Genomic DNA, 106273 nt, shown 5'->3' with positions numbered 1-106273 from the left:
AATATAAAATAAAATATTTTCTGAAAGTATTTCGGACCTCCATAAAATATGGGACCCAAAATTTAAAAAGATATGGAATATTTAAAAATATTTACTAAATCTTTGAATTTTGGTTGATCTAATAATTAAGGATTGGATATAGTTTTTTTATTTGATGGGAATAAATTTAGGAGATGGAAGATAAGGCTCTTGCTCATCTCTTTGAATATTGATAGTGGATCAAAGAGATTGATGGCTTAAATATCTCACTCCACAAGTCTCTTTAGATCGACGGTTGAGATTTGATCCTACAAATTGAGGTAAAATCTATGGCATAAAAAATTTATAAAAAGAGGTGCTCCCTCATAAAATGATATATGCATTCTCTTTTATCTCTTTAACAATTTTCTCTCCCTACCCAAAATTCCCCTTTCTTCCATAGGGGGGAATTGCCCCAATTTTATCTTTCTCTAAGTTGTACTATGTTTTGGTGGCACGCACCACATCTATTCTTTGTGGGCGGCAAAGAGGTGGAACCACTTACTAGTTGATCTTTCTCTCTCTCTTTTCATATTCATCTCTCGACTCTTTAAAATCAAGCTAAGAGGCTTGATGAAGATTGAGTCATTGAGTGAATTTTTGCCATAGAAGGGAAATCAACATACTGATCATAGATCTTGAGCACCATTGGAAGGAAAATACTCGGCGTGGGGTGTACTAAGCCCGGTTAAGGTAATCTCCTACAATTTTACCTTATTTTAAAATATTTACTTCTCTTCTCATAAAACATTAAAGTCTACATTTGTTTCTTGAATAAAGAATTATATTTGAAGAGGCAACAATTGAGAATCGATTTTATATTTATTTTATTTATTTCAATAGTGGTTTCATTATAATTGGACATTGTAAGTGATCTTGCTGGTGTAAGGGTAAATTTTTTCAAAAAAAATATATACATCATGATTTATCATGAAGTCATTTCATTGGTATCAAAGCAAGCTTGATATTTGAAGCCATTAGATGTTTTTTTTCCCTTTATTGAGTCGAGATAAAGCTTGGGAACGAGATGTAAGAAAGTTACTAATCTTTGTGGTCAAGTAATACACCTCTGTTAAGAATGATTGAAATATTCAAAACACCAAGAAAGATATTTTACAGAATGAGTATTCTGTGCTATTTTGGAGCAATTATATGAAGACGATAATGATGTATTTCTCTATTGTATACTAAGTGATTTTGTGTGCTTTTGAGAGTAGGATCTACCTACAAAATTTAAGTGGGAGATCCTAAGGGAATTGAGAGTTATGGACTCATGATTGAAGGGTGTCAGTTTTGACCCAGTAGAATCCAAGAACAGTTCATTAAGTTACATTATTTTTCCCACTAATGATATGATTTTATTTCAAAAAAAAAAAAAAAAATCATCGATAAATTATTTGTGGTTTGAAAGATATGATCAATTTATTGAAAGGTACACAAGTGTTATTTTCTGCAACAAAAAGTATTTCCATGATTTGGAAGTCAAGATTTTATTTATATTCTTAACAGAATATTCTATGGCACACACTAAGTTTTTAGACTTCAATTTTGGGTCTAGTTTCTAATAAAATTTATTTGAGAGAAAAATACCTATGGGAAGAGAGGAATAAAATTTTTGGGTTGAAGAGAGATCATCCTGAATTTTCTGCAATTATGGTGTGCTCTTCATTGAGACTTAAAAAACTACAATTATCAAACCTATTTAACATAGTGATATGAGGCTTATGGAAATATATGTGTCACAATTATGCGTTTACTTTTAAACAAAATTAGTTTAAAGGAAAATTCCACAAGGATATAGATAAAATACAATTTTACTAAACAATATTCATCTTGAAATTCTGCAATGAGTTATTTTGTGATGTGTATGTCACCTTATTTATTTTTCTGAAGGAAGATATTATTTGGGATTCACACCATGATGTTATATTTGGTTTTGAGTCTAGTTTTCAATACAAGAGATTGCAGGAAGAAATCTTTTAAGTTTGAGAGAAACAATTTTTTATTGAGAGATACTCAGCTTGATTTTCTACTGAGAAAATTTCATAGTGATGCAAAAAGTCACTAAAATGTAGACTCCCTAAATAGTGTGATTTAGAGATGGAACTAGGAACAATTTTATATTTTTTAGTCTATTTCAGTACTCAAAAGGATTCGGAGAGAAACTCTTTATAAGTTGAGAGATATTATATTTTTATCATGCGATGCTCACGTTCTATTATGCAATAAATTAAAAGATGTGATATGTTAATGTACATATTTGAATTCCCAATAATTGAGATCTTTTTAGGGCTTGTTAAAAGGGGTTTTATAGTGTGCCATATGTATTATTTATTATAATAAAACTTCAGAGAAAGGTAATACAAAGCTGGCAAGGTACGACACACTATATGAAGAGTGTTCGATCTAGGAACAACAAAAAGAAGAAGAAACACAATACCTATAACAGCATCTTGGTTTCTTCGAAATGAAGGGATAAATAGAGAAGCTTGGAGGTAGCAACGAAAAGTTAAAAATCAGTGGGAGAATCAAATTTGTGATATTTGAAATGATGCGATGAAGAAAATTTTTCTTCACAGTGTGAGAAAGGGAGAATCCAAGCGTCGAAAAGATGGACACATCGTGACATGTGAAATCGAAGACTAATATATTCTTCATCAATTATGTGTTCTTTCAACATTGTCAAACGATTGTAAAAGCAATGAATCAAAAAAAGCCCCGGTACCACACTACGTGGCTTTGAGGTATTAAATATATCTCACATTACATGGTAAGGTCATATAGGGAAAGAGTATTCAGTTACTTTTTTTTATGCTTTGGTTATATTTTGGTTAATTGTTTTATGAATATGTATGGAGTATATGGACATTGAGTGATATGTACTAACAAATTTGAAAGAGTCTGTTTATGAATACCATGTGTTATGGTGCCTCCTTGTGCTAAGAGTATGAACTACTTAAGGTAGTGATACATATGGAGATATGATTTGATCAAGGGCTTTGAGTCTTAAGTATGAAACACGAGAGAAGAGTATAACTCATTCAAATATGTAAGCACGGAGGGAGTGTTCTGATGGAACTCGGTCTTAGTGACCATCCTCCCGATAATGTCTAGTAATATGATGTGTTGCATGCGATGATGATCTCTTCATAAAGTCTCCATATTTGCCAAAAAGAAATTTCTGTCAAGATTTTGTTAACCATTATTTAGTCATGTTTTATTTTTGATAAAATTATAATATAGACTTTATGGCTTATTTTTGTCGCTGTAAACATGACTTGGTAGGTGAATATGATAAAATAATTTTTGAAGACTAAACATAATTATAATATTAAATAAGAATGTTTGAGAAAACCCTACAGTCATGTTAGATCCACTACTTCTTTATGAAAAATCATTGTATACAGTCATGCTATTATCTAACCATGGCTTGTATATACCAAGTCAATTTTTTTAAAAATAGGAGAAAACCATTATACCTTCAAGGTATTTATAAAATTGAGAGAAAGACTGTCTTGCATGGGTTTTTTTTTAAATACTCATATGCCTTGACTCATATTTGTAGTTATTTAGAATCCTTGATTACCTAAGACCTTGAACCATATGGAATGTTGTAAGAAGGCTATCTTGCTAGGCTTCCTTGACACATGTTATATTGATTAAAAAACTTGGTTTGTATGAATTTACTACCAAGATGACTAGTGTGGTTGAACCTTTGTGCTATATAAAGGTTTAACATATTGTGAAATCAATGGCCATTGAATTACTTATTGCATAAGACTTGCTATTCTACCTCATAATATAGATATAAGAATATTGATAATGTATATATTATATGTGCAATAATTGAGTGGGAGCTGCTACAGTCCCACGTTTTTTTTTAGCTACTTTGATATTCAGATATACATATGCAAGATATCTCAAGGATTTAGATGATATGAAATCTACATCTAGATACATGTTTATGCTTGGAGGGAAAACAACTTCTTAGAAATCAAATAAACAGGATGCGATGACATTGTCCATTCTAGAGACAAAATATGTGGCGTGCTATTTGGCGGCCAAAGAGGCCATATGGATTAAGAAATTTTTAATTGACTTGACTTTTAACCTGTGCATTGTGAGGCAGTGAAGATTTTCTGCAATAACACGGCGGAGATATGCATGTAAAAGGAAGCTAGGATTCCATAATTTCTCCAAGCGTATAAAACTAGGTATTCCAATGGGAACACCTAGCATTTGACAAGCCAGCTAGAACAACAGACTATGATATTGTTCACCCATGGAACCCAGATGTGTGGCGCTGGTTGTATGGCTACAGAAAGAAGTGACTCGTTTGAAAAACTCCTTTAAGTCGATGAAGATAGGATGCTATGCGATGAGGATACATGATAATTTTTTGTGACAGCATGTCCATGATTCGCGATGCGATATGAAAGATGGACTACAACAGCTTTCAGGATGAGATCCGAGCAGCAAAGAGAAAGAGGCGTTGCCTCTATGAGTCATTTTGTAAAAGGATTGATGACGAAAGCTATGATTAATGTATTGAGAGATATTGTTATTGGGAGAGATCGATGGAGTTGAGAAAAAGTGAGGAAGAAATAATGTAAGGTCTTCAAAGGCCAAGTGGGAGATGTTGAGTATATGTGGTCTTTAAAGGCCTTATGAGAGCTTGTATGAACATTTTATCTAGTAGAACATAAACTCAATGGGAGTGTGGTCCTTTTATGGACCATACTAGACAATTGTTATTTGCTGATACTCGGACTAGGCTCGACGAGCTAGGCCAGCCGAGGTTTGGAAAAATCCAAGATACATGGACATAGGGATCTACCGAGAAGGGTTTATTGAGTTATCCCTTGATGAGATCGAAGTATGCCCAAATGAGAGCCAAGGGACTGTGTGGCCATTGCCTGTGATGAATAGCCTTTAGAGACAGGGCTAAAACCTCATCATTATATCATCACACAGCATATACATAGATAGCTGTTTTGAGATTCACCAATTAGGGTGAAGCGTGTACATGTGCGAGAGATTACCCCCATGCACCATAGAGTCACGGTTGCATCATGGTCTGGAGGACCATAATTTTTTGTCTCTAGGAGAGAACTTGAAATTTATAAACTGAGATTACGTCCTCTAGTCTATTGGCTGGCTTTGGTGGTCCAATCATAAACCCTGCAGTAGACTGTGGGTCATGGGAACTGCTGTTTCAATTTGAGAAAGCTGGGCGGAAAGTGATTCGCATTTGAAGGTGGACTGCTCCCATGTATTGATAATTTCTTAGATCTAACGGATCTGATTCCCATCAAAATTAATTAATTTTATGTTATGTGATTTTTAGAATATTTATTTGAATTTTTATGAATCTTCTTATATTTAATTTTTATCATTTTTAATCATTTAAATTTATAAATTAAGAGAAATTAATTTTTCAATGTTTTAAATAAAATTTAAAATTTAAAAATTCTAATTATAAAATAAAATATTTTTTGAAAGTATTTGGGACCTCTATAAAATATGGAACCCAAAATTTAAAAAGATGTAGATTAGGTGGGGCCCATGTGGCCACGAAAAGGGTGGCACGCCCTACCCATTCACGTAATATTCTTGGGAATAATGTTTATCCTCTTGGGAATAATGTTTATCCTCTTTTAATTATAGTTAACTTATGTGATAAGGTTGAATATTTAAGATGTTTACTAGATCTTTGAATCAAGATTGGATATATTAAAATATGAGTTTTTCTTATTTGATGGGATTAGATTTAGGAGAGGGAGGATAAGGCTTTAGCTATCTCTTTGAATTTTGATGGTAAATAAAAGAGATCCAATCTCTCACCCTACAAGTCTTCTTAAATCGATGGTTGAGATTTGACCCTACGAATTGAGGCAAAATCTATAGCATAGAAAATTTATAAAACGAGGAGTTCCCTCATAAAATGATATATGTATTTTCTTCTCTCTTTAACAATTCTCTCTCTCTACCCAAAATTCCTTCTCTCTCCTTACCTAAATTTCTCCTCTCTTCTAAAGGGGATGCATGCCCCAATTTTATCTCTCTAAGTAAATTTCTTCTCTCTCCTTACCAAAAATTCCCCTCTCTTCTAAAGCGGAGGCATGCCCCAATTTTATCTCTCTCTAAGTTGCGACTATGTTTTGATGGCACGCACCACCTCTATTTTACTATGTTTTGATGGCACGCACCACCTCTATTTTTTGTAGGTGGCAAAGGGGTGGAACCGCTTCCTAGTAGATCTCTCCCTCTCTCCTCTCTTTCTCTTTTTCATATTCATCTCTTGTCTCAGTAAAATCAAGCTAAGAGGCTTGATGAAGATTAAGCGATTTAGTGAATTTTTGTCATAGCAGGGAAATCAACATACCGATCATAGATCCTGAGCACCATTGGAAGGAGGAGACTGGGTGTGCAGTATACTAAGCCCCAACAAATTTTTTTATACCATTTCAACTCTAAAACGTTTTTAATGGGTTGAAAGAGAAAAAGAGGGTTAAATTTTTTTTTAAGATGAAATGGTAAAAAAAAGATTTGTCGAGGCTAATTTTTATGGTTAAAAGTCAATAAAAGATGGAGATAAGAGATAAGGGGGTACAGTGAAATCTTTAGGGATTTCCTTGAAAGAAAAACGGAAAGAGGGTCTACCATGAAATAATATGAGGAATTAGGGTTCTATACGAAATTTTTCCTTATTTTTTTTTGGAACTTTGTGTCCATTAAGTGATACCCTTACAACTATCCATTTTGAAATTTAAAGGAAAAGAATGATTGTGACAACCATGTACAATCCTATTAGATAATTAGAATTATAATTGTAGTTACATTATTTAGATTAGATTATAAATACTAATTTTCAAATTAGATTATAAAGTCTTAAAAATTGTGCATCTTGTAATATATTATATAAGGTGTCTATTTTGAGAATTTTTTAAGTATTTTTAGATTTGCTCAATCTAAACTTTTAGTCGACTTTAAATTTTATAGTTTGGTTTGAAAATAAATGTTTAGGTCATTGAAACGTGTTTTTTTTTTTTTATCAAAGCTACATCTTTTACCAAGATTTATATGCGCGCTTGATTATTTAAAGTTTACACCTTATACAAAAAACCACACCCTATTACTATTATGTGTATGACAAAAACAAAAGAAAATTTATTAGTATTTATAATCATATAATATGTGATTATTTTTGAAATGTCCACATCCATGTTGATCCTGTCCTATGTAACAGACCATACTGACTATCACACCCTTAGACAGCCGGAATCAACTCTTGCATGTGCCGATGATGGGCCATGACAATTTAGATTTAGATTTAAAGGTCACTTTGTCTCAAGAAATTGTAATTGTAATGATTCTCAGTTTTGCGAGTTTCTTTTCAATGAGCCATACCTTCTTTTAGAATATAGCTAGTTTTCTCTCATTCAAAATCTAGTTAGCAAACATATTTTTTTGTTGTATTCGTTTTTCTGATTATTCTTTTTAGGCATGGACCAATGGTAGGCTTCATCCGGTACGACATCGGGTGATGCATAAGGGATACGAGGACCGATATTCTTGTGGGATATTTTCATTCCCAATTCCAAATTTATTGATTGAGGGCCCCCAAGAGCTCGTGGATGAAAATCACCCTAAGGTTTTTAACTCCTTCGACCCTTATGCATACTATAAGTTCTACTACTTCCACAGGGCAAATCAGAAGGAGTATGGCCTCAAGGAATTTGTAGGCATCTAGACTCTCTCTCAATTATGATTTGCTTAGACACTTTTCTTTGGTTCCAATTGTCTATGGCACTGATGGTAGTTGTTTTACGTCTTGTTTTCTTCTTAATTGTGAGTTATCAATATTATTAAATCAGTTTATGCAGTCGATCAACCCACTGCCACTTTCAGCTGTACTATCAGTGATATACTAGTGCTCACTGTTTACATGCAATTCTCAGACTGACCGGACTGATCTGATCCGTCAGAGGTTGTGTCCAAACTCATATTTTCAAAAGTCAAAATATGAATTTAAACAAACCTATTCCTTACGAATTTGTGGCCGAGGTGAATGTAGGTTGTGTAGTATCCAAAAGAAATCAGAAATCAAGGTAAAACAAGAAGAAAATAAAAACTAAACAAGAATAATAGATCTACAAAGAAAATAAAGATCCATGCAAGAAAACAATGAGAAATAATAAAGAAAACTAAAACAAAAGTAAAAAACACCAGCAGCCGGAGTTGGCCCTTGATCAGATGGCGAAGATTAACTCCTTATTCCTTGATCTTCAACATTGATGATCTTGAATGGATTTTCTTTGGGAAAGAGAGTGATTCCTAAGAATTTACATCAAGAGCTATTGATTGAAAAGGTTTGTTTATATTTATGTTTCAGAAGAATTGGAGTTCATATATCTAGGGGTTCATAGTTCTAGGCCTAGGGTTTGAAATCTGGAGCATTCCAAGACTACGAATCGTAGTTAGGGTTTCTATTCATCAGTAAGTCCTCCAAATTGGCTCGAAAAACATCAATTTATAGGCTAAAATCATCCCAAACACAAGACAGCGGTTAATTAGGACACATCGAAGGCTGACAAATATCAACAAAACAATAAGCGTTGTTGAACTCTCTGTGTCTAGCAACACGATATGCATCTATAGTCACCCTTTACCTAGTTCAGGGAATTCCAAGAAACCGAAAACACTAAAATTGTTGGTACCATGATCTAGTCACTTTTGTGAACTTAAAACCTACACTGTGGAACCATCTAGTACCTCAAGTTCGTCATCCTAAGTATCCTTAAACCTAAGGAACATCAGAAACAGACACATATATGCAATTCTGAAACCCATAACTTTGAAAGTTGATATCCTAAGGTCCATGGATTTTCTATCCCTAAAAAATTAGTCAAATTAGTCCAATTTGGATATAAACTTGTACGAAGACCTCATAATCTTTCCAATGGTTCAAAGATCACTCAAATTCAATATATGGTTTGGATGTTATGACCATAACAAGATTGTTTCCAATAATTCCATTTTCGTCCATCCGCCACAAAGGTTTAGTTGATGCAAAAAACATATGCAAATTGCAACAAAGGGTTTGATGCATGCAACTAAAGTCCAGTCGTAGAGCTTGTTTTGGACTAGACTTTCTAGTTAGTTCCTCTGGCTATGACAAACACATTTACGCATGCAAATAACCTTTAATCGCAGAACCATAATTGCCCGAAATGCGTCAAAAACGTCTGAAAATCATGGTCATAGTGTACACCTCCCCATGATCTTTAGGGTACATGCCCCCATGGTCTTCAGTGAGAAGAGCTCACAATCTCAGGTTTTTCTATAAATAGACTGTTTGAGGGTCTGGAAGGATTCCATTTGACCCCAAACCCTAATTCTACCAAAAAGATCCTTTAGCCCTATGCCAAGAAACCCTAACATCAACCTCTATCTATCCCCAGACCTTTCTAGGCCTTTCTACCCACAGAAAGCTGAGACCACCTCTCTAACCCTTAGATGGACTTCAAAAGCCTTAAAACTGCATTAGGGGTCATCATTAGACTACCATAGAGCATGCTTGATCATACTCTCCTCAAAGAACCATCTTTGACTCTGATTAATCTCTAACAGTGAGCATATCCGGTTTATCTCTCCAAAAGACAACGGGAACGACCCTACTCTCTCTCGCAATATATATATATATATATATATATATATAGAGAGAGAGAGAGAGAGAGAGAGAGAGAGTAATGATCCTATGAGACCCTCCGACATCAATGCGTATAGGACCCCAAAGGATCACCAATAAATTTGACACGGATATCTAGAAAAGTTATCACATGGATGTGGGACATGACTTTCTTAGAGATATGTGCCAAATTTAATGGTGATCCTTGGGGGTCCTATACACATGGGTGTGGGAGGGTCTCATAGGATCATTACTCATATAAACCATTTTTTTGACATTTGTATGACCCCAAAATTTTCACACACATTCTCTTTATCCTCATAATTCATCCTACGAAAAAACATTTAATTTGCACCCTAGATATGGTCAAAACTATTATCCTCCAACAATGAATCTAGACCGTCCATTTAGAGAATTTCAAGATCTAGGCCATAACAATTTCAAAATCACTTTTTTTTTTTTTTTAGCATTGTTAGTCTAATAATGATATATGAAATTTGTAGGAATAAAAAAGTCCTTCTAAATCCCATATCTAACAGTCTTACTAAATTGGACAGCCAATATTAATTGGGCTAGGAAAATACTTTCTATGGTATTTTTTCAAACTTTTTTTTTTCATGATAGTTCTTTAGAATGAAAAGAGTGTTCATTTAAAAACTTTTGTCAAACAATTGTTTTGAACATGATTTTTGAAGATGGTTGTATTACATTACTATACAACCGTTGAATAGTAATATAAATGAAGATCTGTCGAGGCTCTAAACAATCAAATTACAGCCCACCACAAAAATTTCATAAGAGGTTTTTTTTTACATCCAAATATCCTCGAATTGATCATCTCGAATTCAAGATGCACTGACATGAAGAAAAAAATGGATTTCAAGTTTGAGAAATAGTGCATCTTGCAATGCAATTTGGACTTTCAATTTTCAAGATTTAGAAGTTTTCATAGATATGCTTGATCCACACTACTTTTGAAGCTTTATATTTTATAATTAAAGATGAAAATATATTTTAAGGCTATCACAACGATTTTCAGTATTAAAACCACATTTCCCAATAGTATTTCAAGGTGCGCTTTACTTTGATTGTTTGGAGCCCCAGCTCTATACAAACTACACACACACACACACACACACACACACACACACATACATATATATATATATATATAGGAAAACACTACACAACGCCTACAGGTGAAAATGAACAGTGATTTCGCCTACCCCCATAACCATCCAAAGTTCATCGTACGACCACGATTGTCCAGTAGTATCTTATTTTTTATTTTTTTTTACAATTTAAAATGACCTTAGATTTGGAGAGTGTATTCATAAAAAATAGGAAAATATTTGAAAAATATAAAAAAAAATATTTTACATGTAAAACATTGACCAAAATACCCCCAAAAGGTTTTTGGGGTATTTTTGCATTTTTGTTTCACGGATAGTTGTTTTTATATTTTTATTAGATGCAACTTAGTAAGATGTATATACCTTCCAAATTTCATGTTATTATGAATTGTTGAAACAAAATGAAAAATAAAACACTATTTGGCAATTGTGACTGCGCAAATTTAATGGTGATCCTTTGGGGTCCTACAAACATGGATGTGAGAGGGTCTCATAGGATCATTACTCTCTTTCTCTCTCTCTGTCTATATATATATTTATATATATATGGGAGTGGATACCATAGAGCCACGTGCTGACTGCTACAGTAAACGCCCTTGAACCAGATTGAATATGAGCCGATCTGATAGTCACGACCTTATTTCATATTTTAATTTTAATTTTCTTTTACAAATCCAAATCACTTAAAATTTGAAACATTCATTTTTCTCCTCAAGGCACACCTAATAAAAATATATAAAAAATAATTTTCAAAATATAAATTGACCAAAATACCCTCAAAATATTTCAGGGGTACTTTGATCAATTAATATTTTACGATTTATTTTTTATATATATTTATTAGGTTCTTCTATTTTTGAAAAATAGACTCTCCAAAACACCTATTGGTAAAAATGAACAGTGATTTCGCCTACCCTCATCACCGTCCAAAGTTCATCGTATGGTCACAATTGTCTGATAGTATTTCATTTTTAATTTTTTTTTAAAAATAGGAATGACCTGATATTTTTAGCATGTATTCATAAAAAATAGTTGAATCTACGAACAATATAAAAAAAAAAAAAAATTTACACAAAAAATGATCAAAATACCCCTAAAACCTTTCATGGGTATTTTGGTCAATTTGTTTTTTGCCAATTATTTTTTTAAAAAATATTTTTATTAGATGCGCCTTACTAAGATGTACACATGCTCCAAATTTGAAGTCATTCCGATTAGTAAAAAACATATTAAAAATGAAATGCTATCAGACAATCGTGATCGTGCGATGAAGTTTGGACGGTGATGAGGGTAGGCGAAATCACTGTTCATTGTCGCCTATAGGTGTTGGGAAGAATTTTCTATATATATAAAGGCAATGCAACGATTGTATAATAATATGATGCAACAGCCTTGAAAATCACTCTTTTCCTTCATCCAAATTTTAAAATATAAACTCTATTTATTCTAGTGAAAAATCACAAAAAATAAAAATTTTAAAGCAAAACCTAGAAAGTATTTTTATAGCCCAATTAACATAGACTTCTCATTTTGATAAAATACTTAGATCTAGAACTTAGAAGGATTTTTTCTTTTTCCAATTTTTTTAAATGACTTTATTAAAATTAGATGAACAATGTTAGAAAAGTAAAAAATGAATTTGACTTTGTAAAGGGCGTAGATTCGTTGTTGGAGTTGGAGGAGACTCATTTTGACCATATCTAAGGTTTAAATTGAACTTTTTCTTTTTTGGGGATGGATTATTGAGATGAAGAGAGTGTGTGCGCAAAATTTGGGCTCATGAAAATACAAACATGGTTTTCTAGAAGTGTGGTTGCATTATACTATGATACAATTATTGCATGATATAATTCTTTTGTTCAATACTTCCAACATAACTTCAAATTTCTACTAGCTCTACATTTATACCACTGTATATGTAACTTGGCTCTGATACCATAACGCGCAGGAACAATAAAATAATAAGCAGGAAATAAAACAGATAATAAGACATATCATAAACAAACAACAGGTAATATGATAATCAAGAAAAATAGTGTTTACAATAAAAACTTAAACAAAACGAATACTTACATCTGGCAAATACAGAAGCTCGTAAAAAGCTTTAACTGTTCTCGGATGTAAGCAGGAACTTCGCCCCAAAAACAATCACACATAGCACACTTTTACTAAATCAAATGGTGTGATACACCACCAGATATACAGAGAAATTACAAACAAATTAAAAAGAGATTACAGAGAGATTACAGAGAGGTTACAAAGGGGCTGAGTAGAGGGCAGAGTGACTGAGCAGAGAGCAAAGTGAGAGACTGAGCAGAGAGCAGAGAGACTGAGCTGAGAGTAGAGTGCAACTAGGCAGAGAGCAGAGAGCCACAAGGCAGAGAGCAACTAGGCAGAGTACAGATAACTTCGGAAACTCCAAGATGCTTGAATGGGTTGAGCTCCTCTCCTTTTATAGACTTTTGCGGAATTCGAACATTTGAAATCCGCTACAATGGTTGTCGGTGGCTACAGTAACCGCACTCGTGACCTGCTACAGTTTGATGGTGATGGTTGGTACAGTTTGTCGGATGTCATTGGCTACAGTAACCGCACTCGTGACCTGGTACAGTTTGATGGTGACAGGTTGTCGGTGATGATGATGGGTTGCTTTTGCCGGTGGTGTCGGTGATGCTTTGTTTTGGGGCACGTGTCCTAGATAGTGTTTGGAGTCATGCTTGGCCCCCGAAATTTCTTCATGTTGAAGGAAATTTGATGCCATAACAATCGTCTTCGTTTAGGGGAGTATAGTCTTCAGGGTCTTCACTTTGGGTAGACATGATATCATTGGTGACTTCAAGAGCTTCCCAGATTTTGAGCTTAAGCTCGTCTTTGGTCATGGATGGGTGTTGTTGCTGAAGAAGGTTCACATAATCGAAAATATCCATTTTTGGAGGTGGAGAAGCTAATATGACTTTCACTTTGATATTGGTGGGAGTTAAGGAATCGTTTTTGTAACTATCCCACCATTTAATGACAATTTGAAGGTGCAATTCTGGAATATAATCATATTGGTCCATGTCATCTAATGAGATTTGATATTCCCATTTTAGTATCCATGTAATTTGATAAAGGGCCATAAAATATAAATGAAAGTTTCTTTTTAAACTTTTCTTATTAAAAGCAGAGAATTTTCTCTGAGAAATTTGAAGTTCTGTTGGAAGTATCTGGTCTGTGGATCCCCAAATGGAGAACCAATTTTTAAATCAGTTTGGAAAATCATTTGGCTCAGTTATTTTGAACTGTATGTACCAACTGTATGAGTTTTTTATATTTTGGTACGGGAAGACTTCATCCCAAGCCTTCATATATTCATAATAATGGTAGGATCTAATTTTAAATCCCTTTGCTTTGAGAAACTTGGGTTTTAAATGGTCCAATCCCCATTCTTTGTAGGTGAGAACCTTTTTAATTTGGAATTTTGAATAAGCTATTTCATTGTCATTGTTTCTTGAGTGATGGACTATAAAATCTAATTCAGTTTCTATAAGAATGCACTCATACCATTTTCTACTTTTTCCTTCATTATTTGGATGCATATGGTGCCTAAGATATAAGGCAGCTATTTCATTCGGATGTTTGGACTGATGTTTATTTTCGATGACCAGCAATGGAATATAGGCTGTGTCGAGATATATTGATTTTGCACTAAGAGTTTGAATGCCTATTGGATTTTGAGAGAGGGACAGGTCAATGTCCTGAATTTGTTTTCTTATTAGGGACTTTGGTGTTGAAGGAGATGCCAGGGGTAAGCCTGGACTAGGAACTATATCCATGGTCTGACTTTGGGATTGCTTCCCTCTTTTGTCCTCCCTGCAGAAATTCTCGAGTCAAGAAGTCAAGCAGATAATTTTGTTGACCATTAATATGTTCAATAGTAAATTCGAAAGCAGAAAGAATACTTTGCCATCTTGTAAAAATTTGTTTAGACAAGAGATTTTTTACGTCTTTCTGGATGGCATCTTTAGCTATTTAGCAATCTATCCTTAAAAGGAATGATTGATTGAGTAAATCACTTTGGAATTTAGTAATGGCATGGACTATTGCAAGTATTACTTTTTTTACTGTGGAATAATTCTGTTGAGCAGGGTTCCTGGTTTAAGAAGTAAACGGAACCAATTGCTATTGGTTATCCACTTTTTGTTTGAGTATAGCACCAAATCCCTGTTCTGAGGCATCTGTTTCGATTATATAAAATGCTGAAGGACTAGATAGTGCTAGACATGGTAATTCTTTGGCTTTAATTTTAATCTTTTTCACAGCATTAGTATGTCCATCCGTCCAAGCTGGAGGATTCTATTTCAACCTTTGAAATAGAGGTTTTGCATCAGTTGCTAAATCTTTATAAAAATTTGAAATATAATTTAGGCAACCAAGGAATCTTTGTAATTATGTTTTACCTAAAATTATATCTGGGAATTTGGATGCAAATTCGATTGCCCTATCAATTGGGATGATCCTACCTGGAAGGATGTTATACCCAAGAAATATGATTTTTGTCTGGCAAAGGTTTATTTTTCTTGCTGAGACTACTAAACCAGCAATTTTTATTGCTTTGAAAAAGCTATTTAAATGCTTCCAGTGCTGCTCAATTATTTCTGAAAAAACAAGTATATAGTCAATGTAAACAATAAAAAATTTAGTATAGTGATTAAAGATTTCATTCATTATATTTTGAAATTCAGAGGGTGCATTCTTTAATCTAAATACCATAACATTCCATTCAAACTGCCCAAATAAAATAAATATAAAACAGGTCTATTATTTGGTCAATAAGATCTATGATTAAATCCTCTTCTTTTGTAAGGGTATTGATTTCCAATCCATTCATATATATTATTGCTTTATAATAATGGCATTGGCAATTATCCTTTTCTTTTTTTAGGTCCTTTTCATAATCAGAATCTGAATCGGAGCTACTAAAAATGATATCTTCATCATTGATTTCTCCAATTAACATTTCTTCTTCTGATTCAGAAGAGTTTGAAGTTTCAGTCTCTATTTGGAGTATCTCAAATAACTGTTTTTTGATATGGTCATCCAATTCTAAAGAATTAATCTTCTTTTGAACCCTGCATTTGTTGTTATAATGGCCAACCTTGCCACAATTGTAACAAACATGAATCTTTCTTTTTCCTCTGTATTTGTAAGATGGTTTGTCTTTTAGGAATTTTTTGGAGAATTTATCTTGGGGCTTTTGATAAGGTCTAAATTTTCTTTTCTTAACTGCCTCACGTTTTCTTTTATGAAAAGGTTTTGAAGGGGTAAACTATTGAATCCAAATTGTTCACAAAAGTCTCCTAGCTCTTTCCTCCCCGTTATTCTTTGTTTGTCTAATTGTCTTCTAGGCTTGATGTCGGTACACAAGGCTAGGCCCTTAGCACAAATTTCTGCTGATAATTCGCCTTGGGTATACAAAGAATAAGGAATGAGCCCCCCATGTTTGTTCTTGAGCTTGGTTTTTACCTTTTCGGCAAAGAGATGTGGTAAACCACCAATAAATTTTTCTTTCCAATGATCTGATTTACTATCTTCTCTTGACAGGAGTCGTGAGAAGAATACATCCTTGTACCATTTGTAATGAGAGAGTGTTGGAACCTAAGATGAGATAATAAATCTTCCGACCTTGCTTTTAGCAGAGCAGTACTTCCCACAAAATGAAGGCTTACATTATAGATTAATGTGTTAACTGCATCCCCTTATTGTATTATATTTTCTTGGCCATCTTCTCGTGTGACTATCCATCGTTTTGTAGCATTTAATATTTGATTTTTTAAATCTTCATCCTTATGAAAATCTCACCGACCTCTTAGCCAAGTAGTGAATCCACAACTTATTGCTTTGGCTATCTCATAATCTTGATTTCCACTTGCCTTTCAGGCGGTGGCGTACATGGTGATGTGTTTCATGAATTCTTCGATTTGGTTTTCTGCCATACAGTCAATATTCTACTTTACTATAGATTTTCCCGAGTTAGAAACTGAGGTTGATATTAAATCTTCTTCTATCTATAGATTTACTGGGGTAGGTCTAGGATAGTACATTCGAGTTTGCGATATAGGTCTCACCTTTTTGCCATAATCAATCCTATTTATTTCGATACTTTCGGTTTTGAAAGCTTTCTCCATTTTTTCAATCTCTTCATCTGGTGTCTTTTCAAGGACCTGAACATGTCCCTTTTGGGTTTTAGAGATTTGAGCATTGTCATTAATTTTCATTTTTTTCAATCCGTTGACCAACTCATCAATTACTTCAATATTCTCTTCTTTTTTCTTTATTCCTTACAGGCTGAATTTCCCTGTTTCAATAGTTGGGGGCGGTTTGAATAGGACGGCTTCCTTTTCTTTTCCAGACTTTTAGGTTCAAGAGTTGGTTTCAATCTGCTTATAACATTTTCTATTCGGGTTGTTTGTTTTCCTATAGTTTGGAGAAAAGTGTTTGTATAATTGTTTTGTTCAATAATATGAGGTATTCTATCAATTTTTGCCATACTTTGATCACTTTCTTTGGGTCCTAGTTTTAGGGGTGATGCTCTAATCTCAACCTTTTCTCCTAACTTCTCCACAATGAGTCTGATACTGACATCAGGAAGATGTATAGACAATCGTTTCACCTTTAGAAGTTTGGAAAGTTTGGAAAGATTTTTCTACCATATTGACCTCGAATTTTGGGATTTTGATATTATAATCTTTTGCTATATATTTTAACCATTTGAAGAATTTTACAGTTGCCTTATGTTTTAATATAAACCTATTAAATTTAAAATGAAAAGCATCTCTTAGAGGTTCCTTAAATTCCTTGAAAAACCATTCTCTCATTAACCTGTTTTCTTCAGAGTAAAAGTCTTTTTTAATCCATTCTTTGTCAATTACAAATTCTTATTTTTGAATTACATTGACATCAAAATCTAGATCTAAAGGAGTTGGTTCATGTTCTTCTATTTCAGAAGAACCTGGGGTTTCAATCATATATACTAGTTGTTGAACAGGTTCTGTTTAATCTTTCTATGACAGGCAATCTATGAGAAGATAATCTTCATTCTGATTGTGGGATCAAAGAAGTTGAACTTCTTGGAGGATCCCTGACACTGGATTTAGCTATTCTTAGTGTGGTTTTTCTGGAGGATGGGAATCTAATTTTTATCTCCCCATCAGAATATTCAATTATTTGTTCAGGATCTTTGTTTTCTGAAGGTTTAATTTGGGTTTCAGATTACAAAGACCATCTTTCAGGTAATTGTACCTGTGACCATGCAATAGATTTGGGTATTACAAGGTTTGATTTTTCCATATTCGTTTGGAAAAATATTGTTTGTCCTTTAGAGTCCATTTGTCTTGTATTTGGACATAAGGTATTCATTGCCTTGTAACATATTCGATAAGCAAAAGCTAAGTTTTGTGAACCTAGGTATATGCCAAAACCTTGAGTTTGAAGGTTTAGAGTTAAGACTTTTAAGAGATTTGGATCTGTTACGGCCACTAAAAAATTTGAAAAACAGTTGAAGTAAATAGGCCCCTTACAGAGACTTGATTCCACTATTCCAAGCAAGGAATCAGTAAATCGCTTATGTCTGCTGTCCCTTAAACAGAGTAGGACAGAATTGTTTAGTCTTGTTCAGGTTAAAGGTTTTACAGCTATTTGGACGAGACCAATATGTAAATATTTGTATTCCTTTCACTTATGATCTTCAATCATTCTTGGAGAAAGTAGTTGAAATTTATCCTGGGTTTCCATTACAGAAATACATTGTTCTATAGTTTTAATAGAAAAACTAGTCTTAAATTCAAATGTACCTTTACTATGAATATCTGAAACATATAATTTTGGTTTGTTCAAGTTTTGAATTTGTTTTTCTATGTTATAAATTATTATCTCCTCACGGTTATTCACACATAATGTATTACTAGTAGTAGCTGACCTATTAAATAGAGTTCTAATAAAGTTTGAAGTTCTATTGGAAGTATCTGGTCAGTGGATCCCCAAATGGAGAACCAATTTTTAAACCAGTTAGGAAAATCATTTGGGTCAATTATTTTGAACTGTATGTACTAACTGTGGGAGTTTTTTATATTTTGGTTCGCGAAGACTTCATCCCAAGCCTTCATATATTCATAATAATGGTGGGATGTGATTTTAAATCCATTTGCTTTGAGAAACCTGGGTTTTAAAGGGTCCAGTCCCCATTTTTTGTAGGTGAGAACCTTTTTAATTTGAAATTTTGAATAGGCTATTTCATTGTCATTATTTCTTGAGTGATGGACTAGAAAAATTGATTCAGTTTCTATAAGAATACACTCATACCATTCTCTGCTTTTTTCTCCATTATTTGGATGCATATGGTGCTTAAGATATAAGGCTGCTATCTCAGACGGATGTTTGGACTGATGTTCATTTTCGATGACCAGCAATGGAATATAGGCTGTGTCGAGATATATTGATTTTGCACTAGGAGTTTGAGTGCATATTGGATTTTGAGAGAGGGACAGGTCAATGTCCTGAATTTGTTTTCTTATTAGGGACTTTGGTGTTGAAGGAGATGCCAGGGATAAGCTTGGGCTAGGAACTATGTCCATGGTCTGACTTTGGGATTGCTTCCCTCTTTTGTCCTCCCTGCAAAAATTCTCGAGTCAAGAAGTCAGGCAGATAATTATGTTGACCATTAATATGTTCAATAGTACATTCGAAGGCAGAAAGAATACTTTGCCATCTTGCAAAAATTTGTTTAGACACGAGATTTTTTATGTCTTTCTGGAGGACGTCTTTAACTGCTTTGCAATTTGTCCTTAAAAGGAATGATTGATTGAGTAAATCACTTTGGAATGTAGTAAAGGCATGGACTATTGTAAGTATTTTCTTTTTGACTGTGGAATAATTCTGTTGCGCGGGGTTCCAAGTTTTAAAAGTAAACCGGACCAATTACTCTTGGCTATCTACTTTTTGTTTGAGTATAGCACCAAATCCCTGTTCTGAGGTATCTGTTTCGACTATTTTAAATGCTGAAGGATTAAATAGTGCTAGACATGGTAATTCTTTAGCTTTAATTTTAATCCTTTTCCATCGTTAGTATGTTCATCCGTCCAAGCTGGAGGATTCTTTTTCAACATTTGAAATAGAGGTTTTGTATCAATTGCTACATCTTTGTAAAAATATGAAATATAATTTAGGCAACCAAGGAATCTTTGTAATTCTGTTTTACCTAAAATTATATTTGGGAATTTGGATGCAATTTCGATTGCCTTATCAATTGGGATGATCCTACCTTGAAATATGTTATGTCCAAGAAATCTGTTTTTTGTCTGGCAAAGGTTTATTTTTCTTGCAGAGACTACTAAGCCAGTATTTTTTATTGCTTTGAAAAAGCTATTTAAATGCTTCCAGTGCTGCTCAATTGTTTATGAAAAAACAAGTACATCGCCAATTTAAACAATCATACATTTAATATAGGGATTAAAGATTTCATTCATTATATTTTGAAATTCAGAGGGTGCATTCTTTAATCCAAATGGCATATAAAAACTGCCCAAATGGGACATTAAATGCAGTTTTATATTTATATTATTCGACAATTGGAATCTGCCAGTAGCTTGATTTGAGGTCACATTTGAAAAACATACAAGCATTTACTAGTCTATCCAACAGATCCCTTTTGTTGGGAATTGGATATCTAATCCATCTTAAGACCTTATTAAGAGGTTTGTAATTTATCTACAATCTAGGAGTTCCTCTTTCAATTTCAGAGGCTTTTTTTACGTAAAAGGCTAAACAGCTCAATCGTGACGAGCTTTTCCTGATAAGCTTTTTCTCTAATAGGTCTTGTATTTCCTTTTTACAAATTTCAAGTAATCTATTATTTATTTGAATGGGTCTAGCTTTGGTAGGAATTTTGCTTTCTCTGAAGTCTGGTTCATAAGGTAGTTTTACTATGTGTTGCTTTCTATCCCAAAAGGCATTAGGGATATCAGCACATATCTCTTTTTCCATATTCATTTTTAAAGTTTTGATTTTGGTTTGTATTTCAGGAAGAGGTACTTTCTCTTCTATATTTTTATATTTTTATATTTTATTTCTTCTTTTAAATGATATAAAACTTTTTCTTTGGAAGAAATTGTCTCTTTGATTTTGTTAATCTCATGGACTCTGGGCTTTTCAATAAAGGTAAATTTAACTTTATGCGCTTCAATGTTAGCTTCTATCCCTATATCATCTATTTTTATTGGATAGAGCATGTTTAGAAATGGAGTCCCTAAGATAAAAGGTTGACTTAAACCTTTGACCATTATGAATGGAAAGTTGAAGCAAGCACCATTATTGCAAACTGCAGTGTCTGTTAGTTTGTAGTTTATGAGCATTTTGCTACCATATGCAGTATTAAGAATTTGAGTAGTTTTACAAAAGTATTTGGTTGGTACCATTCCTTCGTTGATACAATTTAAAACTGCCCTTGAATCTATTAGGGCGGTGATTTGGAAGCTGTATTTTTTTTGTACTACTATTTTGATATTAGTAAGCCATTTTTGAGTTATTATTTTATCTACCAAGTTTATATATTCGCTGTTTTGAATTTTTTCTATTATATTCATACCAGATTTAGAAGTTTCAGGTTTTGGAAGGGTATCTTCAACTTTTGGTGGTATGCGGATATTGTGTTTAGTTATCAACTGATCAAATTCTTCTTCTATATTCTCTTCTTCGTTAGTTTCTTTGGTTAGGTTCTGAGCTAGTTCTAAAGATTGAACTCTTGACTTTAGAGATAGCAATTCATTCCTGACTTCACTAATCTCATTTCTTAGTTCAGATATTGAAGGATTTTTTTCTTTATGAGTTTTATTTTGTACTCTTTTTAGATTGTCTTGAAAACTATAGTCTTCTTTTGTAAGGACAAGAGAAAAGTTGGGTTTTCTTGACGAGGTTTTTGACATAATTATATATTTTACTAAGGCTTCTCTTCTGGCCTCAGGGTCTATTATTTGATCAATAAGATCTATGATTAAATCCTCTTCTTTTGTAAGGGTATTGATTTCGAATCCATTCATATCTATTATTGCTTTATAATAATTGCATTGGCAAATGTCCTTTTCTTTTTCTAGGTCCTTTTCATAATCAGAATCTGAATCGGAGCTACAAAAATGATATCTTCATCATTGATTTCTCCAATTAACATTTCTTTTTCTGATTCGGAAGAGCTTGTAGTTTCAGTCTCTATTTGGAGTATCTCAAATAATTGTTTTTTGATATGGCCATCCAATTCTAAAGAATTAATCTTCTTTTGGACTCTGCATTTGTTTTTATAATGGCCAACCTTGCCACAGTTGTAACAAACATGAATCTTTCTTTTTCCTCTGTATTTGAAGGATGGTTTGTCTTTTAGGAATTTTTTGGAGAATTTATCTTTGGTCTTTTGGTAAGGTCTAAATTTTCTTTTTTTAACTGTCTCATGTTTTCTTTTATGAAAAGGTTTTGAAAGGGGTAAACTATTGAATCCAAATTGTTCCCAAAAGTCTCCTAGCTCTTTCCTCCCCGTTATTCTTTGTTTGTCTAATTGTCTTCTAAGCTTGAGGTCGGTACACAAGGCTAGACCCTCAGCACAAATTTCTACTGATAATTCGCCTAGAGTATACAAAGAATAAGGAATGAGTCCCCCCATGTTTGTTCTTGAGCCTGGTTTTTACCTTTTCGGCAAAGAGATGTGGTAAACCAACAATAAATTTTTCTTTTCAATGATCTGATATACTATTTTCTCTTGACAGGAGTCGTGAGAAGAATACATCCTTGTACCATTTGTAATGAGAGAGTGTTGAATACCTAAGATTAGATAATAAATCTTTCGACCTTGCTGCTAGCAGAGCAGTACTTCCCACAAAATGAAGGGTTACAGTATATATTAATGTGTTAACTGCATCCCCTTCTTGCACTATATTTTCTTGGCCATCTTCTCGTTTGACTATCCATTGTTTTGTAGCATTTAATATTTGATTTTTAAATCTTCATCCTTATGAAAATCCCACCAAACTCTTAGCCAACCAGTGAATTCACAAATTATTGCTTTGGCTATCTCATGATCCTGATTTCCACTTGCCTTGCAGGTGGTGGCGTACATAGTCTTGTGTTTCATGAGATCTAAGATTTGGTTTTCTGCCACACCGTCAATATTCCAGTTTACTATAGATTTTCTCTAGTAAGAAACTGAGGTTGATACCATGTCTATCCAAAGTGAAGACCCTGAAGACTATACTCCCCTAAACAAAGACGAATGTTATGGCATCAAATTTCCTTCAACCTGAAGAAATTTTAGAGGGCAAGCACGACTCCAAACACTATCTAGGACACGTGCCCCCAAAACAAAGTATCTCCGATACCACCGAGAAAAGCAACCCATCATCATCACCGACAACCTGTCACCATCAAACTATAGCAGGTCATGAGTGCGGTTGCTATAGCCACCGACAACCGAGAAACTGAGCAACCATCTCCATCAAACTGTAGCAGGTCACGAGTGCGTTTACTGTAGCCACCGACAGCCACTGTAGCGGATTCCAAACGTTTGAAGTCCACAAAAGTCTATAAAAGGAGAGGAGCTCAACCCATTCAAGCATCCTGGAGTTTCCGAAGTTCTCTGCTCTCTGCCTAGTTGCTCTTTGCTCTCTGTCTAGCTGCTCTCTGCTCTCTGCCTAATTGCTCTTTGCTCTCTGCCTAGTTGTACTCTGCTCTCAGCGCAGTCTCTCTACTCTCTGCTCTCTACTCAGTCTCTCTCTTTGCTCTCTATTCAGTCACTCTGCTCTCTACTTAGCCCCTCTGTAATCTCTCTATAATCTCTCTGTAATCTCTCTATAATCTCTCTGTAATTTCTCTGTAATCTCTTTGTATATCTGGTGGTGTATCCCGCCATCTGATTTAGTAAAGGTGTGCTATGTGTGATTGTTTTTGGGATGAAGTTCCTGCTTACATCCCAGAATAGTTAAAGCTTTTTACCAGCTTTTGTATTTGCCAGATGTATTTTCTGTTTAAGTTTTTATTGTAAACACTGTTTGTTTTGATTATCATATTACCTATTGTTTGTTTATGATTTGTCTTATTATCTGTTTTATTTCTTGCTTATTACTTTACTATTCCTACGAGTTATGGTATCAGAGCCAAGTTACATATACAATGGTATAACTATAGAGTTAGTAGAAAACTGAACTATTATATAGGATTCTAAAAGAAGTTTTCAGTAGTAAGTTCAAAGTCGTCGTGACCCAAAAATCACTATAGGCCGAGAAGGAGCCGTGAAAGTGTAGGGACTGTTTCCGATTGACTCGAATTATGATGGAAAACTTTATTAGAACTCTATCTAATAGATCAGCTACTACTAATAATACATTACATGTGAATAGCCGTGATGAGATAATAATTGATAACATAGAAAACAAATTCAAAACTGGAACATACCAAAAGTACCTGTTTCAGATATTTATAGTAAAGGTACATTTGAATTTAAGACTAGTTTTTCGATTAAAACTATAGAATAAAGTATTTCTGTAATGAAAACCCAAGATAAATTTCGGCTACGTTCTCTAAGAATGATTGAAGATCATAAGAGAAAGGAATACAAATATTTACATATTGGTCTTGTCATATATATATATATATATATATATATATATAATACTACGCATGCCTATAAGCGAAAATGAACAATGATTTCGATTACTCCCATCACCGTCCAAAGTTCATCGTGCGGTCACAATTGTCCTATACTATTTATTTTTTATTTATTTTTTACAAATCGGAATGACCTGAAATTTGGAGCTTGTATTCATCAAAAATAGGGGAATCGTTGAAAAATATAAAAAAAATTTGACCAAAATAGCCCCAAAATATTTTGGGGGTATTTTGGTCAATTTTGTTTTCACGGATAATTGTTTTTATATTTTTATTAGATGCGCCTTAATAAGAAATACATACCGCGTGATAAATTTGGACGATGATGAGGGTAGGCGAAATCACTATTCATTTTTGCCTATAGATGTTGGGAAGATTTTTCCATATATATATATATATATATATATATATATATATATATATATATATATATATATATATATCTAATGATTTCATACAACGATTGTATCATAGTATAATGCGACCACACTTCTAAAAAACTATATTTAGAGTATTTGTATGACCCAAAATGTTGCACACTCTTTTCATCTCACTAATCAATCCCCCTAAAAGAAGATTTAATTTGGACCCTAAATATGGTCAAAATTAGTCCCTTACAACAATAAATCTAGGTCATTCATTTGGTGAATTTTCAGATGTTGGTCGTTACAAACTCAAAATCATTTTCTTCTATTTTAAAATTGTTCATCTAATGATAATAAAGCCATCTAAAAATAATAGAAAAGAAAAAATTCTTCTAAGGCCTAGATCAAAGCATCTTATCAACATGGACGACCTATGTTAATTGGGCTAAAAAAATACTTCTAAGTTCCATTTTCAAATTTTTATTTTTTTGTGATTATTCATTAGAATGAATATAGTGTGTATTTCAAAATGTTGATTAAACAAACCCCTCAAAATACAAACGTTGGGCATGTGATGGGTGTGTTTACCAAAACAATCAGTACTTTTTTATTAAAAAATTATTTAAATGAGTAACTTTACCATCAAGCAAGAGCAAATTTGAAATTTTCACAAAAGTACATTGACATTTTGTAATTAAGTGTCCAGGAACTTTATTTGTAAAGTGCTATTGTCTTTTAGTTAAAATTTCAACTTTACCTCATATAGAGATAACAAAAGTATCATTTGTTTTGAAGTAATATTTACAAAATTGCCCCACAAAAATAACTTTTTTTAAAAAAGGAAAAAACTTATATAAGAAAGAATGCAACCTTATAATGTAGAACTGCGGATGCACCTCAAAAATCCATCAAAAAAGGTAGTTTTAATGTTGAAAAACCTTTTGATTGATCATCTCGACATCGAGATGTATGATCATGAAAAATAAAAAGATTTTAAGTCTCATAAATAGTGCATTTTACAACATATTATCTACACCGTCTATTTTCAAGATTTCCATATGTCTATAGATCTACTCGATTTTAACCATTTTTTAAATTTAAAATTTTATAATTGGATATAAAAATAGTTTTTGAGATAATCCTAGAAACATTTTGCATCGAAAATGATAAACTTTGAATGTGCACCTTGCCTCTATAGCTATGGATGCATCTGTATGCCAACTGCAGCCTTAAAAAAAATAAACAACAAAATTAATAAATCCACCATTCACAACTCTCTCTATATTGAACCTTTGTAATTGGAAGGGATGTGAAGTTTAGAACATCCATATATATATATATATATATATATATATATACCTTCAAATTACAAAAGTTCAATATAGAGAGAGTTGTGAAGAGTGGATTTATTAATTTTGTTGTTTATTTTTTTAAAAAAAGTTACTTTTGTGGAGCAAATTTGTAAATATTATTATAAGACAAAGGGTATTTTTGTCACCTCTATAAGAGATAATATTGAAATTTTAACTAAAGGACAATGGCACTCTACAAATAAAGTTCCAGGACACTAACTTTCAAAATGTCATTATACTTTTGTAAAAATTTCAAATTTGTCCATGCTTAATAGTAAAGTTATCTATTTAAAATATTTTTTAATAAAAAAGTAATAATTGTTTTGATAAATACACCCATCACAACCCCTGCTAACTTGAACATTTATATTTTGAATGATTGTTTTGATAAATACTCCCATCACAACCCTTGCTAACTTGAACATTTGTATTTTGAGGGGTTGTTAACTCTAGACAAACCTATATATATATATATATATCGAAAAAAGGTTGGGTAAGCCCTCTAATTCATAAAAAAAATGAGCCAAGTGGCCCAGAATGAATTTGAGCCAATCTGACGATCTTGGATGTCCGGTAGTGTTTGAATTTTAATTATTTTTTTTTTATAAATCCAAATCATTTGAAATTTGGAGCGTATATACATCAAAAATATGTAAATCTTCGAAAAATATCAAAAAAATATTTTATATAAAATAAATTGACCAAAATATTTTGGGGGTATGTTGATAAATATTTTTTAGTAAATTTTTATTTATTTATTTTTATTAGATGCGGCATGATGGAAATAACACACGATTAAAATTTCAAATGATTTGGATGTGTAAAAAAAAAGCAAAAATAGAATTCAAACACTATCGAATGAGGTACACACTCTCGTGTACCCATTTGCCATATGCCAACAACACTGATGAAAGGTAGTTTGAGAACGAACAGCCACAATAGACTTTTAGGAGAACATTTAATACCTGTTCAAGAAAGAGCTTTCTTAAACCTGCCCTTGGCACTTACACATGTAACCTAAACTGCAATTCAAGATACGTGTTTTCTCTCTCTCTTCGACCTTCCCATCAAACTCTCTCTCTTTCTATTTCCACTCTCTTTCTCTCTCTTAAAAAATAAGCTCTCTCCCTCTACAACTCAGGCTCAAACCCATCTCTCTTCTCAAATTCCCTCTCTCTCTTCCGCTCTCCATGCTCTCTCTCTACAAACACCCATGTCTTTCTCTCTCAAACTCTCTCTCTCTAAAAATCCATATCGCCGTCTTTGTCTCTCTTTGCAAAAATCTCATTTGTTCTTCCACCATGATTTTCCAAAAAGCTGACCTCAATGACCATTGGTTCTTGTCATGAACTTCCTATTAGCTTTTGTCCCCCACCATCTCTTTGTTGTCTGCCATTGATATGTAATTGCATCCTGCTCTAATGGTGACATCAACAAAGTTAGCAATGCCACCAACGACTCTGCAGATGACCTCAGGTTTCAAACTGACACTATTAAGGAAAAAATTATAATTCCTCTCCACAAATACCAATGAAGATTGCTGGGATAATTGTGATTTTCACAAATACATTAGGTTACAATTGTTTTGAACCAATATAATTTGAAATTTCCATACAATAGCACAATTTTTCACTGCATATTGGAACTATTATGGAATCTGGACAAGATTTAGAAAAAAACGTGACAAATGTCCCAAAATTTAGAGTTTCAAATTTGTTTTACATTTATACGGTCATGTTGTCCTCTTTATTCCATGGAATAGCCACTGGGGAAGATGAACCTAGCTTTATATAAAAGTCGATGGAGAAGATGAACGTAGTTGGGCGTATGGCAAACCGGTATCAGAGTGTGGGCCTCATCCTTTTAGCTGGATCAGATTGAATCTGGATCGATCCAATGGTTATGATTGTATTTCGTATCTAAATTCTTTAATTTGAATTTTTTTCTACAAATCCAAATCACTTAAAATTTGGAATGTCTATTCTTTAACAATTTTGTAATCTAATAAAAATATCAAAAGACTATTTCTAACAAAATTAAAATGACCAAATACCCCTAAAACTTTTAAGGGTGTTTTGGCATTTTATTTTTCGTAAATTATTGTTTTAATATTTTTATTAGGTGTTCCTTGATAAGTAAAATGGAAGAGCCAAAATTCATGTGATTGAAGCTGTATAAAAAAAATATTAAAATTATGTTACGAAATGAGGTTGTGATCATAAAATCGGCCTAGATTCAATTTGCGCCATTGAGTTTATACTATTCCATTAACCCAAAGCTAACATGATCTTTTCCAATATGTAATATAATATATAAGCTATTATAGAGGAATATAATATCATACAATATATTATAATATAAACTAATATATTGTTAAACTATTAGTTAAATATTATCTATATTAAATATAAAAGTATCTATGGTATATTAAATATTAACTAAATATAAATAAATTATTAATTATATTGTTTAATACATAAATATAATATTATATAAAAAAGTGTAAAGTATGACTACATACAGGGTCCCAAAAGTGTAAAGCATCCATCTTAAAGATGGATGCAAATAAGTGTTCCATCTAAAAACAACAGAACTAACGTTCTAAATATTTTTTTATTAACATTATTATTTTTAATTTTTAAAATTTATTTACTTTTTTAAGTTTATGTTCTCTATGTTAATGACTCCGTAAAAAATTAAGACCAAAAATCCATCTCAAAAATAGTTTTAATAAGATGCCGGCATTTACTATGGTAAAATTCTCTCTCTCCATACATTTCCTGTAGTTCCACGTCGCCAGTCTTACTCCTACACATTATTGGGGTGGCCTCTCACTCTCCCCATATGCCAAAACACAGACCCAAAATAATCCAAATGGGGCGGCTGCCAACTCTTGTCCCGTTCTGAAAAGCTCGTTACAACTTTCCGGACTTTATGCTCATGTCTTTTTCTCCAATCTTTTTATTTCAATTTTGACTCCAGTTTGTATTGCAAACATTGAACTAGTTTTATTTTCTTTTTTAAGAAATTTCATGTATGGACTGTGCTAAATCTCAGAGCGGGTTTGAGCGAGTTTTATAATTTTAGAATTATATAATTTTTATGGATAGTTTGGAGTATGTATAAATCTTTGAGAGAACCTTAGGTATTATGTTATAAGTCATTGATTATGTAGGTAAAGTAGTACGAGCGTTCTAATAAATTCATCATAATTTCTTAAAGTTTGATTAAATACCATAAAACTCAATAGAATGTGTTAGATTTGGCCTAAAGTTATCCATGGTCCCGTAAATACAAGCAATTGGTTGAGAGAAGGAAAGATATATGTAATTGGTTGAATTCTTCCGTTTTTCCTCTTGAGCGGATGGTGCTCCTATCCAATCTCCTTGATTCCTTTAGGCCCTCTCTTTGATTATTTGTCAACAAAACTTCATATTCGAGCGTTTTAGGTTCATACTACCTGAAGTTATTAAAATCAAGCCCGATCACTGGTCGAACCGGTAGAACCAGTTACTGGAACCTTGTTCGGTCCAGTTAGTACTAAAACGTGATGTACACAAAACTGGTCAGAGTTGAACCAGTTCGATCGCTGGTTTTGCCAGTTCTATCATACCATCCAATTTGGAAAGTTGAGTGTTTTGCATATTTATTGCCAATTTTTTACAAGATACTGCAAATGTTTTACAAGATCTTATTTTTTCTTGTTTTTCTTTCTTTATGCTGATTGCTTAGGAACTTTTTATTGCCAAAAGTTATACCTAAAAGTAATGATAAGTTGTTTTCCTTTTTACAAGACATGAAGCTAAGTTTGTCAAAGATTTGCCTTTTATTATCCTCACTCACAAACTCACTCTCTCTCTCGTTCGTGCACTTTCCCACTTTAATCTAAAGTAAATATATATTATTTAACGATGTTTAATATTGCTACTTCACTAAATTGAAAAATCCAATGTTTGATTATTTAAGTTAGAATTTCTACAATAAATTCAAAAATTAAATTCTCATTTTGATTGTAGTTTTCAATTGTTATTTCTTTTTATAATTTTAGTTGAATTTAAAAATTTTACTAAATTTTTAATTTTTATGTATTAAAAAATATAATAATCGGTCTGACCATCGCCAATTGGACCAACTTTTATTAGACCAATTCCTTCCTTCACCGATTTAAGAAACGATCTGATCTTGATAATACTAATCATATCCCTTCTCTACAGTATTTCAAGCAGCTTGATGCTTACGAGCGTAGCAATACTTTCATCTGGATAAAAGTGGTATTGTTTAGAGTCAATTGGTTGTACACCCAAACAAAATCAATTACTGAGGATGAGAACAAGTTGGGTATGGATTGGGTTCGGCTGGACCCAGACCGCAAGCCAAATAATATCTAGGTACATCATTTGGACCTAGACCCGACCCATTGATCCAAAAGTTGGACCCATACCTATATCTATCAGATCCTGCGTCTAATTGGGCCCATTGCCAACCTCACTATGAGTTTTTTTTTTTTTTTGGCCCTTTTTTTTAACTTCATATATCCTTATTATTGACTACAACGTCACAATCACCTGCCTTTAGATTTCGAACGGTTTGATTTGTCGTTTAATAGCTAAAGATAATTACTAATTCCTAATGTATATAATCCTTAATATACCCAAATGAATAGGACTTGAAGTATTTTAGCTCCAATAGTTTACAAGCACGGATTGGATGTAATCGGTCCCTGACCCAAATAGTATTCGGGTCCAGGTTTTAGACCCGGACCCAACCCACTGGATCCAAATGTTGGACCCATACCCAAACCCATGTTGGGTATACTTGGCGGGTCAGTTGAGGATTGATGTTTTGTATTATGAGGAAATAGATTTACCAAGGTGGAGTAAAAAAGAAGACTCTAGAGGGCCCCCGAAGGGCCGAATGCTCGTAGGGCTTGAGGCTCAGAGGAATCGTCTTGACTGGTTGACTTGATGGATTCGGCTCCTGCGGGGGTTCGGGGCGGCAAGCCCCTAGGAAAAGTTCAGATATATCTGTACATAGGATTCGATGTATCTGGGACTTGATATATATATATATATATATATATATATATATATATATATATATATATATATATATATATATATATATATATATATTCGTACAAGGGTATTTCGATAATTTGTACCATATATCTGAAACTCGATATATATTGTTGCGATTAGGGGTTCATCTAGGGTTAAGGGTTAAGGGAAAAATGCATATCTCTTTGTAATTAGATAAAAACAGAGAGGCGTGAGGAATAGAGCATATTGTAACCCTATTTTATTGCCAGTAAAGAAGCTCTAATCCCCCGTGGACGTAGGCATGTTGTCGAACCACGTATATCTTTGTGTTGTGGTTGGTTGTCTCTTTCTTTTGTGTTTGTTTTTTCTTTCTTATTTTTGTGGATTGCTTTTCGTTTCTACAAATTGGTATCAGAGCCTACAAAGTTATTCTGCATTCTTGGGTTTGCTACCACAATGATAGGAAAGGGCTCAAGCGTCAAGTATGACATTGAGAGGTTCAATGGAAAGAACAATTTCACCCTTTGGAGATAAAGGATCTTTTGATACAACAAGATCTGGCTAAGGCTTTTCTAGGGATTTGAAGAAACAAACAAAGATGGACGATGAAGAGTGGTAAGAGATGGAGGAAAAGGCAGTAAGTGCGATTCGTCTGAATCTCTCAGATGACGCCTTGCTTTATGTGGTGGATCTCAAAATTTCTCTTGAGGTTTGGACAAAACTTGAGAGTATCTACATGACGAAATCTCTGACGAACAAGTTGTTCTTGAAGAAGCAGTTGTATTCTCTTCAGATGGAAGAAGGCACAGATCTACTTGAACATCTCAGCGAGTTCAACCAGATCATAAGTCAGTTAGCAAGCTTTGAGGTCACAATCGATGATGAAGACAAGGCCCTACATCAGTTGGCTTCGCTTTCAGGATCATACGGTCACCTGGTTACGACTCTACTTTAAGGGAAGGAGACTCTTGAGACGGACAAGGTCACTGCGACTTTTATGTCAAACGAGACAAGGAAGAAGATTAGTAGTATTAAATCTCAAGGAAATGTTTTTTTGGAAAACACAAAGAGAGTCATGAAAGGGGTAGATTAAATCAAATAAGGTCTGAAAGAAGAAGTCGGTCAAAATCGAAGGGAAAAGACAAGTTTATTTGCTATTACTGCAAAAAAGAAGGTCATATGAAGAGAGACTGCCCGAAAAGAAAGGAGGATATAAAGAGGATAGAAACAGGAAAACTATCTGATGAAGCTAACGTGGCCGATAGCTCTGACGGAGATGATAGAGATCTTCTCTCTATATCTTCAGGTAAGAATCAATTTACTGATTCTTGGATTTTAGATTCTGGTTGTTCTTTTCATATGTGTCCAAATTGAAACTGGTTCGAAACCTACAAATCATATAATGGTGGGTCTGTTCTAATGGAGATTTATGCGGTATGCAAAACCATTGAAATATGAACTATCAAAATCAAGATGTTTGATGGGATAGTTACGAATCTTATCAAATGTGAAGCATATCCTGCAATTAAAGAAAAACTTAATATCTCTAAGGGCTCTTGATTTGAATTGGTGCAAGTATACAACAACAGGTAGCGTCCTCAAAGTTAGTAAGGGATCTATGGTTGTCATGTAAGGTCAGATGACTTGAACCTATACAAGTTGATAGGGAATACAGTTACAGGTGGAGCTTCTATAACCACAGATATAGAGTCCATCATAAATGATACAAAATTGTGGTATATGCGTTGAGGGCATATGAATGAACGAGGTATGATGGAACTTCATAAAAGGAAATTGTTGAAGGGTATAAGAGCTTGTAAACTAGATTTATTTAAGTACTGTGTTTTCGGTATACAATACAATATTAGTGCAGTTCATAAGAGCAAGGATATACTAGACTATGTACACACTGATGAATGGGGGCTTCACCAATCAAATCCAAGGGTGGGGCAGAATACTTCATTACTTTCATTGACGATTACTCAAGAAAGGTCTGGGTCTACTTCATGAAACACAAAAGTGAAGCATTCACGAAGTTTAAACAATGAAAAACAAAGGTAGTAAGGAAGACAGGAAAGAAACTGAAATGCTTGAGATTAGATAATGGAGGGGAGTACAAGTCTAGAGAATTTCAAGAATTCTGTAAAGAATAGGGGATTGTACGTCACTTTACCACATCAAAAACTCATCAGCAAAATGGTGTGGCTCAGAGGATGAACGAGACTCTTTTGGAAAGAGCTCGTAGTATGCGATTGAATGCAGATTTGAAGAAAAGTTTCTGGGTAGAAGTAGTTAACATGACTTGTTTCATCGTTAATAGGTCACCATCTACAACGATTGATTGCAAAATTCTAAAGGAGATGTGGACATGAAAGCCGTTAGATTACTCTATGCAGAGGATCTTCGGATGTCCAGCCTGTGTCCACGTGCAAAGTGGGAAACGTTCCAAATTAGACTCTAAGTCTAAGCAATGTATCTTTCTCGGTTTTAAGAAGGGAGTGAAGGGATACAAGCTTTGGGATCCTACTTCACATAAGGTTGTACTTAACAGGGATGTTGTGTTTGATAAATCTCACATGGTGAAGTCAATCAACATGGAAGATGACAAAGTGCAAGTAGATGAAAGTGATGGAGAAAGATAGATAGTCCAGGTGGAACTAAAAGAGTCTGAAACACTAGAAGAGGAAAAATTAACTAGTAGCATATCAGAACAACATCAATCATATAGTGAACCCTACAGTTTGGCAAAAGGCAGAAAGAAGCGTGTTCACAAAGCCCCTGTGAGATATGGCTTTGAGGACATGATAGCCTTTGCTCTAACTGTTTGTACTAGAGAAATCGACTCTTTCGAAGATGCTTTAAGTGATGCACGGAGTGATAAATGGAAGACAACCATAATGGAGGAGATGAAGTCTCTGAAAAAGAACAATACTTGGGAGCTTGTCAAGAGACCCAAGGGAAGGAAAGTGATTGGGTGCAAGTGGATCTTTTGAAAGAAAGAGGCAGCAACAAAAAAGGAATGTGAGAGATTCAAGGTTAGGCTCGTAGCAAAGGGCTACACGCAGAAGGAAGAAGCGGGCTACAATGAAATATTTTGTCCAGTTGTCAAGCACACTTCGATAAGGCTATTACTTTCTTTAGTTACCATGTTTGATTTAGAGCTAGAACAGCTTGACGTGAAGACAATGTTTCTTCATGGTGATTTGGAGGAACAAATCTTTATGGAGCAACCTGAAGGATTAAAAGTGTATGGAAAGGAAGATCAAGTTTACTTGCTCAAGAGATTGCTTTATGGTCTTAAGCAATCTTCCAGACAGTCGTACAAGCACTTCGACTCTTTCATGGGGCGGATTGGTTATTCAAGAAGTGAGTATGATTGTTATGTTTATTTTAAAGTTCTTGATGATAATTTCCTTATTCTCTTGATGCTTTATGATGATGACATGCTCATCGCTGCCAATAATGCATGTGACATAACTTCTCGCAAGTCTATATTAAGTTTTGAGTTTGATATGAAAGATCTAGGCGCTGCTAATAGGATCCTTGATATGGAGATTCATAGAGATAGAAGTACAAGTAAACTCTATGTAACTCAAAAAAGGTGTGTTGAAAAGGTGTTAGAGCTTTTCAAAATGGAAAAAGCCAAGTTAGTTAGCACTCCATTGACGAGTCATTTCAAGTTATCTAAACGGCAGTGTCCCACTACGGATGAGGAGATAAAATAGATGTTTCTAGTGCCTTATGCTAGCGCAGTCAGAAGCCTCATATATGCTATGGTTTGTAGCAGGCCGGATTTATCTCATGCTATCAGTGTTGTTGGTCGACACATGAGTAATCTTGGAAGGGAGCATTGGAATGCTATTAAGTGGATTCTCAAATATCTAAGCGGGACGTCAGATCTCGAAATTATGTTCAGCATGAAGAGAAGCTCTACAGAACTGGTGGGATATGTTGATTCCGACTATGCTGATGATTTAGACAAGCGAAGGTCTACTACATGGTATGTCTTCACACTAGCAGGTGGACCTATTTTATGGAAGGCAATGTTTCAACCCACGATTACCTTGTCTACGACAGAGGGAGAGTACATGACAGCAGTTGAGGCTGCAAAGGAAGCGATCCGGTCGACTGGTTTGGATCATGAGTTGGGGGTGGAAGAAGAAGGTATTGTACTGCATTTGTGATAGTCAGAGTGCTACAAATTTTGCAAAAAATCAAGTGTTTCATGTAAGGAAAAAACACATTGATGTGAGATCTCACAAGTTCAAGGAGCTTGTGTGACGACCTTAAATGTTTTTTAAAAAAAAACTGAAAACTAATAATAATAGTGTTAATAGAATAAATACAATAAAACTAAATAAATAAATGAAATAAAATAAAGTACATAATGAAATATATATAACGATAATTCATGATGACAAAATGCACCATAAGGGCCATCTTTTCTCTAACGTAAAATTACCCCTCAATTTAAATATGGACCCCCCACGTTTCTTGGATATTTGATTAATAATTCAAAGCTACTGTTTTCTCAAAAAAATTTATGCTAGTCCATTTCTTTAAGGTGCACTTTTGGTCCATCAGCTCTTTTACCATAATTGAATGTAAAGCTTCTAAAATATTCCTTGTTGCAATCTTGTTGGGCATGGTGAGGCTAACGTGCCTCCATAAGATGTTGCATTAATTGTCATATTGTGTGGTGGCATTACCATATGTCTCAGTTAATCCTCTATTGATACATTTTAATTGATGTGGCACGCTTTGCGTCATGCATCGATGCTTTATAAAGAAGTTTTCTTTTGATATAAGGAGTGTCATTGAAAAGTCCTTATCTGGCACTGTACTCTCTCTCTCTCTTTTTAATCTTCTCTCTCTCTAAGTTATCATTTTGTTTTCACTGTACTCTCTCTCTCTCTTTAACCTATTTCTTCCATCTAGTATGTTCTCTCTTTAAAATTGTTCCTTCTACCTACCCATTATCCCCTGCCATGGCTGAAATGTTCGGGTTTTCCATTGAAAACCTCGTAAGTCACCAGCCTCCTCTATATGTTCAAGATTTCTTGAGATAGCCTAATTATCTCTCATATGCGATAAACAGTTGAAAACCTCATGTGCTACTACCCATGCCATTCTTTCGAATCCAAGCTTTACTTCCTCTCAAGATCTTATTCATGGTGCTCTCACCGTCGAATTTTATCGAAGTTCCCTCTCAAATAGTATAGGTAAGTGATCGCATTCTTCTGAAAAATAGTCAGTTTTTAATAAATAGTGATATTTCCGTTCAACATCTTTATTTTATAAGCTTTGTGTATAAGTGACCTCATTGTTTTGAAAAATAGTCTTTTTAGTAAAATTGTGATATTTTATCTATTGTTAGGAATTTTAAATATTGTAAATTATTAGAAATAAAGATGATATTTTTGCTTTTAGTAAAATTATGCGATTTCCTTCTATTGTTTTTCAATATTTAAACATTGTAAAATTCATATGCAAATGACTGCCTCATTATATAAAAAATTAAATTTCAAGAATGTCCTTCAGAACTGTTACCTTTTAGAAATTATTGCACAAAATGTTTAAATGGCCACTTAGAGATATTTCAATGGAAGTATTGTTATTAAATTGCTTCAAGTGAATTTATGTTAATGTTTTCAATGATCCTTCGCAGATATGATATTGTTGCTTTCTGATGTTTAAAGAGTTTCAAAGATAATTTGAGTATAAGTGGACTTGCAGTGATCGTTAGGACTTATTAGGTTATGTCGGTAGATACTATTTGGACTCATCTCGGGCGCCAGTGATGTATGATCAGACCTGCAATGGTTGTTAGGACCTATTCGGTTACGCCGGTAGGGACTATTTGGACTCATCCGGGATGCCAGCGAGGTATGTTTGGACCTGCAGGGATTGTTTTGACCTATCCAGTAGGGGCTATTTGGACTCATCCGGTACGCTGGTGATGTATGTTTGGACCTGCAAGGGTTGTTTGGACCCATCAAGATGCTAGTGGGGTATATAGGTGACCTACTTGGGATGCTAGTAGGGTATTTTATGGAATCCTTTGAATTATGCATCTCTGTTAAAATGTTTATATGCATTTCCATCATTTGGATTATGTTTAACTGTGGATTTGTGAAAGTGCAATTGTTTGTTATCTATAAATGCTTTTGCTCGAAATTCTTCCTCATGTTGTTTTTCTTTGCATACATTCTTCAGAAAATGTTTATATCTTCGAACCATGATTATTTTTAGGACCATGATGATCACTTACTGAGTAGCCCAACTTACAAAACTATGGTAAATATTTTTCAGGGTAATTGCAGTCTCATAGCTAAATGCACATCAGGACCAGCTTGTGAAGAAGATGCAATCATGTCATAACTAAATTCTCCTTTGTAACTTTTGTTTAACTTCACTACTGTAAATTTTTTGTTCTATCAACAGATGTATACCGAGCCTTCATGTTAATACCAGTTGTGAGTAAACTTTGTACAAATTGTAACGATTTTGATTCAGATTTTGAGAAAAGTCTGATTCAGATTTTGTGAAAAGTGGCAAAACTGCCACATGTAACCTAAAAAGTAATGGATTGGTGACCTCGTTTGTACATCTGGAAAACTATTTTGGATTGGCGGATCGATGTTCAAGATGAATGAATCGGCCAGATCAGCCGTATCCAGCTTTAAAAAAATATAAAAACATCACTAAAATTTCTTGAAAATCTAAAGTTTATAGTTTTCCAAAAAAACAAAAAAAAAGTATTACATTACAGGTTTTCATTATTTTAACAAAAATACATAAATACTAAGAACACGTCCCATGTTAGAATGTTATCCCTTACATAATGTTTATCCATTACACTCATTCTACAATCTATAATGCCACTTACATTTGTAAATAGGTCTTACATACTCATTTCTTATTTTCTCTTTTTCTTGAAAATTGATTTATTGAAATAATTATTAATTTTAATTCTGATTTTTTTTAATACAATCTCAAGAAATGAAGACGGGATATTGGATTGAAATAACCAACAATTTGATGCAAGTAAAATTAAATAAAAACAAGCATAACATAAAAGAAATATTGGATTGGTTAATGATTTGCAAATTTATTGTGGGGATCGCAAAATTGTTTCACCAATCCAATTATACTTTAAGCTTTTTTATGTTTTTCCTTATTTATCAAAAGATCTTTGTTTTCCCTGAAAAAAACGGATTGTGTCCCCTCTTCTGTTTCTCTCTAAAATTTTACCATTTTTTTTTTTGTCAAAAGGGGTAAATTTATTAATCCTTGGTAGCGTATGAATTATTGAAAGAAAGTTTGGTGAGGGGACCATCTATTTGTCCTTCATTGTTAAGATCATCGTTGATTGCAGGTCGAAACTGCGAAGCAATTACGCTCTGTTTGTGGGGGCGCTTGGTAAAAAGTTTCAAAACAAAAAAATTATTTTGAAGGAAAAAGTTTATGTAAGGTGTAAACTGTAGAAGCACCTAAAAATCCTATTGAAAGATGATGTCTCATCAATAGAAAATTCTCAAATTGATTGTCATGATCTTGATATACATGAATATGAAAGAAAAATTGAATCTCAAGTCTTAAAAATAATGCATCTTATAACACATTATCTAGACTATCCATTTTCAAGATTTTCGAATGCTTATAGATCTACTAAATTTACACCATTTTCAGAGCTTTCAATTTCATTATAGGGGTGAAAAATAGACTTTTAGGCCATAATAAGAGTTTTGGAATTGAAAATACATCTTCTAATGAGATTTTGAGGTGCACCATATCGTGATTGTCTAATGAGACCATTTACCTCTGATACAAGGTGGTTGCAATTAATCGTGACCATTGGATGTGAAATTGGGTGGCTATATATATTTCATTGACTAAGCTCAAAGTTCAAAAGATTTTCTCGAACTTTATGACACACTTAGATATCAAATTTCACATCGGATGGTTATAAGTAATTGTGATCTCCCTGTAGCCAAAGTAAATAGTCTCATTGTAGACAATCTCCCTTAAGAGGCACACCTATCCTAGAATTTCTATAGTATTAGGTCCCTTTATTTTCTTGTGACATGTGTCCTCTCTTAACCGTGGCTTAATATTGTAGGATAAGTATACCAAATTTTTCTTATGGCTTTGATGTCCCTAATATATAAATAAGGGAAAATATCTCCATATCTCCTATTTTTAGATTTTATTTTTTGATAAACTCAAGGTTTCAAAAGATATCTTCTAACCCCTTGCCACTTTACCTATTTTTTAATCTAAACAAATGTGAGAAAGACATAATCTTTCTAAACCCAATCATCTCTCTCTTCACTTATACACCCCAAATTTCTGTCTTTCTCTCTCTTCATGCTTCTCTTATTATCTCTCTCCACCCATATTTTTCCAAACACCTCCCTCTCTCTCTCTCTTTCGGGTAACCTCTCACCTCCATGAAGCCCGTCTCTCTCTATAAAAATTTGGGAGGATGGCTTTTAGAAAAGGCTCGTCTTTTTAGATTTGTTTGACCTAAAAAAAAAGGTTTAAATTAGCTCTGAGGATTAGAAGAAATAAAATCTACAATTTTTATTCTTTAAGATATCTTTTAAAACCTTGAAGCTATTGTGAAATGAAACCCAAAAATTAAAAGTATGAAGATATTTTCCGTTTAACTAAATCCGAATCCATTTATAACAGTTGCATTTTTTTCACGAACGTAAAATTGAGTGAGTTAAAGATGTTTACAATGGTTGCTTTTGAAGAAGCATTCGCTAATATTATCCTTACTTTAGTACATTATTAAATTTTCTAAATTTTTTCTCTACACGTACAAATTGTTGCCAATGGTATGTATAACGACACGGCCTTTATGGTACCCTTTTACATGCCCTGGTGTTTTATTATTGAAAAGGTTTTCTTGGTCTAAAGGTAATATGAAAAGATTACCTAGGAGATCTAGAATATGTGAATAAGATCCTTTCACTTAAATACCTCCTCAACTATGCTCAAAATGTGCCAATTTATTGTTTGGAATCTTCAACTAGCAGTGTTATTTTAGAAATTTCTCTCATAATACATCTATTTTATTGAGAAAATATCCCACTTGTTCATGATTCCAAACCCTAAGCATGCGATTTTTTTGAGAAAAACACATGTTCTTAGTTTGGATCACGAAACAATTTGAGATAATTTTATCATTTAGGTCAGAGTACCTAAATCAAGTGAAATGATATAAATCATCTTTTACATGGGTAGGAAACTTGAACACAATGGTATTTATGCCATCGGACTTGGGCCATCTAAAAACGATAAATTACTCAATACATCCACCTTGTACAGGATTCTATATATTGAAGTACATCTTTTCAAAGAAAATAAAAGAGGGAAGGCCTTGCGTTAAATGGTCTTTTTAAAGTAATAATTTAGTTGAATCGATAACTGCATTGGTTTTCTAAGCTAAGCTTAACATTTTACTCTGTTTTTAGAGTGATTTATGTATGGTCCCTATAATTTTTTCTAAAATACAAAATGCTCCACTTTCAACCCACTTTTTTTATTATTTCCAAAATTGCTCCTCCGTATAAAGATAGCATCCTCAATATGAATTTTACTTTTTTTTTTACTTTTAGTTTTTTGTTTATAGGGCATTACCTCAAGCTTTAGGGCAGTGCCCTACAAACATAAAACCTAAAAAAAAATAAAAATTAAAATTTAGTGCAAGAATGTCCAGGGATCGAAAGGTAATTTTGAAAAAAAAAAAGCAAATTGATCGACTTTCTTTGTAATTTCTACCTATAAATAAAGCATTTCGGTCGATATGTAAATTGCTCTTTCTTTTAAGAGAATTTGAAAATCAAACTAGTGCTCGTCTTTAATTTGAGTAATGGTTTTCTCCCTATAAACGAAGCATTTCGGTCGATACGTAAACTGCTCTTTCTTTTAAGAGAATTCGAAAATCAAACTAGTGCTCGTCTTTCATTTGAGTAATGGTTTTCTCCCCAGGTGAGAAAGAAATGCATCCTGGAGCTATTCAGCACAAAGAGGGTGCAATCCTTCAGATCCATGAGAGAACAAGAAGCAGCACATTTGGTGAGCTCAATACGTTCATCATGCAGGGTGGGCGAAGTCGACCTCACCAAACTTGTAGGCCCTTTCGCTAATGGCTTAATGTGCCGTGTTGCATTAGGGAAGAACTACTGCGCAGGTGGGGAGTATGAGAGGGAGTTCAAGCGGATGTTAGAAGAGTACCAAGTATTGTTAGGAGGTTTTAGTTTGGGAGATTTTTTCCCCTATTTAGAAGGATGGTTGAATTTGATCACCGGAATGGCATCGAGGATGAAGAAGACTTTCGAGGATTTTGATCAATTTTTTGATCAAGTGATCGAGGATCACCGCAGGAAGGTTCCTGGTGGTGAGAACGATGTGAAGGATCATTTTATCTCAGGTACGAAGAGTTCACAACAACCTTTATTAATATGTGAAATCTAACCGTCTTGAATGCATAATAAAGTTCAAAAAACTTTCTTTGTGCATAGCGAGCCTGATTAATAGAACACCTCTAGCCATCCAACTTCACATTTAGCTGCTGGAAATCATTATAACCTCATATTACAAAAGTTAAATGTTGTCCTTTTGTACTGCTCATTGCTTTAATTGAGTGATATGTTCCTTAGAAATCAATTGCAATTAAGCCTCTTAGCAACCATTCAAGTACTGCAGTGGTAGTGAGAGAGAGCAGACTTACCAAAGGGTCACATTCCATAACATCACTCTTTGCATTCCTCTAAGACGTTGCTCCACTAAATCAATATGATATAGAGTCTCCGCACTCAATCTTGATCATTGTGGACTTTCCCAAGATTCAATCTATATTTGCAGTCCTCATGTACTCCGAAGACAAGTTCACCAAACCCCACTTTTCCCTTTTTTTTTTTTTTTTCTTGACGTCATTTAATCTTTGATTTCTTTGATGGAACACTGGAGTGCATAAAACATTGTTTGAATTTTATAATTTAATAAAAAAGGGAATCATGATAAAATTTTTAGGGTGAGTATGATTTATTAGGTTGCACCAGCAAACAAAATAAAAAAGTTTTAAAAACTAAAAATAAGAAAAATACCCCTAAATACTTCAAAGGTATATTGTTATTTATTTTTGTCAATTGTTTATATTTTTTAGAGCGATTTACGTATGGGCTTTAAATTTTTTTCTAAAATAAAAATGCTCCCGTAAGTGGAAATTACAAAAGTCTTTCAACTTTTTCTTTTTTTTTTTTTTTTTTTTTTTCAAAATTGCCCCTTGGCAACTTTTTCTTGAACCGAATTTTAATTTTTTTAAAATTTTTTTTCGTTAGTAGGGCACTAACAGCCTTTTCTTTTTTCTTTTTTCTTTTTTCAAAATTGGCCCTTGGCCGAAGGAAATTCTTGGACAGAATTTTAATTTTTTTTTAATTTTTTTCGTTAGTAGGGCACTACTTTTAAATTTAAGGCACCGCCCTATTAACAAAAACACTAAAAAATATTAAAATTACCGAGGATTCCATCCCTGGATCAAAGGATAGTTTTGAAAAAAATAAAAAAAAAGTACATTGACCCACCTTCGTTGTAATTTCTCACTATAAATTTGAACACAAACTAATGTATTATAAAAATTGTAAAATTAAATACATGGGCATACACTTAATTGTCTGATCAAGAATCAGACAATTGAGAGCAAAACGTATTTTAACACAGGAAAAACATTAGTCCTTTTTAGATCAGACAACGAGAAAACCCAATCACATATCTTTTACATGTGTGTGAAACCACATAAAAAGTTTACCCACCCCCGTATGCCCTTGTTGCTATGTCTCTAGAGAGGCCTTTTACCAATGACTCAAAGCTTGTTGGTAGTTGGACAAACAAGTGGTTAACCTCCAAACCATGTATCATTTCATTTTCTAACATTACTTGATTATTTTGGTTTTTTAAATTGCAATCAATCGAATTGGTAGCATTGCAGATTAATTCTTTAATAATATACAAATTTCACTGTTTGGTGAAAATCAAGATGCTCCTTGAATATGATATTTTATTGAAAGAAACCGCAACTGATTTTACTAGAATAAAAAATGCTTTAAAAGGAATGCCTTTTTTAGTTCTCTTATAATATTAGTGTTTTTTTTTTTTTCTTTACTTTTTCTGATTGTTCAGCCACAAGAATCTTACTTCCAGTTGTGGTTTGTGTTAGCGTAGGATATGTATCATGATATCAGAGCCATAGACTCCGAGCTCTGCTGGGTTGTCGTGATGGCTTTGGCAAATTCGTCTCTTAATTGTGATTTGTTCTTCGCACATCGAAATAGTGGAAATTGTTTTTCATTTATTAATGAATAGCGATATAAGTTCCAATGAACTGAAGTAGAGGAAACCAATAGATGAAGGAGATATTTCAAGATTTTGGATCACTTTTGCATGCCTTTTCACGGTTACAGCTTAGAACAGGCTCTAGTTACAATTTACAAAATTTAGTTTGATATTGCTAATCATAAAGTGTTTGATCTTTTCTTTTTATAGAGATCAGATCCATAACTGAGCTTTCCTTATTTATGCAAGAATAAATATGTAGGATTTAGGCCTGATCTTGATTGTAATTCTTTTTGACTTTTAAAAATGAAACCAACGCCTAGTTCAGAATTACCCTACCCCCCATCCCTCCCCCATAACCAACAAATAAAAAGAAAGAAAACAAAACAAAAGTGACAATGTAATCAATGGCTTGTTCATCTTTCACGATCTTTGCTTTTCTGACAAATTTATACGATTGTAATTGTAAGCTAAATCAATCGTTTTTTTTTTTTTTCCTTTTAAGATTCTACAAAATTGAAATTGTTTCTATTGCCTATATCTCTATATTATGTAATATATTGACATCATCTTTCAATAAAATGTTTTGGAGCGTTGGAATTTTCATACCAACCAACAATAGTGGTTATTTTTTAATAGCAATTTACAAAATGAATCATTATCTTTAATATCTCTATCTATGTGTTCTTTGATACAATATTCATTGGCTTTCTAGGACATGTTTGCCGCCGGTACAGACACAACATTCATAACCCTCGATTAGGGCATGACAGAGCTCATTAGGAATCCAAGGGTAATGAAGAAAGCCCAAGACCACATTAGGAGCAAAATTGGACACAAAGAACAAATCGAGGAGTGCGATTTGCTAGAACTAGATTACTTAAGAGATGTAGTAAAAGAGATCTTTCGGTTACACCCAGCTGCCCCGGTGTTGCTCCCTCATTTATCCATGGAAGATGTGAAGATAGGTGAGTACAATATTCCAGCAAAAACCAGATTCTTTGTCAATGTCTGGGCAATCGGAAGAAATCCCAAATCTTGGGATAACCCTGAAGAGTTTTGCCCTGAGCGATTTATGAATAGTTTGATTGATTTTAAGGGCCAAGACTTAGAGTTGTTACCATTTGGTGTTGGTCGTCGGAGTTGCCCTGCCATTACATTTGGGGCAGCCACAGTGGAGCTTGCCCTTGCTAATCTCCTCTACCACTTCAACTGGGAGCTACCCCCCGGGGTGAGACCAGAAGAATTCGACTTGACAGAAGTATTTGGTATAACAATGCATAGGAAAGAACACTTAGTTGTCGTTGCCAAACCATATAACTGATCGATGAGCATAACTTCTGTTTTTCAGTTGTGATGTGCCTATTGAAGTTTTATTGATGGTCAGGGGGTAACAAGTGCAAATTGTGCGGACCATACTGCCATCCATTTGCTGGGGAAGGATAATTAGGAACAGAGTCATATTCGTTGGAGCATGTTATTAGAGGTTAGGTAAAGGAACATAGTTCCTTTCAGACTTCCCGTTGGATTTCTGTAAACTTTTCATGCTTGGGTATCTTGGAATTCATGTGTGATATAATGTTCAAATAGCTATATGTGCTGTTATTTAAGTGTACAGTACCTAGCTCCATGGAAGACTTCAAACTCCAATATGTTATGGCTTTTGTGTAATTTTTAGACTCCCATATATAAAAGAGCCCCTTTCAAGATTTCCTTTTTAATCTTGATTCCTAGTTAAGTCCCTTAGATTTGTCTTTCGAAGATATTCTCAATTACATTTTATTTGAAATATCCAACCTGTTCTGCTTTATATTCTCTTCTTTCTCTTCATGACACAAAGTCTCCAATTCTATGGAAGTCCTTCCATCCACAAGGAGCAAGCCATCGGAAAAATTACCACCAAAGAATAATCTCTAGATTATGAATACTCCTTGACTCTAATGACAAACGACATGAGTTTGGCTTCATAAAAGGTGCTTTTACTGTGTGAAACTTGATTAAAGGCCATGCAAGTGAGAAAATTCATGCATGGTCGGCAAAAAGACAATTCCAAGCAAAGATGTTTTAACTTCAAACCTATGATGGGCAACATAGGATGGATAAATAATTACCCATTTCATAACATGGTCTACGAACTTTGTTTTCCATGTGGGGGAAATTTTGCCATTCAACTGGCACAATGTTGGATTTGGTGCTATCCCAAATCACCTATATAAAAAAATCTAATTTTATGTGGGATTGAGATTAAGATTGATAGTAGTACGTTTCTTAAAGAAAATAGAAATCCATAAAGATTAGGACTCTTTGATATATCTCTTGGTTTTGAAATATATGTGACATCGATAGGAAGTTTCCTATTTTGTATGGATTCATAACATATATATATATATATATAGGAATGGTGGTTCCTTTATAGCGAGGGACGCAGAGCCTCTTGTGTATAAGATACAATGTCCTCTAAGAGAAGAGAGCTTCCTATACAGAGAAGCATTGTGATTGTACCTCATGAAGATTGAGAAGCTTGTTTCTTGTAGAGAAACGGTTCTCATTGAGATTTTAAGTTGTTTCCCCTTTTAATTAGAGAAAAAATCAGTTTCAACTTACTCTCACATCTCTATCTGGTGTTGTTGATAATAGTTGTCAGATGTAAAGAGAAAGAATGACGAGTGGTTTAAAACTGCTCAACTAGGTTTTGTTGAGGGTTATAGGGGTAACTCTATATTCCAAAATCTTTAATGTAACTTTCATTAGTATAGTGGATTTCAGTTTGTTGTGCCTGTAGCCCTTCTTGGGGTGAACCACGTAAATCTTTGTATTTCTATGGTATGTATTTCATGCATTGTTTCTCGTACTTTATTTACCAAAAATCGACCCGCTAGGTTTAGAGCTTTTGCGCACAAAACACACTATCTTCAAAATGCAAGCTTACTCTCTAATAATAAATAAAATGGAATTTTTGTATATATTTCATTTGTTCTTTATTATCGTTGTAGATTTACGTAGGGATAGTTTGGTCTACACTAAATATATATTGTATATTTAGGGTTTCATTACTATTTATGAGAATTGGCCACATATTCTATTTTTCTCTCTCTCTCTCTCTTTCATCTTTGTTTTTTCGAAATCTATCATGGTATTAGAGCACTAAATATCAGATTATTTTTTGCCTACTACTGCTCATGCAAGTTATTCATTAGTTCATTCATTGCTGATCATGGATTATCATATTCTTTTGTGAAGGTCAGTTAATGGATTGATTTTTGGTGTTATTTTCTCGAACTTTACAGTAAAGAGAGATATCTATTTGTTTCAACTCTAGAGAGAGAAAGTTCATCATTGTTTTGTTCGTTTGCTCTTGCTTTTTTTTATCCGTTTTTTCTCTCGACTTCCTTTCTTTCGTTTTTTTCTTTTGATTTACTTTCATCCTTTTTTTTTGCAACATTACGTAAGCCTTTTATTTGCTTCCTCCAACACCCTTTCTTTCATGATCCATCTTATTCTTGTGCATCTAAACCTCAATGTTAGCACACGGCTATGAATGAGGAAGTTGCAGCTTTAGAGGCGAACCACACTTGGGATTTAGTTCCACTACCCCCTAACAAATATGCTATTGGTAGTAAATGATTTTATAAGGTTAAGTTATGGGCTGATGGCATCCTTGACCGGCACAAGGCACAATTAGTTGCACAAGGTTATGCCCAAGAATATGACATTGATTATGAATAAAGTTTTGCTCATGTTGCTAAGATGACCACAATTCGGACTCTTTTTGCACGAGCTTCAATTCGTGACTGGCCTATGTAGCAGATGGATGTCAAAAATACTTTTTTTTAATGGAGAACTTCAAGATAAAGTTTATATGTGCCAACCACTTGGGTTTGCTACTCTAAATGCATCAATGGTCTGTCGACTTCCTAAGGCCATTTATATTCTTAAACCAACTCCTCGTGCATGGTTTGAGTATTTTACGAATGTCATTCTTGTAACTGGTTTCATTCAAAGTAAACATGATCGCTCCATGTTTATTCATACCATAAAGCATGTCATTTGTATTATCTTTCTATAAGTTGATAATAGTCTCATTTCTGGATATGACTTTACTTCCATCAATGATGTGAAGCTACGATTGCGAAAAGAATTTCAAATAAAGGATCTTGGGGAAGTATCTTACTTCCTTAGCCTTAAAATCACTCGTTCGAAACGTAGTATTTATATCCATCAATAGAAGTATGCAGTTGATCTTACTTCCAGTGCCCGTTTGACTGACATGAAGGTTGTGGATACACCTATGGAGCTCAATGTTAAATTTTTTGTGCATATTGGAGATCTTCTTCCTAGGCCTATAATGTATCACAAACTCGTAGGCTCCCTCATCTATTTCACTATGACATGCCCAGATAATGCATATGTCGTCCATGTTGTGAGCCAATTTGTTTCAAATCCTCGACAACCATATCTATCAGCGGTTGACTTAATCTTATGCTATGTTCCAGGCACTTTCAATCGTAGGTTATTGTTTGCCTCCACGTCCTCTTTAGATCTTAGTGCATATACTGATGCAGATTGGACAAGTGATCTAGACACTTGCCACTCTCCTACAGGATATTGTGTACTTCTTAGATCCTCTTTAATATCATGGAAGAACAAAAAACAAGATATTGTCTCCAAGTCAAGTACTAAAGTTGAGTATCGTGCTATGTCCGCTATTGCTAGTGAAATTATTTGGGTTTGTGCTTTTCTCGGTGACTTCGGTATCACTATTTCAGATCCTACACCTTTATATACAGATAACCAAAGTACGATTAAAATTGTATCTAATCTAGTCTTTCATGAGAGGACAAAGCATATTACTGTAGGTTGCCATTATGTTCGTGACCGCTACCTTGATGTCACATTATCTCTCCCTACTGTTTCTTCTATTGCGCAAACGGCTGATATTTTGACTAAATCAATTACTCAAAAACGCCATGATTATTTTGTTGATAAGTTAGTGCTTTCCTCATCTCCGCATCAGCTTGAGGAGTGGTAATAATGAATAAAATTTTATTTTAGTATATATTTCAATTGTCATTTACTGTCGTTGTATATTTGTGTAGGGACAGTTTGGTCTACACTAAATATATATTGTATATAGAGGCTTTTACGGTTTTATTCTTGTTTATAAGCATTGGCCATACATTCTATTTATGTTTGACTCTCTCTTTGATCTTTGTTTTCTCGAAATCTATCACTCTCTTCAAAATACAAGCACTCTTTCTTTCATGAGTATCTTGGGCATAAGAGCTAAATTGCATCTTCCCAGACTGGAAAAAAAAAAAAAAAGGAAAAGAAAAACATAGATATGCTACCTTGTTTGGGTTTCTTGTACAAATTTCAGAATTTCGAATCCTTGATCATCTAAACCAATTTGTACAACTAATGCAGCACTTAAGGGATAAGTAGTGTCACTATTAAACTGGAAAAGAAACAGAAAATGTTACCAATTATCACCGGTGCTACTATGAAGTGTTTCATGGAGTTGCCACAAGGAACGAAGGGTTTTTCATATGCACAGGAAGCCCTAATTTTGTGTAAATTATGAAGATCTCTCCTACCATTTCGTTTTTGGGCGAGAATTTGACCAACAGGAAGAGGAAATCGTTCAATAAATATTATAAGCTATATACAAACACTTTTTATGACATAGCTTTATATAAGTCTCTTAAAGCTTTATACTATAGTTATGGGTAGCTTATATAATAGCTAGCAAAATTGCTTACAAATGAATGCCAAAGCGTTTGTATATATGTTACTAACAAGTTTTAGTACTGTATCAGGAAGGTGTTAGAGATTACCGAAAACCAGGACAATATATAAGTGGTTCGCTGTACCACTTCATGTGTCTAGCTTATAAGTTTTAGCCTCACATTGGAAAGGTGTACGAGTTTATTGGGCGGCAAGGCAATACAAATATAGTTTACTCTATGGATAAGGTTCGCTGATTGCACATAAAAAAATGAAAAATAAAATGTTAATAAAAAACAAAAAATTGGGAATTGGGAACTGGATGATTCAGCTTAGTCCAAATCCCCCAGTTCTCATGAAAAATGCTAGATGCATAAGAGCTTTTCCAATCCTGGTTCCCATTGCAACCTGCCCAATCATCACTAGTTCCATACCGAGATCAACTGATTTCTAACCGCTGATCTGTCAAACATTGACCAAACTCCATGTTACACATATAATCCTTAATAATGTACTTTTGTGGCAGTTTTAAGTTTTTACCCTCCAACTTCGGTTTACTTATCCTCCAACTTTGGGTTATTCAGATTATATTAAGTCATGCCTCACTCAATGAGCCATTCTGTATTCCAAGCTCATGGGTGCGCACCAATGCTTGCAATTATAGAGGGATTTTCTGTACATCACCATTGGAGGGCTCTTCAGAGCTTGCAGTGATAGGTACAGATCTCAACTATGGTTTGAAGGGACCTTTCTCCGATCTCTCTAATTGCTAATCTCTCTCCACCTCAAAACCATCAGGTTCAAAGGGACATTCCCTGAGTTTGGACTTTCTCTAGCTGAGAAAGTTTGAGCAACAACATATTTACAGGGCCCTTCCCTTTTGTTGTGTTATAATGCTGATCTCACATACCTTGACATTGGATTCGATAGGTTTCGTGGGGTTTTGTTTGATAAGTACCTATTTCTTTACATGGTCTACAAACTTAGTTTTGCATGTGGCGGAAATGATGCCATCCAATTGGCATACTTTCTATGAAATGCGATCACTCTCTTCGTCCTTGCTGTGTACAGCCTAAGAGCTAACTCACAGCTTACTTCAATTGGAAAAAAGAAAGAGAGATACATTAGCTTGTTGGATAATTTGCGAAAAATTTCAAGGGTTCGAACCCTGGAGGTGAAACCAAAGTGAAAATTAGCATTACTAAAGAATTGGAAAAGGACACAGAAAATGTTACTAATCGCCACACTATTGACATGAAGTGCTTGGCAGTGTAGCCACTAGTAGCAAAGGGTTTTCTTGTGCACAGTGAGCCCTGAATCTTCTGTCATGTCTAGATCCTTATGATTCATTCCATTAGGCAATGCCCAATCAAAACAAAGCAAGAGATTTGCCAATGCAAGCTCGATAACACTTGCAGCAAAGGAAATTGCAGGGCATCCCCTTCGGCCTGCCCCAAATGGTATCAGTGCAAAATCTTGGCCCTTGTAATCAATGTCACTACCTATAAACCTTTCGAGTCTAAACACTTCAGGGTCTACCCAATTGACTGGCTGCCTCCCAATTGCCCAAGCATTCAACAAAACTCTGGTCTTTGAAGGGATAAAGTAGCCTTCTATGTCGCAATCCTCTACCGATTTACGAGGAATCAATAATGGAGTTGGAGGGTGCAATTGCAAGATCTTCGTCACCACTGCTTTCAGGTAATGGAACTGGTGTAAGTCTCTCTTCTATCATGTTTGTGTTATTGCTTTTAGCTATCCTGTGTACTTCGTCTTTGGCTTTTTTCATTTCCAATTGGTTCTTCATCAGCACAGACATTCCCCATACTAGTGTTGTTGCAGTGGTATCTGTCCCAGCTGCAAACATATCCTGCAAACATTTACAATTCAGTGTTCAGCTTATAGCAACTAATTAACAATGTCGAGCAATGTGGCTTCCATTAAAGGCGCTTGCAATATATGTATATATAGATCACACTTTTCTGGTAATTGCTTTTCTGGTCATATCATACTTAATGACTCAAAACAAAGAATATGTGGTGACATATCATACTTTTCTGGTTATTGCTAAATTTTAATGTTAGATGACCTTTGCCAGATGTATAGAAGGGGAAGTTCAAAACCTAACTTTGGCTGAAATCAATGCCTTTTTCCTTTTTCTTTTTTTTTCTTTGATAAGTTAATGGCGACAATTGAGGGCGGGGCTTATGTTGAGGCATCAGCCCACTGCACCACCGACACCCGAAGCCCATTACCCATGCTAGTCAATAATAATTTGGTAAATATATTCTTCATTTTTGTTACTTGAGCAATAGGATTTCAAACATGCAGCAAAAATACCAAATATATTTATATATAATTGAATAATTGGAAAATGTTAATAATTACTTATTTTTAGTTGTACCAGATTTCAATATTAAAACTACTTGGAGAAAATTTTAAAAAAATCAAATTCCAAGAAGCAGTGCAGAATTTTTATTGCTGGATAGGTTTTGGCAAACTATTGAAATTTTGACTGGTTGATAAGTAAAGCATACATAGAATACAGAACAAATTCAAATGAGAGAGAGAGAGAGAGAGAGAGAGAGAGAGAGAGAGGAATTGTGAAACGCCCACACTCCCAGAGGAGGAGTTAGAGAATTGCAGAAAAGAGTGAAATATGTTCAATTTGTTACTTGCCATAACAACAGTTTTGATGTTATCTGTAGAGAGGGTGAAATCAGGGTGCCCTCTTTCTGGAGCTGCAGCAGGACATCCACCAAGTCCTTCTCCTCCTCCTCCTCCTTCCCATGAGTAGGAAGAACGTGCTCAGCGATTATCCCTATGCCTGAAGCTTTTCTCCAACCTCCTTTGAAACCCTGTCAAATATTTCACCCACTCCAATGATGGAAAGAAGTCCCCCACAAAGAAGCCACCAATGAACGACTTGGAAGACTCAAATATCTCCCTCAACTCCGGCTCCTCCTCCCAATAACTCTTCCCAAGTGCTACTCTGCAGACCACATTGTTACTGAGAGAAAGAAACGCCTCTGTCAAATTGACCGGAGCTTTAGCTTTGGAGGATACAAGATTGAGTCGACGAGGTGCCCCACTTCCTCTTTTCGCACAAACCTGAACGACTGGACCCTCTTCGAGCTGAGGAGCTCCAGGATGCAAATCTTCCTTACGTGGCACCAATATGATCCATATGGTGCAAAGGCAACATTTGTGCTGCCGTTGGTGAGGTAGTTGGTGGGCACAAGGATGGGCCTGCTACAAAAGGCATGGTCATAAGTCTTCATGACGAGCTCGGCCATCTTAGGAGAGGAGACTACCAGAATGGGGACTCGGCCCAATTTAAGGTGCATGAGCGATCCATAGATCTTGGCAAGATGGGCTAGAGAGCGATGCGGCAGGGAACCAAGTTGGTGGAGGCTACCGATGATGGGGAGGCCCAAAGGAAAGGGTGGTCGCTTCTTTTCGCTGCCTGACTGCTTGTTGCGGCAGAGATAGAGGAATAAGAGGACTAGAATGGAGAGGAGAGGGATATTCATCGTAGTTAACATAGGTTGCTGGCCATGTAAGAGGCCATGAGTGAGAAGGAAAGAAGAGAGTTTTCATAGCTGATTGTGAGTTCCCTGCAAGGTTCATGGAAGACTGGTTTTTAGACCGTCCATTTTAAAGATTTTTATATATTTACTTGATTTTAACCGGTTTTGGAGTTCAAAATTTTATAATTAAAGATGAAAATACATTTTAAAATAATCTTAATGCTTGTTTATACTAATATTACATATTATAATAAACCTTAATTGGATTGTTTAAGCTTGTAAACTTATAGAAACCACACCCTGTGTGTAATGCATAAGTTAACCTGCAATTTCTTTAGATCTCTCGGTCATTGATCCCAATTTCATACAAAACTACACAATCATACAGATCAGCTTTTACAATGTGAGACCCCTAAAACTCAATACGTCAGTATGGTCAATACAAGATTTTGCACACAAATTTCATATTTATTAAGTAAGGTTTTCATAGGTTACTTCTTGGTTGGAAATCCTATTGTTCTTTCTTTTCTTTTTTCTTGAATGAGATATGTCAGTTTTTCTTATTCTTTTAGAATTATCTAGAATTAATTTTTTGTGATTTTCATAATGGAAAATGTTGTGAAATGGTGTTGGAGAAGTTAGAAGGTTAGAATGCTGTCCCCCTTTGATTTAAATTTGTGCCGAGTCTTTTGCGATATGCCTATATGTGATTGTCTTATCCTTCCTTTAGATATAATAGTTTTTAACTAAGAAAAAAGTTTATATAAGTGTGAGGTTCTAAACAATCAAATTACCAGAGCGTCAATTTTCAAGATTTTCCAATTTGCATAGATAGATTTTTTGAAGCTTTTACACTATTTTTTTGAAGACTTTAAATTTTATGATCAAAGGCCACTAAATATTTGCAGTGTAGTTTGGAATGAACAGAGTATACAACAATAAGTCATTCTACTTCTTAATGCCTACGAATCACACATCGATGAGATCAGCTATTTCCTCGAACAAAGTCATGCAGATCAAAATCTGCTGGCTACAAATATTAATTTTATTTTTAGAGTTTGAGTAGAGTTTTTTATTTTTATCTATTAGGATTAATAATTAAAATTAGTTTTTTAGATTTAGTTTGATAAGTTTGTTAATTTTAGTCCATCATTAATTTGAAATAATCTATTTGTTTTAGATATAAGTCCCTAAGAAAATGGTTTACCCTAGGGATTTAAAACTCAAAAAATCGGAACGGACTCACGCGGTTCGACACGGGAATCAGTACCCCGTGTCGATTTCTCTAAAAAGCATAGACTCGCCCGGTTCTGAACAGTAAATCGTTTGAATGATGTCACATATCGGAGTATGACATCACAAATCGTTGGAATGACATCACATATTGGAGTATGATATCACAAATCATTGAAATGACATCACATATCGGAGTATGACATCACAAATCGTTGGAATGATATCACATATCAGAGTATGACATTCGGTTATAAATGGTCACATATCGGAGTATGATATCACAAATCGTTTGAATGACGTCACATATTGGAGTATGACATCACAAATAGTTGGAATGACGTCACATATCGGAGTATGATATTTGGTTATAAATGGTCACATATCGGAGTATGACATTTGGTTATAAATGGTCAGTTATAAATGACCGAGTCACTGGATGAAAGTATTTTTGTAATTTAGTTTTAAAATAATCATTTTACAAGGAATGCCGCATGTACATCATGCTACATTGCGCTGCTCACTTTTTTTAACACCTTAATGAGTAAGGTATTGAGGAGGTATTTATTCCCCTCAAACTTCTTTTTCTTCTTCGATGTAGGATTCGAACACGGTAATAAAACGTTGAGATGTTAATTCAATATATTATTATTATGAAAAGCATCATACTTTGTGACGTGGTGCAATTGATTATCACCTACGATTTCATCTTGGATGTCTCAAGTTCGAACTTGGGCTTATCTTTTTTCAAAAAGAATAAAAATAAGAAAAAAAATAAAAGGAAAAAAATAAAAAATAAAAATAAAAATAAAAATAAAATAATGTTGTCAACAAAAATAAAAGAAAAAAATAATAATAAAAGGTAATACAACAAGAATTTATTGTAAAAAAAAAAAAAAAAAAGGTAACACAACATCTTCTTATTTTTTTTGTCAAATAAAAAAAAGTAATATAACAAGTACTTTTTGTCAAAAATATCAATTAAAATGTATAAAAAAATAAAAGGTGCCTTGGCAGCATCATTTTCTTATTTTTCTTGTCCAAAAAAGAAAAACTAATACAATAAGCTGAAGAAAAAAGTAAAACAATATCTTCTTACTTTTATTGTCAAAAATAAGTAAAAAGTAATACAACAAGTATCATATTTTTCTTGTCAAAAAAATATAAAAGGTAATACAAAAAGTATTTATTAATACAACATATATTTCTTAATACAACCTAGGAATAAATGGTCTAATTATATTTGTTATTTTTATGACAAGGCGATCTTTAACATAAATTTAGGAATATTAATTTAAAGATAGGATTCATACAATGATGCCATTTAAAATCTCTCTCTTTACTAACAATCTCCTCCACTAAATTTATTCTAGAAGCTTAAAAAAATTAAATTTTTTAAATTAAAAATGTTATTTTCAAAATTGATACGCATTCTAATAATTTCTACATTGAAAACCAAATATTTTATTTTATTTATTAATTTATTTGTACTATAAATCATATAATGTACTATTTTTTTTACAGTTGTCAATAATACATTTTAAATTAAATGATATTATAAGATATTTTAGATTTGTTATTATTTGTATAATAAAATAATTATAAAAAGCAAGCAACCAATTTTAATTTCAGTATATAATATTGTAGTTAGTTAGGTTATAGTAATTTTGAATTATAGTTAGTTAAGCTATAATAATTTGGCTTTTTTTTTTAGCGGATTAGGTTTTCCGCCAATTTGATATTTTAGTGGCCATTTTTTTATTGATTTAATCCATTCTTTATTGTAGTTCATGTATAATTATATACTGTATCCATGATAATTCTATGATTTTTCTTTTGTGTGATGTAAATTTAATGGTTAACATAAGTTCACACAGGGAAAAAACATCTTAATATTCACAAATTGATGAAAAAAACAAAAGTTAATAATGTAGTACCCCCATTTCTTATTCAATTCCTAAAAAACAACATTTATAACTAATTTTAATAAGTGTTTTGAATTTTTTTAAGGCTTAATCCAACCGATTTGGCTGATTCCCGATCCGAATCACTGATTCACTGATCCAGATGGGTCTTTGGGGTGCCCGATCTAGGGTACCGATCCGTTTTTTTAAACCACTGGTTCCCTTTTGAATTGGTAATATGTGTTTTATGAGTGTTTATTTAGATAAGGGTGTGTGCAACCTTAAATAATCCAATTAAGGCGCACCTCCAAATTTTATCATAACATGTAACTTTGTAGTAAAAAATTCTGAGGATTATCTTAAAATCTATTTTCATATCTAATTAGAAAATTTATACTCCAAAAATAGTTAAAATCAAGGAGATCTATAAACATATAAAAATCTTGAAAACGGACGGCCTAGATAATGTGTTGCAAGATGCACTATTTTTTAGACTGAAAAACTTTTTTTTTTTATATTCATATATCTTGATGTCGAGATGATCAAATAGAGGGTTTTTCAACATTAAAACAACCTTTTTGATAGATTTTTGAGGTGCATATGTAATTCTACATTTTAGGGTTACAACCTTATATAAACTTTCCGTTTGGGATAATGTTTTGTAATAGGAGTTGGGAGAAGGATATCTTTCGTATGTAGATAAGAGTTGCATTATTTGTTTAGATGGCATGGAGCAACTAAGTTCGTAACATTAAGGGACTGCGTCATAAAGGGACTGCGTCATGACATTAAGAGGCATACACCCTCGTTAGATAAGGAAGAGAATATATATTTTTTAGGAAGTTTTGGAAAGGACCCTAATATAAAAGGGTTACTCGTGCAACGTAAATGGCGGTGAATTTTGATTGAATGCAAAAACATTAATCTTTATAGATCGTATAGAGAGAGAGAGAGTGGTCTTTTTGTGAGTGTTTTTTTTTCTTTTGAATTTGGTCTGTACTGAAATATTCGAATCTGCACGTTTTGTTCTTTTTTTTTGTGATTTTCTTTATGATTTTTTAATTTTTCTCTTAAACACGATTAATTTTATTAGTATTATTTACTGGTAAATTTTAATATTATAATAATTATAAATAATGATACTATTAAATAATAATAGTATTATACTTTCATAGTTTCACCAATGTAATAACACTATAATATCATATAACACAAATAAAATAATATTATTTTATTGCTGAATAATAAGAATATAATTACTATAATAATATAATAACATTACTATTATCTATTATATTAATAATCATAATTATAAGGGAAAAAATCTCCATAAATCCTATTTTCAACTTTCATTCCTTTTTAAACCCAAAACTTCAAAACCTATCTTCTAACCCCCCAAATAACTTTATCTATTTTTATTCCAACTTTTAACCCAAACAAATTAAAAAAGACTCTTTTTTGGACAAATGTTCAAAAGTATTATTGATGACTAAGTGAAAGAAATTACATAAAAACACATCAACAGCGAAGGTAACGATGCACCTCCTTTAGCCAAAGAATCGGTAATGGAGTTTGCTTCCCGATAGACATGATTGAATGAAATAGAAGGTCCAACTAGATCCATTATTTGCAACCACAAATATCGCAATTCCCACAAAACCTTCTGTTTCAATTTACAACATTTTGTCACATACAAGGAGTCTCCTTCAATCCAGACATTACCAGTAATGTTCCTCTCATACAAAACTTTCAACCCACGCAACAAAGTACTCAATTCAGCAAAGTTTACAGTTTTATTCCCTAGCAGTCCAGCAAAAGAGAGAATAACATAGCCCGTGGAGTCACGTACAACACCACCAATGCAAGCCCTACCTGGATTTCCAAAGGAACTTCCATCGAAATTTAGCTTAACACTCCCAAAGTCAGGTGCTAACCAAAAGCTCTTCGGACTGGGACGAGAGATACCTAGGGAAAATAGATTGTGAAGATTAGACAAAACATCCACAATTGAAATACCCCAACCTTCCTTAGTCACTGATAGCCATATCCCAATGAATTGCTTAATTTTGGCTATGAGCTTTTCAAAGGACAATGAACTCCCATCGAAGGTTCTTCTATTCCTCTCCTTCCATATTTCCCAAAGGAAAACCCCTTTAGAAATCTTCCATAGGACCTTCCCACCTACCTGCAAATGGCTTAAAGACATCTGAAAAATAATACCTTGCACTGAGTGGGGCATGACAAAGAGTATCCCAAGTGTGGAGAAAAGCCAGGACCATACACGGGATGTACAGGAACAATGGATCAAGAGATGTGTCACTATTTCCCTATCTTTTTTGCACAAAAGACAAACATTAGGCAAAATTTTTCCCCTTTTAATCAAGTCATCTACCGTTAAATTCCTATTCAGAGAAGCAAGCCAAATGAAGCACTGTACCTTATGTGGTATAGGCCATTTCTAAACAGCATCAACATTGGAGTTAGACCATCTAATCCTATATTGGAATAATAGATTATAACAAGATTTCACTTAAGAAAGACCATTGCTTTCAATCTCCCATATAATCTCATCCTCAGCATCGACAACAACATAGGTGTTATCCAGCATTTTCATAAAAGAGCACCATGAAGATAATAGGTGATTACTTAGTGTGCCATATGATAGAGCAATATTCCAAGAACTTTGCAGGCCTCTTCTTTCTAAAGCTTCATGAATGGTCACTGTCGGCTGAGTTACCAATCCAAAAAGATCATGAAAGGCCACTTTCAATGGATAATCCCCTATCCATTTAGGATGCCATAGAGACACTTGCGTACCACAACCAACACTCCATCTAGAATAACATGAAACAATAGGCCTACATCTAAAGATGGACTTTCACACCTGTGAAACCACTCTTCCATGCCCATTACCCAACCACACCTGTGAAACCTCTCCTCCGTGCCCATTACCCAACCACACCTGTAATCTATCAACTCCATATTTATCTATAAGAACTTTATACCACAAATGCTTCTTGAGTTTTAAAGTTGCTCCACCACCATTTACATAACTGTGCTTGGTTAAACACCCTAATTCTCCTTAATCCCAACCCACCATCTTTCTTAAGTATATATACTCTATCCCATCTAAGCAAATGGAACTTCCTCCCATTGGAATAGGAGCCCCAGAAAAAGTCTCGCATCATTTTTTCCAATTTTCTTGCAACAGAGGCAAACATATTTATTAAAGACATCTGATATATAGGGAGATTTAAAAAATACGATTTCAAAAGAGTAACTCTACCACCCAAAGAGAGATACTTGTACTTCCAAAGTCCAACTTTTTTTTAACTCTTTCAAGCCCTATATCCCAGACAGCAATCGTAAGTCTTGAATCAGAGATAGGAAGACCCAAATAGGTCACTGGGAAGGAGCTAACCTTGCAATCCACAACAGTAGCCACCTCCTCTATCATCCCATCCTCACAACAAGTCCCAACCATGGAAGATTTATGAAAATTAAATCTCAGACCCAAGATTGCTTCACAGATATCCAAAAATCTGCCAACGTTATAAACTTAAAGTGCCTCTGCCTAACAAAAAAATAAGGGTATCATTTGCATATTGAAGATGAGAGATTTGGATATCAGAGTTAGCAATCCCAAACCCAGTGTAATAGCCTTCATTCTCCATTCTATTTAACATTAAACTAAAGCATTCAGCATAAATTGTATAGAGGAAAGGAGACAAGGGATCTCCTTACCGCAGCTCCCTAGAGGCATTGAAGAAGCCTACGGGACTACCTTTGTACAGAACAGAGAAATGAGCTGATGATAAGCATCCAAAAATCCAAGATCTCCAGCTCTCGCCAAAGCCCATAACACTCATAATTTTCAAAAGGATCCTCCACTCTACCCTATTGTAGGCGTTTCCATATCTAACTTAAAAAGAATACACGACTTCTTACTAATAACTCTTGAATGGATGCATTCTTGAGCTAGCAAAACATTGTCCGTGATTTGACGATCCTTAATAAAGGCAGATTGGGCATTAGAGATAAGAGTAGGCAGCACCAACTTCAGCCTCTCTGCCAAAACCTTAGCAATGATCTTATACAGGCTTGTCAGCAAACTTATGGGTCTAATATCAGCAAGACTAGAAATCAACCCTTTCTTAGGAATCAATGCTACAAAGGTAGAATTAATACCTTTGAAAATTTGACTCCTAATCATAAAACTTTTCACCAATTGAAGCACTTCATTTTTAACCAACGGCCAAAATTTATGGAAGAATGCCAGAGGAAAACCATTAGGTCCCGGTGCTTTATCCCCAGGTAAGGTAAAAACAACCTTATGTGACTCCTCACTGGTAACTTCCTTCTCTAGTTCAAAACGCAAATTTAAAAGACACGTTGAACAATGCTCCTGGTGACCTTGGGGCTCGAGCTGTGTCCCCAGATGTGATAGAGAGTGCCTTCGAGGAGTGAGAAACGAGCTTTCTCTCTTATGGCGAGCACCCCTGGTTTCGAAGACGATGTCTCTGCAAAAGGAGTGCTCAAGCACTTTGAAGGCTCGACGATTGTACACTCGAAGGCCATTAAAGGCAAGGGAACTTGGTATTGGGCTCATCTCGAGCCCATCCTGGTTCAAACCAGGACACTGGTGTGCCCAAACTCTCTCTTCTCTGCTTCCAACCCTTCGAGAACAGTTTCCAAGCACCTAAAGCGAGGAACTTGCCCCAATTTCACTGCAAATCTCCTAAAACCTCTCTCTAGCTTCCCCATCATTTGCCCCATTTCACCATCCGCTCTCTCTCTGCCCCAACTGCTACCTCTTCTCACCACTCTAGAAAGAGAAACCTCGTTTACCAGTTAACCTCCCTAATGGAACCATTCTTTTTAGAAAGGCAGTTTTCACTACTGCTCTGTTCCTTCAAATTTTGCAGAGAAAACACTTTGGGACAGTGTATATGCAATTTAATGGTGGAGTTGTTCAGAGATGTGTTGGTATAGTCACCGATAGGTTCAAAGCCAAGGCTTTGAGGAATTTGGAGTCTGAAAACCATTGGATGGTGAACCTTTCTTGCCAATTCCAAGGGTTCAATAGCTTGATCAAGGATTTCGGCAAACAACTACCTTTGTTTCGGAAAGTAGCTGTGAATTGCCTAAAAATCGTAAATTTCTTTAATTTGAGAGCTCAATTGAGAGCTTGGTTTGAGAAGTTGCAGTTGCAGGAGCATGATACGATGGGGCTGATCAGAATCTTGTGAGAAAACCATTTTTCTGAAGCATTTTTTGGCAAAAACTTCCCTCTGATTTTCCCCACTGTAGAGGACATCATTGCCACTGTTCGAGCTTTGCAACTTGCTGTAATGGACGACTCCTTTAAGCTTCTTCGCTCACAGAATCCTCTTGCCAGAGAAGTTGAAGATATAATTGGAGACATGGGTTTTTGGAACGAATTAGAGGCAGTTCTTTCTTTGACTAAGTCGGCTAAGACAATGGCTCAAGAGATCGAAACCAATGGCATTTCCAGGAGCCCATCATCGCCTCTTGTAGTTTTTCGGCGAGCAGGTGACCGGCGTAGTGTAGTTTGATCGGGGGAGAGAGAAAGGTATCATGTGAGCAGAGATAGGGGTTTAAAAAACAATCTCTTTTTTAAATTTGTTTGGGTAAAAAACATTAGTAAAAAATGAATAAAATATGTTCAGGGGGTTAGGAGATATTATAGAGTGAATTTTTATGTCGTAAGATAGGTTTTACAACTTTAAGTCAATGGAGAAATGAAAATTCAAAATGGGGACTATAGAGATATTTTTTCGAATTATAATTACAATAATTATTATAATAATGATACTATTATATTTTAATAATATTATTATAATATCATATTGTTATTATAATAATATTAGGGAGTGTACACAATGAGACCATTTACGTTTAATACACGGACATCACAATTACTTGCAACCATCTGATGTAAAAGTTGATTGCTTCGGTGTGTCACAAAATTCAAGAAAATTTCTTTTGAAGTTTGAGCTTGGTTAATGGAATAGATACAACCATCCAATTTCAAATCTAATGGTCAAGATTAACTATGACCATCTTGTACCAAAGATAAATAGTCTCATTATATACTTTTCTAAAATATTATTATAATAATAAAATAATATTATATTAGTATTTAATTAATATAATTAAGATGTTGACATTTGAATGCACATGTTTCATGAGATTGAATGTTGGAATGAAAGATTCTCACCTTTGCAAAAATGGATATTATATTGAAATCTCGCCATTTTTTCCTCAATTGGATATACACTAAAAAGGACCTAAATGGTTGTTAACTACAGTAATAGCAAGATTGAGAATGATTATTTTTAAAAAATAAAGATAAATAAAAATTTTTGAATTTCCTGAAGATTAAACTGCCAAGCAATCCAAACGATGAAGATTCATCTTCCAAGTTTATGCCAGATACCATCCAAACAACGTATACCAATCTTTTAAGAAATGCTAATTCTAGGAGATACGCATTCCTCAATACACATTTCCCCACATGTCACATTCTCAGAGAACCAAACAGGAGCAGAGGGAAAATTAGCAATACTAAAGAGTTGGAAAAGAACACAAAAATCGTTACCAATCGCCATTACTGTTACTATCAAGTGCTTGTCGAGTTGCCACTAGCAGCAAGGGAGTTTTCTTGAGCGCAGAGAGCCCTGAACCTTCTGTCATGTCTAGGTCCTCATTATTCATTCCATCAGGCATTGCCCAATCAAAGCAAAGCAAGAGATTGGCCAATGCAAGCTCTAAAATAGCCATTGCAAAGGAAATTCCAGGGCATCCCCTTCGCCCTGCCCCAAATGGTATCAGCGCAAAATCTTGGCCCTTGTAGTCAATATTACTACCTATAAACCTTTCAGGTCTAAACTCTTCTGGATCTACCCACGAGTCTGGGTGCCTCCCAATTGCCCAAACATTCACCAAAACTGTGGTCTTTGAAGGGACAAAGTAGCCTTCTATGTCGCAATCCTCGATCGATTCATGAGGAATCAACAATGGAGCTGGAGGGTGCAATCGCAAGATCTCTTTCACCACTACTTTCAGGTAATGGAGCTGTTGCAATTCTTTCTCTTCTATCATGCTTTTGTTATTGCTTTTAGCTATCCCTCGTACTTCGTCTTGGGCTTTTTTCATTGCTGATCGGTTCTTTATCAACTCAGACATTCCCCACTCTAGTACTGTCGCAGTGGTAGCTGTCCCAGCTGCAAACATGTCCTGCAAACATTTGCAATTCAGTGTGCTGCTTATTGTGCGCAATTACTAGCCGTTTTTCACAAATACGGTATTTAATAATGAACAATGGTGACGAATATGGCAGCCATTAAAGGTGCTTGCTTGCTGATGAATTGGATGACTCAAAATAGAGAATGTGTGGTTACATAACATGCTTTTCTAGTCACTATTAGAAGTATAGAACAGGATAATACAGAGCTGTGGAGAGCATAGTTACCGGGAGTGTCCAACTAGGGTGGCACTCCCGCTCCGAAACCTAGCTCCGGCGCCCCGTAGCCGGGATCTAGATCGGAACTCGTTCCCTACTTTTGGGAGCTCGCTCCTATTTTTAAGATTTTCGATCCCGTTCACAACAGAGCTCGCTCCAGATACTGCACGGAACGCGTTCCATAAATTTTATGATCTCGTTCCTGAATAAATTAGATCGCCGCTCCCAGAGTTTTAGGAGCGCGATTCCCACATTTTCGAAACTCCATCCCTATTTTCCCGAAACATCCTAAAAGAAACTTCTTAAATAAAATTAATTTTTAAAATAAAATAATTATATTTTAACTCAAATTTTCATAAAAGTGGAGCTCTGCAATGGGAGCATGGACTAATCACGCACATAAGCGATCCTTCTTTAATGGAACACTATCCTTTCCAAATAAGAACACGATCATTCTTAGATGGGGGCGCGATCCTGTTGTCAATGGGAGCACGAGCCTAATGAATATGGGAACACAATCTCATTTGATATAGAAAGTGTTTCCGTTAAATAGGGATTTCGATATAATTTGTAGAAACGAAAAGCAATCCACGAAAACAAGAAAGAATAACAAACACAAAAGAAAGAAACAATCAACCACAACACAAAGATATACGTCGTTCGGCAACGTGTCTATGTCCACGGGATATGAGAACTTCTTTATTGACAATGGAGAATAGGGTTACAATAGCTCTCTTCCTCACGCCTCTCTGTTATCTCTTATTACAAAGAGATCTACGTCTTTTCCCTTGACCCTAAAAAAAAACTACATGGCAACAATATATATTGAGTCCCAAATAGATGGTACAAATTACCGAAATACCCCATGTACAGATATCTGAAATTTTCCTCGGGGCCTACCACCCCCAAACTCCCATAGTGGCCAAGTCAACCGACTCTACCTAGCCGGACACTCCCCTAGGCTGTTAACGGCCCTCCGGAGTCGTCCTTTTGACTCCACCTTGATAAATCTATTTCCTAATAATACAAGACATCGATCCTCAACAATTTAACCCAAATTTTCATAAAAATGGAGCTCTGCGATGGGAGCATGGACTAATCATGCATAGAACATGATCCTTCCTTGAGTGGAACTTGATCCATTCCAAAAAAAAACACGGTCATTCTTAGATGGGGGCACGATCCTATTGTCGATAGGAGCACAATCCTAATGAATATGAGAACACAATCTCATTTGATATGGAACGTGTTCCTGTTAAATAGGGATCTCGATCCCGATGTATTGGGAAAGCACTCCCTCTTCATACAGGATCTCGATCCACTGCTTTTACCCTCACCGGAACTCGCTTCTCGAGCTCCGAAGCTTTGGGCAGACATCGTTTCAATGCTCCTGCTCTTGGAACAGGAATCGGAACCGAAGCCGCTCCCGCTCCCGGTAGTTATGGTGGAGAGTGGAAATTAAAAACCTAACTTTGGCTGAAATTGATGCAAGTCAATTATAATTGGCAAATATTGTTATTTCTTCTTAGTTGAGAAGTAGAGTTGAAACTTGCAGATGAACTACCAAATATATTTATATGGGTGAATAATTTCAAAATATTCATTATCCCTTCTTTCTTTTTTGTACCAAATTTCAATTTTAAAACCACTTGCAGAAAATTCAATAAAAAATCAAATTCCAAGAAGTAGTGCGGCAATTTTATTGCTTCATTTTTATCAGCAACACTATTAAACATTTGACTAAGAGATGAATAAAGCATAATTGGAATAGATAAAAGTTCAAATAGTAGAGAGGGAAAGGGATGAATCGTGAAATGCAGTAAACAGTGAAGCATGCTCAATTTGTTACCTACCATAACAACAGACTTGATGTTATCTCTAGAGAGAGTGAAATCAGGGGTGCCCTCTTTTTGGAGCTCTAGCAGTACATCCACTAAGTCCTTCTTCTCCTTCTTATGAGTAGGAAGAAGGTGCTCAGCGATTACTCTCTCAAGGAAAGAATCCCTTTGCCTCAAGTTTTTCTCCAACCTCCTTTGAAACCCTGTCAAATATTTCACCCACTCCAATGATGGAAAGAAGTCCCCGACAAAGAAGCCACTAGTCAATGGCCGGGAAGAATTCAATATCTCCTTCAACTCCGGCTCGTCCTCCCAATAACTCTTCCCAAGTGCAACTCTGCATACCACATTGTTAGTGAGAAAATGAAACACATCTCTCAAGTTGACAGGAGCTTTAGCTTTGGAGGATACAAAGATCGAGTCGACGAGGCGCCCCACTTCCTCTTTTCTCACATTCCGGAACGACTGGACCCTCTTTGAGCTGAGGAGCTCCAGGATGCAAATCTTCCTTACGTGGCGCCAATATGGTCCATATGGTGCAAAGGCCACATCTGTGCTGTTGTAGGTAAGGTGGTTGGTGGCCGCACGGATGGGCCTGCTACACAAGGCATGGTCATGGGTCCTCATGGCCAGCTCGGCCATCTTTGGAGAGGAGACTACCAAAGTGCTGACTCGGCCCAATTGAAGGTGCATGAAGGGTCCATAGATCTTGGCAAGGTGGGCTAGGGAGCGGTGCGGCAAGGAACCTAGTTGGTGGAGGTTACCGATGATGGGGAGACCTGAAGGACCAGGTGGTCGCTTCATTTTGCTGCCTGACTTGTTGGAATGGTGGAGATAGAGGAGTAAGAGGAGTAGAAAGGAGAGGAGACCGGTAATCAAAGTAGTGAACATAGGTTGATGGCCATGTAAGAGGCCATGAGTGGGATGGAAAGAGGAGAGATTTAGCTTAGTTGATTGTGGTTTCGCAGCAGGGTTCATTGAAGCCTGATTAGTGGGATGGCTGGTAGAAGAGTGGAGGAAGTGGGGGTTAGACTTCTATTTGAATTCCCAAACATGGAGTGACAGCATAAGCACCGGTGTTATTTCTCACACTCTCTACCCTGAAACAATGGAAAATGTTTTGATCATTGAGGACCACTTTACTTCTTGTGTTCTCTTTTGTATAGTTGGCCTGGAGCTCAAACCTCTGAGGATAGATAATCAAGGTATAGGATTTGGATAAGGACCATCAGGAAATTGATCTCAATAGTGGTTGATTCCTTTTGGGAAAATATTTCTCAAACGAGTGGTTGTTATAAATTACACGAGGTGGGATCTGCACCATGCATCTAGGGTGGCATCAGTGGAAGCCAATGTTTAAAAACCCGGATCAGCAAGGCCATGAAACAGGTCTAGGTCGCTAATCGCCAATCCAGATGGGCAATCCACCCTAAACAAGCTACCCCAAAACAACAAAAATTTGAGGGGAAAAAAAAAATAGGGTTGGATCGGCTACTTCTATCGGGTTGGTTCCTATATGGAACCTCTTGGTTCATGATATATTGAGGGAACTAGATCGGTTCTACTGAAAATCAATCATGATCAGGATTTGGATTGACATTTTTAAAAAGAAAAATATACGATGAGACCATTTACTTTTTGTACAAGGTGGTCACAATTAATCTTCACCTATGGATATGAAATTAGGTGATTGCATTTGTTCCATTGACCAAACACAAAGTTCAAAAGAAATTCTCTCGAACTTTGTGGCACACTCAAACTATAAAATTTCATATCGGATGGTTATAACCAATTGTGACCTCCTTGTACAATAGATAAACGAAAATGGTTAGATAGAGCGGCAACCCTATCAAAATAAATAAAACCTCACCTCATAACTCGTCAAAAATTGTAATTTAAGTGTAAAAAAACCTTTAAATCGATCATCTCAGCTTGAACATTATGGCTGTGAAAGAAAATTAGGATTTCGAGTTCTAAAACTAGTGTATATTACAACAAATCATCTAGACCATCCATTTCGCCCTAAAAATAAGTGTTTACAAATTTGTAAGATCTGTACCATTTTTTTAGTTTCAAATTTTATTTTTGGTATTGGAAATTGATTTTAGGGCCATCATGAAGATTTTCGATATGGAAAGTGCTTTCCAAATGAGGATTTGGGGTAAGGCTTTATTTTGTTTTTGTAAAGCCTAAGCCTTATAGAAACTTCAATAAATGGTCTCATTGCATACAATCCTTTTTAAAAAGGGAAAATATCTCTTTAGACCCCATTTTCAACTTTCATTTCTTCCGAAACCTAAAATTTCAAAACCTATCTTCTAATCCCCAAATAACTTTATCTATTTTTATTCCAATTTTTAACTCAAACAAATTAAAAAAGACACCTTTTTTCTAACGGTCTCCTCCCATGTTTCTCTCTAGACTCGTCATGCTCATAACCCCTCTCTTCTTCTTATTAGTTACCTTCTCTCTAGCTGCTCTCTTGCTCTTACTCTCGACCTACAATGGGCTCACCATCTTTTGCCTCCATCTTCCTTTTCCGAAAAAGCCCACATTAGAAAACACACATTTCTCACCGGAAAAAAACAGAATCTCTCTCTCTCTGAAATTGATCTTTGGGGGTTTATTCAAAGTTAATTGTAACAGAAAGAGATAAAACTTCGAGCTTCTTTTTGGAATGTCTTCAGAAGTTGATCCCAATGGCTTGATCTGTGGAGAAGTGGAAGAACCGGATAATGAAGAGAATCCCCTTGAAATTTTCAGGGTTTTGGACTCAGTCAACAAGTGTTTGGCCTCGGCTAATGGAGATCTTGAGCTAGGTTCTTTGAAAATGATTATCATTTTGGTTAGATCAGGGTCGATTTGGATTTGTGGTCATTTTCTAATTCGTGTCGTCAAGAATTGGTGCTGGTTGTTCAAACTTTCATCAATGGAGTAATTAAAGGGGGGAAAGAGTTTTTGGGGCCTCCTTCTTCTCTGAATGTTGTTGAGGGTCAGGGTTTGAGCCCCAGAAAACATGAAAGTGCATGAACCTACCACCGCTAGTACAAGCAATAACACTTTGAACACCCACTGGTTTTAGGAACACACAAAGTCCCTGCTTTCTCTCTCTATAAATACTGCAATACTTTCTTTCTCTCTCATCACTTGAAACCTTGGGTGTAGTTTGAATTCTCATATAGAGATGAGGGGTGGCGTTGCCATTTCAACTGGGGTTTTTGTGGTGGCTTTGGTGGTGGTGAGTAATGTGTTTGCTGTTGAAGTCAGCAATGGCGTTATCGATGATAAGCACTTCTTGTTGGCCCACAAGCATGGTCCATTTGGCCAATGATTTAAGCATCATGGTGGAGGACTAGGAGGAGGTTTCGGTGGGCGTGCTGGTGCTGGCGAAGGGATTGGCGGTGGCATTGGAGGAGGTTTTGGAGGAGGTGCTTGAGGTGGTAGATAGAGAGAGTGCGGTTTGGGAGGTTGATTGGGGGAGAGAGAAAGGGAATCATGTCAAGAGATAGAGGATTAAAAAACAATGTCTTTTTTAAATTTGTTTGGGTCAAAAGAATTAATAAAAAATGAAGAAAATATTTTTAGTGGGTTAGGAGATATAATAGAATGAAATTCTATGTAGTAAGATCGGTTTTGCATCCTTGGGTCAATGGAAAAATGAAAGTTGAAAATGGGGTCTATAGAGATATTTTTTCCGTTTTAAAATATTTATAAAAACTAAATGGCTATTAGAAGCTTTTGGCATACTATAAATCGTACAAAAGACTTTAAGGTGTTTTTCACTTATTAGTAGGGATTATATACACAGTAACCATTTACTTTTTATGCAACAAGATCACAATTATTCCTACTTATTGGATGTCAAATTGAATGACTTAGATTGAGTCACAAAAACCAAGAATTTTTTTTGAACTTTAGGTTTATTCAATAACATTCCTATTCTAATAAGATTCTCGCTCTTCATACCTTTCATGTAGTGCTACATCCCCAGTCATATTCCTACACATTATTGGAATGGCTTCTCTCTCCCTAACTAAAATCAAAAGACTTTTCCAAAATGTTGCTTTCCAAATCCCACTTCTAGAATGCGGTGGTTTCTTGGTTTCTTATTGTGAGGGGAAGGGATTCGATCCCAGCCATTGAAGATGAGGGAGCCACATAAACCCTATATGCCGAAATAATTCACAGTGTGTGGCTACCAACTCTTGTCCCATTCAGGAAACCAGAATAAAGCCATGAGGATAAGGACGATTACAAAGTGTGACTAGTTTCCACATGGGCGGCTCAATCAAGTAAAATAAATATCTCTAAAACTAGTTTCCACATGGGCGACTCAATCAAGGAAAATAAACATACGGGCCATGAAAAAAATGTGGCATTATCCCATCGTCTTACAACTTTCCTGATTTTAGGCTCATCTCCTTTCTGCCCAGTCTTTTTATTTCAATTTTGTACTCCAGTTTCCATTGCAAACATTTAACTAGTTTTATTTAGTTTTTTTTAAGGGGTTTTATGTACGGACAATGTTAAACATTAGTGTTTGTTTGAGTGAGTTTTGTAATATTACTACTATAGAGATTTTATGGGTTGTTTTGGAATATTTATAAATATGTAAGAGTAATTTAGGTATGATGTTGTGAAATGCTAATTATGTAAGCAAAGTAGTGCGAGTGTCCTAGTAAATTCGTCACAATATTTTAGAGTTTAAAAACATGAAACTCACTAGAATATGTTAGATTTGGTCTAAAAGTTACATCATAATAGAGATTGCAACTTAATGATAGAAACACACAAAGAGAGAATGTAAAGAGAGAAAATCAAAGCTCACCCTAATATTACAGCAAATGCAAAAGTGAAATTAGATAAAACATTACAGCAAAATGCAAAAGTGAAATTACATAAAACATTAGCTCCCTATTGGAATGACCAACCCCTTCTATGCTACTTGTCTTTCAACTTTCCAACATATATTAAAAGCTAATCCATTCCCATCGTACAATCCACTAAATTCCTAAGCATACTGTAATTCTCAAATCTTGGAAACTCCTCACATTGACTCTTTCTTTATCCCTTTCAAGACTTTAGAAACCTACTATTACACCATTTTAGGTTTATGAAAACGAGTTGTCTGTACGATAGTTATTGGGAGCGCTCAACTAGGGTGGGGCTCCCGTTCCGGGTCTCTGTAGCCGGGATCTCAATCGGAACTCGTTCCCTACTTTTTGGGAGCTCGTTCCAATTTTTATGATTCTCGATCCCGTTCAGAACAGAACTCGCTCTCGATATTGCACAGATCACGTTCTTTAAATTTTAGGATCTGGTCCTGAATAAATTACATCCTCGCTCCCAAAGTTTTAAGAGCGATCCCTACATTTTCGGAACTCCATCCTTATTTTTCCAAAATATTCTAAAACAAACTTCTTAAAAAAAATTAATTTTTAAAATAAAATAATTATAGTTTAAGTCAAATTTTCATAAAGTGGAGTTCTGTGATTGGAGCATGGACTAATATGCACAGAACACAATCCTTCCTTGAATGGAGCTCGATCCTCTCCAAATAGGAACATGATCATTCTTAGATGGAGGTGTGGTCATGTTGTTTATGGGAGCACGATCCTAATGAATATGGGAATACGATGCCATTTGACATGGAAAGTGTTCCTGTTAAATAGGGATCTCAATCTCGATGTATTGGGAACGCTCTCCCTCTTCATACGGGATCTCGATCTTCTACTTTTACCCTCACCAGAACTCACTCCCCGAGCTCCGAAGCTTTGGCCAGACATCGTTCCAACGCTCCCACGCCTGGTAACTATGGTCTGTACTAGATTTATAGGTCCCATTTTAGGCCCTATATCATTGTCCCTACAACCAAATTTGCCTTTAATTTTATATATTGAACCAAAAGGGCTTTTACGTAGACTTGAGTTCGTGAGGAGTTTTAAGAACTTTCAATCCCCATTACAATTTACCTCAATCCTCTATAAGGGATCGAAAGCTCTTGATTCGAGCCTTCAAGTATACATAAAATATTCTAATAAGAAAACATTTATAAAATCGAAACTATCAACACTTTCGGGCATATAAAGCCCGTAAATCTGACTGTGACGGGGGGGTTGTTCTGCTCCTCGGTCTTCAAGTGACAGTAGGAATTAGTAGCTACTTATTCTCTTTTTAAAAATACTAGCGCACACAACATAAGGGTAGCGCACTATTGGAGGCTTATCTTCTTCATTGAGTGCGTAAGAAATTGACTTACAGATTTCTTCCCTCTCTCTCTCCACTTTCTCACTAACACGTCATAAGTATAGGGCATTCAAAACCAATGTTTAAAAGATAGGCCGATTTTTTAAAAATTGGTTAACTAATTCGGGATTGATCACTGGCCGTTCTTGATCTGGCCCGATTCTAACGGTCATGCAGGAATTTTTCAATGCACTAATCGGCCGATTAGTGCACTAATCAGCTATTTATTCTAAAAATCTGTCGAGAAATGCATTGTCACAATGCATAGTTTGCAAAGTTGTTGTTATAACATTTTTTATATATTTCTCTTTCTTTTGTTTTTTTTTTTCCTATTCTTCTACGGATACTGCCAGCCCGCATATTGTAGAAATGTGGGCTTGGCCATAAATATATTTTTTAAAATATAATTTTATCCTATTTTTTATGGAGATCATGAATATAAAAAAAATAACAATTTGGAAGCTAGAAATAATAATTATATTAAGAAGACATTTGGAGCATTAGTTACACTTGTTTTTAGATGGACTACCTATTTGTAACTATCTTTACCTCTGGACCGCATATTGTAGAATATGGTTTACCTGCATGAAACAAGTTTACTTCTTCTATTTCTCAATTTAAAACTCTATATATTATTACAAATTTTATTTGCTAACTGTAGGGTTTGTCGGGTTGGGCCAGTAGAGACGAACAATTTTATATAATTATATTATATTATATATATTTATTTTATTCATGTAATTTATATTATATATTATATAATACATATTTATGATATATAGATCACTGAAAAAGTATTGTTTCAAGTGCCTAATCATTTTCTCCGAAACCCAATTATACCTTTTTTTTTTCTTTTCTAATGTGACAATATAAAATATAATACATGTAAATTTTAAACTTTTTTTACAAATTTTTTGAGATTTTGTAACTTTTTTGAGATTTTTTTATCAAAATTGCATTTTTTTAAAAACATCGAGGCACTAATCTGTCGATCTAGTCAGAATCGGTCGAACCAATCGGATCAGGTCAAGACCGACTAGTCGATCAGATCCATTGTTTTGAACACTGTTCAAAATAGAAGGATAGGTCTAATTGTCCCCCCAATCCTCTCTCTACATAAGTGAGGTTTAAATAAATGGAAAATTACAAAAAAAAAAAAAACCCAAGACCACGCTTTCTATGCAACTTATCCCCAACCTAACTTTTTCTCACTTTTTTCCCCAAAAGAAACTTTTTATGCAAATACCCCTAAGGGAAAAATATTATTATTATTAATGGAAATTCCCTTCCCGTACACAAAAATTACTTTAGCCAACTTTGACGTTAACTTTTGAACCTCGGTAGTACATTGTCGGAGCGCACCATCACATTGCTGGAGCACCCAAATCCCAGACCGTCCTAAGACAACTACCGGACAGAAACTGAATACTGTTGAACCGCCTTTGCAACTGTCAGGCTGCCCTTTGCAACTGCCAGACCACCCTTTGCGACTGCTGGACCATACTTTACATAGTGTCGGACCACACACTTTATACAGTGCCGCACCGACTGTCGGACCACACTTTACACAGTGCTGAAGCCCTACTACCAAACCGCACTTACACAGTGTCGAAGCCCTTATTTTGGTGGGATCGAGGAGAGAAAGGCGTGGGGTAAGGTAAAAGTAAGGAATGATAGTTTAGCCCTTTTTTTATTTTATTTTTAGATGGGGGTATTTGCATAGAAAGTATATTTTGAGGAAAAAAGTGAGAAAAAGTTAGGTTGGGGGTAAGTTGCATAGAAAATGTAGTCTTGGGGGTTTTTTGTAATTTTCCCTTAAATAAATGTCTCCAAGATAATAAGGATGAAGAACTACGAAGTCTTTCCATATTGTTGACCGGAAACCACCTCTCTCTAAGGAGGTGGTTTGATAATTTATTTGAATTCAAAAATATCCTCAAGAGGGTTTTATGATATTTTGAGTTCAATATATCCTTATATATGAATTTAAACTTATTTAAAACTACCAAGATTTTGTGTGATATTGCATGACAAAATCAAGGGAACGCAGTTATTAAGATCCATCACAGATCAAACCAACAGACTGTTCCAACATGTATGAGTGTAATCAATTCATTCTATGATGAAAAATCCTTCCAATTTGAAATTTTTGAGAAAGAGGACCCAAAGACAAAAACAATAGGCCAAATTTCATTTCAAATGGATTAATGATCAGGGAGATACGATTCGTTGAAGTGGACCCATATATGTTGCGAATTGCGACAATACATCCGAGCATTGAGGGCCAAACTGTTTGGATCGATTGGTGAAAAATTAACAAGGGTTTATAACATTCACAACTATTGTACAATCATATCAATATCAACAATCAATGAAAACTACACAATATCAAAGCAAGAACATAGAATAAAAAATCCAGCAACATACATTCACAAAGCACAACAATTTAACGTAGTTCAGTCACAAATCTTGACCTACATCTACATAAGAATGGTGTGAGACTTTACTTACTAAATTGGGAAGATTACAAGGTGAAATCAAGCTCAAAACATCAATTTCCAATAGCCACTTCTCAATCTAAATAAAGCCCAAAACCAGAGCATCAAGAACACCAAAAAATGAGTTCTCTTTGAAACTTTCTCAAACTAAAAAAGAGCACACAACAAATCCACAATGGGCTCAAGCTTTTGCGCACTTTCCCCTTTAAAATAGAGCATACATCAGCCCTCAAGAGAAATCTCAATTGCAGCCCAATATCTCTATATTGTTCTCACTTTTTTTTCTCTAAATAAAAGGGTTTTTAATCTTTTTACTTTTTAAAGTTCTTACAACATCACAACCATTTGATTAAAAGCAATCCAATGGCTCAAAATAAAAAGAGAAAAATCAAATAAAATACCCACATATGTGACTTGTTTCATATATGTGACAATCTCTCACTTGAAGACAAATCACTAAGCCTCTAAACCAACCACAAATGCATCATTCTCCATCATTTCGAGGTTTTGTCTCCTTCAACCATGAAAGTCTTATATATATCGTATTTTTTTCAATTGAGACAACGTTTGTCAACATATCAGCAAGGTTATCCTCAATACAAATCTAGTCCACCTGCAAATCTCTACGTTTGAGGGCGATTCGAATAAAATGGTATCTGCCTGTATATGCTTTGTCTTGGAGTGATAAGCTGCATTCTTAGCTAGATGAATAACACTCTAGTTATCACAATGCACAACATACTTATCTTGTTTCACCCCAAACTTGTCAAGAAACATCTTCAACCAAATCATTTCCTTCGCTGCCTCAGTTAATGCCACATACTGAGCTTCAGTTGATGACAAGGCAACAATATTTTGCAACCTTAACATCCAGCTGACTACACACCACCAACATTGAAAATGTATACAATGATAGACCTTCTATTATTACGGCATCCTGCATAATTTGCATCTACATAACCAACAACTTCAAATGATGAGTTCCCAAAACACAAGCATACATTTTGTGTCCCCTGCAATACATAAGGATCCACTAAACCACTTCTCAACATTCCCAACCTAGATTAGACATATATCTAATAACAACTTCCACTGCATGAGCAATATCAGGTCTAGTACAAACCATTGCATACATCAAACTACCCACTGCAAAAAATATAAGGAACATTCTTCATGTTACTTTTATCTACTTTGTTCATTGAATTGTCCTTTTTAGACGGCTTAAAATGTGCAACTAATGGCGTAGAAACATGCTTACAATCAATCATATTAAAGTGCATAAGAACTTTAGAAATATACTCAGATTGACTTAACCAAAGCTTAACTTGCTTTCTATCTCTATGGATATGCATGCCTAATATCTTCTTGGCTTGTCCAAGATCTTTGGTGGAAAAATGTTTGGACATATCAAGCTTCAAACGTTTGATTTCATTCAGATATTTGCTAGCAACAAGCATATCATCAACATAAAGCAACGAAACAGTAAAAGAATCATGTGTTGAACACTTGAAGTACACACAATGATCAAATTCGCATCTAGAATAACTTTCACCCAACATAAAACTATCAAATTTTTTATATTATTGCCTCAATGCTTGTTCTAAATTATACCAATCTCTTTCTCAACTTACAAACCAAGTTAGGATTGGTTTTGTTCTCAAAACCTTTAGGTACACAGATAAATTTCTTCATCAAGATCATCATGCAAGAAAGTAGTTTTAATATCAAGTTGTTCTAACTCTAAATTCAAGTTAGCAATCAAAGATAAAACAACTCTACTAGAGCTATGTTTAACAACATGAGCAAAACTTTCATTCAACACCTGGTTTTTACGCATAAGCTTTCACCACAAGTCTAACCTTATATCGCATAAGACTATGTGCCTCCCATTTAATAACATATACCCACCTATTCTTCAAAGATTTTTTCCCATGTAGAAGTTCCACCAACTCTCACGTATCATTTTTATGCAAAGCATCAATCTCCTCCACCATTGCCTTATGCCATCTTTCAGCATTAAGGCAATAAATAGCCACATGAAAGTACTCAAGTTCACAATTATCAGTATACAAAGCATAATATAAAGAGAGAGAATATATTTGAATGGATTTGTGAGGTTATATAAATTTTCTTAATTCTGGCTCAGGTGTAACTGGTAGGCCTTCTTTATCTTGAATTAATTTAGTGTCATCCTTATAACTAGCATTACCTACATCAAACCGTCTTAAGTTTGAGCTTGACTCTCTTGCAGTTGTTGAGGTGAAACAATTCTTGTATATCCGCAATAAGTCTTTCTTGTTTTGGCTCTTCCTGCTTCTTTTCAACAAACATTACATTCTCATTAAAGAGAACATCTCAACTTCTAAGGGTCTTCTTTCCAATAGGATCCCAAATCCTAAAACCTCTATCATTACTATTATACCCAAGAAAACGCATCTTCTTGACTTGGCATTCAACTTGGCTCTATTCTCACTGGGCACTTGAACATAAGTATAACACCTAAATGTTCTCAAGCGTTCATATGACACACTTTTACTTCTCCATAAAATTTCAAGCATTTTAATATTCAAGGGTGCAATGGGAGATCTATTGATCAAATATATAGTTGTACTAGCAGCTTTAGCTAAAAATTGGTTACCAAGATCAGATTATGAAAGCATGCACCTTACTCTTTCAATGATAGTCTTATTCATTCTTTCAATGACACCATTTTATTATGGTGTCCCAGGAATAGTCCTTATCCTACGAATATCATTTTCTCTACATAAAGTATCAAAGGAATTCGAGCAACATTCACCATCATTATCAGTTTGCATGCATTTTATAAATCTATTCAACCTTGGCTTTGAAAACCTTGAAAACTTCAAAAATTTGATCCTTGGATGCCAAATGATACAGCCGACACTTTCTAGAATAATCATTTAAGAAGATGACAAAATAAGAAGTTTCATTAAGAGATTTAATATTAACAGGGCCACAAACATCAAAATAAATCAATTATAATGCTTTACTTTTTCTATGAGATTTATGTCTTCTAAAAGTAACTCTATGTTGCTTACCCATGGCACAATGTTCACAAAAATCAAGAAATAAATGCTTAGAAACAAGAATAAGATCATACTCATTAAGATAACCCAATCGATTATGCCAAATCTTCATCTCATCTTGTTTATTAGGTGTAGCAATGATTTTCTCTGTAGCATCATTCCTTTGAGCCGTGCCATGAAGAGTGTAGATATTTCCATCATTTTGCCCTTTCAACATTGTCATACAACCTCTTAAAATCTTCCATGACTCATTTCTAAAGGTCACTATAAAGCCAAAATCATCTAATTGCCCAGCAGAAGTCATATTTTTCTTCAAGTTAGGAACATGCCTCACATTTCTCAATGTGTGCTTCTTTCCATCTTATTGCTTGATAATAACATTTCCAATATCCAAACTTTTGCAAGTTCGATCATCAACAAGATAAACCAAGCCACCATCCACATTTGTGTAGATGAAAAATATGACCTTTTTGGATAAACATGAAATGAAGCACCAAAGTCTAAAACCAATAGACAATATCATGCATACAATACTAAAATTGACCCCATCTTCACCATATGAAGTTGTACTTGTTTCGGCATGACCATCCTTGCCCTTGGCCTTTTGTTTATCCTTAAGAGCAATGGTATAAAAAATGAATCGGTATCCAGATCGGGTACCCCAAAAACTCATCCAGATCGGTGAATCGGCAATCCGGATCGGGAATCGACCGAATCAGTGGAATTAAACTTTAAAAAAAAATCCAAAAAATTTATTAAAATTCATTGTAAATGTTCTCTTTTCAGGAATCCAATAAGAAATTGGGGCACCACACTCTTAATTTTTATTTTTCTCATCAATATGCGAATATTGAGATGTTATGTACCTGTATGAACTTATGTTAAGAATTAAATTTACATCACATAAAGAAAAATCACAGAATTATAATGGATGAAATATATAATCATAGACTATAATTAATAATGGATTAAACCGATAAAAAATGACCACCAAAATCTTTTATTTTTTGTCAAGGAAACTTTTGTCAAAAATGACCACAAAAAATGACAACCAAAATCTTTTGTCAAGGTAACTTTTACTTTTTCGACAAAAAATTATTTTTTTGTCAAGATAACTTTTACTTTTTTGTTAAAACTTTTATTTTTTTGTCAAAACAATTTTTATTTTTTGTCATAACTTTTATTTTTTTGTCAATGTAACTTTTTTTATCAAAATAATTTTTAGTTTTTGTCAAGATAACAAAAATTATTTTTTTTGTTAAAGTAACTTTTATTTTTTTCAATATGAATTTCTTTTATCATAATTCTTATTTTTTGTCAAGATAACTTTTTATATATTTTGATAACTTCTTCTCTTTTAAACTTTTTTTATTTTCAAAACATTTTTTTGTTTTGGACAGAAAGCGGTATGTCGCCCGGAGGATTTGAACTCATAACCTTTAACAAGTGAAACAAAAGTCATTCCGACTTAACCACGTTACACTACTTGTTGTTTTGTATAACATTTATATATATATATGTATTGCTTTACGTTCTCAATACTACTAGCTCAATATCCCACATCAAACATTTTGAGAAAGATTAACAACTACAAATTAGTTACGAATAATTACAAACATCGTGACCATGAAAAGTTGGTGCTTCAAGCTTATGTGCGCTCATGCACGTGTGTGCACAGCACACACATATGCGTATGTCCAACTCGCCCGACTTCGCTATGTTTGTGACATCAGAAACCAGTCTTTGACATCAAAATCGTCGGACTCGCCCGATTCTCTCTTGACACGGGCGATTTTTCATGTTTTGCTGGAAGCGGCACGAGGGTGCCGATTCTCGTATCGAACTGGGCGAGTTCGGTTCGACTTGGCGACTTTTCAAACATTGCTTCAGAGCATAACAATCTTTTCTTGTATGACCAAGTTTCTAGCAATATCAGCAAGTAACCTAATCGTTGGACTCGCCCGATTCTCTCTAGACACGGGCGATTTTTCATGTTTTGCTGGAAGCAGCACTAGAGTGCCGATTCTCGTATCGAACTGGGCGAGTTCGGTTCGACTCGGCTACTTTTTAAACATTGCTTCAGAGCATAACAATCTTTTCTTGTATGACCAGGTTTCTAGCAATACCAGCAAGTGACCTTCTTTCCTTGTGACTTGGACCAGCCCCTGCTATGAGATTTACTCCTATTAAATCCATACGGTTGGTCTCTATGTTCTGTTCTTCATCTATCTCCTATTGTCAATGCTTGATTTGACGCAGCAAGCATTTGTGTGGATACCTTTCTAGTCTTTTCATTTAATAATGAATCTACAAACATCTTTCAAATTAAATTTGTTACCCGTTGTATTAGTCACAATGGTAACCAAGGTATCCCAACTAGCAAGTAAAAAACTCAGCAAAAGCAAATATAAACCTTCTTCATCCAAATTCACTTTCAAACGCCTCAATTTTGCATAAATTTAATTAAATTCACTCACATGCGATATAATTGTAACACTTTCTTTCATTTTTTTTCATCGCATGCATTTTATTTGCACTAGAAGGTTGCTAAAAAGATTGCTCTAAAGATTGTCAAAGCGATGTAGATGTTTTACATTAACAAAGATTAAAAAAAATCAACGGTGAAATACATGGTCTAATAGCAGCCAAACATTTTCAATCAAAATATCACTCTCAATCTTCCATTCCTTCTGGCATCGCTACTTTTCCTCGAATTGGCTTATCCAATTCTTTTCCAACAAGATAATATTCCATCATCATTTTCCAGGCCTATTCAATTCTTTTCCAACAAGATAATCTTCCATCATTGCCTTGATTTAATTTTTCAAATTCCTTTACCCTTTCCATTTTAAAGAAAAATATAGCAAAGAACCTCAATAGCAAAAACATTTTCTTTACAGACACAATGAAGAACAAACCCTAGTCTCTGATACCAATTGTCGGGATCGATTGGTGAAAAATCGGTAAGGATTTATAACATTCACTGCTATTGTGCATTCATATCAATATAAACAAGTAAGGGAAACTACACAATATTAAAGCAAGATCATGGAATAAAAAATCCAGCAATATGCATTCAAAAAGCACAACAATTTAATGTGGTTCGGTTACAAATCGTGACCTACATCCACGGGAGAATGGTGCGAGACTTTACTTATTGATTTGAAAAGATTACAAGGTGAATCGAGCTCAAAACATCAATTTCTAACAGCCCTTTCAAACTCTAAACAGAGCCCAAAACCAAGGCATCAAGAATACCCAAAAATGGGTGCTCTTTGACTCTTTCTCTTACTAAAAGAGTGCACACAACAAACCTACAATGGGCTCAAGCTGTTGCTCACTTTCTCTCTCTAAAACAGAGCATACATCAGCCCTCAAGAGAAACCCCAATTGTAGCCCAATCTCTCTATCTTGTTCTCACTCTTTCTCTCTCTAAACAAAAGCGATTTTAATCCCTTTGCTTTCTAAAGTTCCTAAAACATCACAACCATTGGATTAAATGCAATCCAATGGCCAAAACTAAAAGAGAGAAAAATCAAATAACACACCCATATGTGTGATTTGTTTTTACATGTGTAACACAAACCACTTCCACTATAAAGGATTATAGACCGTAAAACATTGATAAACTTGTAGAGAGGCTCTTGATGCACAGATCCACAATATTTGGACTTAAAAGCCCCCATACATCGAGAGGTATCAAGGTCAGATGGTCAAACTTTTACACAATTTTATGACCACTATTACGAAGATAGCCGCTCTCACATACGAGTCTCAAAGAAAGCTGCCCTCATATGATTTATAGGGCATTGAGTAAGGAATCTAATGATCGAAGTCCCATTAGAATACACATTGTAGATTCGGAGAAATTCCAATTTTAGTGACATGAGGTCATCCTGGCATAACATGTGACTGGTAGAAGACGAATAGGTTAGGTTTGACTTCTGATCATTGTAGATGAGGGGTCAAGTTGTCTCAAAATAGCCTAAAATTTTGAGATGAGGTATGTCATGCCTCATATACGATTTTCCAATAGTTTCAAATCGATTCTCCAAATTTCATATTGGGTTTCTTTGTCTAAACCAATGGTTTAAAAAAAGGATCGGTGATCCAGATCGAGCTTCCAAAAAACCGATCCGGATCGGAGAATCGACGATCCGGATCGGGAATCGGGTGAATCGGTCGGAATAAAGCTTAAAAAAAATTCGAAAAAATTATTAAAATTCATTATAAATATTGTTTTTTAGGAATTCAATAAAAAATGAGGGTACTCCATTAAGAATTTTCATGTTTTTGAATGAATATGTGAATATTGATATGTTCTTTCCCTGCATGAACCGCCATTCAGATTTTATTTACAGTATTTCGTGCTCATCCCTACACTGTTGCTATTGGGACTCGATATGTGAATAATATGACTGGGATAGGGTGGCCTCAGAATCATCATCTCTCTCATTTTCTCTTTGAATAATATGGATTAAAAAATAATAATAATAAATTTTCAAAAAAATCGATCATGGATTAAAAAAAAAATCACAAATTTTCAAAAAATTCTATCATGGATTACAAAAAAAAATTCGATCATGGATTAAAAAAAAAAAATCACAAATTTTCAAAAAATTCAATCATGGATTACATAAAATTCGATCATGGATTACAAAAAATTCGATCACGGATTACATAAAATTCGATCACGGATTACATAAAATTCGATCATGGATTACAAAAAAAAACAAACAAAAAAAAACAAAAAATTCAATCGTGGATTACAAAAAAAGAAAAAAACAGTTCGATCATGGATTACAAAAAATTCAATCATGGATTACAAAAAACTCTATCATGGGTTACAAAAAAAGCCAAAAACAGGAAATTCAATCATGGATTACAAAAAAAAAAACAAACATTTCGATCATGGATTACAAAAAAAAAACAAACATTTCGATCATGTATTACAAAACATTCGATCATGGATTACAAAAAATTCTATCATGGGTTACAAAAAAAAACAAAAAAACAAAAAAATCGATCATGGATTACAAGAAAAGAAAACAAACATTTCGATCATGGATTACAAAAAATTCTATTATGGGTTACAAAAAACCAAAAAATTCGATCATGGATTACAAAAAAACAAAAACAATTCGATCATGGATTACAAAAAAATCGATCAAGTATTACAAAAAAATCTATCATGGATTACAAAAAAATAAAATAAAATAAAAAAAAATAAAATAAAATAAAATAAAATAAAATAAAAATTCCGTACGGACTCGTCGATTCACTGTTCGGACTCGCCGATTCCGTACAGTGAATCGGCGATTCACTGTACAGAATCGTCCGGTTCTCTCTAGAACCGGACGATTTCCGATTTTTTAGGCGATCCGGTCCCCTTTTCACGATTTCCGAGTCGAACCGGGCGAGTCCGGTTCGACTCGACATTTTTTAAAACACTGGTCTAAATGATGATGAACCAAACCATATCCAATTCTTATGATTCTTGGATCATAGGTGTTTGAGGCCTCATTAAGCATACATTTGAGGTTCCACCTCATTTTTACATGATATGATGAGATTTTATGAGGTCCGGTCGTCAAACCGCTCTTAATGGATGATAGTTTTAAAGACGTTGTACTATATCCAAACTCTTTCAATATTATGTGGAGAGACAATATAAGAGCCATGGGAGTATAAATCTCATAGTTGGTCTTATATCGAGTTGGTTTGAAAATCTTTTTGTGATCGGTCCATCATGAAGATGTGTACAAGTGACACGCTATGAGGGTCTTCAAGGCATATTAGGGCCTTGTACAACAAGAGAAAAAGATTAAAAAAAACCCATTATCACACTTGAAGCCTACATGCAAATACATCATGAAATTAGGTTTATATATCTTTATATCATATAACACATCGTCAATTAAACATATATGGCCTGACATTCCCGTTCAATACCTATCTTCCGAGATAATCCATTGGGTTCATCTGTGGTTCTTTGAAATGTATGTATCCTAGCATGATGAATCAAAAGCACACCCAACCCTCTAATGACAAAAAAAAATTTGTGTTGCACATTATAAAAGGTATTTTTAAAGTGATAAACTTTATTAAAGGCCATGTGAGTGATAGAATTCTTGCATGGTGACGATTCCAAACTAAGATGCCTTAACTTGGTTTGGCAACTCATCCATAATGCTCCTTTCAAATGCTTAGATGTTTCTAAATTAAAATCATGAAAGGAAATGAATGTGTGCTATATTTGATTCTCAGAGAACGAAGCACAATAATTTGACATTTTTTCACTCTAGACCTCAAGACCCTAAGAAAGGATCCAACAGAACAAAAGCCACAGTATAAAATTTTTCAAATACCAGAGTCCACAAAATACTCAAACCAGCGTTTTGATACTTGGCTTTGCCTTATGGGCGAGGCGAGTTTTGGGCGAGTAGATTGTATAAAATATTTGTAAAGTTTATCTATATTAATGCAGCAAATTTTAGTCATCAAAATCTGAATGGCTCTGCAGCAAGCCCTTGAGAAATCGAACCCCACGCCTCCTACAAAAGGTAAATTTATGTCAAGCGGTGTAATCCAATTGAAGTTAGCTGTTTGATTGAAAAAGTTGGCTACTAATTATATATAGCATGTTTTTATATTCATTTTCTTAAAAAAAAAGAAAAAAAAAAAAAAAAAAAAAGGTGAACAGGACTAGGGCTAGTTACTCGGATTCACCCGAGTAACCTGCCTCGGCCAAGGCCCGAGTACCTTGGCCGAGTCGATTTTATAAACACTGATTCAGACCTATATTTCTCCTTGTTATACATATATTCTTTAATCTTTATTGGCAAGAAAATTGGAGGTCAGCATACCCATTTGTATACTATTCATGCAATTTTCACCCTCCAACTTTTGCTTATTCAGCACACATTAAACTTCTTGCAATGCTCATATAGGATGGATATATAATCACCCATTTCTTACCATGGTCCATGAACTTTGGTTTCCAGGTGGGAGAAATGTTGCCATCCAACTGCACACTGTCGTCGAAATGCAAGAACACTCCCCTTCCTCAATGTGCAGGGCATAAGAGGTAACTTGCAGTTTAACCAACCAGAAATCACATATAAAATAGACGTCTAGATTGTTTGTGTTTTTTAGGACAAATTTTTCAAAAGTTCAAATCCTCGACCTTCCTCACCCAAACCAATGTCCACCACTAAGGAGGAACGTGATGGATAACTGGTGTCACCAATCAACAAGTAAAGAAGAAAAAATCTTACCTATCACCAGCAGAGTTACTACGAAGTGCATGAAGCAGTGGCCTACTAGGAGCGAAGGGATTTTCTTGTGCACATTGGTCCCTGAGGCTTCGTCATGACCAGGTCCTTAGGATTCACAGTGGAACCTGTCCTAGCTACAATCATATCCTGCAAACTTATGCAATTCAGTCTACAGAATATAGTTCCTAATTAGTAGCCCTTTCTCCAGTAATGGTGCTTATTAATTAATAACCATTTTCTATTGTTGTGAACCAACCACATGAGCTGTCAAATTTAAAAGACCAACCTCTAAGGCTCTGTTACCAAACTTAGATTCTACATGGGAATCCCAACGCAGCAAAAGCACTAAAATACAGCCTCAAAACCACATGGATGAGCCTTCAAATTTTTTCAAAATACCAGTCTACAAAATATCCAAACCAGTAGTTAAAACCCTGGATTAGCCAGGCTAATGGGTCATCCAGGAAACCAATCCGAATCAGCGATTTAGCAATCTGGATTAGTAGATTGGTTTTCTCAAGCCCACCCAGACTTTAAACAATATCAAAAAATTGCTAAAATTTCTTGAAACTCTAGTTTTTAAGTTTCCAAAAAGAAATGAAGGTATTGCATTATGGTTTTCATGGTTTTACCGAAAACAAGTAAATACTGAGAACTTATTTCATGTTTGAGTATTTGTTGACTATTACATCCATTTCACAGTCAAAATGAAGTTTCAAATGGAATTCATTGCAACACAATTGATCTATAAGAGGATACAATTATTAAGATATTATATTGTTATCACATATCAATATAGCGAATTCAAAATATTCAAGTTACATCACAGAATGACAATAATATACATTAAGCTCACTGACTACAACAATCATTTCATAAATACAGAAATAGTCACAAGTTACAAGTACTTGCTTGTGAGCAATGGAATATCAAGATATTCCTCTATGTTCTGAGGGGGAATGAGCGACTGTGATTGATTTGGGCACTGCTAATGCACATCAGTACAGAAAAATGTTACATTTTTTTTGTTAGTGACAAATACTATTTTATAGACAAAGATGAACTTTTTACATAAGATTTTCTGTAAATGTTAGCTTATAAGCTTTTATTTTATATATTACATAAAAGATTTTGCGTAGAAGTTTTATATAAGCTTTTGAATAAATGCTACTAGCTTATGTCAAAGCTTTGTATAAAATTTTGGTCAATACTTGTATGAGCCATATACAAAAGCTTATATAAGATTGTGCTTTATACACAAGCTTACATAAGATAGAGGTTTATTTAATGGAAGTCATTTATCGACGCACCAATTTCATAGGTTGTACACATATCAATGTTGTGTAAATTATGGTTGTCAAATGAGTAGAGCTCCTACATTTCATTGTTTTGTGTGAGAAAGCGATAGGAAAGCTTTCAGTCAATAGTTTAAGCTATATACAAACGCTTATACTAAGTAGCTTTATCTAAGAATTTGAAAGCCTTATAATCTGAATGTTACTAGCTTATATAAAAGCTAGTAGATTTGCTTATAAATAAATGTTAAAGCTTTATGTGCCTAGTTTATAAGTTTTAGTCCCACTTCGGGGAGGCAAGAGAGATTATTGAGAAGCAAATATAAAAGTAGTTCACTCCACCGCTTTTTGTGCCTTGCCAAGGCCTGCGGGTTCCACCATTGCACATAGTGGGGGTGGGAACCCCTCTCTCAAGAAGATTATGTTAATAAAAAGCTAAAATTTAAATTAAAAATTCTAAAAATAAAATTACAAAAAAATGAAAATGTGGGAACTAGGCCATCTGGCCAGTCCAGGTTGCCCGGTTCTTTCACAAGCCAGTTCTCTGACAGAATTGACAGATTCCATGGGCACAGGACTGATTCCCGGTTTTGACTCAGAACCAGCTTGGTCACCTCACCACTGGCTCCCAATTCTGTGAACATTGGCCAAACTAATTATCTTCATGTTATACATATATTTTCTAATCATGTATTGTTGCTGCAGTTAGCCCTCGAACTTCTGTCATCACCCTCCAGCTTCTGTTTATTCAGGATACATTAACCTTCTTTCAAGGTGAATATAGGATAGATAATTACACATTTCTTTACATTTTCTACAAAGTTCTTGCATGTAGAACAAATTCTGCCTTCCGTTTGGATACGTTCCTCCGAATGCAATCACTCTCTTCTTAGTGTGTAGGGCATGAGAGCTAACTTGCAGCTTACCCAACTTAAAAAAAAATACAGAAGATAGCTTGATTGGGTTATATGGGACAAATTTAAGGTTTTGAACCCTTGACCTGCCTCACCCAAACTGATATGTCGACCGAAGTAAAAACCTAAGGAACAGGTAGCATTACAGAACTCAAAACGAAATTAAAAAATGTTACTAATCACCAGTAATGCTATTGTGAAGTAGTTTGAGGAGTTGCCACTAGGGGCAAAGAGGTTTCCTTGTGCACAGCTAGTCCAGAAGCTTCATTCGTGTCCAGATCCTCAGGATACTTTCCATCAGGCATTGCCCAATTGAAACAAAGCAAGACATTTGCCAATGCAAGCTCCACGATAGCCAATGCGGGCATCCCCTTCGCCCTGCCCCAAATGGTATCAGTGCAAAATCTTGGCCCCTGTAATCAATATTACTACCTACGAACCTTTCGGGTCTAAAGTCTTCAGGGTCTATCCAAGAGTATGGGTGCCTCCCAATTGCCCAAGCATTCACCAAAACTCTAGTCTTTACAGGGATATGGTAGCCTTCTATGTTGCAGTCCTCTATCAATTCACGAGGAACCAACAATGGACCTGGAGGGTGTAACCGCAAGATCTCTTTCACCACTGCTTTTAGGTAATGGAGCTGGTGTAAGTCTCTCTCTTCTATCATGTTTGTGTTATTGCTTTGCCGCATACTTCGTCTTGGGCTTTTTTCAATGCCAATTGGTTCTTCATTAGCTCAGACATTCCCCATACTAGTGCTGTTGCAGTGGTAGCTGTCCCAGCTACAAACATATCCTGCAAACATTTACAATTCAGTGTGCAGCTTATAGCGCCTAACTAACAACAGCGCCATTAAAGGTGCTTGCGGTATATGTATATATAGATCATACGTTTCTGGTCATATCATAGGTGATGACTCAAAACAAAGAATATGTGGTGACATATCATACTTTTCTGGTTGTTACTAAATTTTAATGTTCAATGACCTTTGCCAGATGCATAGAAGGGGAAGTTTAAAACCTAACAGTGGCTGAAATCAATGCCTCTTTCCTTTTTCTTTTTCTTTTTTTATATGTTAATGGTGAGAAGGGGTGGAGCTTATGTTGAGGCATCAGCCCCCTGAACGACCGACATCCCAAGCCCATTACCCACGCTAGTCAATCATAATTTGATAAATATATTGTTCATTCTTGTTAGTTGAGCTGTAGGATTTCAAACATGCAGCACAAATACCAAATACATTTATATATAATTGAATAATTGGAAAATGTTAACAATTGCTTCTTTTTTAGTTGTACCAGATTTCAATATTAACACTACTTGGAGAAAATTCAAAAAAATTCAAATTCCAAGAAGCAGTGCAGAATTTTTATCGCTTGATAGGTTTTAGCAAACTATTGAAATTTTGACTGGTTGATAAGTAAAGCATACATAGAATACAGAACAAACTCAAATTACCGAGACAGAGAGATGAGTTGTGAAATGCCCTCATTCCCGGAGGAGGAGTTAGGGAATTGCAGAAAACAGTGAAATATGTTCAATTTGTTATCTACCATAACAACAGATTTTATGTTCAATTTGTTACCTACCATAACAACAGATTTGATGTTATCTGTAGAGAGGGTGAAATCAGGGGTGCCCTCTTTCTGGAGCTGCAGCAGTACATCCACCAAGTCCTTCTCCTCCTCCTCCTTCCCATGAGTAGCAAGAAGGTGCTCAGCGAATACTTTCTCAAGGAATGAATCCCTTTGGCTCAAGTGTTTCTCCAACCTCCTTTGCAATCCTGTCACATATTTCACCTACTCCAGTGATGGAATGAAGTCCCCCACAAAGAAGCCACCAGTCAATTTCTGCGAAGTCTTCATTATCTCCCTCAACTCTGGCTCCTCCTCCCAGTAACTCTTCCCAAATGCCACTCTGCAGAGCACGTTGTTCGTGAGAGAAAGAAACACATCTCTCAAATTCACAAGAGCTTTAGCTTTGGAGGATAAGAAGATAGAGTCCACGAGTCGCCGCACCTCCTCTTTTCGCACAATCCCGAACGACTGGACCCTCTTCGAGCTGAGAAGCTCCAGGATGCAAATCTTCCTAACATGGCGCCAATATGATCCATACGGTGCAAAGGCCACATATGTGCCGTTGTAGGTGAGGTAGTTGGTGGCCACAAGGATGGGCCTGCTACAAAAGGCATGGTCATAAGTCTTCATGAGGAGCTCGGCCATCTTAGGAGAAGAGACTACTAGAGTGGGGACTTGGCCCAATTTAAGGTGCATGAGCGGCCCATATATCTTGGTAAGATGGGCTAGAGAGCAGTGCGGCAGGGAACCTAGTTGGTGGTGGTTATCGATGATGGGGAGCGCCAAAGGACCGGGTGGTCGCTTCTTTTCGCTGCCTGACTGTTTGTTGCGGTGGAGATAGAGGAGTATGAGGAGCCGAGTGGAGAGGAGAGGGATAATCAAAGTGGTTAACATAGGTTGCGGGCCATGAGTGAGAAGGAAATAAGAGAGAGTTTCCATAGCTGATTGTGAGTTCCCTGCAAGGTTCATGGAAGCCTGGTTTTTGGGATGATCGGTAGAAGAGATAGGAGCTGGAGCTTAGTGTGTTTCTGGGATTTTTAGCCTTACTATGGCATTTGCTAACATACAGTGAGCAAGAGAGCACATGCATCTGATTTTTTCTCATTCTCTCTGATTAGTGTAGCAATGGGAATTTTATACTATGCCTTGAAATAATGGGAAATGTCCAAAAAGAGTAGGACTTTCAAAGTTGAGGATCTTGAGGTACCACTTTACTTCCTGTGTTCTCTTTTGCATAGAGAATCAGAGCATGGGTGAAATACTTTGTTTCAAGTAATTAAACATTTTATTGTCAAACAAAAAAATCAGAGCATGGGATTTGGATTAGGACAACCGTAGAAATTGGTTTCTATGTATTTGTTGAGTGTCTAATCACCTTACATTGTGGAATACCAACTGTGGACATGGCTAATCACCTTACTTTTGTTGAGAAGCAATGCCAATCCTTTTTATGCGTGAATCAAAGGTAACGATCGAGCAAATACTAAAAATGGGCAATTTGCTTAGTGTCAATAACAATAGAAAGCACAAAAAAAAAAAAGAAAATTTTACCAAACATAATTACAATACAAGATTTAACATAGAACATCCTTCAATATAAAAGAAAAAAACTACAAGTTCAATCCGAGAAGAATCCACTAAGATCTAATGAGGTTACAATATGAGTTTGTTCTCAAGTTTTTGCCCAAAACTTGAGGCTTATAATCACATGAGAGAACAACATAACTTTGACAAAATACAAAGTTACTTCACAAGCACCAAGAATATCATCTCTAAAAAAGCCCAAAAAAAATCTTTTAATGACTTGGAGAAACAATTGGATAGCACAACAACTATTCTGGTTTTCCAACTGAGTGTTGAGTGTAAGAGATAGCAAAAATGACATCTGGATGGGCTGAGAATGGTGATAGAAACTTTGCTACAAACCTACAGTTTCTTCTCTCCAAGAGCTTTCAAAAAACTCTATCTTTGCTTGTAAATGGTGTCTTTGAAAAAACTATTTTATTTTGTCTTTTAAAACACCATCTATATTATCTCGCTAAAAACCTCTCGCTCTCTCTCTCTAACCCTTTCTTATATTTATTGGGTTTTTTTTTTTTTTCTTTCACTTTTTATGGGGCTGGACCCCACAAGGTAATTACCTCAACAACATTGTGCGATACCAACTATAGACACCAATGTTTAAAACCCCAGATCGGCAAAGTGAACCGGGCACATCTGAAAACCTATCTAAGTAAAAAATTATCGATCTAGATTGAGAATCTGGCCTAAATTATCCACTAATAAAAAATAAATAAATTTGAAAAAAATTAAAATTAAAAATAATAATAATAATAATAATAATAATAATAATAATAATAATAATAATAATAATAATAATAATAATAATAATAATAATAATAATAATAATAATAATAATAATAATAATAATAATAATAATAATAATAATAATAATAATAAACGGGGCTAGATTAGCCGGTTCTATTATAAAAGTAACCCGTTCCTAGCGGAAATCGCCGTGTCATCTGTATATTAAAGGAACTTTTATGATCTAAATTGACATTTCCTAAATATTGGTGGAAACCATAGATATTTCCTAAATATTAGTGGAAACCATTAGATGCTCTATGGCATACGATAAACTTATACAAAAGATTTTGAGAAAATTGCATATATATCTATTATAGTTTTCGTTATTACGGCTCTATTGAGTAGTTTCCGTTATCACCGTTGTGTCTATTTTTTTCATGTCAAAACGGAAATTTAAAAAAAAAAACGACTTTAACTTTTTTTGGTTGTTGAGTAATCGAATTTAAAGTATTTTCAATTATTCAACAACTGAAAGTACATTAATTTCGGTTGTTGAAGAACCAAAAATTTCAAATTTTTCGTTATTGAAGAACTAAAAATTTTAAATTTTTTATTCTTTAAGAACATAATTTTTTTTACCTATTGTGAGTCTGCGTATCCTCTCTCCACCTCTTTCTCTACATTATATGGATAAAAATTTGTTGTTTTTTTGTAACTCTCCGAGTTCGAGTGAAGTCGTCCTTTGTTTAAATTTTTTTTTGAACTTAAAACATAGATACAGAGGCAATAATGGAAATTATTCAGGAGAGCTGTAACAATGAAAATTATATATATATATATATATATATATATATATATATATATATATATATAATTTTCCTAAAAGAAATTTAAAGGTCTTTTTTGATGCATACAATAAACTATACAGAAGATTTTTGAGGTGTCTTTACGATCCGTGGTTTATTCACCGTTTAATATTAGTATGTAAGATTTTCTCTCTCTCTAACCCAAATCAACAGAGTGTCGCTTTCGGATTATCACTTCAAGACTTTAGTGGCGCTCTTTAATACATAATAAGCGTAAGGATAAGGACGATTACGAAGTGCCGCTAATATCGTTCCCAGGTGGAAGGTTTTCATATGCGGAATCGTTACATGGCTTACAGTTTTATAAAGTTTACGTTCTTGTTTTTCTTTTTTTTTTTGGGGGGTGCACTAGGCTCTAAACAATCAGCCTGCCTTCTAATAGTGTTAGAGAAATGGTGTTTCAATATTGAAAATATTTGTAATAGCTTTTTTATAAAGTTTAAAGCTTAAAAAGCACGGTGGATCGACAAATCTATGAAAATTTGAAAGCCTTGAAAATTGACGATCCAAAAATACGTAACAAAATATACTATTTTCAAAACTTGAAATTTATTTTTTCTCATGTCTATGCATCTTGATGTCGAGATGATCAATTTGAAGATATTTAGGCATCGAAACAACCTCTCCTAGTGATATTTTTGAGGTAGGCTCTAGTTTGATTTTTAGAGCCTCAGCTCTATATAAATTTTTTGCTTTTTTTTTTATGGGTGCGGTTTGTATAGAGCCTAGGCTCTAAGCCATCAAATTAGAACCTACCTTCAAATAGTATCAAGAAATATGGTTTCAACATTGGAAATTTTTGTGATAACCTTAAAATATATTTTTATAGTTATTTATAAAGTTTAAAGATTAAAAAATAGTGTAGATCGACATATCTATGAAAACTTTAAAATATTGAAAATTGATGGTCTAAAAATACGTTACAAAATATACTATTTCCAAAAGGTGTGGTTTCTATAAGGTTGCAACCTTAAATTCAATTAAGGCGCAACTCCAAATTTTATCATAACATGTAAGTTTGTTAAAAAACAATTATTAGGTTATCTCAAAATCTACTTTCACATCTAATTACAAAATTTTAAATTTAACAAATGGTTAAAATCAAGTAGATCTATAAACATATGAAAATATTGAAAATAGACGGTCTAGATAATGTATTGCAAGATGCACTATTTCTGGGACTCAATTTATTATTTTTTTTCACATCACGATGCCGAGATAATCAATTCGAGTTTTTTCAGCGTTAAAATAACCTTTTTCGATGGATTTTTAAGGTGCATCTGTGATTCTACATTTTAAGGTTGCAACCTTATATAAACTTTTTCTATTTCTAAAACATGTAATCTTTTTTTTTCTCATGTCCATGCATCTTGATGCCGATATGATTAATTTGAAGATATTTGAGCATCAAAACAACATCTTCTAATAAATTTTTGCGGTAGGCTCAAATTTGATTGTTTAGAGCCTCGGCTCTATATAACCTTTTCCCTTGAAAACAAGGTACTCATTTTATTAGTTTTTTATTTTATATATTTTTAGGTTGTACAACACCTCAAATAACAAACCCTCCCTTTTTTATTAAAAACATCTTTTGAATTGCCCGAAGTTGGGGCGGTTCATTATTCAAGACAATAGTTGCCCGATTTATTTTATTTTATTTTATTTTTATTTTTTATTTTTTTGCCTTTTAAGGAGTGGTATGATATCTCCAACATAACCCCAATTTGCATTTCTTTTTTGTTTAATTAGGCCTGGCTTGTTTGCCCAAATCAAACTGCCTCGAGGAAATAAGGCTTAATTCAAAGTGTCGTGTTCCTCTCAACCTAACTCTGTCTCTCTCTTATCTCTCATTCTCACACCCCAAACCCCCTCCCTCTCTCTCTCTCTGCATGATCTGTATAACGCCAAACCTCCCCAAAGTCTCTCTTTTTCAATGTTACGAAATCCACAATAGAATCATTGCCACCGAAGATTCATTCACCTCCCACTCTGGCTCTAGCAAGCCAAGTTTGTGGTCTTGCTGGATACAGAGAAAACTTCAAATTTTTATGACCAGATGTTTAGAAAACTTTGGATTTTCAGTATCTGAATAATTTTAAGCCTTAAAATTGTTGGGTTTATGTGGCCGCCTTATGAGAGCTTGTATGAATATTTTATATAGTAGAACATAAACTCAGTAGGAGTGTGGTCTTTTTATGGACCATACTAAGCAAATGTTATTTGCTGATAGTCGAACTAGGCTCGACGCGCTAGGCCAGCCGATGTTTGGAAAAACCCAAGATACCTGGGCATAGAGATCTACCGAGAAGGGTTTAGTGGGTTATCCCTTGATGAGGTCGGAGTATACCCACATGAGAGCCAAGAGACTGTGTGGCCATTACGTGTGATGACTGGCCTTTAGAGACAGAGCTAAAACCTTATCGTTATATCATCATACGACATGCACATAGATAGTCGTTTTGAGATTCACCAATGAGGGTAAAGCGTGTACATCTGCGAGAAATTACCCCTATGCACCATAGAGTCATGGTTGCATCATGGTCCTCCAGACCATAAATTTTTGTCTATAGAGAAGAACCTGAAATCCATAAACTGGGATTACATCCCCTAGTCTATTGGCTGGCTTTGGTGGTTCAATCATGAACCCTTGCAGTGGATTGTGGATTATGGAAACTGCTGTGTCAGTTTGAGAAAGCTATGCAGATCGTGATTCGCAGTTGAAGGTGGAGTGCTCCTATGTACTGATAATTTTTTAGATCTAACAAATTCGATTCCCATCAAAATTAATTAATTTTAATTAATTTTATGTTATGTGATTTTTAAAATATTTATTTGAATTTTTTTGAATTTTTTGATATTTTATTTTTATCATTTGAATTTATAAATTAACAAAAATTAATTTTTCAATGTTTTAAAAAAAATATAAGATTTAAAAATTCTAAATATGAAATAAAATATTTTTTGAAAGTATTTCGGACCTCCATAAAATATGGGGCTCAAAATTTAAAAAGATGTGGATTAGGTGGGGCCACACTGGCCACCAAAATGGTGGCACGCCCCCACCCATTCACGTAATATTTTTAGAAATAATGTTTATCCTCTTGGTTGACTTATCTTTATAGGTATCGTCGATAAGGTTGAATATTTAAAATATTTACTAAATCTTTGAATTTTGGTTGATCTAATAATTAAGAATTTGATATATTAAAATATAAGGTTTTTTTATTTGATGGGAATAGATTTAGGAGATGGAAGACAAGGCACTAGCTCATCTCTTTGAATCTTGATAGTGGATCAAAGAGATTGATGATTCAAATCTCTCACTCCACAAGTCTCTTTAGATCGACAGTTGAGATTTGATCATACGAATTGAGATAAAATCTATGGCATAGAAAATTTACAAAAAGAGGTGCTCTCTCATAAAATGATATATGTATTCTCTTTTATCTCTTTAACAATTTTCTCTCCCTACCCAAAATTCCCCTTTCTTCCAAAGGAAAGAATTACCCCAATTTTATCTCTCTCTAAGTTGCACTATGTTTTGGTGGCACGCACCACATCTATTCTTTGTGGGTGGCGAAGAGGTGGAACCCCTTACTAGTAGATCTTTCTCTCTCTCTTTTCATATTCATCTCTCGTCTCTTTAAAATCAAGCTAAGAGACTTGATGAAGATTAAGTCATTGAGTGAATTTTTGCCATAGAAGGGAAATCAACATACCGATCATAGATCTCGAGTACCATTGGAAGGAAAAGACTCGGCGTGGAGTGTACTAAGCCCGGTTGAGGTAATCTCCAGCAATTTTACCTTATTTTAAAATAATTACTTCTCTTCTCATAAAACATTAAAGTTTACTTTTGTTTCTTGAATAAATAATTATATTTGAAGAGTCAGCAATTGAGAATCGATTTTATATTTATTTTATTTATTTCAATAATGGTTTCATTATAATTGGACATTGTAAGTGATCTTGCCGGTGTAGGGGTAAATGTTTTTTAAAAAAATATATACACCATGATTTATCATGAAATCATTTCATTGGTATCAAAACAAGATTGATATTTGAAGCCATTAGATGTTTTTTTTCCCTTTTTTCCCTTTATTGTTTTTTTTTTTAAAGTATTTGGGACCTCCATAAAATATGGGGCCCAAAATTTAAAAAGATGTAGATTAGGTGGGGCCCATGTGGCCACGAAAAGGGTGGCACGCCCTACCCATTCATCTAATATTCTTAGGAATAATGTTTATCTTCTTGGTTGGGTTATCTTTTAATTATAGTTAACTTATGTGATAAGGTCGAATATTTAAGATATTTACTAGATCTTTGAATCAAGATTGGATATATTAAAATATAAGTTTTTCTTATTTGATGGGATTAGATTTAAGAGAGGGAGGATAAGGCTCTAGCTATCTCTTTGAATTTTGATGGTAGATAAAAGAGATCTAATCTCTCACCCTACAAGTCTCCTTAAATCGATGGTTGAGATTTGACCCTACGAATTGAGGCGGAATCTATGGTATAGAAAATTTATAAAACGAGGTGTTTCGTCAGAAAATGATGTATGTATTTTCTTCTCTCTCTTTAACAATTCTCTCTCTCTACCCAAAATTCCTTCTCTCTCCTTGCCCAAATTTCTCCTCTTTTCTAAAGCGGAGGCATGCCCCAATTTTATCTTTCTCTAAGTAAATTCCTTCTCTCTCCTTACCAAAAATTCCCCTCTCGTCAAAAGCTTTAGAAGACATGCCCCAATTTTATCTCTCTCTAAGTTGCGACTATCTTTTGATGGCACGCACCACCTCTATTTTACTACGTTTTAATGGCATGCACCACCTCTATTTTTTGTAGGTGGCAAAGGGGTGGAACCCCTTGCTAGTAGATCTCTCCCTCCTTCCTCTCTTTCTCTCTTTTCATATTCATCTCTTGTCTCAGTAAAATCAAGCTAAGAGGCTTGATGAAGATTAAGCGATTTAGTGAATTTTTGTCATAGTAGGGAAATCAACATACCGGTCATAGATCCCGAGCACCATTGGAAGGAGGAGACTGGGTGTGCGGTATACTAAGCCCTAACAAATTTTTTTATACCATTTCAACTCTAAAACGTTTTTAATGGATTGAAAGAGAAAAAGAGGGTTAAATTTTTTTTTAAGATAAAATGGTAAAAAAAAGATTTGTCGAGGCTAATTTTTATGGTTAAAAGTCAATAAAAGATGGAGATAAGAGATAAGGGGGTACAGTGAAATCTTTAGGGATTTCCTTGAAAGAAAAATGGAAAGAGGGTCTATCATGAAATAATATGAGGAATTAGGGTTCTATATGAAATTTTTCCTTATGTTTTTTTGGAACTTTGTGTCCATTAAGTGATACCCTTACAACTATCAATTTTGAAATTTAAAGGAAAAGAATGATTGTGACAACCATGTACAAAAAAAAATGGTCTCTTTCTAGACAATCCTATTAGATAATTAGAATTATAATTGTAGTTACATTATTTAGATTAGATTATAAATACTAAATTTCAAATTAGATTATAAAGTCCTAAAAATTATGCATCTTGTAATATATTATATAAGGTGTCTATTTTGAGAATTTTTTAAGTATTTTTAGATTTGCTCAATCTAAACTATTAGTCGACTTTAAATTTTATAGTTTGGTTTGAAAATAAATGTTTAGGTCATTGAAACGTTTTTTTTTTTTTTTTTTATCAAAGCTACATCTTTTACCAAGATTTATATGCGCGCCTAACTTTGATTGTTTAAAGTTTACACCCCATACAAAAAACCACACCCTATTACTATTATGTGTATGACAAAAACAAAAGAAAATTTATTAGTATTTATAATCATATAATATGTGATTATTTTTGAAATGTCCACATCCATGTTGATCCTGTCCTATGTAACAGACCATACTGACTATCACACCCTTAGACAGCCGGAATCAACTCTTGCATGTGCCGATGATGGGCAATGACAATTTAGATTTAGATTTAAAGGTCACTTTGTCTCAAGAAATTGTAATTGTAATGATTCTCAGTTTTGCGAGTTTCTTTTCAATGAGCCATACCTTCTTTTAGAATATAGCTAGTTTTCTCTCATTCAAAATCTAGTTAGCAAACATATTTTTTTGTTGTATTCGTTTTTCTGATTATTCTTTTTAGGCATGGACCAATGGTAGGCTTCATCCGGTACGACATGGGGTGATGCATAAGGGATACGAGGACAGATATTCTTGTGGGATATTTTCATTCCCAATTCCAAATTTATTGATTGAGGGCCCCCAAGAGCTCGTGGACGAAAATCACCTTAAGCTTTTTAAACCCTTCGACACTTATGCATACTATAAGTTCTACTACTTCCACAGGGCAAATCAAAAGGAGTATGGCCTCAAGGAATTTGCAGGCGTCTAGACTCTCTCACAATTATGATTTGCTTAGACACTTTTCTTTGGTTCCAATGTCTATGGCACTGATGGTAGTTGTTTTACGTCTTGTTTTCTTCTTAATTGTGAGTTATCAATATTATTAAATCAGTTTATGTAGTCGATCAACCCACTGCCACTTTCAGCTGTATTATCAGTGATATACTAGTGCTCACTGTTTACATGCAATTCTCAGACTGATCGGACTGATCTGATCCGTCAGAGGTTGTGTCCAAACTCATATTTTCAAAAGTCAAAATATGAATTTAAACAAACCTATTGCTTACGAATTTGTGGCCGAGGTGAACGTAGGTTGTGTAGTATCCAAAAGAAATCAGAAATCAAGGTAAAACAAGAAGAAAATAAAAACTAAACAAGAATAATAGATCTACAAAGAAAATAAAGATCATGCAAGAAAACAATGAGAAATAATAAAGAAAACTAAAACAAAAGTAAAAACCACCAGCAGCCGGAGTTGGCCCTTGATCAGATGGCGAAGATTAACTCCTTATTCCTTGATCTTCAACATTGATGATCTTGAATGGATTTTCTTTGGGAAAGAGAGTGATTCCTAAGAATTGACATCTAGGGCTATTGATTGAAAAGTTTTGTTTATATTTATGTTTCAGAAGAATTGGAGTTCATATATCTAGGGGTTCATAGTTCTAGGCCTAGGGTTTGAAATCTGGAGCATTCCAAGACTACGAATCGCAGTTAGGGTTTCTATTCATTAGTAGGTCCTCCAAATTGGCTAAAAAAACATCAATTTGTAAGCTAAAATCATCCCAAAAACAAGACAGCAGTTAATTAGGACACATCGAAGGCTGACAAATATCAACAAAGCAATAAGCGTCATTGAACTCTCTGTGTCTAGCAACATGATATGCATCTATAGTCACCCTTTACCTAGTTCAGGGAATTCCAAGAAACCGAAAACCCTGAAATTGTTGGTACCATGATCTAGTCACTTTTGTGAACTTAAAACCTACACTTTGGAACCATCTAGTACCTCAAGTTCGTCATCCTAAGTATCCTTAAACTTAAGAAACATCAGAAATAGACACATATATGCAATTTTGAAACCCATAACTTTGAAAATTGATACCCTAAGGTCCATGGCTTTTCGATCCCTAAAACATTAGTCAAATTAGTCCAATTTGGATATAAACTTGTACGAAGACCTCATAATCTTTCCAATGGTTCAAAGATCACTCAAATTCAATATATGGTTTGGATGTTATGACCATAACAAGATTGTTTCCAATAATTCCATTTTCGTCCATCCGCTACAAAGGTTTAGTTGATGCAAAAAAAATATGCAAATTGCAACAAACGGTTAGATGCATGCAACTAAAGTCCAGTCGTAGAGCTTGTTTGGACTAGACTTTCTAGTTAGTTCCCCTGGCTATGACAAACACATTTACGCATGCAAATAACGTTTAATCGCATACCCGTAACAGCCCGAAATGCCTCAAAAACGTCTGAAAATCATGGTCATAGTGTACACGTCCCTATTGTCTTTAGGGTACATGCCCCCCATGGTCTTCAGTGAGAAGAGCTCACAATCTTAGGTTTTTTCTATAAATAGACTATTTGAGGGTCCGGAAGGATTCCATTTGACCCCAAACCCTAATTCTACCAAAAAGATCCTTTAGCCCTATGCCAAGAAGCCCTAACATCAACCTATACCTATCCCCAGACCTCTCTAGGCCTTCCTACCCATAGAAAGCTGAGACCACCTCTCTAACCCTTAGATGGACTTCAAAAGCCTTAAAACTACATTAGGGGTCATCATTAGACTACCATAGAGCATGCTGGATCATACTCTCCTAAAAGAACCATCTTTGACTCCAATTAATCTCTAACAGTAAGCATATCTGGTTTATCTCTCCAAAAGACAGCGGGAACGACCCTACTCTCTCTCTCTCGCAATATATATATATATATATAGAGAGAGAGAGACAGAGGGAGAGAGAGAGAGAGAGAGAGAGAGAGAGAGAGAGAGAGTAATGATCTTATGAGACCCTCTCACATCCATGCGTATAGGACCCCAAAGGATCACCATTAAATTTGACACAGATCTCTAGAAAAGTTATCACATAGATGTGGGACTTGACTTTCCTAGAGATTTGTGCTAAATTTAATAGTGATCCTTTGGGGTCCTACACACATGGGTGTGGGAGGGTCTCATTGGATCATTACTCATATAAACCATTTTTTTGACATTTGTATGACCCCAAAATTTTCACACACATTCTCTTTATCCTCATAATCCATCTTACAAAAAAATATTCAATTTGCACCCTAGATATGGTCAAAACTATTATCCTCCAACAATGAAACTAGACTGTCCATTTGGAGAATTTCAAGATCTAGGCCATAACAAATTCAAAATCACTTATTTTCTTTTTTAGCATTGTTAGTCTAATAATGATAATGATATATGAAATTTTTAGAAATAAAAAAGTCCTTCTAAATCCCATATCTAACAGTCTCACTAAATTGGACAGCAAATATTAATTGGGCTAGAAAAATACTTTCCATGGTATTTTTTCAAACTTTTCTTTTTCATGATTGTTCTTTAGAATGAAAAGAGTGTACATTCAAAAACTTTTGTCAAACAAATGTATTTAACATGATTTTTGAAGATGGTTGTATTACATTACTATACAACCGTTGAATAGTAATATAGATGAAGATCTGTCTAGGCTCTAAACAATCAAATTACAGCCCACCACAAATATTTCATAAGAAGAGGTTTTTTTTTTACATCCAAATATCCTCGAATTGATCATCTCGACATCAAGATGCACTGACATGAAGAAAAAAATAGATTTCAAGTTTACGAAATAGTGCATCTTGCAATGCATTTTGGACTTTCAATTTTCAAGATTTTCAAGTTTTCATAGATCTGCTTAAGGCTATCACAAATATTTTCAGTATTAAAACCACATTTCTCAACATTATTTCAAGGTGCGCTTTACTTTGATTGTTTGGAGCCTCAGCTCTCCACAAACCACACACACACACACACACACACACACACACACACACACACACACACACACACACACACACACACATATATATATATATATATATATATATATATATATATATATATATAAGAAAACACTACACAATGCCTACAGGTGAAAATGAACAGTGATTCCTCTACCCCTATAACCATCCAAAGTTCATCATGCGACCACGATTGTCCAGTAGTTTCTTATTTTTTATTTTTTTTTACAATTCAGAATGACCTTAAATTTGAAGTGTGTATTCGTAAAAAATAGGGGAATATTTGAAAAATATTTTACATGGAAAACATTGACCAAAATACCCCCAAAAGGTTTTGGGGTTATTTTTGTTATTTTTTTACGGATAATTTTTTTTATATTTTTATTAGGTGCAACTCAGTAAGATGTACATACCCTCCAAATTTCATGTTATTCGGATTAGTAGAAACAAAAGGAAAAATAAAACACTATCGGACAATTGTGACTGTGCGATGAAATTTTGACGGTGGTGAAGGTAGACGAAATCACTATTTATTTTCTCATATGGGCATTGGGAAGAAGCCTTCTCATATATCATATGTATATATATATATATATATATATATATATATATATATATATATATATATATATGTGAGTTTCCTTCGTCACCAAGCAATCAATCGCAGCCACATGCTCTCCTCCGACAATCCTCTATAAATACCTACTCTGCCAGAAGAAGAAGGCAGACTGCATCAAGGAAGCAACAAGCCTTATCAAGAAGCAAGCTCTCATAGTTCTTCATATTCTCTCTGCTCTCTCATAATCTCTCTTTCTTCTCACCTTCTTGTTCATTCTGTAGACAGTAGGTTAGGCTTTTACAGTCATCGACACTTGTACACCATCAAAGTCGGTAACTTCCATATGACTTCTTTTTAGAATGTGTGATTGTAATCTATCTTCTTTACCTTCTTATTATCCCTCTGAGTGGAAGAGATTTGCAAGTCTCTGTATTTGTAATCAGTAAGTTATGTAATTTAAGTTTGTTTTTACATTCAAAATCTGCGATTATACTCATACTTCTTGGATCATATTTGATATATCTTGGTTCCCTGTTTTGCTTATTCTATTTGTTTTCCTCTTCTATGTTATAATATTACAACAATTATTCGTATATAACTCTGTAATCTTTTCATATTTATTATAAAAGTAGTAGGGTAGATCTTGTATATATATATATATATATATATATATATATATATATATATATAGTAATGAACCTATGAGACGCTCCCACACCCATGTGTGTAGGACCCCAAATGATCACCACCAAATTTGGGACAGATCTCTAGAAAAGTCAAGTACCGCACCCATGTGATAATTTTTCTAGATCTCTGTACCAAATTTAATGGTGATCCTTTGGGGTCCTACACACATGGGTGTGGGAGGGTCTCATAGGATCATTATTCTCTTTCTCTCTCTCTGTCTATATATATATATATATATATATATATATATATATATATATATAAGTGGATACCATATGCCCACGCGCTGAGTGCTACAGTAAACGCCCATGAACCAGATTGAATATGAGTCGATCTGATGGTCACGACCTCATTTCGTATTTTAATTTTAATTTTAATTTTTTTCTACAAATCCAAATCACTTAAAATTTGAAGCATTCATTCTTCTCATCAAGGCGCACCTAATAAAAATATATAAAAAATAATTCTCAAAATATAAATTGATCAAAATACCCTCAAAATATTTCAGGGGTACTTTGATCAATTTCTATTTTACGATTTATTTTATATTTATATTTATTAGGTTCTTCTATTTTTGAAAAATAGACACTCCAAATTTGAAGTGATTTAGATTAGTGAAAAAAAAAATTAAAAATCAAACATGAAATGAGATCGTGACCATCAGATCTGCCCAGATTCAATCTGGGCCATTGGCTGACACTGTTCACTTTCGCATATATATATATATATATATATATATATATATATATATAGGGAATGCAACGATTGTATAGTAATATGATGCAACAACCTTAAAATCACTCTTTTCCTTGATCCTAATTTTAAAATATAAACTCTTTTTATTCTAATGAAAAATCACAAAAAATAAAAATTTTAAAGCGAAACCTAGAAAGTATTTTTTTAGCCCAATTAACATAGACTGTTCATTTTGATAAAATTCTTAGATCTAGAACTTAGAAGGATTTTGTCTTTTTCCAATTTTTTTAAATGACTTTATTAAAATTAGATGAATAATGTTAGAAAAGAAAAAAATGAATTTGAATTTGTAAAGGGCCTAGATTCGTTGTTGGAGTTGGAGGAGACTCATTTTGACCATATCTAAGGTTTAAATTGAACTTCTTTTTTTTTTAGGGATTGATCATTGAGATGAAGAGAGTGTGTGCGCAAAATTTGGGCCATGAAAATACAAAAGAAGTCTGGTTGCATTATACTATGATACAACCATTGCATGATATAATTGTTTTGTTTAATACTTTCAACAGAACTTCAAATTTCTACTAGCTCTACAGTTATACCACTGTATATGTAACTTGGCTCTGATTCCATAACGCTCAGGAATAGTAAAATAATAAGCAGGAAATAAAACAGATAATAAGACAAATCATAAACAAACAACATGTAATATGATAATTAAGAAAAACAATGTTTACAATAAAAACTTAAACAGAAAGCATACTTACATCTGGCAAACACATAAGCTGGTAAAAAGCTTTAACTGTTCTGGGATGTAAGCAGGAACTTCGTTCCAAAAACAATCACACATAGCACACCTTTACTAAATCAGATGGCGTGATACACCACTAGATATACAGAGAGATTACAGAGGGGCTGAGTAGAGAGCGGAGCGACTGAGCAGAGAGCAGAGAAAGAGACTGAGCAACGAGCAGGGAGACTGAGCTGAGAGCAGAGTGCAACTAGGTAGAGAGCAGAGAGCCACTAGGCAGAGAGCAACTAGGCAAAGAGCAGAGAGCAACTAGGCAGAGAGCAGAGAGCAACTAGGCAGAGGGTAGAGAACTTCGGAAAATCCAGGATGCTTGAATGGGTTGAGCTCCTCTCCTTTTATAGACTTTTGCGGACTTCAAACGTTTGGAATCCGCGACAGTGGCTGTCGGTGGCTATAGTAACCGCACTCGTGACCTGCTACAGTTTGATGGTGATGGTTGCTACAGTTTGTTGGATGTCGGTGGCTATAGTAACCACACTCGTGACCTGCTACAGTTTGATGGTGACAGGTTGTCAGTGATGATGATAGGTTGCTTTTGTTGGTGGTGTCGGTGATGCTTTGTTTTGGGGGCACGTGTCCTAGATAGTGTTTGGAGTCGTGCTTGCCATTCGAAATTTCTTCATGTTGAAGGAAATTTGATGCCCTAACAATCGTCTTCATTTAGGGGAGTATAGTCTTCAGGGTCTTCACTTTGGGTAGACATGATATCATCAGTGATTTCTGTATGTACCAACTGTGGGAGTTTTTTATATTTTGGTACGCGAAGACTTCATCCCAAGCCTTCATATATTCATAATAATGGTAGGATCTGATATTAAATCCCTTTGCTTTGAGAAACCTGGGTTTTAAAGGGTCCAGTCCCCATTCTTTGTAGGTGATAACTTTTTTAATTTGAAATTTTGAATAAGCTATTTCAATGTCATTATTTCTTGAGTGATGGACTATAAAAACAGATTCAGTTTCTATAAGAATACACTCATACCATTTTCTACTTTTTTCTCCATTATTTCGATGCATATGGTGCCTAAGATATAAGGCAACTATCTCAGTAGGATGTTTGGACTGATGTTCATTTTTGATGACCAGCAATGGAATATAGGCTGTGTCGAGATATATTGATTTTGCACTAGGAGTTTGAGTACATATTAGATTTTGAGAGAGGCACAGGTCAATGTCCTGAATTTGTTTTCTTATTAGGGACTTTGGTGTTGAAGGAGATGCCAGGGATAAGCTTGGGCTAGGAACTATGTCCATGGTCTGACTTTGGGATTGCTTCCCTCTTTTGTCATCCCTGCACAAGCAGATAATTATGTTTACCATTAATATGTTCAATAGTAAATTCGAAAGCAGAAAGATTACCTTGCCATCTTGCAAAAATTTGTTTAGACACGAGATTTTTTACGTCTTTCTGGATGACGTCTTTAGCTGCTTTGCAATCTGTTCTTAAAAGGAATGATTGATTGAGTAAATCAGTTTGGAATTTAGTAATGGCACGGACTATTACAAGTATTTCCTTTTTTATTGTGGAATAATTCTGTAGAGCGGGGTTCCAGGTTTTAGAAGTAAACCGAACCAATTGCTCTTGGTTATCCACTTTTTGTTTGAGTATAGCACCAAATCCCTGTTCTGAGGCATCTATTTCGACTATTTAAAATGCTGAAGGACTAGATAGTGCTAGACATGGTACTTCTTTGGCTTTAATTTTAATCCTTTCCACAACATTAGTATGTTCATCCGTCCAAGCTGGAGGATTCTTTTTCAACCTTTGAAATACGGGTTTTGCATCAATTACTAAATCTTTATAAAAATCTGAAATATAATTTAGGCAACCAAAGAATCTTTGTAATTATGTTTTACCTAAAATTATATCTGGGAATTTGGATGTAAATTCGATTGCCCTATCAATTGGGATGATCCTACTTGGAGATGTTATGCCCAAGAAATCTGATTTTTGTCTAGCAAAGGTTTATTTTTCTTGCTGAGACTACTAAGCCAGCATTTTTTATTGCTTTGAAAAAGCTATTTAAATGCTTCCAGTGCTGCTCAATTGTTTCTAAAAAACAAGTACATTGTCAATGTAAACAATCATAAATTTAGTATAGTGATTAAAGATTTCATTCATTATATTTTGAAATTCAAAGGGTGTATTATTTAATCCAAATGGCATAACATTCCGTTCAAACTGCCCAAAGAAGATAAATATAAAACAGGTCTATTATTTGGTCAATAAGATCTACGATTAAATCCTCTTCTTTTGTAAGGGTATTGATTTCCAATCCATTCATATCTATTATTGCTTTATAATAATGGCATTGGCAATTATCCTCTTCTTTTCTAGGTCCTTTTCATAATCAGAATCTGACTTGGAGCTACTAAAAATGATATCTTCATCATTGATTTCTTCAATTAACATTTCTTCTTCTGATTCCGAAGTGTCTGAAGTTTCAATCTCTATTTGGAGTATCTCAAATAATTCTTTTTTGATATGGTCATCCAATTCTAAAGAATTAATCTTCTTTTGGACCCTGCATTTGTTTTTATAATGGCCAACCTTACCACAGTTGTAACAAACAGGAATCTTTATTTTTCCTCTGTATTTGAAAGATGGTTTATCTTTTAGGAATTTTTTGGAGAATTTATCTTTGGTCTTTTGATAAGGTCTAAATTTTCTTTTCTTAACTGTCTCATGTTTTCTTTTATGAAAAGTTTTTGAAGGG

At 34.6% G+C, this 106273-nt stretch overlaps 2 protein-coding genes, 1 long non-coding RNA gene, 1 other non-coding gene and 1 pseudogene across 6 annotated transcripts; 2 read left to right on the top strand and 3 right to left on the bottom strand.

The window, feature by feature from the left end:
• The first annotated feature begins 41145 nt into the window (after positions 1-41145).
• Positions 41146-45344, top strand: LOC18431182 (cytochrome P450 71AP13). The gene is made up of 3 exons (XR_016058581.1): positions 41146-41722; positions 43471-43496; positions 44339-45344. It is a non-coding gene; the product is annotated as a cytochrome P450 71AP13 (transcript).
• Positions 45345-47890: 2546 nt separating this feature from the next.
• LOC148781795 (secreted RxLR effector protein 161-like) lies at positions 47891-48652 on the top strand. The gene has a single exon (XM_088870897.1). The coding sequence runs from the start codon at positions 47891-47893 to the stop codon at positions 48650-48652; it is 762 nt and encodes a 253-aa protein (XP_088727023.1).
• A 1809-nt stretch (positions 48653-50461) lies between these two features.
• On the bottom strand, positions 50462-53038 carry LOC18424692 (cytochrome P450 71AP13 pseudogene; annotated as a pseudogene). The gene is made up of 3 exons (XR_016058580.1): positions 52382-53038; positions 52027-52154; positions 50462-51217 (listed from the first exon to the last, which is right to left on the bottom strand). The product of XR_016058580.1 is annotated as a cytochrome P450 71AP13 pseudogene (transcript).
• A 9384-nt stretch (positions 53039-62422) lies between these two features.
• On the bottom strand, positions 62423-66470 carry LOC18431184 (cytochrome P450 71AP13). Of its 2 annotated transcripts, none has more exons than XM_006841313.4 (2): positions 65354-66470; positions 62423-63274 (listed from the first exon to the last, which is right to left on the bottom strand). In XM_006841313.4, the coding sequence occupies exons 1-2, from the start codon at positions 66314-66316 to the stop codon at positions 62633-62635; spliced, it is 1605 nt and encodes a 534-aa protein (XP_006841376.1). In that variant the 5' UTR covers positions 66317-66470; the 3' UTR covers positions 62423-62632. The 2 variants fall into 2 exon arrangements, with proteins under 2 accessions (XP_006841376.1, XP_088727122.1); XM_088870996.1 differs by lacking the exon at positions 62423-63274 and adding an exon at positions 64153-64976.
• Positions 66471-85174: 18704 nt separating this feature from the next.
• On the bottom strand, positions 85175-89361 carry LOC18431186 (uncharacterized). The gene is made up of 2 exons (XR_016058636.1): positions 88205-89361; positions 85175-87410 (listed from the first exon to the last, which is right to left on the bottom strand). It is a non-coding gene; the product is annotated as an uncharacterized LOC18431186 (long non-coding RNA).
• Positions 89362-106273: the final 16912 nt, after the last annotated feature.

Source organism: Amborella trichopoda, chromosome 6, assembly GCF_054954075.1.
Source record: "Amborella trichopoda isolate Santa Cruz 75 chromosome 6, AtrichopodaSantaCruz75HAP2 v2.0, whole genome shotgun sequence".
Lineage (NCBI taxonomy): Eukaryota > Viridiplantae > Streptophyta > Magnoliopsida > Amborellales > Amborellaceae > Amborella > Amborella trichopoda.
The sequence above is the reverse complement of the archived record's forward strand: the minus strand, read 5'-3'. Positions and strand labels throughout refer to the sequence as shown.

What these genes read in the sequence shown, in the direction of transcription:
- LOC18431184 (XM_006841313.4), bottom strand. Translation starts at nt 66,316, where the DNA reads ATGAACCCTGCTGCGAAACCACAATCAACTAAGCTAAATCTCTCCTCT. An exon ending in ACATCAAGTCTGTTGTTATG is followed by an intron (nt 63,275 to 65,353) that starts GTAGGTAACAAA and finishes AAATGTTTGCAG; the next exon opens with GACATGTTTGCAGCTGGGAC.
- LOC148781795 (XM_088870897.1), top strand. Translation starts at nt 47,891, where the DNA reads ATGAAGGTTGTGGATACACCTATGGAGCTCAATGTTAAATTTTTTGTG.